At 42.1% G+C, this 127,567-nt stretch overlaps 13 protein-coding genes across 22 annotated transcripts in view; 10 read left to right on the top strand and 3 right to left on the bottom strand.

Moving 5' to 3' along the window:
- The first annotated feature begins 5,125 nt into the window (after positions 1-5,125).
- On the top strand, positions 5,126-12,031 carry LOC139913602 (uncharacterized). 2 transcript variants are annotated; one of them, XM_078287000.1, is made up of 3 exons: positions 5,126-5,397; positions 6,567-6,692; positions 6,977-12,031. In XM_078287000.1, exons 2-3 carry the CDS (start codon positions 6,576-6,578, stop codon positions 10,622-10,624), a joined length of 3,765 nt encoding a protein of 1,254 aa, XP_078143126.1. In that variant the 5' UTR covers positions 5,126-5,397; positions 6,567-6,575; the 3' UTR covers positions 10,625-12,031. The 2 variants fall into 2 exon arrangements, with proteins under 2 accessions (XP_078143126.1, XP_071757760.2); XM_071901659.2 differs by lacking the exon at positions 6,567-6,692.
- A 502-nt stretch (positions 12,032-12,533) lies between these two features.
- LOC139913607 (trypsin-3) lies at positions 12,534-14,176 on the bottom strand. The gene is made up of 5 exons (XM_071901666.2): positions 14,126-14,176; positions 13,854-14,016; positions 13,026-13,279; positions 12,797-12,933; positions 12,534-12,683 (listed from the first exon to the last, which is right to left on the bottom strand). Exons 1-5 carry the CDS (start codon positions 14,163-14,165, stop codon positions 12,534-12,536), a joined length of 744 nt encoding a protein of 247 aa, XP_071757767.1. The 5' UTR covers positions 14,166-14,176.
- A 2,267-nt stretch (positions 14,177-16,443) lies between these two features.
- On the bottom strand, positions 16,444-17,748 carry LOC139913606 (trypsin-3-like). Its single transcript, XM_071901665.2, has 5 exons — positions 17,709-17,748; positions 17,360-17,522; positions 16,936-17,189; positions 16,707-16,843; positions 16,444-16,593 (listed from the first exon to the last, which is right to left on the bottom strand). The coding sequence occupies exons 1-5, from the start codon at positions 17,746-17,748 to the stop codon at positions 16,444-16,446; spliced, it is 744 nt and encodes a 247-aa protein (XP_071757766.2).
- Positions 17,749-18,443: 695 nt separating this feature from the next.
- On the top strand, positions 18,444-22,696 carry LOC139913603 (uncharacterized). The gene is made up of 4 exons (XM_071901660.2): positions 18,444-18,522; positions 18,818-19,624; positions 20,230-20,655; positions 20,836-22,696. Exons 2-4 carry the CDS (start codon positions 19,369-19,371, stop codon positions 21,732-21,734), a joined length of 1,581 nt encoding a protein of 526 aa, XP_071757761.1. The 5' UTR covers positions 18,444-18,522; positions 18,818-19,368; the 3' UTR covers positions 21,735-22,696.
- Positions 22,697-23,141: 445 nt separating this feature from the next.
- On the top strand, positions 23,142-29,041 carry LOC139913601 (uncharacterized). 2 transcript variants are annotated; one of them, XM_071901658.2, is made up of 3 exons: positions 23,142-23,544; positions 23,836-27,101; positions 27,264-29,041. In XM_071901658.2, exons 1-3 carry the CDS (start codon positions 23,145-23,147, stop codon positions 27,462-27,464), a joined length of 3,867 nt encoding a protein of 1,288 aa, XP_071757759.2. In that variant the 5' UTR covers positions 23,142-23,144; the 3' UTR covers positions 27,465-29,041. The 2 variants fall into 2 exon arrangements, with proteins under 2 accessions (XP_071757759.2, XP_071757758.2); XM_071901657.2 differs by having other exon boundaries at positions 23,836-29,041.
- Positions 29,042-30,321: 1,280 nt separating this feature from the next.
- LOC139913600 (uncharacterized) lies at positions 30,322-39,264 on the top strand. The gene is made up of 2 exons (XM_071901656.2): positions 30,322-30,671; positions 33,903-39,264. The coding sequence occupies exons 1-2, from the start codon at positions 30,557-30,559 to the stop codon at positions 38,357-38,359; spliced, it is 4,572 nt and encodes a 1,523-aa protein (XP_071757757.2). The 5' UTR covers positions 30,322-30,556; the 3' UTR covers positions 38,360-39,264.
- An 8,647-nt stretch (positions 39,265-47,911) lies between these two features.
- On the top strand, positions 47,912-58,200 carry znf576.1 (zinc finger protein 576, tandem duplicate 1). The gene is made up of 11 exons (XM_071901614.2): positions 47,912-48,446; positions 48,967-49,485; positions 49,741-50,057; positions 51,729-53,564; positions 54,123-54,402; positions 54,633-54,839; positions 54,930-55,022; positions 55,134-55,320; positions 56,070-56,283; positions 56,466-56,570; positions 56,643-58,200. The coding sequence occupies exons 1-11, from the start codon at positions 47,912-47,914 to the stop codon at positions 57,774-57,776; spliced, it is 5,427 nt and encodes a 1,808-aa protein (XP_071757715.2). The 3' UTR covers positions 57,777-58,200.
- Positions 58,201-59,542: 1,342 nt separating this feature from the next.
- znf576.2 (zinc finger protein 576, tandem duplicate 2) lies at positions 59,543-64,482 on the top strand. Its single transcript, XM_071901643.2, has 5 exons — positions 59,543-59,658; positions 60,374-60,562; positions 60,661-60,776; positions 61,888-62,031; positions 62,555-64,482. Exons 2-5 carry the CDS (start codon positions 60,418-60,420, stop codon positions 63,404-63,406), a joined length of 1,257 nt encoding a protein of 418 aa, XP_071757744.1. The 5' UTR covers positions 59,543-59,658; positions 60,374-60,417; the 3' UTR covers positions 63,407-64,482.
- A 1,662-nt stretch (positions 64,483-66,144) lies between these two features.
- On the top strand, positions 66,145-70,709 carry LOC139913594 (uncharacterized). Its single transcript, XM_071901649.2, has 4 exons — positions 66,145-66,227; positions 66,539-67,145; positions 67,457-68,421; positions 68,559-70,709. Exons 2-4 carry the CDS (start codon positions 66,551-66,553, stop codon positions 69,555-69,557), a joined length of 2,559 nt encoding a protein of 852 aa, XP_071757750.2. The 5' UTR covers positions 66,145-66,227; positions 66,539-66,550; the 3' UTR covers positions 69,558-70,709.
- Positions 70,710-71,444: 735 nt separating this feature from the next.
- LOC139913598 (uncharacterized) lies at positions 71,445-74,002 on the top strand. 2 transcript variants are annotated; one of them, XM_078287338.1, is made up of 3 exons: positions 71,445-71,574; positions 71,773-72,031; positions 72,155-74,002. In XM_078287338.1, exons 1-3 carry the CDS (start codon positions 71,548-71,550, stop codon positions 73,723-73,725), a joined length of 1,857 nt encoding a protein of 618 aa, XP_078143464.1. In that variant the 5' UTR covers positions 71,445-71,547; the 3' UTR covers positions 73,726-74,002. The 2 variants fall into 2 exon arrangements, with proteins under 2 accessions (XP_078143464.1, XP_078143463.1); XM_078287337.1 differs by lacking the exon at positions 71,445-71,574 and having other exon boundaries at positions 71,654-72,031.
- Positions 74,003-75,296: 1,294 nt separating this feature from the next.
- LOC139913590 (discoidin, CUB and LCCL domain-containing protein 1) lies at positions 75,297-86,406 on the bottom strand. Of its 2 annotated transcripts, none has more exons than XM_071901645.2 (15): positions 86,264-86,406; positions 83,064-83,285; positions 82,084-82,221; positions 80,198-80,249; positions 80,032-80,104; positions 79,756-79,889; positions 79,579-79,616; positions 79,182-79,376; positions 78,876-78,988; positions 78,531-78,705; positions 78,312-78,401; positions 78,007-78,100; positions 77,722-77,762; positions 77,472-77,579; positions 75,297-76,403 (listed from the first exon to the last, which is right to left on the bottom strand). In XM_071901645.2, exons 1-15 carry the CDS (start codon positions 86,364-86,366, stop codon positions 75,961-75,963), a joined length of 2,019 nt encoding a protein of 672 aa, XP_071757746.1. In that variant the 5' UTR covers positions 86,367-86,406; the 3' UTR covers positions 75,297-75,960. The 2 variants fall into 2 exon arrangements, with proteins under 2 accessions (XP_071757746.1, XP_078143462.1); XM_078287336.1 differs by having other exon boundaries at positions 77,472-77,582.
- An 809-nt stretch (positions 86,407-87,215) lies between these two features.
- LOC139913604 (glucocorticoid modulatory element-binding protein 1-like) lies at positions 87,216-95,119 on the top strand. 5 transcript variants are annotated; one of them, XM_071901661.2, is made up of 10 exons: positions 87,216-87,292; positions 88,671-88,808; positions 89,181-89,239; positions 89,501-89,622; positions 89,863-89,966; positions 90,552-90,736; positions 91,208-91,357; positions 92,724-92,861; positions 93,185-93,301; positions 93,732-95,119. In XM_071901661.2, exons 2-10 carry the CDS (start codon positions 88,687-88,689, stop codon positions 94,178-94,180), a joined length of 1,446 nt encoding a protein of 481 aa, XP_071757762.1. In that variant the 5' UTR covers positions 87,216-87,292; positions 88,671-88,686; the 3' UTR covers positions 94,181-95,119. The 5 variants fall into 5 exon arrangements, with proteins under 5 accessions (XP_071757762.1, XP_071757765.1, XP_071757764.1 ...); XM_071901663.2 differs by lacking the exon at positions 87,216-87,292 and adding an exon at positions 87,462-87,551; XM_078287007.1 differs by lacking the exon at positions 87,216-87,292 and adding an exon at positions 87,504-87,614.
- Positions 95,120-97,618: 2,499 nt separating this feature from the next.
- Positions 97,619-127,567, top strand: part of ptprub (protein tyrosine phosphatase receptor type Ub) — a 140,837-nt gene continuing 110,888 nt past the window's right edge. For both annotated transcript variants that reach the window (XM_071901602.2, XM_078286963.1), the window contains exon 1: positions 97,619-97,781. In XM_071901602.2, coding sequence (XP_071757703.1) covers positions 97,712-97,781 — 70 coding nt within the window. In that variant the 5' untranslated portion in view covers positions 97,619-97,711. The remainder of the gene's footprint in view (positions 97,782-127,567) is intronic.

Genomic DNA, 127,567 nt, shown 5'->3' on the forward strand with positions numbered 1-127,567 from the left:
GCAATGACTTATAAAAGTTTGAATGTAAAAACATCCGTTGATTTATTTTCAAGTTCAAAGTATGTATTTGGTAAGTTTGTAAGTCAGTTGTGGAGTGCATTTGCCTTTAAATTATCTAGGTACAGTATGGAGTTCATGGTTACCTAAATGACAAAAAGTAAATGGCCTGATTTATTAAATGAGCTGAAAATCATGATGTTCCAACTATAATGCTTCAAGATTGACCCAGGCAACTTGTGGCCTAGCAAGTGGCCTCTTCTAATTTCTGCACTGATTTCAGTAGGACAATTAACAGCAGACATGATGACTGAGTCTTGTTGACTCTTGTACAGTTTGATTCATAAAGGCTGTAGTTCTTAACTGTTCATCCAATATTGATGAAAAATACCTTGAAATCAACAGTTATACTTACTATTCAACCTAGTCTATATAACCTCATAGTTATTGTCATTTCACATACAAAGTAATGAGACCAAAGCATGAAAATCTGTTACTGTCCAAATATATTAGATTTCACTGTACATGAGATATACAGCTTGGAAAAAGTATACAAAGAAGCATACAAATATAAACAAATATTAGTGTTCACATTTTAAGGCCAAAATGCATATATGCCAATATACATTGGTTAGTCATTTATTTTTAAATGGATATGAACCTGATTATACAGTCAGTTTTTTTTAAAAGATCCCCTGGGCCCTAGTGCTCACAGTGTGACACTGTGGTTGGGATATAGTCTGTTATTCTATGGTAAACAATGGGATGTGGTAGAGAATTTCTCATCTCAACTCATTTACTGACCATTTTATTTGTACACCGAGATTACCTTCTTTCTTTGTCTGGCCAATGTAATTCTTTATAATATAATATATTTTATCTATTACATGAAATAATGGTATATTCAAGAAAAGAAAAGATAAATGAATACTATTCTGAAAATATTCTTTTTCATCGTGTTTTGCAGATCAAAATTCACCCACTTTGACTTCATAACTATTGTACATCAAATCACTAGGCGAATCAGTAGCAACTCCAGTCCAGTAGATGTCAGTAGAACCCGGAAGGTGGCTGACTGGACTGTTGTAATGCAAGCGCGCCATGAGTAGAATAAGAGCAAGCTGTCTCTTTTGGTCTTGGTAGCTCACTGTTAGCTACCTACTCCCGCTAAACACCGGCAAATTGTTGCCATTATCGTAAATGACTCATGAAACGACATTTGTTGCTTTCTGTTTGTTGCAAATACATAGTGAAGGAGTAGGACTGTGGCGCTTTGATTTACATTTTACAGGTAAGCCAACATGATTATCCATGTGCTGGTGTGGCTAAGGCTAGCGCTAGGCAAGTAGCAACAAAACATTGTCGCGCACGTTGGTAGACTACAACAAGCGCCTAAAGTATAGTAATACAGTGTGATGTAGTAGTTACTATAACAGTAGGCAGTGGAGTAGTTGGTGTAATTAGCTTGTTGTCAACTTGTTTCAGAGTCTTTGCTAAGCTCGTGTTAGAAGTTTTGGCTTCTGTTCAGAGACTAATTGTTTTAGAAACCTAACAGTGTGTTTCACGAAATTGATTCGCAAATAGCATTAGCTTCATTCAACCAGAAAATTTGATAATCGACTCTCGTTAACTTAGTTAGCATCCGTTACATTTACCATGAACAGTAACTGGCTATTCTGGGCAAGTGCAGTGCCAGCTAGCATCAGTCACCACCAGCTATTATAAATGCATCATATCTGTTAATTTATGATTGTACAACTACTAAAACTGTTCTCCATCCATAGAAAAGGGACTCCAAAGGACCCTACATCAGCAATTGGCACATCCACGCCTAGCCTAACTTTAATCATGCAAAGAGGAAGACGAAAATTGCAACATCTCCTGGCTGGGAGCAGAAGCACAGGACCAGGCTTGATGAAACACCGCCAGTTTTGCTTTAGCTGTGAGCAGATGTTTCCAAACAGAATGTGGTTAGAGGAACACTCCTGTCCTGCTGCAAGTTACATCTGCTCTTGTGGAACTGAGTTTTCTTTATATGTAGACATGCTGGAACACAGCAGTACACATGAACCAGGGCACCAAGTGCTTGATCATCAAACTATAAGGAAGCGCAGATTTGAGAAGCACAGAGAGCAGGAGGAGCAGCTCAAAAGGCTCGAGTCAGCTGGGCAGGGTCTCTGGACTGTGCCTAGCTCGAAAAGTCTGGCAGCACCTTCTTTGACAATGGAGTCGAAGTCACAAGTATCCATTAAATCAGCTCTTATGCCACAACTCCCCATGCGGTCTGCTCAAATTTCACAAGTGCCTGTGCGTCCCCCTTTGTCACAAGCATCTTTGCTTCCAAATCCTAAACCCCCAGCAATAGACACTACTAATAATTTTGCAGATTCAGGTGCACCCACAGTGGATCTTTGGACAATTTATCAGCCAGTGGTGTTGGTGAAAACGGTGCGTCATTTTGACAAGAAAAAGCCATACAATTGTGGTAAATGTGGGCTGTGTTTTATAACAAAGAGATCCCTCACCATTCATCACAATACTCATGCTGTGGATAAGGTTTTTGGCTGCCTCGGATGTGGGCTGCTCCTCTCCAGCAAGAAGACAGTGCCTCGCTACCATCATTGTAACTCACCTATCTCTTCCCTCAAAGTCAGACTCATCACTGCTAGACCGTTGAATTACACGAAGCCAAATCAAGCTGATAGAACTAGGAGTCACATTCCCTGCATGTCTGATCAAAAGAGTCAACGGTTTCACATCACTCCCTCTAAGGAGCTGCAGTTGAAGACACCCGCACACTCGGAGCCAAAAGTGTGGAAGAGACCTACACAGGCAACCTCTGCAACAAATGGGTTCATATGTCGAGTCTGTCACATACCTTTTGAAACTGTTCAGCTGCTTCAGAGGCACAAGTGTATCAGAGCACAAGAATTTGTGGAACAACAGGCACTATCTGGCAAACAGTTTAACAGACACAGGAAAGTGATCAGCCCATATCCTTCTCAGATAAATGGTGAGAAAAAACTTGGGGTGCCAGCTTCTGATAATGTAAAGACAAGCCGAGACGTGGCAGTTGGGCTGGACAGAGGGCTCAGGGCTTGTCCTGTAAATGGGAACATAGAAATGGATTTGGAAGATGACTGTTACATAGTTGAAAGCTCCCCAGCCAAACCTGCTCAGATGATCTACCAGCTAACCTCATCCCTCCCTGTTATTAAGACATGACAAAACTAAAAAGGCACTCAGAGTTTGCAATTCACGTTTTATTGACTTCTGGGCAATGGACCAAGTGCATAAAGATGGCGGTCTCCTGGTTTAACGGCATCTAGTTTAGGTTCATCCCACATTGCAACACGAACACAATGCTTCCCAGCGTCCTCTGAAATATTTTAACAGATTTTCCAGTGATTTACACAGTAGGACGGGTAGTGACATCAAACTGTTCATTTTAATTGTGACGGTGGTTTGCTTTTGTTGGTGCAGTGAACAGTCGTCCAGTATTCATTCCTCAAATGTTAAAATTTGGTGTCCCTACTCTAGTTACAGCAGTAGATGTAAATTAGTAATGTTCAGTATCAAACGTATGTGCATGGTTTACTCACATTGGGTTGGGATAGTCCCATATTGTGTGATAGGTGTTGTTTTTTTTTTGTTTTTTTTTCAAATATGCTTTTTGTAGTATGTCCAGACTGTGTGGTGTGAGGCTGTGAGATTTGACCGCAATGCCTTGTGTGTTCTTACCAGCTTTGTCAGACTTTAAGAATACAATATATGTCAAATTAAACTATATTTTGAAACTTGCTGTGTGTGTGATAATGCAGTAGATTTACCGTATTATCCTACATTAAGAAAATTGAGTTCACATCAGATAGCACCTTTGTGCATAGGCAAAAGTCAGAGTATAAGATATCAATTGGGGGTTTAATTATTTTAAGGAACAATACCATTGTGTCTTTCTACGCAAATGTATTAGACATCTTGTGGAATGTAGTGTATTTTCAGTTGAGGGTAGGAATATGAAAATATAAATGTTACAAATTACAATGCATACACCCAATAATCTGGAAACCTCTGAAATATGACTAGATGATTTGGTTAGTTTACAGTTACATTTTTGAAACATTCCTCTGTATATTTATGTAGATCCTGTTGCATATTTTTAAATATGAGGGAGACGTCAATATATGAATTAAGTGTTTCCTGGAGTCATACGTTTTATTGTGTCTATATTTTTCTACTGCTTCTTTACATGCTTTTTTGCATCATTCCTCATTTTTTTTTATTATATAGAAACATATGTAACACATGAAACACATTACATAGAGACATTGCGTACAGTGGTATTATAACGAATATACAGTCAAGACTTGAAGACGCCCAAGGTTTTACATGTCTTTAAAGTTTTCACAGGTTTATAGTATTTTAATCCATGTAACATTTTTATGTAATGTTCAATCTCTCAAAAGTAGTGAATGGTAGATTCTTCTTCGTCTTTTTTCTGTGACTTATGCAACTGATGATGCCCAATTTTCCTCCCGGTGATGAATTATCCATTTTCTGTCTGGGGGTCACACTGACCCAAATCTCCAGCAGAGGGGGCAAACCATGGGGCAAACTCAAAGCAAAAAAGAAAGGCGCTATGTTGTGTCCATTAATGATGAGGTAGGACAAGAATGGGAATCCATAGATGCTGCCTTCAAGTGCGCCTCGTATGCTCGTTATTCCGAGGTTGTGAATACACTTTTGAAGTGCTTATGGTTGAAATAGACGCTGTAACATATTTTGTTTTGGTGACCGGCGTTTCATTTTAGAAAAGTAGCACTGAGCCACTCTTGTGCTGCAGCAGCAGAACGAAGAGAGAGAAATGTGTGTCAGGCATTTGATTGATGTTTCAGTTTTGGCAAAAGTTTGGTGTGTACATCAGTTTAACCATCAGTTGTTGACACGGCTCCCACATGCTTAATATTCCGTAAACGTCACATCTCGCCAACTCCAGTATCATAGGGACTTCCAAACTTCCCAGTCGTATTTACCAATTTGTTGTGTTCATGCGCGTTCTGCTCCTAATTACTACATTTCCGACAGCACTTGAAGTCAGCAGATGTGCGCGCGACGTGATTGACGCTTTTTCGGTTTGCTTTGTGCATTGAGATATCGAGGGGCCCACCACTGCTAGAAAAAGCCACGTTCTCTGTGCCAGTTCAGATCATAGATTAATGCACGTTTGTAAAAAAAAAAAAAGAAAGAAAAAAGTGCCAAACAAATGCGCAGCGACGGAGCATGTGTTAGCTTGTAGCTAGCCAGTGCTAGCTGGTTCAGTAGCGGTCAGTGTATGGCTACGCAAAGACCACTCTCCCACTCAGGCAAGCAATTTGTGTTTACCACTAGGCATCTTTTTCGGTGAGTGATGTTGAGGAATTACCAATTAAACTGTGATATATAATGCAAGTCATACGACCTGGCATTGCAGTGAGCTATGTCTGTGTGGCCTGCAACGCAACATATCGGAGCTAGCAATCTGGCCTGCTACAACACACCACACGCCTGCATGCACTGATAGTTAGGGTCTTGGTAGGATGTATTGCTAAATGTTTATATTGAAGTTGCCGGGGCGGTCCTATTGTGAATGGTTGTTAAAAGGGCATATGAAATTACCAAATAGGCACAGTTGTGTCTGGGTGGTTACTAGGTGAGCATTGCCATTCCCATCCACAAAAGCCCTTGGCTCCTGTGTATCAAAAGGACCTCACCAGATGAAGCATGCCTGCAGGGGAGATGGGTGAAAAGGCGAGTGTAGTTTGTCTACATTAGCTGTTACATAAACTGTTCTACAAGGCAAGTTTAGTCAAATATATCCTCCAGATTTAGGAGCATTGTATCCTAATATTTGTTCATGTTAACTTTTATGTAGGCTGTTAGAGCCATGAATAGTCACAAAGACTGCTAAAATCAACCATTTCCCTGGAGAAAAATGACTGAAGCTCTGTCACATCTCTCTGGATAGGTATTTAATGAGGAAAACTTCAGATGTGTATTCTGGTTCTTTTGGCGGCCTGCAACAACCATGCTACATTTACTCTTTTCAACCTAAAGCCTGGCAAAATGATGCATGTCCAGCTAGGATAACTCCCCATATTAGGAAAGTAACTGACTATGGCATTGTGATAACAGGGTTCTCACTTAATTTGTCCCAAATGACATCATGACTCACTGCACAACTTTGCTTGAATCACAAAGACGTTCAGCATCCTAATGTCAAATCAGGCAACCCAATTAGTTCTGTGAAGGAGGTAGCGGGCTGTCTTGGTTACCATTTAACAGTGCTGATACAGCCACCACTTGTAAATTAATAGAGCAAATGGGCAAAGCATGTGCTGCATTCATCAACTCTAGAAGTTGTTCCTCTGCTGGACATATGCTCATTTGTGATTTTCAGGTCAAGCGTAATTACACTGTAAGCCAGTGTGACTGTAACAGGCGTTGTGACCAGATACAGTATATTTTGCTTTAGGAACACAAATCAGTGGTTTTCATGAGTTGCATCCTCCTTGTCACTGTTTAATCCACAGACTCTTGACATGGGGAGTAAATTGTCCTTCAGCAGAGGAAGCAGTGACCAAAATTCAGTCTCTGAATTAACTTCTGTGACATGCCATCCTCACATTCCCTTTCATGCCTCTACGGACTGCAAACAGGTAGCTAGCTAGAAAAACAATCACCCCAAAAGTTATGTTGCATACTATACTAAGCCATAACCACATTCAGAGCTTGCAGATCTAGCCATGGATAGCATAAAACAAATTATAATGGCGTTAACAAGCAAACCATGACACTGACAAATAGCTTTGGGCTTTTTTATTGTTTTTGCATGTTTGTTTTATTATTGTTTGTTGTTGCCATGTTTTTATGGTTGTTTTGTTTACAGTTTTTAGGAAACTCGTGCATTATTCAGTGACAATAGGATTTTTCCCTTTCACAGATAGCTGAAGAAAAGATATGCAGAGAGGAAGACAGCAGTCATGACCTCAGCCCTAGATGTGGAGAGGGTCAAGCAATGAAGGACACTGAATTGAATCAACCCACATCTGAATCACACTCATCATCGGGGCATCTGCAATCTGATGGCCTTGCTAATTCTGAAACAGTAGGTGAAGCTAATTGGCAACAGAGTAAGCAGATAATGTCACAGGTAACAATGGAAGGAAAATCTGAAACTACACCTCTGTGGACTTCTACAACAGACATTCCTGGGCAATCTGTGGAGGTCCGTAGAAAACGTGGGCGCCCTCCTAAGAGAAAAAAGCTGCTGATTGAGGCTAACGATGACCAAGATCCTACAGGTCCGGATGCAGTTGAGCAGAAGGAGTGCATTGATCCAGTACCTTGTACAGCTACCATGGCTCCTTTGCCAGAATGCTTGGCAAACCACAACAATGACGATGTACCTAACAGTGTAGACGGTCCCTTAATCAGTGATCCACCTCGCAATGAGATGAGTGATCCTCACTCTGTCTCTGATTGTAAACCAGAAGATGGTATCCCTGTGCTGCCAAAAAGAAAAAGAGGAAGACCGAGAAAAACAGCAATGACAGTTTCTAAAGAGAAAATTGCTGTCGCTGGTGCCGTTGATGCTCATGCTGATAAAGACAGTGGACCTGCAAGGAGACTGAGGAGTAGAGGGGAACAGCACCCCTTGACCCCAGATGGAAAGATATGTTCTGATGTCAAGGTAGACCTAAAGCAGAATCAATTGACTCCCACAGTGCATGTGCCAAGCCAGAATAAATCCAACTGTCAAGGTATTAAAAGAGGTAGGCCAAAGTTAGCTGATCGGCAGATTCCAGCTAAAGTGTCAAGACTTGCTGTTAGCCAGGAGGCCTCATCAATGCTGAGCAGTGACACAGGCTGTGGAGAGAGAGTAGAGACAGATAAGCAGGCCAAACTGAACACTGACAAACAGGAGGCCGATGTTGATGAAAAGGACAGACACCTTTGCCCCCAGTCTGGAGTAGGACCACAGCAGAGTACAAAATTGATGGAGGGAGCATTGCCACGAAGGAGATTACGTTCTAAGGTGGCAGTCGGGCCTACTTCCCAAGTTATTCCTTCACAAAGTCAGCACAGTTTAAACTTGGTAAGCCCTAGAGGAAGTGTTGAGCCCAAAAAGGAGCATTCAATGAACATAAATGGCAGTGAGGAATTCAAGTCACAGGGCAGCGTTGACTCTCCACCGAATACAGAGCCCGGTAGCTCTGATGTCAGAACCTCTCGTAGACATGGACTACCACCTAAACCTGTTGGGATCCCCTCTAATGTTAAGGCTGAGGATATAGAAATAGAGCTAGATCAGTTTAATTCCATCTCAGATTCGAATAGTCATACATCTTTACAATATAATGCCAATACTACAGTAAAGTCTGAGTGTCCAAACAGTCGGCGAAACACTTTTGGGTACAGGAGACGCAAGAGAAGAAGAAGAAATGTGTTGTTACAGAGAGAGCACCTTGCAGTGGCAAACCAGGGCCATGAAGGCGACACTGAAGCTCAAAAAAGAACAGACTGTGGTGACCCTGATAAGGAGGGTAACTCAAATGGTAGCTCCACTAAACGAAGGGGAAAAACTCTGTTGAAATGTAAGGACTGTGGTCGTACATTTAAATTTTTGTCTCAATACATAATCCATCAACGCATTCATACAGGAGAAAGACCCTTCAAATGCCCTGAATGTGGCAAAGGTTTTACAAAAAATTCTAACTTAAATCTTCATCTCAAGACACATAAAAAGAGCAACGCATATCAAAAATGTCCACATTGCAAGATCAAATTCTCTTGCGCCGAGTATTCTGCTCATATGAAGATGCACTCGCATGAGCTGAACCAAGGCTCTGAGAAGGCTACGTCTGAAAGACATAGCAGAGGTGATGACCATGACATCAATGAAGCTCTTCATACAGTAAAGAGAGATGGTGGTAAACAAGTGTGCCAATATTGTGGGAAAACATTCCCCTTTCGGTCTGCACTTATAAGGCACGTGCGCGTACACACTGGGGAGAAGCCATACAAATGTGATATATGTGGGAAAGCCTTTGGTCAGGCCTATTTCCTTCGTGTTCATGAGTTGACCCACTGGTCTGTGAAGCGTTATAACTGCACACTCTGTGGAAAATCATTCACTCATTATAGTAATGCAAAAAACCATTCGTGCAGATTTTTTAAGGACAGTGAAGAAATTCAAACTAAGAGACGAGTTAAGCCCTCACTATCTTATACATGCCACATCTGCAAGAATACTTTTTTCCAGCTGCAAGAGTTCAACAGCCACATGAAAGCCCACACTGGTGCAAAGCTTTACCGCTGTTTATTGTGTGACAAGCTTTTTGGTGTGATATCAGAATTCAATGCACATCGCAGTCACTGCCACCGAGCCAGAGGAGAACATGATGATCCCACTTCTGTGATCAAGGATGAAGAGACAGTTGCAGCAATACAGTACTCAGTGCCACAAAATACGCAAAGAGGTTCATCAGGACACAAGTCATTTCCCCCTGTCACAACCATGAATTGTGAAACACCTACAAAGAGCAGTCACACGTCTTTTCAATCTTCACAGACCCACCGCAAGAAACGCATTATTAACTCAAAGAAACCTTTCCAGTCAACCATTATACCATCTCAGAATCTCTCACACCTTGTGTCAAAGTTAAACAAGCTAGATAACAGATCCGACCCCAGGAAATATCTATGCCCAAGCTGTGGACGGCTATTCCGACACATGGGACGACTCCGAGCCCACATGCTCACTCATGCCCGTGGTAAAAGTTACACCTGTGGCTGTTGCGGCAAGACCCTTGAAAACTGGAAAAAACTGTGGCATCACCAGAGAATCCATAGACAGAGACGCGGCCGTTTCACTTGTCCTCAGTGTGGTCAAGGTTTTCGTTTTGTGGAGCCCTACAAAAGGCACATGACTGAGCACCCAGAGTTCCAGTGGATTCAGGGAAAGCCCAAGAAAGTGTCCCTGCCTTATCAATGTGAGCAGTGCAGCACCAGCTTTAAGACACTAGATTTGCTGTTCAATCACCAGCTTTGCCATTCCTCAATACAAGATGTACACAGGGACACTGATTACGATTTATCACTAGATGATCATAGTCCGCACTCGAACAAGAGAATGTTCAGCCCTCTCATAAACAACCACATAACAATGTACCATCCTGAACCTCAGCAAAACGACTTCTGCCCTTCTTCATCTCTCCAAATGGACAACCCCCTGGAGGGCCCCTTATTGAAATATCCAGACCCAGTTCCTCCAGAGCCACCACTGATACAGGTGGTTCCCTTTGCCCAACATCAGAGTCCTGACTCATGTAAAACTGTCCAGCGGCCCAAGAGCACACATTTGTACCAAGATAAAGAAACCAGTCATGACAGAATAGGAGAAAATGTAATTGGAAAACAGATTGCAACTTTAAAAGCTGCGAAAAGGAATGTGACCCGAGATGCTGTCAAATCAAATGAGTGTGAAGGGTCTTCTGAGGGCATAAAGTGTGCTGTGTGCGGTAACACTTATTCCATCATTTCAGACCTTTATCAGCACTATTTGCAGCACGCTAGAGGACAGTTGTAATGAACTAAATGGAGAACGTCTGCTCCTACCATATGTAGATTGGACTTTTTTCCTCACTGTGTTCTTATTACAGGGTTCCCATTGTCATGGAAAATAGAAAAATCATGGACTGAAAATTGTTTGGGTTTTTTTTCTACGCCTGGAAGAGTTATGGAAACTGAAATGTATCTCAGAAGATTTGGAAATGTCCTTCAGATTTGTTCAGAATCATTTATTCAACCAGTTAGATATGTATTTGTCAAGTATTTTTAATTTGGTCTAATTAGGCTACCTAAGACAATAATCACCCAAATAACAGATTTACTTATTAATGATACAAACGGAATTTACAAAATATTGGGGACACCCTTTATTAAATCCGTACCAGTCACAAAGGAGGATGTAGATAAAGAGAAGCATACGAGTTGGAGAAGGATTTTTAAATTTTGAGACAAGATATGGATTGTGCAGCTCAATATCAGAAAAATGTCCCTCATATTTTGTACATTCAGTATGTTTTTTGGCTAGCCAGACAGACATTTAAGTAGCTATTCAACAACAAAATTAATCATTTGAACATAGATGCTGACTAATACTTGTTAAGAAATTGTTATATTTCAGTGATTAATCATGGGAAAGGTAACGTTTGATTAGTAGGAAGTTGTAGAAACCATGTTAAGAAATGACCACTGAAACATTTTGACTATTCATTCAGCCTTTGTTGTTGCCTTGCATTTTGTGGGAAACTTTATTTTATAACAGCATTTTTCTCCCTAAAAAGTATGAACAATGTAAGTAGTAGATGTATATTTTTACACAGGCTTCAAACATTGTCACCTTGCTACTTTATACATCCGTTCACTGTATAACGAAGGTGAATTTAATATGAACGTTAGTGTGCATTTTATCAAAACCATGTAGGTCTATTCTTCACTTATGCAAGTCATACAAATACTCAAATTGTTTCAGAGGAAGTGCTGTATTGTCCAAAAAGCTCAAATTAAACTTGTGTTCTGGTCGACAACGGGGACTTGTTTTTTCAGCTTTTTATACTTTTAAAATTCATATTTATATCAAACTGTGTTGACTTCTGGCATGTATATTTTTGTCAAGAAGCCCTGAAATGGATTTGTTCTGCTGTGGACTTGTAATATTGACATGTGATGGTTGAAATCAAATGATGCTAAATTTTACAGAAATTACATTGGCGAACACATTCCACATTCCATAGTTTGACAGGAGATTTGAAGAAGATCCATAATTGTTGACTGCTTTTAAATAGCTACATTTTCCTGCTTTGGTTTCAGGCTTGGTTTAATAACTTCATGAAAAAAACAATCAAATCACATCATTTGAAAAGATGTTTCTCTGGTGGACACCCTGTTGTATATATTTTTATGCTCAATTGGTTTGTCTTTGACAACAATAAAGGTCACTTTTCTATTCATGTGATTGCTATTATTTTTATGTCACAATGTGTGCATAGATTGCTAGATATATTTCTTGAATAGTATATATAAGGAATGGTTAAATTCATTAACGCCTTTGCTCTATGATATCCATGAGATGTCACTACTGCAATCCAGAAATGTTTTTGGTAACATGAAAGCTTGAAGCTTAATGAAACTTAAATATCAGTAGGCACTACTGCATCCTGTATACGTTAACTACCCCAGTAGATGCCAAGATGCCCCTAGTCGGAGCATTTTACCATATGTTGATGGGAAAAAACAACTTAAACTTCTTCATAGTCAGTTAAGGACCTGCTGCAGCATATTTCAACGGTCCAAAGTGATGAATTTGAATACAATGTGTAGTGTTCTGAGAAGCAGTCAAACACATTAATTGGCTTTGAAAGATGTTTTAATTTCTTGCCAGCAGGTATCTAGTTTCCAGGCTTAGAACAAATGTTCCTTCCAGTAAGGTTAATTTAGTTGGAGGACATGGTGCTCTTGATCCAGGAGTTGTAGTTGCAGACCTTGGCATAGACACCAGGCTTGTTCCTCTGGGCACAGCCGTAACCCCAGGACACCACACCCTGCAGCTGACCGTTGCACACCACGGGGCCGCCGGAGTCACCCTGACAGGAGAAGAGGCAGAGACAACAGAGTGAGACGCAAGATGAGAGCAGGGCTGTTTCGAAGTTTGGTCGGTTCCACTTTGAAGTACAGTGATGATGACTTTTGTTCCTACCTGGCAAGAGTCCTTTCCTCCCTCAAGGAATCCAGCGCAGAACATGTTGGAGGTGATCTGTCCGGGGTAGGAGCTCCTGCAGCTGCTGTCGCTCAGGATGGGGGCATCCAGGCACCTCAGGCGATCAGGGTAGTTGCCTAGAGGGGAAGGAAAGAATGTAGTATATATGAATTTTGCCATCAGTTTCTAACAAGTTTTTACCTAAATGTGATTGTTGCTGTTTCCTTACTGCCAGAGCTGCTGGTGTTTCCCCATCCGGAGATCAGACAGCGAGTGCCTGAGCTGGCACAGCTGGAGGGCAGGGACACGGTGCGGACGTAGCTGTTCAGGGTGGCGGGCTTGCTCAGCTTGATCAGCATGATGTCGTTGTCCAGGTTGCGGCTGCTGTAGCGGGGGTGCTTGATGACCTTGGCGGAGTTAATGAACTGCTCAGTGCCCTCATTGACAGCGATGTTGTGCTCACCGAGACGCACCTGGATGCGGCTGAGGAGAGAGGCATGAGGTAAATCACGCATTTGTTAAAAACAAAAACAGTAATCCCAGACTGAACCACCAAAAGAGGTTTCATATGAATGTAGCCTTAATGTCCAGTGTTGGGGATTCGCTTCAATACATGTAATTACACTAGTAGTTTAATTACATTTTGCAATTGGCCTAACTTGGTGGTAGTTCAACTAAATTCTAATTTGAATGGTGTTTTCAGTAGTAGCCTATATTCCTTTTGTGTCATTTTGAGGTGTAGTTAATTACTGCAACTACAAAGTATTTTGAATATAAAAGAAATTAAGGGAATTGCATTTTTTCCTCCCTTTTTTACTAAAGTTGTTTGAACTACTATTTCTAAGTAACTTGTTAACAAAACTGTACTTCTCTTGTGAATAACTTTGCTGTAGTTAGTAGTAGCTACTGACCTATGCTTTCAAAGTAGCCTCCCCAACACTGCTAATCCATCTTTCTACTTCAAAAATTGTCATTTTTGGAAATTAGCCGGTTTGTGGCAGCCTTGTGGTATAACAGTAAAGTCAGTTGAATCTAAAATAGAACCTATATCACTTACGATTTGTAGCAGTGAGCGGCAGACACCACCCAGGTGCTGGAGATCAGGGAGCCTCCACAGAAGTGGTAGCCAGAGCTCAGAGAGACCTGGTAGGCAACAGAGTTCTTTCTGCACTCGTATCCTCCCACAATCTTGTCGTCCTCATCCTCAATGGGGGCAGCAACTGATGGAGAGAGAGAATAAACCAATATTTGGCTTTTACAGGATAGTAATTAAAAAAAAATTACAATGTATATTAAAGACAGTAACACTGCTTTAGTTTTCATACTCACATGCCACTGTGAACAGAGCCAGAAGAATGAAAGCCTTCATGATTGTGCCGGTCTGTGCCTCGGTGCCAGAACCGCTATTCTGTCGTCCCTTTTAAACCCCTCTGTCCCTTCGTTATCTGATTGGCCAAGGACACAACGAAACATTTCCATTTTCACCTTTCAAACAGTAACACGTGCGTGAAAACACATCTGGTAGACGAGAGCCAACATAATGATGATGTGTCTTTTCTTCCCACCACCACCCCAGTGCACTGGCTTTATGAAAAATATGACTATAATTTTGTTTCTGTTTGACATTCCTGCAGGAGTTCAAAGCAAAACATTTTGCCTTTGCCAATATCCTCATAAAATGTCTGTTTATCACTCAATGAACTGTACTATATTGGTTTAAATCACAGTTGATTAGAGATGGTATTGAGAGGAAAGACCAATAACCTTTAAAGCAACATTGTCCATCAATTGTCTGCATTTCACCATAGTTTTTATTTATTTCACCTCCAGTCCTCAGATTTGTATTCATAGCCACATACAGTAGGTGACCTAGACCATGGAATGAAAACCTCCTGTTCCTTTGCACTGTGGAAAGAGACTTGTCATCAATGCGGCTATACTATAAAGGTACATTTCCTCATTTTTGTTTCTAGTGAAAAATGATTGTTTCCTGCTTTTTGTGTTCCTGGTTCATAAAACACTGAGTAAACAAAACAAAACCAAACAAAACAGAGATTGATGTCAAATTGTCATTTTTTTATTGTTTATTTTAATGCAGTCATACTGTAAGTGTACAATACATTTCTTTTATACATTTTCTATCACACATTAATAATGTATGTTTTGCTTCAGGGGGAACAATGTTAGGTCTCTCTTCTTTTTTCTTACAAATGTTTTTTCTTGACTATGTGCCACTAAGATTGTTTGTGCCACTAAGATTGTCATTCTTTAGTACTCATTTGTACTGTGATGATGTATGTATTGAAACTTAACATATTTTAATTTGAAATGAATGGATGAATTATAATTATTATAACTATAACTTTTATAATTATAACTTTTTATGACCAAGAAAACATGAGTATGTTGACATAGCTACCCCACCGCCTGCTATTTATTTGTTGATTGTATTGTCTTCGCTTGCTGTCTTGTTGTTTTGCTTTTATCTTGTGTTGTGTTAAGTGTTATACTGGAGGACCGCAATGGAAATAAGCCTTCGGGCTTTATTGTGTTTTCATCCTCGGTGATTTTTAATGTATGTAATGACTGCATTGCAGTGTTAGCCTATATGTGTTTTTTTTTAATCATCAAATAAATTCATTCATTCATTCATTCAATGAAATCTAGGTTTATTCGGTTACATATAATTCTGTCATCTTAATGGTGTTAGTCAAGTACTTAGTAAGGAGAGCTACCATTTTTCTTCTTATGCATGAAAAAATCAACTTCCAATTGAATCTTTGTGTTTACTTATGTTTGTATACAGTATTCATATCGTAATCTTCTCTTGTCACATCAGTAAACTAAAGCAAGAAATATCCCAGGAATTTTTTTTTTATTTTGGTTGTAAATGTCCAAAATTTCAAGAAATAAACAGAATATTTATCATCCAAAGCCACTGAGTCAACATTAATGGTTATGCATAATTAAGTTTATTGATATGAGTATCACATTGTCAATATATATTTATGAAGCAAGAAATCTGTGATGGTCATTTTCTCTGAATGATGTAGTTCCTGTGTCCCTTTTATGAAGTATTTCATCTCAAAAATAGGTGAAAATGAATTTTCTTTAGTAGTAGTTGTTTAGTGGTAGTTGTTAAGTAGCTTCACTGATAAAAAAAAAAACATATTTAGAAAAATGACCCAGTAAATGGCAAACTATTGCATTAACACTAATAAAACCAAATTAAAACTGAACAAAGTATCCTAAGATGTAGGACTAAATTAGCACATATATCACAAAATATTGCATCATTTTCTTTTTGCATTTGTATGAGGAAATTATCAAATATGATACTAAAAGTATGTTTATACATATTTTAAACTGATAAAGTTTCATTCTGACAGGAGAAAAAAGTAAAGAAAACAAAACCAAAAAAAAAACTATTTACTTGTGGCACCTGCTTCATACTTGAATAAGCACTAATTAGGTATTTGTTCTCAGCAGGATTTTCTGTTCCTGGTTACATACCTGCTTTATCCAACACCAGAAAAACAAAACAAGACAGAGACTGATGTCAATTTTTAATCTTTTTATTTTCTTGTGGCAGTTGTTACAGTCATGGGTTCCTTCATAGAACAAATGTTCCTTCCAGTAAGGTTAATTTAGTTGGAGGACATGGTGCTCTTGATCCAGGAGTTGTAGTTGCAGACCTTGGCATAGACACCAGGCTTGTTCCTCTGGGCACAGCCGTAACCCCAGGACACCACACCCTGCAGCTGACCGTTGCACACCACGGGGCCGCCGGAGTCACCCTGACAGGAGAAGAGGCAGAGACAACAGAGTGAGACGCAAGATGAGAGCAGGGCTGTTTTGAAGTTTGGTCGGTTCCACTTTGAAGTACAGTGATGATGACTTTTGTTCCTACCTGGCAAGAGTCCTTTCCTCCCTCAAGGAATCCAGTGCAGAACATGTTGGAGGTGATCTGTCCGGGGTAGGAGCTCCTGCAGCTGCTGTCGCTCAGGATGGGGGCATCCAGGCACCTCAGGCGATCAGGGTAGTTGCCTAGAGGGGAAGGAAAGAATGTAGTATATATGAATTTTGCCATCAGTTTCTAACAAGTTTTTACCTAAATGTGATTGTTGCTGTTTCCTTACTGCCAGAGCTGCTGGTGTTTCCCCATCCGGAGATCAGACAGCGAGTGCCTGAGCTGGCACAGCTGGAGGGCAGGGACACGGTGCGGACGTAGCTGTTCAGGGTGGCGGGCTTGCTCAGCTTGATCAGCATGATGTCGTTGTCCAGGTTGCGGCTGCTGTAGCGGGGGTGCTTGATGACCTTGGCGGAGTTAATGAACTGCTCAGTGCCCTCATTGACAGCGATGTTGTGCTCACCGAGACGCACCTGGATGCGGCTGAGGAGAGAGAAATAGAGGTGGTGGTGATGGATCAATCAAGTATCAGCTATTTTCTACATTCAGCATTGCCAGATATAGGGTATGGCTGGAATGTGACTGCTTCTTAGTTTGTTAAATCTCAATAAAATGCAAGCTTGTTAATTCTGAGCCAGTAGATGTTTACTCACGACTTGTAGCAGTGAGCAGCAGACACCACCCAGGTGCTGGAGATCAGGGAGCCTCCACAGAAGTGGTAGCCAGAGCTCAGAGAGACCTGGTAGGCAACAGAGTTCTTTCTGCACTCGTATCCTCCCACAATCTTGTCGTCCTCATCCTCAATGGGGGCAGCAACTTCAACACAAAAATAAGGTGTTACAAAATAAGTGTGTTTAAAACTCATCACTTCATTTGGAGGTTAGCAGTAACATAATCTAGAACTGTTTTTCATCCTGCTATAACATTCAATACAGAAAGTAATGAAGTAAATCAGCTTTGCCCCTAAATTTTGTCTCCCTGCATAAAAATACAAGAGCGTACATGCCGCAGCGAACAGGGTCAGAAGAATGAAGTACTTCATGATTGCGTCGTGCAACTACGAGACCTACACAAGCTGCACTGGGTCTTATATATGTAGGCTATATGTAACCTGATAGCTCTTTATCTGACCTTCTCAAGGTCACTGTACTTTTCTGTGTAGCCTATACACAGTGATTAAACATTATCTCCCCTGGGAAACGACAGCATGGTCAAAGAGAGCAACACGTGGATACACATGACTCATTCATTGAGAGAACCATCTGTCAGTTGAATTTTAATTCTCTGTAACACTCGACAAGATTTGAATCTTGAAATTACAATACTTAATTTAATATTATATTTAATATTTAATTTCATACTGAATAAAATAATTAACAGAAAAAGATTGAACATTATTTATTATTTTGGACAAATTAGAATAATTTGTTATTCGTTGTATGGAAATAGGCCTATGTATTGCAATAACATTTTGAAGTGTATAAAATGAAATAACTGCCAGTGATATTAGACATAACACAGGCTAACTAATTTAATGTAATAAAAACGTGATTATTACGGGGCTGTGATCACAGTGTTAAGCTACCACCATTATTCCTTCAGATCCCATTAAAGATTATTGCAATAAATCGATGATATGTACCTGACCTGAGTCTGGCTGATGTTTACATTTTCCTAACTTTGCTTGGTCCTGAACATACCCCCTTAGTGACGTCAATAGAAAGCGACTGTCTTCGGTTTGTGTATCGGCAGGTGAGCTAACAGCTGCATCAAATGTGTTTTGGTTTTGTTTTGCCTCTCGTGCACGTATCATGAGGTAAGAAATAGAACATTTTCACCTTTGTACCCAGGTGTAGTTGTATTTTGCTGGCATTTCAGATGAGGTTGCAGCTTAACTTGGTCCTGTGGTAGCGAGTTAGCTAGCTACATTGCAAGATCAGCACCTAATGTATGCGGAATGCGCAACCATTGCGGATGTGGTGCAGAAAAAAATGCGCATCGATGCGACAGAATACAGAAGTCAACATCACTGCCAAATATGAGCATAGCTATTTGAATATTTTACAGCGACGATGTTGTAAACAAGGTTATGTTTTGTTCTTGCATTTCAGCTCTAGGAACGATCCCCTACCTGGATGTTGCAACTTGCTGTAAATCAGCTGACCGTTTAGATGCAGCACTTAAGCCTCTCCAGTTGTACACCTTGAACTTCTTGCACTTTAGTTTTTTTCGCAAGGCACATATGTTTTTATAAACATATCCATATCAATGAAAATGATAGAAATGGATTTAAATGACTGTAGCTAGCCATAAATGTCTCTCTTGACTCCGTGGTCTAATCAGGAACAGGATGAATGTATCTTTAACGAACTTGCACAACTTGATTACTTGAATAATTTGATACATAATGTTGAAAATCAAAGTACTTATTTATATTTTCCCTTAATGATATAGCTGTATATTTCATATGCAGCATCACCCTGTAGTCTGTGTGCCACTAGTACCCTAAGCAGGCTCATAATTATTTGATATAATGTACTTAGCACTTGTAATATACTTTGCAGTAAGTTCAATCATACGGTGAACTTCCATTAATGGGGCAGAAGCTGTCAGTAACAGAATTGGCCCACCAGTCAGTTCTTCTGTAAACCAGGCCTGACTCATGACTGAGTACTACGAGGAGGGGGGGCTGCTGTATGAGCAATCACCTCCCATGCACATCAAGGTGGAGTCTCCCGAGGGACCCTTTGGAGGGGGAGTCTCAGAAGACGGCTTCCCCAGGGAGGATGAGGACTCGGAGGGCAGCTGTGACCAGAATAGTGGATTACCTGGAGGACTCCCCTTCAATGTGGTAGTGGTGCATCCTAACATCATGGCGCCAGGCATGTCCTCAGATGACCTCTTGTCCATTGAACAAAGTAAGCCCTAATACGTTCAAGGCCATAATGAGAAACAGGACCCCACACGTCCTTGTTTATGTTTAAACTGCTGCTCAGCATATGCAACAAATAGGCAACAATGTTTTAACATGTAAGATTATGGAATTATTTTATTACCAGTGTACATAAGCCAAGTTAGGATAGGCAACAATAAATCAAATTCAAGCTAAACACTTAAAATATGTTTTAACTAAGGGTACATTTAGCTTCAATATGACTGCTCAAATAGTTTGGTAGCATATCCACAATTGGGAAAAAATTAATCTTTAATGCTCTGATGGAGGCTTTTCTTGCCAAAATGTGTTATTGCTTTGTGGTGTGTGCCACAAAACACAGACATGTGCCAAAAGTGCCATAAAGGAAATGCAAGTATTGAATCTAGTCATTTATTTCCAATTTTGGATGTGCTACCTCACTCTTTTTTGAGTAGTCATATTTGATTAAATTTTTTTTTTTTTGGCTCAGCACTCCACAAACAAGAATGCCCTTGTTGAGGTGCACTTCTCTGCCTCACACAGCACATTTAGCTTCACTTTCTTTTTTCTCTTTTTTTGGGGGGTATCCTCTCGCCTCTTTCTCTGCAGACAGAGCAATGTCAGCAGCATTGGCTGCTGGTGGCGCAGGTAAAAGGAAGAGTCGTTTCAGTGGAGCAGAGCTGGAGGTGTTGGTGTCAGAAGTAACTCGGTGTGAAGGAGAGCTGTTCGGTCCTGCAGGAAGGCTCCGGCGACGGGAGAGAGAGCGCATCTGGGCAGGAATCCTGGAGAGAGTCAATGCCGTGTCCAGAGTCCCACGTACCCTTCGAGAGGTGAAGAAGCGCTGGGATGACTTGAAGAGACGCAATGGGGGCAGGCTGGCAGATGCCCGCCACCGCAGCTGTTACCTGCCATCCAGCAGAGGGGCGTCAATGCTTGGACGGCCATCGCAGTCAAGCCCCAGGCTTCAACACACCAGGCAAAAGCAAAGCACCAGACCAAAGGCCAGTTTCCCATGCTTCACTGACTCTGATCCAGGTAAAAATTAGTTGCCTAATTGCTCTGCTATTTTTCTTTGTAGGTTCCTATGATTATAGGTGTGACTATTTATATATATATATATATATATATATATATATATATATATATATATATATATATATATGGTTACATTTTATTAAAGGCTTATTATTTTTCCTTCTGTTGTTTTTTTTGCAGTAGGAGGAGGGGAAGGATCAGAGAGAGATGGTTTGGAGAAAGATGAGGACAATCCTGAACGCGAGCGAGAGGTGGGAGAGCCAGAGTGTGAAGCAGCAGACAACAGCATGGAGGACAAATTGGGGTTAGGACTAGGTCTGGGCATAGGACCGCCCCCTCCATCAGAACGGTGGCTGCCTCCTTCCCCCCTCTACAGTGCTCCTTTCCTCAACGGCAGCCCTCAGCCTAGTCCTCAGCCGTCACTTGGAGCACAGCAGGGTCCCCTTGAGGCCCCGCCACGCAGCTCATGGCTTGAAGATGAGCTCCGAGGGCTAGGAGAAGCAGCCATTCAGCTGGGGGATCGTGTAGAGAAGAGTCTGCGGGAGTTTGGGGAGGGGTTCAGACATGACATGAGAACACTTGTTGCTTCCCAGGAGGCACTCGCAGTCAGTCTACAGCAAAACAATGTCCTCTTGCAAAGGCTTTTAGGAGTGCTTGAGGCGCAGCAACAGCCACAGCAACAACATCGTATTCAACAGCCACACCAGTCACAAACATCCCAACAGCACATACCGCCACAACAGGCTCAGCAGCAGCAGCTACAACAAGTCGAGCCACAGCAGCAGCAGCAACAACAGCAACAACAACAACGGATCGATCCACCACAGCAACCACAGCTACAACATCAGCAGCAGCCTCATGTAGTACAGCAACAGTCACAACAGCACCAAACACAAATACAGCAGCCGCAGGTCACTCAGCGTTCAAATAATCAGTCAGCTGGAGCGGTGGTGTCCGCACCATCGCCGCCGGATATACATGGTACTTTTCACCCTGATCCACCCACAGACATAAATGGAACTGTGCAGAGGCCACGGCGAGGAAGAGCTGTAGATCACCGGCGTAGAAGACGGCGTTGAGGGGAAATTACTTCACAAAGACTTGAAGAACACATTGCGCTTATTTATTTGCTGTTTCAAAATCTGACTTGAAATTATGCTCTTTTTCTATTGACGATGTTTCTGTAAAGAATATACTGTAGACTGGGAGTTTTTTTGGAGTGAGAGAGTCTTGCTTTCCACTCCATCTCAGACTTATGTTTTTTCTTTGGAGAAGACTGGAGTCAGTGGATAAGAAACTCAAAACACATGAGATAATAGTGATGGCCTTAACATTAGCTTGATTCCTCAGAAATACATAGTCTTGTGCTCATAAACTCAGACTTCCTGAAAAACAGTTGTTCTGTGGAGTGACAACTTCACCCATGAGACTACATTACCCAGTCAACAACATAGGTGCTCATGTTTAATATGCATGTCATTGTACATGCTTTACAGCAGAGGTCCGACGCTCATGATGTTCCTACTAGTTCAGTACTGTCTGAAGGCTATAGATACACTAATTACATTGTCATAAAGTACTTGTAATCTGCAGCTGTTACCATATATTGTAGAGGTATATAGCTATTGTAATTACCTGCAAATGTATGCTTGTGCTTTGTTAACAGTTTCATGGTACATATTTCCCGGCCTTGGTTGGACAATAAAGTTAGATTGTGTTCTGTTCAGTGCGTTTTGAGACAAACATGATAAATCTTATAAAAATACCAGTTTTTGGCAAATGACCATACTCTCCCAAAGGGTTAGGGTTAATTGCATCTCAGTAGGCTTCAAGTCGTCTCTGGTTGAATTTATAAAGCATACATCAGTATGTATAGGGCTATTTATTATAATCTTGCATGCAGTAAGGTTGATGTGTACGTAGATCGTTGCAAGCAAACAGCAAATGGCCATCATCTGCGTACAATTTTGCACAACTTATATTTTGTAGATAGCTATTGTTCCGCTGAAATGTATCAACTAAACTTTAATAAAGTCAGACATGGGCTACAAATAAATCCATTTGATCGGTCGTGGATTTGTCACATAGTGAATTAATAGTTTCAAAATTGATGGCTCTATTAAAAAAAACTGATGTAGGCGCAATAGGCTACATAAGTGAGGGTTGCTAGACAGGCGTCTGCTGCCACTCTTGCATAGGAAGAAAGCGCTACACAACATAAAACCCGCCAGAAAGCGAAAAAATAAAAGCGTATAGTTTGTCACGTTTAAAAAAAAAAAACTATTATGTGAGTGTTTGGTGTACACAACAGCAAAATCATAATGTTATTGTGAGGAAGGTGTTTAGAATGTTGGACTTTAAATTACATATTCAAAAATGTTGGATTTATGGTAATCAGTGGGGCTTTTATTGTGAAGGTGTTGACCGGAAGTCCGGTTTATTTTTCTGGCTAGGATGATGCTCTAGACAAGGGGGTGCATGGGTGAAACATGGCCGCTGTAGACCCATCGGAGTCCCCGAAACGGCAGAAATCCCCTGTCGAGGAGGTGGAAACACCAGGGGAAAAGACCGAGGTGTGCGAATCGGAATGTAATTTAAAACCGGCGGGTGAAATAGCAAGTACAAAATCCGCGGAGAGCCCCACCGGTGGACAAGAAGCCACTGTTAGCAACGATGGCGATCATATTGCCAGCCATTCTGAGGTTAGTGGCGAGCCTGAAGCTGGAGCTGACACAACGACATGTAATTCACTGGAAGATCCAAAATCGACAGAAAAAATGGCCCACAACACCGAGGTGGCTAGCAGCGTTCAGCGGAGTTTCGACTGGTCCGACACGGAAGACGACGATGAAGATTTGCAAACGCGCAAGGAAAAAATTGGGAACTCTGGTATGCTAAGGTTGTTTCTGTATATTTATACTAGCTTTAGCTTCCAGGCTAACGTTAGCTGTAGCTCTCACTACCGCTTTAACCCACCAGCAACTGGAGTAACGTTAGTTTCCATAATATAAACAAGTTACCCTCCGCCAAAATGGTTTGTTCTCTGTGCTTGAATGGGGCCACTCTTTTATTAGCATACAGTTTATTAGGTGACCGAAATATCAGCAACCACTGATGAGGTAGGTTGCTTATTGCTCATTGTTAGTGAAAATATTACCATGATGTTCTTTTCTCCTCTAGACCACAATAATGATGTGGAGAAACCCGAGGTGCAGCCAGATACACTTGTTGAAGCTACCTCTGATGCAGATGCGCAAGAAAAGTCACATTCTGACGAGAAGAGCACCGTAAAGGATGTAGGTGACAAACTGGTGGGAGAAGTTGATGGGATAGAGGAAGTGGACGATGATGGTGATGGTGATGATGAAGATGCAGGTAGAGGAGAGGAAGCTGATACATTTGCTAAACCAAGAAGGTGGGGTCTGCAGTGCAAGGAGTGTGGGATGAGGTTCACCCGACGCGAGACGTTCAATCTTCACCGTCACTTCCATGCACACGAGGATGAGCTGACCCCCCTTACCTGTAAAGAATGCGGCCTTACCTTTCAACACCGCAGCAGCCTCATCAAACATCGAAATGAGCATAAAGAGAAGGAGGAGCAAGTCATAACTCCAAAGAGGGAGGTACACACAAGGGAGATACACACAAGGGATGACAGGAGTTTTAAGTGTGCCCAATGTGAGAAAATTTTCCCTACAGTGGATAAGCTGAGGGACCACAACTGCAACAATATTCCAGAAAAGCCTTACCACTGCCCCCTGTGCCGCCAAGAGTTCCAGTTTAAGGTATCTGTCACCAAGCACATGCAGTCCCACTCCCTGGAGAGCATCTTTACATGCCAAGAGTGCTATCAGAATTTCCCCGACAGTGTGGCCCTGCGTTTACACCAGCGATGTCATGCTGCCCTGAAACCCTACGAATGCCCTGAGTGCGGCATGGTATTCAAACACTACTCCGTCATGGAAGACCATCGTCGTAAGCACACGGAGAACATGCGCTCTCACCAGTGCAATGTCTGTGGTAAGACCTTCAAGTATAGCAGCCTCCTGCATCAGCATCAGTATCTGCACACAGGCCAGAAGCCCTTCCGCTGCCCCGAATGCGGTAAAAAATTTGCCTTTGCCCAGAACATGAAGGCGCACTGCCGTCAGCATAGGCTGCATGAGAACAACCCCCTCTCCTCCGCTGATCAGCCTAGCAAGCAGGCCCCTGTGCCTGTACATGAGACAGCTAGAGGACCGGGAAAGGAGAATACAAACCAGAGCGAGGAACCAAAACGTGTATTCAACTGTCCCCTTTGTCCACAGACCTCCTATACACCTGCTAACCTGAGAGCCCACATGCTTATTCATGAGGCAGAGTATGAAAAGATTGACAGCAGATCCAGGCCTGCAAGGGAGGATGTTGACAAGACCTGGGAAAAAGGACACACCTGTCCCCACTGTCCAAGTATTTTTCGTGATGAGCCAAGTTTCTATGGACATTTGTTAAAAGTCCACAAGTCTATAGCACACTATTTAGAAAAGGTGAAGACAGGACCTGTACGAAAAGCTTCTCCATTTAGTAGTGATAATGTGCAAGGAAAATGGAGGAGTGATGGAATAAGTAGTAAGTCATACAAGTGTTCAGAGTGTGGCAAAATGTTCCGTCACCGCTCTGTGTTAGAGTTGCATATGCGCATTCATTCCAAGGACAAGCCTTACCAGTGCAAAGTGTGTGGCAAGGGCTTTCGATTCAGCAGCTACCTACAGCAACATCTCATCATCCACACAGGCAAGAAGCCATACAAATGTCCTGACTGTGGGAAGGACTTTGCCTTCCTTCAGAACATGAAGACCCATCAAAAGCTGCATCAAGAGAAACCATTCCGTTGTACTAGCTGCCGTAAAGGTTATAGCGATGAGGCCCAACTTCAGCACCACATGTTGTCTCATAATGGCGAGAAACCTCATAAGTGTGACCTTTGCGACAAGAGCTTTGGATTAGCCTATCTGCTTCGTGATCACATGAACACACATACAGGAGAGAGACCTCATCGCTGTGACGAGTGCCACAAATCCTTTTCCTGGTTTAGCAGCCTCCTAGTACATCAGAAAATCCATGCTCGCAAGCGCCAAGGTTTCAGCCAGTATAATTCCTTTCCAGCGGGTACTAGGATGAGAGGCAGAGGGAGCAGGGGAAGGAGAGGGGGTAGGTTTGCGTGGACCTGGCCTAGATCAGTGGGAGGCTCAGGGATGGTTGCCTCTCAGCAGCCACCTCCATATCAAGTTCCTACGCTGAGAGATGCTGAATTGCACAGGAGGGCAGTCCAACCACACACTCCCATGCTATCATCTCGCATGGAATTACAAGGCAGACAGCAGAAGGAGCCGTGGCTGTCAGAGGTTCACCCTCCACCAGTCCAGTGGAAGGTGGATGGTGGAGAAGTAATGCCTGTTCCACTGTCTCAGCAGTCTCAGCCACATTTAGCACCACAGCAGACACAGTTTGACAGCCCACCACAAGCAGGCCTACAGCAACACCATCAGAGAAGCTGGATAGATAGCCCTTTGATATCTCAGTCTGGCCCGACTTCAGTTCAGAGTTTAGAGTCATCGCACATGAAAGAGGCTGTTTCAATTGTCAGCTCCCTTCCAGCAGCTGTGCCAAATAAATCCAGTCCATCACTTGCGAGTGAGATTGAGCAGCACAGACAACCCAAGTCTGTGACTTGGAGTAGCACACCGGCACCCACAGCACTAGCCTCCACTAGCTCTTCGCAACATGAATTTCCTGTTTCCCCAGCCTACATGGAAGGGGCAGCACTTTGGAGTGTAAGACCTACTCCGCTAGCATCAACTTCACAGAGCTCTCCAAATAAGCTTGGTCAAGAGCTTCAACTGCCAAGATGGTCAAGTGCCCCAGTGTCAACGCAAAAGGCTGGGAATGAGCCATCCACACCTCCTAAAAAAGATGACAGTAGAGTGTGGGACTTAAGTAATCCTCAAGTAATACCGTTGACTGTTAGCCAGCCAGAAAAGCCATGGAATGGTTGTGAGCCGCAAAAACAGTGGGCTTTAGGCTTAGCAGGTGCATCCACCTCAGCTCAGATAGACCAAAGCAGTGCTATGTCCGTTTCAACCCCTGTATCTCATGGGGTAGGTAGCACCTTGTGGGACTTCCAAACACCGGCAGGCATTCCAAAGACTATAAGCCCCTCTGACAAATTAGGCAGTAATCAAGAATTTCAGCTACAGCAAAAGCAGGTGTCATCTGGCTGGGCTAATGTACAAAGTCAGACATCCACTCAAAAGGTTCCCATCTCTATACAATATGAGCCTCACCGTTTTGCCCATGGGATAGGAACAGCGGTATGGGGTTTCCAAACTAATCCAGTGGGTCCTCAAACCCTGCTCGCTGGGCAACTCAAACCAGGGAATGGACAGGAGCTGCAGCATCAACCAATGGTAACGGGCACTCAAATAATCATAAATCAGCCTTCTCCCTTTTTCTCACCTCCACTTGCTCCGCTCCCCCCTCTTGCTTTGCCTGGCCCTCACCCTCTTCATTCTGTCGCAGTTGGTGCACTTTCAAGACCTCCACACCCAAATATCTTTTTCACACCACAGGCAGTCATGAGCGAGAGGCCACACTTGTCACAGACCCTGTCCCTACCTCAGCTTGCCCCACGGACAGAACCTCACAAACTTGGAGCCCGTTTGCCTTTTGCCCCAGAACGGCTTCTTCAGTGCATGATATGTGGGTGCTCTCTTCCTCGGGAGTTGGATCTACAGATGCATTACCTGCAACATGCACAAGGAGAGATTTGACAGTTTTACACTAGCAACAAGGTTTAGCTTTGTTTTGTTTTTATAATTTCTGTCCAATAGAGCCTCATTTATTTGAACCTCAGATGTCCAATTTGACCAGTTAACTGGATGGGCATTATGAATGAAAAGATGTATGTGAAACTTTATTCAGTTGGTTGTGCACAATTAATGGAATTAATGTTGTTATATGCTATTTAAAGTCTTATAGCTCCACATTAGACTGTAGACTGTTAATTGGAGTAGGAGGTGTATATGCATGTGCCATTGAATGAGTTTCACTGTCATTTTAAATGCATTTAAGTTATCCAAATATTTCACTGGTTTAAACAACTTCTGATGGGTGCAGATTAGTGCGGTTCTACTACATTTCATTTGCCAATGAAGTTTAGGTTTAGACAATATTAGTACTTTTCTAGTTCTGTTCAGATGTCATAAACCATTTGAACTGTGTTTCTTCATGTACAGTATACTGTGTGCCTTTATGAGTACAGTCTGCATGTCTGCTGTCTTGGTATTCTAGGCCTAGTTTGTGCTAAAGGTAGACTCAACAATGTGACCTCACTCCCAATATACAGAGCAACTTTCTAAGATACTGTAAACAAATGTAATTTTTTGTTTTTTGGGGGGAGGGGGGACTATGGTGCTCACATCTTACATGTGTCAGAACATACCGTGAAAAGGTCACTGGCTACAATCCAGTTAGGAAACTTTTCTATTCACAGGGCCATTGGCCGGGCCCAATCAAAAATCTTATTCAGTGAAATTCTGATCAATATGGTATGAATTTGGTCTCAGCAAAAGTACCTGTTATCTAGGGGTGTCAAACTTTCCATGTAAAGGTCACTTCACAGTAAGAGTGTTCTCTAAATTTAACTCTTAAGTGACTAATGGGAACAGGGAGCAAGTAGTCTTTTATTACATGATATTGCTGACGTTGTCAAATAGTGAATTTTGTAATAAATTCAACTTTGATTTACGTGAAGTTTTGTCATTACTCTGTTAACATTTTTTCACAATAGTAAGGCAAACATGCAACCGATGCTATGAAAAGTATTTTTTGCTCCGTCAGGGCGAGTCAAATTAGCTAACTGTTGGCAATGTGTCATGACTAAAGAGTTTCATAGTTTGTAACTGATTGCAGTTGGTAGTACTTAGCATTCATAGTAAACTGCTGAGTGCCATGTGCTGTATATCTCTGACCAAGTACCAGTGAGGGGCTAAGGCTTATAAGAATGACCACTTCAGAGCAGAATGTACCTATATTCATAAAACTCAAGTCAACCTTTGAATAAAAAGCAATGTATCTTTATGAATAATGACTTAATTCCCTCCAAAATTGTGTAGGTTAATTTGAGTGCAGAATCCAAACTCCTTTCCAACCCTGCTGTGTTACTACACAATATGTACATTGGTAATGGTCATTTGGGTAGATTTGGTGTGCCTATTATGTAACTAAAAATATAATTATTACTGTAAAAATTAAACCCATGATCTATTTTGTAAAGAATTGTCCCTGAGCAGTGTCTTAAGATTTAAAACATGTGCCCTACTACCTCTATCCATTGTTTTAGCATGGAAAAAAATAGAAATTTCCCATGATGTCTAGATATTGGATTGAATAAAAACTTGCTTTTGATTATTGTTGTGTTGCTCAATATTTGATAGGTAAGCCTACTATTTCACAGTCCCTGACTTCAGGGTTATCATTTTACATTTATCAACTTTAACACATTTTCTTACATTTTGTTTGCGAAGAGAGTGAATAGAGTAAAATAAGAATGACCTGAGAAGTATTTCAGCAAGTGTGTAAAAGATTGGGCTGGCTTTGGACTTGAGTCTGGAAAACAAACATAAATTCAGCATTTGCTCCATGATATCTTGCTGTGTTTCTGCTTCCTGGAATATGCTGTAGTTAGAGGCGGAAGTGCACAAATTCTGTTTAAAAAAAAAAGTTTCATTACTTTGGTAGAGTAAGACTCTGATAAAAGTCCCCCAATCATAATTCTACTTAAATAAAAGCACTGAAATATGTAGTAAGCTATTAACATTACTGTTATTATAAGTAAAAACATGCTCAATACAATGGTTTTAAATGTCACTGCAAGGAAACATTTCACTGTATGGGCAAATAGAAAACAAAAAAATAATCTCGGCATTTAAACTGTCAAATGAAAGTAAAATTATTGTTTTGAAACTTTTTTTTTTTTTTTTCATTTGCTGGGTTTTATTTCCATAATAACAAACTCATGCGTAGTCTGCCCTCGATCTATAAATGGTATGCTGTAGGCTAGGCTCCTAAAAAAAAAGTGAATTGGGGTTTTGTATTAAGGCAAGTGAGAACTTGGAAAAAGATTTAGTCAACCAAGTTAATAGAGGTTTTTATCAAGTCATGTAAATGGCTTAACACACTGAATCAGTTTCCCAAATATTGTCACTTCAAGGACGCCCAAATAAATAGGCTATAATTTAGGCCATATGACCTCATTTGATAAGATTTTGTCTGAGGGAGCCCCATCTGAGAATATTTTTGTTGTGTGGTATGATTTGTACAAAACTGTTTATACTGTTGCTGGGGACTGGGGGGGGGGGGGGGGGCTATGATCAAAATAGACATTCCTATATAAATCTCACCGTCCTAACTTCAAATTAATGAAATAATGAAAATAAACATTGTTCATTTTGCGGGGACCCCCTGGACTGGGATCCTACTTTGAGAATCACTGCACCTATGACACTTCCGTCGGAGGATGCATGCACGGCGCAGGCGTGCGTAGCAAACTAGCTAGCTAGCCTAGCAGCGCGTTGTTGTTTATTTTAAGGAGGCAGGTCGTGCGTCGCTCGCAGTGGGCAAGACCAATACAAGATGCTACACTGTGTTGTGTTAGCTAATTGGATTATTACATATTATATTTTCATCCCCTATCACTCCGGCCAAGCGCAGAATGCTGATAAGATCAAGGACAACTTTAAAACAGTACCGTGTATCTAAAATTGTGGCCTAACCTGGTTAGCTAGGTAACGTTAGTTAGCTAACTAGCACTTGCTAAGCTTAGCACGATCACTTCCAGTCAAAGCAACACTGCCACGCCAAGATGGACGAAGCCACAGTCGCAACGATCAAAGAGGATGGAGCTGAAGACGAACCCGGCAAGTCAGACAAAAAATCCCAAAACAATGGCGGTACAACGGTCGATAACAGCATTGACAGTAAGTATCCTGCGTTGGTTAGCATTGCATTAACGATAACGTCGTTAGCATCATCGTCACACCACCAGTGTGTGCAGGCATAGTCACCTACAGTAACTTTAGCGCAGGCTGTTCCTGTTGGACATGTTGCAAAGTATCTTCACTCTTCCCCCCCAAAAAAACACCTTTGTGCAACCGGGCACTAATGCATTATGTTACCTACACGCTACCGTTTTAAAATGTATATAATATAGGCTACTCAAGCAAGTTTGCATTTAAGTTAAGTATGTAATGAAAATAAGTAACATTGCTACTGTGTGTTCAAAATCAAATGCAAACATAATACATATTCAGTGAGTATGTACTGCTTACTGTGCCCATTCAGTGGTGATTAAGTATGCTCTATGGTCACATTTAAGTATATTTAAAGAGTACATCTCATGACCAGGCCAAGCTGTGAAACCATACAGATGAATTATCCTATCTCCTATCTCACAAGTTAATATTAGGCAAGGCAAGGCAAACTTTATTTATATAGCACATTTCATACACAAGGCAAATCCAATGTGCTTCATATAAAACAGAAAAAATACATAAATATCCTCCTAAGACAACTTGCTCAGGGCCACATACCACAACTATTTAAAATGACATTTAAAAAAAGAAATAAAGAAAGAGATAAAATAGGTAAAACATAAATAAATGAAATAACATAAATAAATAATAATAAAGATAATAACACCTGTTAACAGTTTAATATTAGGGTCTAGTTATCTAGCCAGCCAAGTGGCTAGCTGACTCCCACCATGTTAGTTGACTTAAACAATCAGTAGTGCTGTTGTGGGTTTGTCATCAGGACTTAACTCTGCAATCTCATAGCATTGGAACACTGTCGCAAATTAAACTCTTTTTTTTCTCTCCTGTCACAGAATGTGAGAATTAAATGTTATAAACTTATGAACTACAGTATATAATCATTTAATGGCTCAAATTCATACTTTTGTAAAAAAGACCTCATTACACGATCAGATGAAAAATACACAACTTAAATCCAACAAACTAATATACATAGATTAGCACTCTTAGAAATGATTAATTAAATTCTATCCAGTTCTCCCTGTGACAAACAAGAGAGCTTGCAAAATAAAAGTAAATTATAACAAATTGGCTAATAAACAACAAAATATTTATTCTAAATACATTATTAGCATTTTAATAATATCTGATGACATACGAGCCATTTAGTGAAATAGATATTGTCTACTCACATTTGCAGTTGTTTGACACTGTCTAGCGCCAGCACTATGCACTGCATTGTTCACTGTTAACACAGCTAGGTTTTACAGCAGCAATGCATTATGGGCATTATGGGGTATCTTTAGTAACATTGGCAGCTCACTCAGAAATACTCGTATCCAGGCACTTCTCGCGTACACAAAATCAACCTACTATGCAATGTAAAGACACTACATACTCATTTTACGTCATGCTTTGTATGTTAAATGGACAGTACACAGTTTCAAACACACCCCAGGATAGTCAATGTTATGCTATGCAATGCTTGACTAAAGATCTTGTATGAGGATATAAGTATAGCAACTTACATTTGTTATAACAAAGTGAAATATTGCATGATGATGAGAGGTAGCACTGCTTTGCACAGGAATGTGTCTCATATTTTGTATCTATAACAATGAATAGTAAGATAAACATACGTGTGTTCTGTGTAAGAACTGAATACGTGAGTGTCTTACTGTAGGCAAGTCAGCATTACCTCTATGGCCTCAGATGAATTTTTGGTAACATGCATCATAAGTCCATAGGAATGTAACGGTGGTGCATCTGTTTTTGGGATTATTGTATTTGCAATGGCAAAAATGGCACGCTGACACATTAGTCAGAAAAATTCAATTTTTCTAGAGGCTTTCTTGTCCTTGTCCTAATTTTGGGCAGCCTCTACACTACAGTCTAAAGTTACAATCTTTCAAGAAAGAAGTATGAATCATCATTATGCCCCTATGACAATGAAAATAGCTAAAATTAGCATGCAGCGGTTTGTACTTCATTTTTCAACCATCAGTATCATTACTCTTTCAGTGCACAGAAACTAATTTTGTTCAGAGCAGGTGCTTTAAGAACCCTCTCATTCAGTACTTCAAAGTAAAACTGTGCTTGACACAATCGAATCGTTTTGGTAATAGTAATCTGGCATGTTGTTTTATGAACATGGCCTTTTATTTTTTAATGTAATTTTATACTCTTAAATGAGGGTTGAGGTCTGTTCACTTTCAATTCAATCAGGCCAGAGTGTAGGGGTTAGGGGTTTGGATTTTGAAATAAATCCACACTTGTATTCAAACCAAACCCTGCTTTGAATATTGTAAAAATCATGAAATAAACGTTAACATGTTTGACAGTCAAGTGGAAAGGATAAACACTGAGTGCCAATATAAATTTTCCAACTGTTGCCATTTTATCAAATATGTGAGGGGGTTATTAAATTCACAATTTACCTTTTTGTCATAGCTTGGATCAGAAAAGGCTAGAAATCTGGAATTTTGAGATGCACAGAGTTGTACTGGTTTATTGCCTATGACTTTCTTCTTTTGCCACATACCTCTTAATACCAGCCTGTGCCTTGAAGTAAGCTTATGCCATTAGACTTGATTTTGAAAGTAGCATCAGGTGTGCATTGAAGTAAATTTAAGTCTTTTTTTCCCCACATAACCTTGACACTGAGCAATAACAAGAGTGTACAGAGCATTTTGTTGCTGTATGCCTATTGGAAAATAAAACACATTCCACAAGTAGCCTGTAATATTTCAAATAACTGCAAGATTGAACTTATAGGTTAGGTTATTTGGTTCAAGTATGTGCTGGACCATCTGGAATAACACTGGATGTGTTTATTTTTTACGAGTACTGTTATATCCCTAGAAGCCTATTTTCTGATCATCTTCATAACAGTTTTGGACGGCCTTTCGCAAGTCTCTAAACTGCTTTTTTGTGCGATATATCTTCACCTTTATGACCAGTACAATGTAAACAGTAGCTGACTTGTATTCTCTCTTAATTAGACGGAGAGAGAGAAATAGCAGTACTCCACAGTAACTGTGTGGCTTGTATGAAACATAATTTTAAGATGATATAAAATAAAGATTGATTTGCACCTGTGCATTTGTGTTTGCCTTTCTCCTTTTCTCTGGCAACAGGAGTGGCCCTGACCTCCCATTTTCCCCTTTCTATTTTTAGGGGATGGGCTTTTCTGGTGTGGGGATTGTGGAGAAACCTTCAGAGAGGAGGCAGCCTACTTGGAGCATCGCCATCAGCACACCCAAGACAACTCCAGAGTGTATTTAGACCCCCAGTTGGATGGCCAAAAAAATCAACAAGATGGTCAACGAACTCAGTTTTGTGCTTTATGTTCACTCTCATTTGTTGAATCAAGTGAATTCCACTCGCACATGGTAAAGAACCATGGTCAGGCTCCCCAAAAGCAGTCTGTTGCTCAGATGAATTCTGGTGTGACGAAGCAGCACATCTATGAATGTCCAGACTGTGGGAAATCTTATGGTGTGATTGGACACTTTCTCAACCATCAGCGCTCACACAGGCAAGCCTCTAAATCGGTTTTTCATGAGCTTGAACACTTGAAAAAGAAGTCATTTCAGTGCGAGTCTTGTGGGCGGAGTTATTCTCGTGCGTCAGCTCTTGATGCCCACCGTCGCTGTCATGAGGGAAAATTAATAAAGTCACGAAACAGGGGTTCAGGAGATGCAATTCACACTGAGGAGCCAATAGTGGAAAGCGAGCACAGTGAAAACCAGACAGATGATGCTCCTGAAAAACTTTTTAAGTGTTCATGTGGAAAAGCCTTTACTGCCCTGTTACGCCTGAAAACACACCAGCGGTTTAGCCGTAACAGCCAATGCTCGCCAGAACAGATGAAAGAAAAACCAAAGAAAAGCTTTTACTGCAATGAGTGTAAAAAGACTTTCAATGGCCATATTGCCCTCTTCAACCATCAGCGATGGCATGCCAATCATTCAGATGATGATGCAAAAAAGTTCCCATGTGAGGAGTGTGGAAAAGTATTTATGACTCTGACATTCTACTACAAGCATCAGCGTTTGGCACACAGTGAAGAGACCCCAGCAAAGTCATTCCTTCACCAAGTATGTCAGCTACAGAAGAAGGCTTTTGAATGTAAGGATTGTGGGCTGAAGTTTTCCAGGGCTTCTGCACTTCACTCCCATCAGCTTCATCACACTGATGTCTTCAGAGACACAGAGAAGGAGGCTCAGCCAACCTCTCCACTACCTCAACACAAGTCCTTGGAAGGCAAAAGGGAAGAGACCCAGCACTTGGCAGAAGAAGCTGATTCACAGGACACGCTTCATACCACCATGGCTGAAGAAGACTCCTATGTAAATGAGATTGATGAAGACGTTGAGAGTTATGAAACTGGGGATTTCAATGTAGAGGTTATCAGTGCAAGTGAATCTGATGAAGATGAGCCCCTCCAAGACCCAAATCCCGATCTTGAGCTGCTGTGTGAATCAGATCAGGAGTTAAAAGATGAGATTGAAACTGAGGTTTCCCCCAGTAGTCTTGTTTTGAAACCAGAGATGGATCTGAAAATTGTACAAATTGACTTTGAACATGTTGAAGACCAGGGCACACTGGAAACGATGGAAGTTGAGGATAAAATGACACTCGAAAGATTTGACTGTCCGGAGTGTTACCGCTGGTTTTCTAGTGCTTCATCATTGCGTGTTCATAGAATGTGGCATGGACTTCATAAGAAAAAACAACAGACTCGAGGTCAGCCCACAACCATTTACACATGTGATATCTGTGGCCATGAAACCAGTAGCCATGCAACACACTACAATCACATACAAAAACACAAGGATCGAAAACCATACAAGAATGTAATGTACCAGGCTGCAGGATTAGAGAAGAAAAGTTTCAAGTGTGATGAGTGTGGTAAATGTTTCTCACGAATGTCTGCCTTGATCTCTCATCAGTTGCACCATCCTAAAAGAAAACCATACTCATGTCCAGATTGCATGATGTCTTACTCGCATGCAGGTAGCTTGCATAACCATAGGAAAAACTGCCCTGCTCAAAAGAAAGATAATGATATTTCAGACAGTAAAAAAGTGTTCAATCCGAAGAAAACCCTTCTAGGCCCTAAGATTTATCATTGCGAACAATGTGGAAAGGGTTTTTGGTCTTTGGGAGCTTACTCCCACCACAAGCAAAGTCAAACTCAGTGTGCAGACTTGAGGCAAAGGAAAGGTCTTGCAGCATCTTTGCACTCTGTTAATGGACATCCACGCTCCAGTGTTAAGGTTGCATGTCCAGTTTGTGGTAGGAAATTCCGTCACAGGGGCATAATGAAATTGCATATGCGGAAACATGAAAATGGAAATCACAAATGTGAACTCTGTAGCAGGTCTTTCCGTCTATTCTCCAGCCTCCTCAGACACCAGGTTGTGCATACTGTGCAATTACTCCCACCCCCCATTAAGTCTTTTCAGCATCAAGTTGAACAGGTGAAAAAGAACACATACAGCTGTCCTGACTGTGGAAAGCTGTTTTCACGGGCGAAAGCTCTTCAGTTTCACATGAAAAGCCATGGTTATGAGACTGGGTACTCACTGTCGTCACCAAGGTCCTCTGTCGTGCTAGAGGAGCGGCAGTGCTCAACATGCCTTGCACATTTCAACACAAAGTCCTCCTTACGGGCTCATCAAAAACTTTGCATCAAAAGAGACAGTCAAGCACTTGATGGTGTTACAGAACCCTCAGAAAATAATAATACTCTTAAATGGCCCAAGGGCAACATGGATGTCAACAGAAAAGGAGTCTCTGAGGGAGTGACAATGGATGCTGAAATTAAGAATGAAATGGACACTGGGGAGCTAAACATGAAAAACCACATGGCTGTGTGCAACTTGGAAAACTCAAGTGCAACTGATTTGAAATACAAATGCAAAGAGTGTGAGAGAAGCTTTTCTGTGGTTGGAGCTTTGAATTTTCACAAAAGAATTCATCTCCAAGGTCACAAATCAAAGGCAAAAACAAAATTACCAGTGTCTGTAATACTCAAGAAACCTAAACAGGAAGTACCAAGCAAAGGATCATTTTACTGTTCAGAATGTGGGAGACGATTCATCTCCAACTCAGCCCTTGGTTCTCACAAAAGATGGCACACAGAGAAGAAATTTCCTGTCTCTTTAGTAAAAGATGATGATTTGAACTCTGTTACACACAAGACAGAAGCTGAAGGACATTTTCAGTGCAACAAATGTGGCAAGCAATTCTTCCACCTGTGTGTTCTCCAGCGCCACCAGTTGTATAATCCCCTGTGTCAAATCAAGACTGAGCCAGAGCCTGATTCAAACAAAAGTGTGGAGAGCAGCGACAAATCACCGCAGACAGAATTTTCATGTCCAGAATGCAACAAAACATTTGTGCGAGGTTCACTTTTAGCAGCCCATTATGAAAGTGAGCACAGCAGCGCTTTGGAGTCTGCTGACCGATCCCAGCTCACATCAACCGACCAGGCCCCAGAACAAGCTGATGTCAACCTCAGTGGCAGTGAGACCATCTCATCGAAGAAACTGAAATCAAAAGCTCACCAGTGTCCTCTGTGCTCTATGGCTTTCGCTAAAGTCAGAGGCTTGCGTGCCCACAAATGGCAGGCCCACTCAAAGAGCGCAAAAGGCAAGAGTAAAGTTTCTTTAAGTGCAAGTAAAGATTCTGCTGCCTTGACCAGTGAGGTTAACAAGAAAGAAGATGTTTCTACGGTAAACGACAATGCTACAGTGATGAGCAAATACATTGCTGCAAAGAAAAATAGCACTATTGGCAAAGGAAGGAAGAAAAGCAGATTAGACCTCCCACCTTTGAAATCTGTCCCCTGCCTTGACTGTGGGAAGCGCTGCAGCTCTGCCAGTGCTCTCCTCAATCACAGAAAGGTTTGCCTAGAGCACAAACAGGAGCCTAAGCAGGAGATGCAACCTCCTGAAGCCGTGGCTGATGTGCCCCCACCGCTTGGCCGCCAGGCAGAGCATATAGCCAAATGCCTCTTCAAGTGTGATAAGTGTGGGAAAGCTTTCCAAACAGAGGAACAACTGGGAATCCATAAGACTCAGGCAAAGAGCCGGCCTTACTGTTGTGCCCTCTGCTGCCATGGCTATTGGACTGAGACTCAACTGCAGCAACACCTTGCCTGGCATGATGAGGTCCGTTGTCGTCTCCCAATTGAGCTTCGTTATAGGCTCAGTGCTGCTATGACTTCAAGACCTCCAAAACCTAACATCCCCTCTGCCGACAAGAGGGGGAACTCATCTCCATCTGATACGCTTAACCCATCCAGTCGGTCACAAAGTAGCCACAAGTGCCAACATTGTGGCAAAGCCTTTCTTTCACCAACTGCATTACAAAAGCATGAAGCTCAGCACAGTAACAATGACTCATATTGTTGCTCTATTTGCCCCAGGACCTTCAGTGAGATTCAGGAACTGATCGATCATCACCAGGAATGTATAGGTGATTACAAACGGCAGAGTGATGCCCCTGCTGCTGTCTCATCAGGAGATACCAATGGCCTTACTTGTCTTGAATGTGGAACATCTTTCTGTCAAGAAATTGAGTTGCACCAGCACTATATTGAACATGCCCGTGGAGCATATTAGACTAACTGAACAGAACTAAAATGAAGACACATTAGATTGTTGAAAGGGGTTCGTGGTTGCCATACTACTTCAGTGTTAAGCTACAAATGTCTTTGTTGGACCTTTGTTGCATTTAGGTTAATCAGACCAGAGAGAAATCAACTTGTTTTCAGTAGTTTTTCTATATTATTTGAGACTCTTAATATTTAAAAATAAAAGCAGTTCCTTAGGTAATTTCCTTATTCTCAGGCTCTCCTTTACACTGGAATAGTATATGTACAAATGTTGAAAGAAATAACACCTTTTATTAATTTCTTTACTTGATTGAAAACTGTTCTGCTAAAATGTTGCAAGTGTATAGTTTCAAGAGAATATTTAACTTTGCCCCTTTTTGAACAAGCTGTCAAGAATTTCACTCGAACCTTGTTAATCCGAAAACTTCAGGGATTATTTTGACCAGTAAAATGTCAAAATGACTGAATTGGGCAATTCATATTCAAACATATCAAAAAAGAAACATTTATGCATGTATGTGTCTATGTGCATGTAATCCAAAATGCCCCAAACAATGAAATGTGTTGTTGAAACACTTCAATGCTTAATGAGGAAGAAGGAAGGAACAATTCTGCACAACTAATATATTGTCCTTTTGCTGCAGTCAGTTTGAATACCTGAGGTTTGGATGAACAGGGTTCTAAAGTATATGTAAGTAGAGAAAAGATGCAGATGTCTCAAATCAATAACATGCACTTCACTTTTTTATAAACTCTGAATTGGTCAAATAATTGACTGTAATGTTGAACCTTACAGTCAGTTATTGCCATAAAACTTACATTTTCATTATCGAATTACCATTATGTTGTGCATTAACTGATTTACAAGCTTTCATGTAAGTTCCTTTTCAATGTTACTTTTCTATGTTGTGAAGAAGCTATCCTTACTAAAATATATTTAGATAGCACTTAAGTTCATGTAGGTTGTTAGTCAGTTGTACCATTGATTTAGTGAAAAATAATAATTAGTATTGTAAAAGCACTGTTCCAATAATATTTTAATTTATGAACATGACCAATCTCTATACCCTTTGACTACAAGTTTAACTTGCTGTTTCTGCAATGAAGAAAATGTTCTTTACACAGTTACAATTAAATTGAACCATTTTGTGTGAATTGTGTTGTGTGAGTAATTTGTGAAGCCATCTCAGTGGATGTGTAAGTTTTTGGAATCATTATTTAGTCTAGTTTGTAGTAGTTATTTCTATTTCCTGGTTGTCACTCATCTTCTGACTAATGAATTAGTCTATAGTCATGTTAAATAATTTACTGATAACGTTGTAGGCTACGTACTGCACTTATCGTGAGGGCATGTTGATTACAGCTATTAAACATAAAATGCAACTGACATGAAATACAACCATTGACCAGAAAGGCATACAGAATAATTTATAACCAAAACTATCAATCTCTATTGGTTGTGTCTTCAAAGCATTTTTTTAAGATCCTTTTCTCTTTCCTTGATCACTGCACAACATCAATGAATGTTTTAACCAGCTTTTTAGGCAGCACATACTATGGATGACAGCTTAGCTTTTTAGCCATACATCAAAAATGATAAAAGCTATAGCTACAGTGTATAAGTGTAGAGAGGTTTATTCTTGAGTTGGTGTATTGATCCCATCTATGAACGAAGAGAACAGCTGCAACTCAGTCTTGTAAGTTTGTGTTTTGTGTTTCCTGCTGCACTTAATTATTAATGTTTCCAGTAGTGATCAGGTTTTTTTCTACCTGGTACCAAAATGCAAAATTTCCAAGACAATAATGATTTGTTCCACAGTACTGATAAAATGACAATATGGGTGTTAATCATTTAGTTTATATACTCACTAACAAAATACATCATTTAAAATGCTAAATTATTTTCCAGTACTGAATGAATGACACTGCAGGGGAAACATACATGCATATAGATAATTGGTCTGTGGAGTTCAAATGCAGTAGACTAATTGGCACAAGATTTGCTTTACAGTGTTTGTAAAATTTCTGATTTAATGTTTTTTTGTTCCTTTTTTGTTCTTTTGTAGCAAAGCAGTGCAGCATGACATGCCAGGATTGTGGACTGGAGTTTTCACACTGGAAGGTTTTCAAGACCCACCTGTGCAGGCATGAGAAGGAAGAGACCAGACGATTGAGTAAAAAAAGAAAAGCTGAGACTGAACAGAACAGCAGTCCAGAAGACTTGATCTTTGAGAGTGTAAAATATGGAGAAAACAGTGATGTAGATGTGGATGGTGATGTAGATGATGTTGACATTTTGGGCAATTCATTGCAAATAAACCCCTCAGACTCAGTCCAAGGTTGTGGAGTTGCCATGGCCTCAGTGGAGGAGAAACCAAGCTTCAGCACCTCTCGGAAGGTTTATGTTTGCTCGAACTGTGGGAAGGTTTACTCTTATCCAGAGTCCTTCAGAAACCACCAAAAGATGCATGAAAACCAGGTTAGCAAAAACAGAAGCCATGAGAGTTGCAAAGGAGCTGCCCACACTACAAGATGGCATTTGAGGGATGAGTATTTAAGGCTCACATAAAGACAAAGTATTTGGTATTTTCTAATGCTGGTGCCTTCTTTGCCCTTAATAATGCCTCTCTGTCATTGATACTAAATGTACTGGGCATGTTTCTCATTTCTCAATTTCTTTCCCAGTTAAAGGTTACAGTTAAACTGTTAAAGATTCATGGTTGGGGCTAAAAACAAAAAAACAAAAGAGAGAGAGGGTTAACAATTACCGTATTTGTGCAACTGTGGCAAGAATTCCTCTTGGTGAATTTGAGAAATGTTCCACATAACCAACAATCAAATTTTGACGTCAAATACTGTTATGCTAAATTTCTTGAGACTGTCTTCGGTCTGATTATATTGATATCGATTTTTCAGGTGGTGATATACAAATAATCCTTGTAAGACACATATTGAAGATCTACAACAAAGTAAGCCTCAACAATTCTTGTGTGATGTTGTAAAAGAAATAGGTTATTGAATGTATAGCCTACTGTTAGTTTTTGTTATCCAACCATACTTAAACTAAGATGAAGGTAGGTATTCAAAAACATGGTCATGAACTCAAATACAAATGAGATTTTTGGAATAACAAACTTGTCAACTTGTAAAACTAACTAGGCTAAAATAAACTATGCCTGAAATGTTTGTAGTCTTTGTTTATGTGCAGGGTAAAAATGAATGAATTTTGGGCCACACATTTTTGGTTATTTTAACTACGCCATGAGATGCCACTATCCTGTAGAACGACTTGTTTGGCCCTCATACACCTTTTGTTCTTGGAGGAAGTGCCAGCGTTCACTGTTTGCACAACCCATGTTGAAAATACATGCCAGTCCTGTTTGGGATTATTTAAATAGCCTGAATTCAGATTGCTGTTGAGTCTGCGAGTGTGTTTAATTTGTGCAGCAAGAATCCAAGTTGGTCCCAATTTGAGGTTAGTTGAGGATGTATTGAAATATTTATGTTATTAATTTTTTTTAAAGAATTTATGATTTGTTGTTTATTACACAATACATCTTGAAAACGTACAAAATACCTGTTCTGAACTTCTGTCATTATACCTTTAAAAAATAACTTTACTAAAACTAGAACTCAAACTTGTGGACAGATTGTTTTGAAAATTGTCAGCATGTTAAATTCTGTCCCAGTCCGACATTCAGACAAATTGGCCAGTGTTGAATCTAGGTTTTGCTACTGCGGCCAATGGCTGTCCTCCCTACCCATCGGTCTATTGTAATACAAATGTTTTGAGCCCATTCACTCTCTGGTCTCCCAGCTGTCGTTATGTGTGGATCACAAAGATCCTATTTACTCCTTTTAAGAAAACAACGTCGTTCCTAGAAAATGGGTAGAATACTTTATGGAATGATATAGGCTAAAGGAAATGGTTGATGGTAGGCTAATTTATGTTTTTTTTTTAAATTGTTGATTTACCTATGTAATTTACAAATATTTCTGTGTTTTGTCTTTGTGTGTGTGTGATACATGTTGTATTTTACAGGTTCCTGATCTTATATTGTTTCTGCAATGAAGAAAATGTTCTTTACACAGTTACAATTAAATTGAACCATTTTGTGTGAATTGTGTTGTGTGAGTAATTTGTGAAGCCATCTCAGTGGATGTGTAAGTTTTTGGAATCATTATTTAGTCTAGTTTGTAGTAGTTATTTCTATTTCCTGGTTGTCACTCATCTTCTGACTAATGAATTAGTCTATAGTCATGTTAAATAATTTACTGATAACGTTGTAGGCTACGTACTGCACTTATCGTGAGGGCATGTTGATTACAGCTATTAAACATAAAATGCAACTGACATGAAATACAACCATTGACCAGAAAGGCATACAGAATAATTTATAACCAAAACTATCAATCTCTATTGGTTGTGTCTTCAAAGCATTTTTTTAAGATCCTTTTCTCTTTCCTTGATCACTGCACAACATCAATGAATGTTTTAACCAGCTTTTTAGGCAGCACATACTATGGATGACAGCTTAGCTTTTTAGCCATACATCAAAAATGATAAAAGCTATAGCTACAGTGTATAAGTGTAGAGAGGTTTATTCTTGAGTTGGTGTATTGATCCCATCTATGAACGAAGAGAACAGCTGCAACTCAGTCTTGTAAGTTTGTGTTTTGTGTTTCCTGCTGCACTTAATTATTAATGTTTCCAGTAGTGATCAGGTTTTTTTCTACCTGGTACCAAAATGCAAAATTTCCAAGACAATAATGATTTGTTCCACAGTACTGATAAAATGACAATATGGGTGTTAATCATTTAGTTTATATACTCACTAACAAAATACATCATTTAAAATGCTAAATTATTTTCCAGTACTGAATGAATGACACTGCAGGGGAAACATACATGCATATAGATAATTGGTCTGTGGAGTTCAAATGCAGTAGACTAATTGGCACAAGATTTGCTTTACAGTGTTTGTAAAATTTCTGATTTAATGTTTTTTTGTTCCTTTTTTGTTCTTTTGTAGCAAAGCAGTGCAGCATGACATGCCAGGATTGTGGACTGGAGTTTTCACACTGGAAGGTTTTCAAGACCCACCTGTGCAGGCATGAGAAGGAAGAGACCAGACGATTGAGTAAAAAAAGAAAAGCTGAGACTGAACAGAACAGCAGTCCAGAAGACTTGATCTTTGAGAGTGTAAAATATGGAGAAAACAGTGATGTAGATGTGGATGGTGATGTAGATGATGTTGACATTTTGGGCAATTCATTGCAAATAAACCCCTCAGACTCAGTCCAAGGTTGTGGAGTTGCCATGGCCTCAGTGGAGGAGAAACCAAGCTTCAGCACCTCTCGGAAGGTTTATGTTTGCTCGAACTGTGGGAAGGTTTACTCTTATCCAGAGTCCTTCAGAAACCACCAAAAGATGCATGAAAACCAGGTTAGCAAAAACAGAAGCCATGAGAGTTGCAAAGGAGCTGCCCACACTACAAGATGGCATTTGAGGGATGAGTATTTAAGGCTCACATAAAGACAAAGTATTTGGTATTTTCTAATGCTGGTGCCTTCTTTGCCCTTAATAATGCCTCTCTGTCATTGATACTAAATGTACTGGGCATGTTTCTCATTTCTCAATTTCTTTCCCAGTTAAAGGTTACAGTTAAACTGTTAAAGATTCATGGTTGGGGCTAAAAACAAAAAAACAAAAGAGAGAGAGGGTTAACAATTACCGTATTTGTGCAACTGTGGCAAGAATTCCTCTTGGTGAATTTGAGAAATGTTCCACATAACCAACAATCAAATTTTGACGTCAAATACTGTTATGCTAAATTTCTTGAGACTGTCTTCGGTCTGATTATATTGATATCGATTTTTCAGGTGGTGATATACAAATAATCCTTGTAAGACACATATTGAAGATCTACAACAAAGTAAGCCTCAACAATTCTTGTGTGATGTTGTAAAAGAAATAGGTTATTGAATGTATAGCCTACTGTTAGTTTTTGTTATCCAACCATACTTAAACTAAGATGAAGGTAGGTATTCAAAAACATGGTCATGAACTCAAATACAAATGAGATTTTTGGAATAACAAACTTGTCAACTTGTAAAACTAACTAGGCTAAAATAAACTATGCCTGAAATGTTTGTAGTCTTTGTTTATGTGCAGGGTAAAAATGAATGAATTTTGGGCCACACATTTTTGGTTATTTTAACTACGCCATGAGATGCCACTATCCTGTAGAACGACTTGTTTGGCCCTCATACACCTTTTGTTCTTGGAGGAAGTGCCAGCGTTCACTGTTTGCACAACCCATGTTGAAAATACATGCCAGTCCTGTTTGGGATTATTTAAATAGCCTGAATTCAGATTGCTGTTGAGTCTGCGAGTGTGTTTAATTTGTGCAGCAAGAATCCAAGTTGGTCCCAATTTGAGGTTAGTTGAGGATGTATTGAAATATTTATGTTATTAATTTTTTTTAAAGAATTTATGATTTGTTGTTTATTACACAATACATCTTGAAAACGTACAAAATACCTGTTCTGAACTTCTGTCATTATACCTTTAAAAAATAACTTTACTAAAACTAGAACTCAAACTTGATAACTAAAAACTAACTAAACTAAAACAAAAAAAGACAAAATGAACAAAAAACTAAAACTACCAAACACTGAAAACTAAAACTAAACTGAAATTGAAATGCAAATGTAAACTATAGAAAAATTAAAACTAATGAGAAATCCCAAACTATAATAACCCTGCCTACCCCTTCACAATCTTGTCTAGAATAAAGCTTTATCTTTAATTCTATGTGACTCATTAGACAGACTTATTTTTTTCTCTCTGTAATAAGCTGCAACAATAAAAGTTTGCATACAGCTCTATGTTTACTTTTGTTCATACTGGTCAGTAGGCTGGTTTAATTGACTGAAATCAGTAGTGAACTGGTAAGCTGTGCAGTGCAGTGGTGAATGCAGTATAGGGTGCTCACATAGTAAATCTATGGTCAGTTCACAGGAAGTTTTTCTGTAATGATGGGGTGTCACAGTGGGGGAATCTCTCTCAAGCAGCTGAACTGTGGAGGATCCTACAATATGTTGCAACAGCACCACCAACTGGCCGCTACGCTTTCTGTTTCTCAGGTCTCAGGACAGACCAGGGACTTGTTCAACCATTCACTTTCAGTTCAGTCTATTCAGGGAGTTGATTTTTCTCAAAATTTTAATATGACAAATTAAAAGTATTTATCAATGGGAATGTTATTTTATCAATTACTGCTCCACTATCAGTAATTGAATTGCTGTTGTAATTGACATTCTTTTCTGAAAGGTGGTGAAACCCTGTGATTATCTGGTGTTGATCTGCTGTTGATGCATGCACATCAGCTGTGTGTTCCAGATACTCAGGCTTAGTGGATTAGTTTATTCTCTTTTTTTCAGCTTTGCATGAGGACATCACACCTGGATGGTAAAGAAGAGTCGGTGGATGATGGGATGAAGAAATCTCACATGCTGACTTAACCAACAGTTCAAATAGCACCTCTGAGTCTACATCTTGCAGATATAACCTAATGAATAACACATTCCTGTTCCTTTTTCAGTAAAATTGATGTCATGTCTAAACGCATCAAAGTTGTAGGTAAGAGTAAAATCAGTATTTGAAAAATGTAAAAACTCTAAAAGGGTAGTAATCTGTGTCATAAAAACATAATTAATATCCCTTTTCCATGGAATAATTGGCGGAAAGAAAGGATTTTCTTGTGACTGATATAACGCGGTATACTGAGGCAAGCAAAACAGGGTGTCATCTTCATGCCCATTGTTGTGCCAGAAATCTAAAAATAAGGAACATAATTGAAAAAAAAAAAATTGACAAGTAAAGTGAATTTAAGTGTAGTTCTACTGACAACATCTTGGTCAGGTGCATGGGAGCTCTTTGAGGAAGTATCTTTAATACAAGACATACATTGGGCACAAAATCTTTAATATCATGGTATTTGATAATGAAAAATTATAATTCCGGTGGTACAATACATAAAATGGGATGATTTCACTATAAAGTAGTGATTTGTTATCTGTTGTGTCTGTTTTGATTGCACTGTATGAGCAGTTATCCCCTGTCCATTTTGTGACACATAAAGAATAACTAATATGTAGTTGGCCAAGAGAGTAGACTTTCCATAATATGTTTTTTATCCTGTTTTCATAAATCATATGCATATACTGTGTCTCTTAGAAAGAAAAACTTTTGTAAGGTTTGAATCTCACACTCGAACATCTGTACATTTCTGTAGCCTATATTTGTGCATACATTCTCTAGAATATTATGTAGGCTGCATTTGGTGCACATTTGTACAGGGCCTTGCTTGCACATTTATTTTTTATATGGTCACATTCTGTTTATATGTTACCCCCATCTGTGTGTTAATGTTAACATTTAATAGTAGTAGTAGTAGTAGTAGTAGTAGCCTACATTTGAACAGTTGCTTTTGCACACCCTGCACATATGCTCTTGAATTAAGTCTTGAGTTATGTCTGTGTGAATCGGGTAACTGCATACATCCTTGTATCTGAAAATGTCTTTGTTGCAAGCATGCTGTTTATCCTCTTTAATTTATTGTATTATATTTATTTAGCGCTATTATACTGCTCTATCATCCTACTCCCTGTTTTTGATTAGATTCTGTTGCTGCAAGAATGCAACTTCCCCACGGGGATCATTAAAGTTTAATGTTATCTCATCTCATGAATGAAAAATGTTGACCGACCCAGAAAAACTACAACTTCCGTGACTGCCGCACTCCTCGTTAGACAGTGACGTCATGATGTCTGCTGCTGGACTATGTTGGCTTTGTGCGAAACGACGCGGAGATGTTTGGGCGGCCGAGTCATCCTAGGTAACCTTACATCTACATCTCACTGTATTCATACGACTATGGGTGTGTGTGTAAACCGATGGACACAGTAAATGAGTGAATATATGCTATTTCTGCTCTGTAGCAGGTCGGAATTGCAAGCATTTGCAGACTGATTATTCCTCAAAATTAGTTATGTAGGCTAACCAGGCTAACATTATATGTGATGGTTATTGTGGACAGATTGTTTTGAAAATTGTCAGCATGTTAAATTCTGTCCCAGTCCGACATTCAGACAAATTGGCCAGTGTTGAATCTAGGTTTTGCTACTGCGGCCAATGGCTGTCCTCCCTACCCATCGGTCTATTGTAATACAAATGTTTTGAGCCCATTCACTCTCTGGTCTCCCAGCTGTCGTTATGTGTGGATCACAAAGATCCTATTTACTCCTTTTAAGAAAACAACGTCGTTCCTAGAAAATGGGTAGAATACTTTATGGAATGATATAGGCTAAAGGAAATGGTTGATGGTAGGCTAATTTATGTTTTTTTTTTAAATTGTTGATTTACCTATGTAATTTACAAATATTTCTGTGTTTTGTCTTTGTGTGTGTGTGATACATGTTGTATTTTACAGGTTCCTGATCTTATATAGACCTGTATTCAAGTCCATTTGAGGAACCCGAGAAGTAGGGAACCATGCAGAGTCTGACCCAGACGATGAAGAGTGGGCCAAAACCAGCAGAGATTGAGGCTGGGAGAAAACCAGTGACTACAGAAATCTCGGCGCAACCGTCAGAGATCAAGACCGGGGCGCAACCAACAGAGAGTGAAACAGAAGCACAAGTAGTGGAGAATAACTCAGCTGTTTTTCTTGAGAATGAAACGGTAATCACAGCAGATGAGAATGAGACTGTGGTGCAACCGCTGGGAGGTGAGACGGCACAAACACCAGGAAGTGTGTCGGTCACACAAGCAGCGGGGAATGATCCTGCTGTTCAGCCAATGAGTGACCCCTCACATAATACTGGAGGGATGCCAATGGACACAACCTCAAAGCCTAGTGCCCCTACAGCAGTGGTACCTGATACACCGCAGAATCCGGATTGTGGTGTACAAGAGGTGAGGAAAGTGGATAAAGTACCTGATGGCAGAAAATACATCCCTTCCAAGAAGGACAGGCTGGACCCTCTGAAGATGGACATGTCCAAGCCAATGGTTATGCCTCTCACATGTGAGTATTTTAGCTTCTTTGCTGGTAGTTCTACATTTGCTCTTATTCTTTATTGAACCATGCGGGCTAGGGTTGAGCGATGTATCTTTTGCAGCAGTAGCCTAGGGGAAGTTATGGGAGAGGAGGGGTCACCCACAACCCCTTATTAAAGAGCCTTGTACTGTTGACCACTGACCCACTCTACCGCAGCAGCGCACTTTAGCAGTAGTAATGGGTAAAGAGCAATATTAGCACATCAGTCACCAATTCCTTGCCCATACAAACTTTTCATACCAGTATGTGTATTAGGAAGGGGGACTTTCTGAGTCTCAAGCTGGCTTTAACCCCCAGGCTACTGCTGCCCCAGTTGGATGAAACTATAATTACTTTATGCAAGCCCACAACCACATCCTTTTCTTCTTATGCTTCTAGCTTTATACTTTCTATGTATACTTCCTCCTTCTTTATACTCTTCTGTAGTGTCTCTTTTAATTATTAACATGTTATATGCACACTTTCTTGCTGCCCTATTGTCCTCTAGCATCTCAGCTGTCCCTGCAGTGCATCGAGTGCCACATAATCTTCAGCGATCACAAGAGCAAGGAGCGTCATCTGAAGTTGAGCCACCCAGCAGAATATGAGCAATGTATACTGAGGAATGCCCTTTTTGCCTGCTATGTTTGTGACCGCCACTTCACAAACTCCACCGAGCTCATGGCCCACCAGAAAGCCCATATAGAGAAGAAACCCTTCAAGTGTCCAATCTGTGGTCAGGCCTTCAACAAGTCGTCAGAGCTCACGCTTCATAAAAAAATTCATTTTGGCCGGGATGGTTATGCCTGTTCGGACTGTGGCAAACCGTGCAAAACACTAACCTTGCTTAAGTACCACCGCCGCACACACACTGGAGAGAGGCCGTATGTGTGCAAGGAGTGTGGAAAGAGGTTCAGCATGTCTAAGACTCTACAGAAACATATAGCGTCACACTTACCAGAGGGAACTGAAGGAGATGGGGGAGACACTTCTGCCACTGCTAAAGCACCGCTGAAGAAAAACAATGGTAAGACAAATTGGTCAGACGTATTTGTATAGTAATAATGTCACAGAAGTGTGTTTTTATATGGTACATGTTAAAATGGTGAGGTAGTTTTAGTTATTTCTTTGTTAAGGTTTTCCTTAATACAATGATATAATTTCACAAACCAAACTATGATATCTTCCATGTCACAGGAAATATGTTGATAATACTGTGTGGCACTTTTTATGTTACAGTGCAATGTGTTAAAACTTTCCTCCTTTTTTTTTCTTTTGCTAGATGCTTCTACAATAAAATATCCCTGTTCTGTATGCAAGGCCACCTTCAAGACTACCAAGACACGGCTACATCACATGAAAAACAAGCACAATATGTTGCCTGCAGCAACCAGTAATGCCCTCCCAGCTGCGCAGCTAGTGAAACAAGGTACACCCATTATAACCCCAATATCTATCTGCCAACCAACACTACTGCAAGTGGAGCCAATTGGACCTCTTCAACAAGTTGACGCCAACATTGACACAGAGCAGATTCGCAGACTTATTGAGTCTTTGGGAAATGTGCAGAAAGTGAATCAGGTTGTCATATTGGGGCAGGTGCCACCTCATGCCCCACCACTGGAACTGCAACAGATATCAGAACTGGGAGAAGCAGTTCATCTGAATTTTACCCCGCAGCAGCTGGGTCTTATAGAGCTAAAACAGACTGAGTCTAAGACAGTGGAACTGGAACATTCAAATATCCCTTGTGATTCAATGGAGCACACAATTATATTGGAACCTATTACACCAGATGGACAGTTGGAAAACCCTTCTTTTTCAGAACTAGGTTCCCATATAGCAACACCTGAAACTATAGGGATAACACTTGTTGAACCTGAGCAAACAGTAAGACATGAGGGAGAGATGATACATCAGATTCTTCAACAGCCTGAGACTGGTACAGTTCAATCTGATCCAATGGATCAAATGGTTTGTCAGAGTGAGGAAGTTGACCTCAAACAAAACCTTGAGCAAACAATCATATTAGAACTGACCTCTGCCTTGATGCCAACTGTGGAGTTAGAACAATCCCAATCTGTACCGCAAAGTGAAATGCCATCCTCTGTACTAGTGCCAACCACTGAATTGGAGAAGACTTCTGATGAGACTGTTATAGGTCAGCAGGAGACCAGCCTATCTGTTCCACCACTTATGCCTACAGTTGAGTTGGAACTGACACCTTTACAGACAGACCAACAGGACCTTCCTGCTTGCCCTTTTGTCCCAACAGATGCATTTACACAAAACCACAATCCAGGTGAATCCCAAACTAATCCCAAAGGAGAAGCTGATTCACAGATACAAACAGTGAGGCTGGATGAGGTCAATTCTGTGATAGATGGAGCCACAGTAGAAGAGACGCATGAGAAGCCTGAACAAGAACCATCTGAGAAATTGCTGGTAGATAGCAGAGAGAGTCAGGAGCAGTTGGAGGTGTCCAGAGAGGAGGACACGTCTACTAAAGAAGAGGTCTTGTCACAGTTGGAGACCAAGCAGGTGCAACAGATCTCACACCCACCCATAAATGTAATGTCAGCTCAAGAACTGGTGAAAGTACGGAAAAGAAAGCCAACCCGGGCATTTATTTTTCAAGAAAATATGCAAGAACTGGCATGGACCACACAAAAGGATGATTTACAAATTGATGAAAAACCTGCCAAACGCCAAAGAACAAAAAAGTCTCGCCTTGTTGTTAAATTTGGTCCACAAAACAAAGACAAGAAAACCAAAAAACAGAAGAAGCCGTCACAGCCACTTCAGTCGACCCAGGAAGAACCGCTAAAGGGTAAAGCATCAACCACAACTCTGTCAGAGAAAAAATTGCCATCACAAAAGAAGGGAAGAAAAGCAAAAAAAGACAAGAAAGAAGAGCATTCAGTATCCACAGCAGAAATAAAATCAACTTCCTCTACCCATGATCCACAAGTGCAACATATTAAAGAGGATACAAGAAAAAATAAAATGAAAAAGCAAAAAGACGTGGTCAGTGAGGGTGTGGAGGATATAAGTGAGCAAGAGGTTGTAGCCTCACCAGTATTTAAGAGGAAAAAACAACAGAAAATCATGCAAAAAAGTCAGCCCAAGAGAACAAAGGCTGGAAAGTTGACAAGTAAGGAGAGAAAGAAAAAACTGACAAAGGAGCAAAAAATGAATACAGAAACAAGCACAGCATCTGCAAACATGCCTGGCCCACAAATAACACAAGACTCTCTACTTCTACTGAAGGGTCATAAACAGCCCCAGTTAAAAGTTTATAAACTAGATCCTTCAAAGGCATCGGGCCAGAAACAGGAGCCTCCACCTCACGAGTTACAGACAACCTCTCAACGGAGAAAAGACATCACACGCAATCAGCGAAAGGATACAACAACTGAGTCTGCAAATAAACTCACAGCTGGAGGTAAGAAAAAAGGAGGGAGACCCAAAAAGAACCAGAAAGCTCTTTCATTGTTGTCCTCTCTACAACTATCCCCTCCACCATCTGACACTCTGCCCACCAAGCCAAAGACCACCCGAAAACGTAAAGCCTCCTCAAAGGTGGAGGCGGAGGGAGTGATAACCTCGTCTCATTCCAGGCGTGCTTTAGAGTGTAAGGACTGCGGAGAGAGATTTAGTGAAGTCTCCTCCCTTCAGGAACACAAGGCGACAGTACACATCGTGGAGAGTCCCGGTCTCACTTACACCAATGGAAACATCTTTGAAGGGGTCTCCAGGCTGGATCTATGCCAGCCTCCAAAACTGCATAATGAGGTCATTGGGGTGATGAATGCTGCTACAGACTGGGACACTGAGGCTGAGATGGGAGAGATGGCATTAGAAGACAGAGAGCGGAGTGTCTCTTTCCCAGCTTTGAATCCCTCTCCCTCTTTACCTGTTACTGCTCCAGATGCCGAAGCAAGTGGATATGAAGATAAGAGTGGAAATACAGCTGTACCAGACATTGCATCGTTGATGGGTATTACAAAAGAGATTCCAGAGAGTCAATGTCTTACCCCTCCAGAAGTTCTGTCACCGTGTCTCTCAAAGGCTGATCAAATGAAAAATGAGTCAAAAAGGGAGGCCCCTCCATGTTTATCATCTAATACCCCTTTAAATAGCTCTAGCCAGACAAAGGGTTCTGAGGCAGGAGGGGCTTTGGTATTAGATGAGGGCAAGCCAACATGTCAGACCAGCAGACAAGATATCCCCAAGAATCCCTTGCTTCCCAGCTCAGAATCGGAAGTCCAGGGTGCCACAGATGAAGACATTAAGGAGGGTTTACTTCTTGATGTAGATTTAGTCACTGTTGGGGAGCAGAATGAGCGAAATGATCCAAACTTGGCTCAAGAGTGTGGCTCCCAAATTGAACCTTTTGGACCCCGTAATCCTGAAAGTGGCAGCACTGACACACTCGTACCTCCTGGTCAGATGGATAATGAAACGACAACTGAAACAAGCCTAACGTCGCAGACTGTTTCATGCTCCACACATCAGCCAGAGATCAAAGAAGAGGAGGAGGAAATTTTAGTGCAGAGAAAAGAAGAGGGAGCGAGAGGAGCAGTAAGGGGTAGGAGACGAGGGACAGGACGTCTAAGAAGGGGCGTGATGTCAAGGAGAAATTCAGTTGGTGATAATGTCAGACGAACAGAACCAGAGAAAGAACCGGATGAATGTCAGGTAGTCTACGAAAAACATCCACACACATCTGATTCTGAAATCAATGAAAGTGAGACCAGCACACCTCAGCATACTCAGTCAACATCCCAGAGTTCACAGCCAGAGATGAGCCCCACATTTGAGCCCAATAAAGGCACCGCTTCTACCACATCTGTGCCTTCTGTGCCCTCTTCATTAGAGGAATCTCCTGGAGAGCAGGTTGTCTTTGAGCTGGAGTCCGTTACCACCAGTGTTGTGGAGGTAATGATGTCAGAGGAAAGGCTGGGACTGGAGGGAGGAGAGGAACACGACAGAGAGGCTGGCCAATCTCCAGGCATTATACTTGAGAGGTTCCTCACTTCTAGACAGAGAGAGACTGCTGACAAGGAGCAATCGCTGATGGCAATAAGCAACAATCAAAGACAGGTGAGGATTTTAAGTCAGCTAATCAATGAAACAACGAATGGTGTATATTAATACTACGCTTAAGTTTAACTTTATTGATCCATTTAGGAAATTCATCTTGTCCATGGGGCACAAACAAACACACATTAACAAGAAGCAAATGACAGCAGGTCTAAGAATACATTTTACAGGTCTAAAGTAGTTAGAGTCTAAAATAAATAAATGGGTTGGTAGCAATAAAAATATTTGCACAGCTTATGAGATTGTAAAACAAAAATCAGTACTGACTGTTGAATACATTAATGGCAGCAGGAGCAAAGGACTGCTTGAACCTGGTTGTTTAAATTTAGCGCTGCAATATTCTGGCTCTCTGACTCATTTTAAATTTCTGGTGTAAGGGATGAGTGTAGCCATTCAGAATAGAGTGGACCTTATTTAAAATAGGGTCAGTGTAGAGCCGAGCTACTGGCACCTGTTCAATTCCTATGATCCTACTCGCTGTCTTTATTATGTGCTGCAGTTTGCTACGATCTGAACTGAACAATGTAATTATTTTAAATGCTACTGTTTTTGTTCCAGGGTTTGGACAGCATTGCTGAGAACGAAGTGGTGTTCAGGGAAGTCCCGAGAGGCCAGGAGATCAAGGTTGAAGAGAATATCTCAGATCCACCACTGGTTGCACACACCTGTCACAGTAGACAGAGAGTGGGCCTGCCGCCACAGAACCAGCATGATATAAGGACAGTTCTAGTGAAGGAGGAGAGCTGCCTCATTCTGAATGATGCTCAGGCCACACAGGGCAGTAGACACATCCGATGGAATGTGGAGCAAATCAACATTGAAAACACCTCTGGTCCACGTACGTATTGGGGTCAATTGTAGGTTACTTGTAGAATTTGTATAACTTATTTCTTTGTTCATGTTATGTCTTTCGAATAGTTAATCGTAGGCAGGTGATCATCAAATGTCTTGATAGATTTGGACTAGAATCTGTGCACTATGGTGACTAGCTAAGTGGGAAGAAAAGCCTTCTTAGGGCTTTGTTGTTTCAGAGACAGATGAACCATTTTTAGGGCTTTTTGTTTTCAGTGATAGAGAGCGATGAGACGACCAGCGCCTCTAGCATGGCCCCTGACTTAAACTCCAACCAGTGCATCTTCTACCCAGTGAAGGAGGAGGAGAGGGAGGTTCTACTGGGAGGCTCTCAGAGTGACGATGGTGTTTTAACTGTGGGCGTGTCCAGTGATGCCAGGATTGGCCAGCAGACAGAACATCGGCCAGCCAGTATTAATCTGCGTACGTTATTGTTTTATCCAGTTACCAGCATACCAGTCATTACAGGAAGACTTCTATTTCAATGTTGTCTGCTTTGATTGTTTACAACAGATGAAGGGAGCCATGCCACAGAAGACTACCAGGAAACCAGAGTGAGAGGGACACTATCAAGAGCAGGGGTTAATGACTTTGCAAATACAGAAGGTTTGTTTAATGTAATACAAACTTATAATGACCAATATGTATAACCGCTTTGTCGAGGTCCGTCAGCTGTTTATTATAAATGTTAAACACAGATGATAACTTTTCTTCCAGCTGTGGCAGACATTGAGGGGCAGGATAGACCACAGCTTCGGGACTTCCTTCTCCAGAGTTCTGATGAGGAGGACTCGGCTGTTTTTGAATTGCCTGATCCTCAGCTTGACTCGGAGGCAGAAGCCATGGCCTGTTACTACAAGAACCAAAACAGCAGCCCACCACAGCCAAATGAAACGTCACACAAGTACCGTACAGCCTCATTTATTCAGACTTCAGTCTTTCAAACTGAACAGCTATTGAAACATAAAGTATGAAATGGGCAATGTAGTGATGCAAAAATGGCATTTTATTAATTGTTCCCTTTTATACTCGGGATGCAGTGATAAATCGACCACTGATCATAATTGGTAGAATACTCATTCTAAACAGGTCATCTGTGATTGGCTGAGCACTGTTTCAACTGCCTGATCTCAAAAGAATGGAATGTTACCACTCACCCTATTACCACTACAGGTGGTAATAGGGTGAGTAAGCACCTATGTTTGCATAAAAACAATGATTTATTTACACATGGTTAGGCCAGCAATGTCATGCAGCCATAAGAACAATCTGTTAAACACAGTGTTATATTGAAATTTTACTGTTTATGCTTGCTGTGCACTTTTACATAATGTGCTGTTGCCAGTAGAAAGTCTGGGTAAAACCAAAACACATCAAATCAGCCGATCACACAGTTACAAAATTGGTAATCCCCAAGTTAAATGAAAGTTAAATGAAACATATATTACATATATTATTGTGAAGTTTGTGACCCATCAACTTTTATCAGATTATTAATATTTTCCTTTCAATATGTGCAGGAAAGCCCTTAAAATTTTGTACTACTGTACCTGCCAAAGTCATTGCCCACATGCCAGATCATTACTATTCCTTGCTCTGCTGTTATGTGGTTCTCGCTTGTTTGATCATATTTTATTTCTTATTCTCCCCTAGCTTGCCAACCCCAGAGAACCAGCTCCATTCCCATTCACTAAGAGAAGGAAGCGGGAGCAGAGAGCCCATTGATTACTTCTCCAAGTATTTTGGTTGGGATACCTGGGTAGAAATTGCCCAATGCACAAATAAACTGTCCAACATGCCCAACCCTGTCACAGCCAAAGAGATTGCACAGTTTGTTGGGATCCACATTGCAATGGGAACTTTGAAGGTTAGTGTTCCTGTGTGACCCATACCTTGATTGTCAACAGTTTGCTTGCACCATTGGTTAGACTGCAAGACTAGAAAAATGAAGCAAGTATTTTATTTGATGATGGAATAACTAACAAATACCAGCCTCTATTTCATTTCTTGTATGTTATAATTTATTTGGTCTCTTCTGTCACTTTTCAGTTTCCCAGCCTGAAGCTCTACTGGCAGGACTTTACTAAGGTACCCCTGATTGCTGAAGCCATGCCACTTTCCCAGTTCCTCCAGCTGTCTCGCAAGCTGAAGCTAGCTTCTCCTGCAAAGGATCCAATCAACAATGTTGGGGAAGAAAGAAATGATTGTGACATTCAAAATGTACAGCAAGCTACAACTAATACTAGTGCAACGAGCAGTTGTAATAGTAGAAACGGTCAAATTTCTCTGCTTAGTGATGGGCAGGGCCAAGGGGACAAGCCAAATGAGCTGAACTGTTCGAACACACAGACTGATCCCCTTTGGAGGGTTCAGCCATTACTGTGCCGTTTCCAAGCAGGATGCCTGTTGCTGAGACGAGAGGGTGATTATGGAGTTGATCAGTATCCTCTTCCTTTGACGACCGGGAAGATAAGCACTAACAAGCCTTCTCTCCACTGCACTACATTAATTGGATTTGGCGGTCTGGTCCTACATTTGGATCTTAAATTGGATCTCTCAGACAAAGAAGATGCCGTAGAAAAAATGGTCCCCAGAGGTAGTATGGTGTTTCTTTGCAAGCAGGAACTCTCTACCCCTGCAATGCTAGAACGTCTATTAGTTGCGGGGGTTCATGGTGCTGGCAGGGTGGGAGGAGCGATGGGACAAATAGGAGATGAGTTTATCAGCTCAGATGGGAGGCTGATGTTGCGCAGGTCACATCGTGGTTTCATACTTTCTACGGTTGGAAATGGCCAGAGAAACATGGCGTCTCTCACTGACAACTTCGAGAAAGCCCAGATGTCAGCTCGCCTCAACAGAGACTTACAAAATCTTTACCGTATCCCGCTCACTGCCTCAGCCCCAACTTGCTGGCCTCAAGCTGTGCTGTGGTACCTTACAGATCTGGCTTTGGTCAACTCATGGCTTCTGTACAGACAGGATCATGGGCCAGTGTCTGAACCTGTGACCCTCATGGCCTTCAGGCTGGAGGTGTCTAAGGCTTTGATCCTGTCCAGTGGCTCGGACACCCAGGACTCGGTTCCCCCTCAACCCCCCACACAGAAGGCTCATGCAGCAAGTGAAACCCCCAATCCCAACCTGTTAGAGGAAAGTCCTCTCCCGGATGCAGCCACACGGTACGACGGTTCTGGCCACTGGCCAGAGCAGCTTGGGGAGGGAGAAGGGGGCAGGTGTCGTTTTGGGGGCTGTGAGAGAACATCTCGAGTGCTATGCCTTAAGTGTTGTGTCTTTCTTTGTATCTCGCGCAACCACAACTGCTTCTTAAATTTCCATAATCAAGGGAGTTTGGGAAACGAGTAGTGTTCACTCCAGAGTTAACGGTTTACTTATTTATTTATTCGTAAACATCTTGCTTTCTGATTTAGAATGTAACTGTGATTTCAGATAAAACCACATGTAAAGCCAGCTATTCAAGACAACTGTATTATCCCCTCTGTCTCATAATTTTTCCATGATGCCTTTCAGTGGCAGCCTCATTCTTTTCCAGGATTATTGTGCCGCAGGTTAAAAACTAAATGCTTTGTGATGTGGCTTGTAATGGTCTTCCTAATGTTTTTTGTCAAGTGTGAAATGAATTTGCCTTCAGAAGGACATGTGAAAAGAATCATAGCCATACAATTTGTGCTGGAAAAGAGGTGGAAATTGATTTTGAAATTGTCATTTCCATGTTTTTTTTTGTTTTTTTTATTATTTATTTTAACCTGAATCAATTTACATTCCATATGACAAGCTTGTGTTTGGCTCATGGGATTTTAACATTCTTATTTATTTGACCTTCAGTTAGAAAAAATAAATGAAGTATTTTTAAAAAAAAAACTTTGTTATTGACTTCTTTGAGGACTCCTGACAAATGTTTGCATTCTGGTCTTTTTTTTTTTTTTTTTTTTTACTAATTTGTAGAAGATGCATAACTCAGAACTTTTCCTGAGCCAGTGGAGAGGTAGTCATGTGACCCTGGCCTCTAATTACATACACTGAATGTGCAAAACTAACTTACTCTTTTCATGAATGCAGATCAGTTAGAGAAGGATTTCTGAACTCAATAAACTAAATGAAATTCAATAGCAGTACCTAAATATTTTGCACATTATATAGCAAAAACACGACAGACATTATGCACTTAGGAAAAACATATTCAAACATATACATTAAGGTGAGTTGGGTCACATACTTGACATACCCGCGTGTTTTTCTGTGTGGGCAGATATTAAGTTAATGCTTTGATAAGGTTATTTGGGACTGTGTGTGTGTGTGTGTGTGTGTGTGTGTGTGTGTGTGTGAGAAAACAAAACCAAGTAAAAAGCAAGAAGTTCTTTTTCAGGTTGTGCTGGGTCACGTGACAGGGAATCAACCATAGAATCGGAATGAGTAGAACAGGGTTTCCATTCAAGTCTACATTCATAAAGATATACTAACATGTCAGTGTCGTAGGCTATTTGTCTCATTTTTTTTCAGCATTACAAATCTCCAGAATATCAACTGTTCAAAAAAAAGCATCGTTGATGTGATGTAGATTTATAGATATATAGATTAGCTATATGCACCAACCGTCAATAAATGCTGGTTTGAATGAACAACCTTTGATATCATAAAGGCACAAAATTCTAACATTAAGACAACAACACATGGTTCAATTATAGTCTATGTCAATTAATCAATGGACAAAATTTATCAAAGGGCAAGCTACATCTTGACTACAGCTACATCACCTTTTTTGTTAATATCCCTCCTGTTTGAAACTGTGACAGCTAGGCTACATATTTTTCTGCACGCGTGGCAAAGTCTTTTTTTTTTTTAATCCTAGAATTTATCATATTTTTTCATTTGCGGAAAGGGTTTCCACATTATTGTTTTTTAGTTTTGGATTGCTTTCTCATATTTCTTTCTAGTTATCACAGTGCGGGAGTTAGTGCTGCTCTGTCTCCACCTCTCTTCGGCAGTGGAGCGATTGATCTTTCGATCGATTGATTCTAACAGTGCCATGCGCTGTCCAAACATTAATCAGTGCTTATTTCCATGACAACCTAATCAAGAGTCAATGGCAGCCATCTTAGTTGTACCAATGGCGATTACCATGATGCACCAGGAAGTGTCCGTTCTATCCATTCTATTTCTCTAGGGTCAACTCTCAACAGTCAAACTGTCTGCCCCGCTCTGGCTGCTTTCAAAAAAGCGGTTCGAGGTATGTGTCTAGTGGCTTCTTTCTTTATTATGCAAATAGCTTACTCTATGTATCGACATCGACGTAGATGGTATTGATTTATGGCAGGCTTATGCAAACACTAAACAATGAGTTAAAACTTGGTGTGTAAAAAAGGTAGAAAAGTATTCGATCCCTTTTTGAACTGCGAATGGCAGCCAGTATGATACGCTAGCTAACTAGCAGCAGCTAGCTAGCTGCTAGCTAACGTTAGCCAGCTCGCTAGCCAAGTACTTTCTGATTAGGTAGTTGCACAGACGTGAAACAAAGGGGTTGCATTTACCTTTCTGCATATGATTTTTGCGCTACCATCTAAACACGTGATTTCATTTTAACCACTTAACGCTAGGCCGGATTCCCGTATGCTAACATTTAGCTAGTTAGCTAGCGGCCTTGCAAACGATAAGGTAATGAAACTTCACTGATTCATGTGTGGAGATTTGACAAAATACTACATCCCGTGGACTATTGCTTGTATAAATTAACTTCTCCAAGTTGCCCAAACCTAGTTAGTAGAGTTGGCTAGCTAACGTTATAGTCATTTGTTGGACGTAGTTGATTGGTAATCTAAGTACTTGCATTACGAGTAGGCTAAACAACAAAGTTAGCTAACTTGGATAACTTAGCCCAGCAGCTATCCAAACAGCTGTCCTATTTTGTATTTGAAATGTAATATTTATTTTTTTGTTGAACCCAGGACCATTGTTGTTGGTGCCTGTTCAGACCATCCAGTGTCCCAGGATGGACTCAGACATTTTGAATATAGAGGAGATAGTGATGGGACGGGGATTGCCAGATCCACCTCCAGAAGTTCCTTCTGAAAAGCCAGTGGAACCCTACACATCCATCACTATCAAGGCGCCTCCTGCAGCTTCTGTTCAACCATGTGAGTGGTGCTGTAATCATAGCTTCATTTTGGCAACAAGAACTGAAAGAATGAACTGTTCTTGGTACAATCTTTCAAATCTTCTCCTGTTTCCACAGACCAGCATGAGAATCTGCAGTGTTTTCAGTGCTTTATCACATTCTGCAGTGCCAAAGCCAAGGAAAGGCACATGAAAAAGAGCCACCGGGAAGAGTATAAGCAGCAGCTTCAGCAGGTAAACTTCACAATATCTGCTGTCTTACATAACACTGGCAACACTAGAAAGGGTGATGTGTTTTTTTTGTCATTTACAAATTCTGTGTGTCCAATGACAGCCTGTGTTACTTAAGATTTGGAGGAACTGGGAGAGAAAGTAAGCTCAACTGATTAGCCAGCCAATCTGCCTCTTGATGGAAGTTGTTAAAACACTCCCTCAGGTTGACAATGCAGATGTGCATTTATGATGTTTGAATATCCGTTGTTTTGGAAAGAGGATTAGTGCCTCAGTAATGGTATTGTATCTGAGTAAAACATAATACTTGTGTCCATTGCTAATTGGCAGCTGACAAAGCATGAAAATGGGGCAGGGACGTTTCTTTTCGGTGCTCATGTAATATATGTTTAAATTGTAATTGGTGTTCATGACAAGTTTTCCTGTAATTTTCCTGCCAGTGTTTTCAACCCCATGTGGTGAAATCCAGAAAGGGGGATAAGGGAAAAGACAGGCCAATCTTTGACAAGACCTTTCTTGATATTGCAGTATCCATTCTTTCTCGCACTTGAGGTGAATTTCTTCTGCCCCTGAAGGTGCACAAAGTAGTTACAGAAGCAAGCTTTTTATGCTTTAAGTAGGCATCATTTTCTAGTAAATGCAGCACACCTAGGCCAAAGGTACCATCTGCAGAATTTTGTCATTATTATATTGCTGTCAAGTCAGTGGTATTCCAATGGAAGCAAAATTGTAGCCGCAATAGTCATAGTCAGTAGCGCAAGTAATATGCTATGTGCTTTCATGTGGTACAGTTTGAGTTTTAGGTCAATTATTCTGTAAAGTCATATGTTTATTTGATAGCCTAGGCCTATAGCTTAATTATCTATGTTTATTTTTTTATGCTACTTGAATACATGTGACAGAATGCAGACTGTATATGTCTTGTACCATGTTACTGTGTTAGATCAATATCAATATAACCCTATGCCAATGTCACCGAGACAAATTCCTGTACATTGCTTGTACTTGGCGAATAAAGTGAATCTGATAAACTATTGTTCAGCATTTCAAAATTTAGCCTTTGTCTCGTATTGTTTTAAATTTGTCTCATCAGGTCTTTATTTTTCCTTCACAGGGAAATACATTGTTCACCTGCTATGTGTGTGATCGCTCTTTTCCATCATCTGAGGAACTGACACAGCACCAGCCGACACACAGCAAGGAAGACAAGCCCTTCAAATGTGTTCACTGCAAGGAGAGCTTCAGAATCTTCTCTGAAGTGAGTGTTAAAGTATGTGATGTGAGTGTTGCCAGTGGAATCCAACTGGTGATCAGGGGCAATTTGCAATCAAGTCTCTGCACTGCACTCATGTTAACCTTCTGAGTGTTGAGCAGTGTTATAAATCTCTGATTAAAAAGTATCAAGTTACTGTTTACAAATACCATTACTAACACGTGCCAGTTTGGAGCAAATTGTGGAATGTTAAGTTTCACTTTTGTTTTCACAACGGGAGGCTCTGTCAGATTGAGTGCAGTGCTGCTGATTACTGGTCTATGCATCACCAAATGACAAACATGATGTGATGTACACATTAGGTGCAGCATTAGAGATAGATTTAGATCAGTTTCTATACATTGACCAACTTTTTATTTTGTGGTGGCCGTGCTGATATTGTGGTGGTCCGTCTATGTATGGGGAAACACTGAATAGTGTAACTATGCTACAGTTGCTTCAGATATTGTGCACATTCTAGTCTTTCATCTAATTATTCTGTTGCATTTTCTACCTCTGTCCCTCTCAGCTCACAACCCATAGAAGACAGGTGTGTCCAGAGAGACAGTTTGCATGTAAAGATTGCAACGAAACCTTCCGGAGCGCTGCGCTGCTGCGTACTCACCGCCTGGCCCAGCACCCTCGCCCAGAAGGGGAGGCTGGAGAGCAGCCAGAAGACCCCACCAAGACCCATCGCTGTAGGAAGTGTGGTCAGGGCTTTGAAACCGAATCGGAGCTGGTGGTGCACCAGGAGAAGTACTCGACGGGTGAGCAGTGCAACGGCAGCGCCTCATCTGTCAAGAAACGTGGACGGCCCCCCAAAACCGAAGACCCAGCAGGTGCTGAGAAGAAGGGAAAGCGGAAAAAGAAGGAGGATGGTGAGGGTGAGGAAGCAGAGGAGGCAGTGAAGGGCAGCAGCACATCGGTCGAGTCGGGAGCAGCTCCAGTGGAGGAAAAGGGAAAAGCAAGTGCCGCAAAGCGTGGCCGTCCTCCTAAGGTGGCAGCAAAATCAACAATGGCAGACAAGAAGAGTCCTGCAGATGATAGTCAAGCTCAAACAAAGGAGAAGAAGCCTAAAGCGGCTCCTGTCCCGCCCCGCCAACTCCCCTGTCCCGAATGTGACCTCACCTTCCCCGGCTTGGGTCAGCTCCGCGCCCACAAGAAGGAGAAGCACGCCCCTCGGAAAGCCCATCCCTGTGAGGAATGTGAAGAGAGCTTCACCCGTCCTGAGCAGCTAGAGGCCCACAAGGCGCGGGCTCACACCGCAGGCCGCTTTGCCTGCCCAACCTGCGGCAAGAGCTTTGGTCGAGAGCGCACCATGAAAGCTCACCAGAAAAGCCACTCGGAGGAGCAGCTTGAAAACCCGAATATGAACAGATAATTGAGGGATGAAAGTCTTTGGTAAAGGCATGGGGGACTAGCAGAAAGTGTATGGTTTTGAAGATTTTAGCCAGGATTTTTTTTATTTTAAATTGGAGATCTGATGCTTGAGATCAGACTGTTTTTAGAAGAGTTTGGAATGTTTTGAGAAGGAATTTTAGCGAGACATTTTAGCAAGATTTTGATTTTAAATTGAGGTTTTTAACTTCACAGCATTGCAATTTTGGTCATTGGCTGTTAAAATTGTGGAGAAGTGGACACATCACTTAAATTGACTAACCAAAAGTTGTTAAACCCATCTATTACATCTTTTGTCATGATGCCTATTATGTTTGTAAAAAAAAAAATGTTTTAACTTCTTTTAAATGATCTGTTTGAGTTTTTTTTTTTTTTTTTTTTTTTTTTTTTTTTTAAGAAGTTGAAGTGTGAAACTTGTGTGGTATGACTTCTATACTTACTGTCTTGAGTTGTTAAACTCATTTTGTGGTAAACTGTTTTTATTTTTTTGTTTTTTTCCTCAAAATGGCTTGTTTTTTCCAAAATGGATTGGGTAAGTAAATATTTTGAAGCAAATTAGATGTCTAATAGTGATACTATGTTCGAATGTTTAGATGCAGTTTGTCAAAAGAAATGTATTGTGTACAGCTTCTGATTCATATTGTGTATTTTTTACACTTGATGTTTTGATTGAGTTAATTTCTAAATTAAGTTGCAGAAGGCACAGAATTTTAAAGTAACATGATCTAAGTTTGTTGAAGAGTTTGTTTTGGCTCAGTGCTTCAGATTCACTGCAAACACAGTTTGGTGTGTGGACAGAAATGATCCACCGCAATCCAGATTTCTTATATTAAACCTTAGTACTTTATTTTTTAATCTATTAGAATAATATGTAATGTCTTAAATATTTCTTGAATGCAAAACATGGATCTTTATTGCCATAGAGCCCTGCAAGGAACTGTAAATCAAGTGTTCTTATTCATTGATTGGATTGTTTCTCTCCCCACTGCAACATGTCTGGACACTGCAACTATGTAATAATAAAAAATGCTATCCCAAGGGAGGCTGCTGAAGAAATAATTTGCCTTTGTGTCATTGTTCTCACCTCTAATTCAAGAGTAATTCTTGTTTAGAGGTACTGTATATCTGTAAATTCTAGTGCATTTTACATGACATTCCCATGATTTATACTGTCAGGATTAGACACACACTGTGTGCCCATTGTGCTAGATTTAGGCTATTCTCACCTCATCTGCTAAACTTTCAATTTTGAGATCAGTCTTTCCTACCTAGCAACAACACAAACAAATGAAATGCTGGAGGAGAATTGTGTTGTATTGATTTGGCAAGGCAAGAGGAACCTCATTGAAGCTTGGTACATACTGTTAGATGTTAGGTAGCCACTAGTTAATGTGTTCCAGCACCCTCTTAAAAGACATGCTGATGTTGGGTAAGCCTATGTTAGAATTGTGCCTATCCTGGGAAGCTCGATTTGACTTATTTGCTGTGAATTATACTTCGTCACAGGGCAAGAATATTGACCATGTAACTCAAAAACATTTTGACTAAGCTTCCAAGTGGGCTGTTCTCCCTCACTGATCTTCATACTTTATGCTATAAACTCCATTCCATTCCTGCTTAAGCATTGCATATTTTTTGAGACAATGGTGCTATTATTTGTCTCCTCATAGTCTTAATATGTAAATAAGATACTTTTATATTTAATTATTTTCACACACACACACACACACACACACACACGAATGGTGGGATGCTCAGATGAGCTTGAGTGGAGGAGGCAGATGATGTCACAGTTCACTGTAGCAGGAGCTGTGAAATAATGGTCAATGGGCTGAGAACTCCATTGTGTTTGTCAAGTCAGTTGATTGTTGTACTGATACTCTTAACATTCCACTAAAAATCTGTCTTTGTGTGACCTACTCATACGTACATTTTGATTAAAGTAGAAATTTCATTAAGCTTAGGCATTGTGTTGTGTGATTAAAAACTGCACATTTTTGAGTGGCCTTTTATTGTGACCAGTCCAAGGCACACCTGTGCAATAATCATGCTGTTTAATAAGCATCTTGATATGCCACACCTGTCAGGTGGATGGATTATCTTGGCAAAGGAGAAGTGCTCACTAACACAGATTTAAACAAATTTGTGAACAAAATTTGAGAGAAATAAGCCTTTTGTGTGCATAGAAAAAGTCTTAGATCTTTTATTTCAACTCATGAAAAATGGGAGCAAAAACAAGTGTTGCGTTTATATTTTTGTTCAGTATAGCTTCCACTGACGTACTGAGTTTTAGAGCTTTTAGCTCCCTTCACTTCCATGTTATAGAAAACTTTCTTTCTTCCTCAATGCAAAGTTTTGCAAATTAGGTTAGATTTTTCCTCAAATTATACTGATACAATGCCAATAAAAGGCCTACCATAAGTACAATAAAATGTACGTATTCTGGTGACCTTCTGCAGTTTTCAACTGGGCCATTTCATCATCTTTACTAGCAATTATGAACCCCTTGTAAAAATATTAAAGCTTTACTTATTCTGACTTTACTTAAATGCCTGATAGTGTTTGCATGCAGCAGTTTATCATTCGCAGTTATGCTGTGAACAGTCCTACGTTTTTTTTTGCATGTAATACCACTCCAAGACACTGTGTGCTCGCGTGTGTACCTGGTGCCTGTACACAGCCCTCCTTTCCCTGCTATACTTCCTTTATTTGTTTTTGTTTGCAACGAGGCAAGTGAGTTTGCCGCTTGCTAATCGCCAAATCGTAACCGCGCTGTTTTCACATCGTGTTGATAAAGCTTGTTGGTAAGTCTTTTGTCGTACTTATAACATTAATTTTCTCTTAGATAAGAAGCTAACGTCGAGGATGTAGTTATTATCTAGTTGTTCAGAAGTCTCACCTTGCCATCATTTTGCCTCCAGGACAATGAGGTAGCACCTTGTCATTATTGAATTCCCATAGATACGTTGTTTGCTAACCGCTATAAAAATTAAAGGAAGACGAAAAAGAAGAGTTTCCGTAGATTCACGTAGATATGGTGAATTGTTAATTTTATCAAATGCTTCTTGAACACCTGCACCTTGTCTATGTGTAATAATCCCAACTGACTTTACAGCCAGCAGTCACCATGTCCTCAGAATACACCATTGATATCCAGCTGACAGAGTTGGGATTTCCTGACATCCTGCAGCCATCAGAGACACATGTGAGACAGACACCGTGTGTTTTGGCATCATCCGACGCCTCACTCTCACACAGCCATTCTACAGAAAGAAAAGTGATCAGAGGCAACCAGTCAGTTGTTGAAGATCCTGCTGCCGTAACACAGAATGTGCACATTGAACAAACCACAGAGATTTCTGAGACATCACAGACATTACCATGTACACCTCTACAACCGACTCCAAGTGTACAAGATAAACAAGCTGCCAGTAGGGGTCCTGTTGATGCTGGCGCTGTACTTCCTGTATTGCCTAAGCCCTCGATAAGTTGTCCAACCACTGAACTAGGAACCACTGAAACTCCACTGCTGGCAACGGAACAGAAAATAGGGGATGCTGAGTCTGAAAATGGACAGAAAGATCTTGATGATGGACAAGAAGCGAAGGGAAATTCAACAGAAGCGAAGCAGGGTGTGGAGAATGAGTCAGATGACAGTGAGGTGTCGGTGACAGATGAGGAAGAGGAGGAAGACGATGAGGAAGAAGAAGGGCTAGACAATGGTATGGTTGATTTCGTTTTGAATCTCTTAAGCATACATGTGTCTGGTGCTGTGTCCCTCTGGATTTGGTAATGGGCAACAAATAGGACCCAGACTATGTGGCGCCTCTGGATTTGTCTAAAAAGTCTACCTCAACTGAGTCTGAGTTTGTTGACAAAGTCTTTCTGAGCTACTAATATCCTGTGGCAATTTAATTATACCTAATATTTGCACTTTCAATTCTTTTCCTGGCTGGTGCCTGGTGAGTGATATGTCTTTTTTGATGATTAAGCTATTATCACGCTTGAGATTTCCCTTTCCTATTTCCCACAGAGTCTAGTAATTCAGGGGATTACCGCTGCAGCTTCTGTGAACTTCAACTTCCCTCGAACCTCAAGCTGCAAGAGCATATGAACCTGCACACTGGAGCACGCCCGTACCGTTGTGCTGAATGTGGCAAACGCTTCTGCCAGATTGACAACTACCGTGCCCACCTGCGCACGCATGCCCAGGCCAGACTGGATCCTCTCCTCTGCCGCATCTGTCTGACCGTCTTTAAGTCACAGGAAGGCTTGAGGGACCACCTGTCAACAACTCACTTTGAGAAGAAGTTTTACGAGTGTGACCTGTGCAAGCGTGTATTCACTGACCTGAAAGTGTGTGAATGGCATGTGGAGTGGCACAAGCGCACCCTGGGCAACTTTGTATGCGAGTCATGTGGCCGCATTTTCTCCCTTCAAAAGTCCCTCACACGCCACCGGAATAAAAAGTGCCATCGCAGCTACAATTGCACAGACTGTACAAAGAGCTTTACCAGGAAGAACGCTCTCCTGAAACACAGCTTCTCCCATCTAGGTTTGTTGCCTTACACCTGCATACGATGCCGCAGCCACTTCCGCCTGGCAAAACTGTACCGCCAACACAAGTGTGAACCTCAGCGTATTCACTGTGTGGCCTGTCTGAGAGTGTTTCTCAGCCAGGCGGACTTCCAGAAGCACAAAAAGGATACAGGCTGCTGGGGCCACCAGGGGCCCAAAGGGGATGAGATCCGCTGTTTGGAATGTGGCCAAAGTTTTGCCACGGCAGAAGAGCTGAAGAAGCATGCTGGGGCTCACCAGAAGGTGCTGACCTGCGCGGAGTGTGGAAAGGGGTTCCGGTCAGCCTTGCTGTTAATGTCCCACATGGGCGGCCATGCTGGCCAGACGCCCTGCCTGTGTCAGAGGTGTGGACTGGGCTTTCCCCACCAGCAGAGCTATGATAGCCACCTCAACAACTGTGGACATACACCCCATCCTTCGGTGAGTTTTCCGCATTATGGTGACATGAGATTTTTAAGAACTACCTACATTGATAATTTCTAGTTTCTTTGGCAAATTCTGTCGCACTTCTGGGTTTTGTAACTTGTGTGATTGAGATATTTGTTTTCCCATTTTAGAGTGCTCTTAAGAAACGTACGGCCACAAAGAACTCTCCTCCGCCTGTGAAACGCATGCCCCAGCCAAGCACAAACCTTTCATTGCCAACAAAAAACCCTACAAATACATCAAACACAACAGTCACTATCCCTGCTGATGTTTCAAACATCCCTGCTGCACCAGTGGAGGAATCTGGTAGTCCAAAGAATGTGACAGGGGGAGCGTCCAACGGGTCCGGTCCAGCAGAAGCGGTGTGGCAGCTAACGCTCGACAAACGGCCGCCTCCTGGGGTTAAACTTGTCTTGTTTGTTCCTGTGAGCTCATCTCTAGCCAATGGCCTGGCATTCCCATCTACTGTCCCTCAGGCTCCACCAGTTCCAGATATCCAGGTCCAGCCTCATGTGGCTCTCCCACCTGCTCCAAGAGGTGAACTGAGATTGCACAAGTCTAGCTCGCACCTTGGTCCGAGTTCTGTTCCAGGAACGCGGCTACGTTTAGATGTCCCTCTGGATTTGGTAATGGGCAACAAACAGGACCCAGACTATGTGGCGCCTCTGGATTTGTCTAAAAAGTCTACCTCAACTGTGTCTGCTCTGACCATTTGTCCTCTTCCTGTTAAAATTGAGCCAGAAGACCCAGAGTTCTCAGAAGAGGCTCGTAGTATTCAAGGAGAAGCATTCCAAAGGGTTGATAGTAAAGAGACTATCTTAAAGGTTAAGAGAGAACAATGGGTAACAAGTTTGGAGAATACAGCAGAGAGAGATAAATATACTACAGTGAAGCGGTTGAAATTAGATCCCATGGATCTCTCACCTCTTAATTTTAGTACAACCTCTTCTGGCCTAGTAATGGATATTAAGAAAGAGCCTCAGACTCCTGGTTCTGACTTTAACTTGTTGCCATCCAAATCCTGCCAGCTGACAGCATGGAGGCCGGAGAGAGAAATGAAGATGGAGGATGATGGGCCAAGCCCTTCCTGTCCTGATGCTCATGTTGATCCTCTTAGTTTGTCCAACTAAGAATGAAGAGGGCTTTAACAGTGGACAGAAAGAGATTTTGAGCGAGGGCAGATTAAGGAGGAGAATAAAACTCAACCTGTGGTCAAATTCCCCCACTGAAAGATATACTTAAACACTACAAAGGACACGCTTACCATTTTGTTGTACCTCTAGCCACTTAAACCCTGAGTGTAGGTGATATTCTACAGCCAGAATGATATACTAATGAATATTGTATATATTTCTGTAATCAGTTTACCTACCAACGGCCTGTTATGACAAAGCAGAATATACCTACCAATATACCCACTTTTCCACTAGTGTAAATAGGCTCTTAATGAAAAGGCTGACATCTGGTGTGCCTCCTAGCAGTGGTGGACTGCTTGACAATGACGTTTAGTTTAGAACAGGAAAGATTTTTTAAATTTCTGTTTATTTCTGTAGTTCACGCTTTGTACTCTAATTGCACAGAAGATGCTGTTGTTGCAGAAACTGGGAAGATAACCATTCCATCCGGTGTAGTTCTTATAGCCACTTTTTTTTAGCACAATTTGGCACAGAGCTGTGAAATTTGTTCAGTTTTCATTTTAGGTTAGACTTTTGGTTTATTAGCTTCTCTACAGCTGTACGTTTCTTATATGAAAAGCCTGCCTGGGCAATCAGAGCAAAATTAACCACACCTGGTGAACCCATTGTCAACAGGACACAATAGGTCTACTCTACATAATGGTAGCCATAAACCCTATGCAATATGGTACAAAGGAAGAGCTTTCACAGCATTAAAAACATTCTTGACCACTATCTGTATGTCCTTGTTTGTGTGGCAATTGAATAATTGTTTTAGCCTTCATGATTTGTCAAACATCACTTGAATCTAATTGTTTTCTATATTTTGAACCAGGACATTGGTTTTAACAGAAGATTTTGAGTGATGTGCAACTTTGTACCTCTCTAGTGTTTGAATCTTCTGGGTGCATCCGTAACACATTTATATGTGTGTGGGTGCTTGATTTTTGAGAGTTAGTGCTACGTTTAGTATAGAGGCAAATCAAGGTACTGTTGAACTCTGTCACCTTAATCATTTATTAGATCATATTGTGTTTTGTTGAAAAATTGCAGGTATGTACTGATGTTTTTCTAAAGGTTGAAAATAAATATTTATACTTGATGCTATATCAATCTTCATGTCAATGTCTTTTGCTGATTCAAGCCTTTAGGTGTGTGTGGTAACCTGATACTAACCCATTGTTGTCTTGTTTGGCCTTGTGTGCACATATTCTGGAGAATCTCAACATGGATTGCTTGAAAATGTGAACTGAGAATCATTGTTTCAAACTCACAAGTAAGGATAATGCAACAGAACTGATTTCAACTGATTTGAACATATCCGTAGATTCAGATGAATATTTTGCAGGCTGGTGAATATTTTTTATAAAAGTAAAATCTGAAATCTAAAATCTGTCCCTTTGAAATGTATATGAGATTTCTAGGCCTATATATCCACATCACATCTATTTTGACAGATAATTGGCTGAAAAATCACTATAATAACCTATTCCTTTAATATTCCTGTAAGAATTTAGTGTGTCTCTGTGTGTGGCTATATCACGATAATAATCCTATTATAGGCCTAGTATTCCAAAAGGATATAATTGATCTGCTGTGGTATTTGCTCAGCATGCTTTTTAAATATTTTGGGTTGACTATAGGGTATTTTAAGAGGATTTAGAACTTGTTTTGTTTACGAAAATCAATAGAAAAGCTCAATCAGTGGAAGAGGATGAAAAGACTACAAGTGTTGTCACATGGTATGAAGCCCCGGAAATACATTGTCCGCTCAATGACGATATTTTTACGGGAGCACAGTAGGGATGTGATAATGTGAGCGAGCTTTTGCGCTATTTTTAACAAGTTTCTAGCAGTTTACGAATACCAGTGTGTGAATAATTTAAAACGATGACATATAGGTCCTTGATCCAGCGCCAGCACTAGCCTACGTGTGTTTTACTTCATGGACAAAGACAAGTGCGCTGACGCTGTAAGTAGGCGAGTCCTTTATTTGATTTAAAATTATTTGAATCAATCGATTTTTCTTGGGGTCTCTACTCTAAAATCTGTAGCATGTAGCATTTAAGTCAAAATGTCCCACAGCCACCAACTGCCACAAGCAACGCTGTGGTTACTGATATAGCGAATGGCAGCTATTCTATTGATTCCCTATAACTTATTATTGCAGCATGGTCAGTGTTCCTGGATGGAGATGCATCAGTTCATTGGTGACCTTATCACATCTGGAAACGCCTCCAGTCAGTTACTGAAGGAGCAGCCAGATGTCCTTCACGTTGCATGGGGGGTGGCTGGAGGTGATGCTCTGGGGCTCAAAGGTGCCCCACTCGAACCCTTACCCCACCCCAGACCAGCCCTGGACAAGCCAGATCCAGGACACGGCCGGCAGATTCTGGAGAGGAGGGGAGAGGTCAGAGACAGAAGGGAAGGTGAGAGTGCATGATAAATATTCAAAATAAAGGATGCTGGCAGTGATTTCACTCATTGCTTCATTTTACTGCAAACAAATCTTAGCTTTCAATTCATTGCAACCTATTTTTCTTTACGCATAGATATGCATCATGCCTGCACCTGCCCCGGCTGCCCTTATTCCACTTCTCCTTCCTTTGAGACTTTAAAACCCAGACAGTCTTCATCCTCGCAGCCACGCTTAGACACAGTATGCAACCCCAAAGACCTTAGCAGCACTGCTCCCATGAGCCTGAGCCTGTGCTTACCAGGAGAGGACACCGCTGAACCCAGCAGCACCACCACATCTGACTTAGAGCCCAGGCTGTCCAGGCAGCCCCAGAGGCAGGACAAAGAGAGGGGGGGTCAGAGCCCTAGCCCAGACCCCAACTCTGACACCCCTCCCTCCAGAGGCTCCCCAGGCTCCTTGTCCCACCTCCCCATGTTTCCCTGTCTGTGCTGCCACCGCGGCCTCCAGACCTGCGCCCAGATACTGAGTCAGCAGGAAGGAGCAGACTCCCCCTTTTCTCACACCCACGCCCATCATCATTTCCATCATCACCACTGCCCTCTAACCTCTTGTTTACCCTGCCCTCAGCTCGCCCACTCCCACCCCCACTCCACGCAGCTCCCTGGCCCTTTTCCCTGCTTGTCTTGCCAGCATTCCTTTCCTACCTGTGCTCAGGTGTGCCACCACCAGCATGGCCAAGCACACACTCAGCAACAAGAGGAGAGGGGCAGGAGCGCCGTGGCCTTGTCGTCGCACCACCCATGTATGCATTGCTCTGCCTCCTTTTCCCGGCCCTCCCAGCTGCTGCAGCACCAGCGCTCTGAGCACGCCCACAAACCAGCCGGCTTCCTCTGTACAGAGTGCGGCAGGGCCTTCAACTCGCACAGCAACCTCCGCATCCACCTCAATGTGCACACTGGTGCCCGGCCCTACACCTGCTCTGACTGTGGGAAGAGTTTTAGCCAATCGGGGGCTCTGAAGATCCACAGGCGGATCCACACGGGTGAAAGGCCCTATTCCTGTGCCTTCTGCGGCAGGGGGTTCCCCCATTTGGCGGGGGTCCGGGCCCACCAGAGGATCCACACAGGAGAGAAGCCCTATCGCTGCAGCCAGTGTGGGAAAAGTTTTACCCAGTCGGGGGCTCTGAAGATCCACACCCGCATCCACACAGGAGAGAGGCCTTTTATCTGTAGCCTCTGTGGGAAAGGCTTCTCCAACCGCTCCGGGATCCGCTTCCACCACCGCACAGTCCACGGACTGGCCCCCGAACATGGTGGAGGAGCCGGGCGTCCCAGGACTGGTCCTCCCGCCAGCATTGGGTTAAATACACGCGGTAGCCCAGAGAGCGACTCCCATGCTGCCCTCAGTTCCATTGTTCCACCTGCTTCGAGTGCAGCTCATCATGGATCTGCTTTCCTCGGCAGACCAGGTAGCAAGTCCCAGTCTGAGAGAGCAAACCCAGGCAGTCACAGGGACGGGCTGCTGTATGAGTGTGAGGACTGCGGCCTGCGCTTTAAGGACGCCCCCTCCAGGAACAGACACCAGCTCCTGGAACACTACTCCTCTGAAGGGGAAGAGGGGGACATGCAAGAGGAGGGACACAGGAAAAGGTTAACTGCAAAGGGGAGGGTGCAGGATAATAGTGGAGTTGGAAAAGTGATTTAATGTTTTTGTGAGGGAGAGATGGGGAAATGAGAGATAGGACAGTATGGGGCTGAACCTCGGAAAATCCACATACCAGAGTGAATGGTAGTTTAAAATGCATTGTTAAATTACACGTGAAATATATTCATTAGTTTATTGTTGTTCTTTTCCAATTGTAGAACCATTCTTTGATAATGTATAATACATTTCCAAGCTGTTATATGGACTGAAATTCATATGTTAAATTACAAGTTAAATTTCTCTGCCACCCTTAAGGATTTTAAGGAGACATTCTATCTAGCTTATATGCAGAATCTGCACTCATGTCTGTTGACTCTGCATTCGTGTCTGTTGAATACTGTAACAGAATAGACGTGTGGCAGGTTTCTTTATTTAGCACATTAATGATAAAGGGCAATGCTAATATTTTTGTCATAATACATAATATTTTATGTTTCCCTTGATATGAGTTAATATCATAAGCTGTTTGACATTTTTTTTCCATTATTGGGCTATTTGCTAGCCTTTTTTGTGCTGATTCATCACTGCTACAGTCTTTCAGTGTATCTTACAACAAACTTAAACACCTTGCTAACCCACCACAATCACATGCCATGCCAACCAAAGTATCACTTTTACCTAAAAAATTGCTCCATTGTGCCTTATCCATCATTGGAAGTGGATGCACTTCCCTAGCTGTATTATAGCATAATGGAGCAATCACAAAATGTGACACGTCAAAGCTAGTAAGGTATTTTCATCAAATTTGGTCATTTTTGTTTAAGTTACCACTGCCACCTGCCACTTATTATACAGAATGCCTTGCAAAAAAACATTAGGTTTCTTGTTAAATACATATTTTTTGTATTTTTCTTCTAGGGTGATGATAAGTGAGAACACAGTTATGAATCAAATTAAAACCTATTTTCACATACGAAAGGCAGATTGGAATAGAATTTCTATTAAATAGAAACAATCTAAAAAAGTCAAAAGTAGGGGATACACAGGACATAGCCTTAAGATATTTTTCGTGCTGCATCATTGGAGTGTCCAGCACTCACACAGTGTTTGTGTGTTGCAACATTGATTAATCTGCTTCAAATTACTTCTGTATATCTCAACTGTGGAAACAGATGCTGTGTAATGGTCTGAGGTATTTCATTCTAACAAGTCAAGAACGTTGCATACCCATATGTCACAAACACTGGCATTGTCTTTTAATGTGTCTTTTTTGTGATTCTCAATCCCTCGAAGGAGAAATGAATCTTTCTATTTGCCCCCTCTGAGGAGAGGTCAAAGGTCAGGGTCATCTACAGAACAGCACCCCTAGAGCTGGTGAGGATTCAGTTTCTTGCTCAAGGACACTTCAGTGGGTTGGATGCTTGCGATCACAGGGGCTTGACCCCCGCCTTCTGTTTGAAGAACAGTCTCTCTAGTCACTACGCCACCTTGCTTGTTGTGCCTTTGTATCTAATATAATTTCAGCATTTATTTTAAATCAATGTCTGTTCGTTTGTTTCATTATGTATGTTAAAATGCAGTGACAAACACCATTGAGAGTAAGGACCAATGGAGAAATATTAGACAATGCATTGTTGTGAAATGTTTATAGCTCAATAGAGCCATCTAGTGGTCATATATAATCACAGCAATTACATATCGACCACTTTGTTATAACATGTCCTATGCTTCCAATATGTTGTATGAAAAACATATTATTGTTTTGTCTTATTATACAATGACCTGCCAATTATATATTGTGAAGACAAAAAGTTAGATGATGGTGATACATATTCAATGCATTTTTATCCTATTAATCTATTAAATAGATTATTATCCTGAAGCATACATTGCTGTATTTGAGTTCTCTGAAAGTGCAGTCTGTGGTAAAACAGTAACATTTCATCAATAAACAGTATCTCTGAGACATTGCTATACCTGCATTTTCTTTGTGCAGCATAGAGTATTTCAAAGCAAAATGTACAACTGTAAGACCTGGAAGAAAGTATTTGTCCATATGGCTCTCAGATCACTGTGTGCTGTAAGTGTACCCTCATTTATGCATAGTGGTCCAAAATGACTCCTCATCATTGGTTACATCACTTACTGGAAGGTCAGCTCTATCAGCATTAGTAAAGTCTGGATAACATTGTCCCAGTCCAGCGTCCACTTGAGAACATACTAAGTGCCTCTCCGGTCCAAACACACAGTCTAGCTCAAGAGAGTCTTTTCTCTCCCTGTTTGAGCTTGCTGTATTCAGAAAGGCTCCTCATATGTGTGTGTCTGTAGTAATGAGTCAGAGGACTGGGGCTCAGCGTAGATAACACTGGCTGGCCGTGGGCCATTGGCATGAAGGGAAGGGGCGCAGTAGCCATTGGACAACGCTCTGTGTGTGGGACAGTCATACTGAGCATGGGTGGATGTTGTCCTGGTACCACTGGTGGGCGTTGGCATAGGAAGGCCATGTGTCTTGTTGTGAGCAATCCCCGGTGGGCCTGGCAGGCTGGAGTCTGAGGGCTGCTCACTGAATGGAGTGGCATACTCTGGCTCTGGGGGGAGTGGCTCGGCATACTCTGGCAGGTTGCCAGGGGTGTCATAATGGTTGAAGGTGAAGGGGGTGGTGTAGCCCTCATCTGTGGTGGGCCGAAACGTCGACCCCATCTTCTGTCCGATAGCTGCAACACCCGGCTCAGCATAGTCTGGAGAGATTAAAAAACAGGAAAGAAATATAAAAAATAATTCAAATCAGTGATGTAGCGACAACCGTCATGCTATGACTGCATTACTGTGATAAAAAGTAAATGTTATCAAGCTAACATGAAAGCACCAACTGCATTGCATAACAGCATGTCTATTCACTAGCGGAAAAAAATCCTTTAAGATTCCATTGTTCGTTTGTATCTTTCGCTGCAATGTCTCGGTCATGCCTCCTTCATACTCAATAGCCAGTCTCATACCAGGCCACTGTTGAGCCCCTGCATGAGCTAACTGGCCACCAACAATGTGTTTTCTAATGACAGGGATGGGGGCTGGCAGCGGAGCACTCAGTCAGACCCAGTCAGACCACTTGCCCCAGCAGAAGAGGTTGGGGTGTGGGGGGACATAGACCCTGCCCAAGAGCCCACAGGGGGCGTCAGAGCCAGAGCTATTTTAATTAGACGGGCTTTAGTGAGGGCTTTGATTGTCTTACCATTGACCCTCTGTCCTGTTTATCACTGGACCTCTCAGTGAAGGGCCCCCTTGCCGGGGGAAGGGATGGGGGGAGGCAGAGGGGAGGCTGGGGAGAGTAGGCTGAGTGCCCTTTATCGAGCTCCAATTAAAGGGTCTCTTTCAGAGAGGCTCTGTGGACCAAAGAAAGGAATGTTTATACTGCAACTGGGTGACGGGCTGAGCCAGGGGAAAGAATGGACGGCCCATGGAGAAAGCTGTTTGCCTGTCAAGGCTGGTCTGAGCTCCTCAAACTGACCAGTGAAGCCAGAGGCTGTTAGGGAAGGAAAGAGGGAGGAGGGGAGGCAGAGCTGAGAGCTGATCAGTTAACTTAACATGGCTCTTGTGGGCCTCTCAATTTTAGGCTCTGAAAAAATAAAACATCTTTTTGGATCAAGTACTACAGTGGATTAGAACACCATATCTGACGAACAAAAAGGCAACATCCGATAATAACTGGTTGAAATGCTGAGGTGCATGGTTTCTTTCTAGTTCTCTTTTTATTGTACTTTTTTTCAGTGTGCTCTGTTAAAAAGGACAAATTGTTTGTGCAGTCATACCATTGAGAGGGGGGTTAGGCAGAGCGTCATGGACACTTCGCTCCAGAGGGTAGGAGATAAGCTCTGACTGTGGGCAGGGGAGACTCTTCCCCTGGAAACTCTGACAACCTACTGGACACACAGACACAGACACACACACACACACACACACAGACACACACACACACACACACACGGAACACACTCTGTCAGAGGCTTCCTAACAGAAGAGTGGAAAACATTGCAAAATGGCTACTTGTACTTGGCTTACCTTTGGGTAAGGAGGAGTTCTTCATTTGTGCATCTTTTTTCCTATATGGATAAGGAAAAGAACCACAAGCATTAAAGTATTAAAAATACTAATTACTGTACCATTAACACAATGTGTTATGTCAATGCATCATTCTGATTTACGATCAGCATCTTTGGTAGCAACCAAAACAACTTACGCAGCAATACAGGACTAGCTAACATTTTGATGCCTGGGGACAGTACTACATGTGTTATATGACCAGTGCCATTAGAAAAGTGTGTGCAGTATTTATTGATACTGTACCTTCGCTTCCACCAGACTCCAGCCAACAGACAACTGGCACACATTATCAGCCCCAGGACCACTCCCACTGCCACTATTACTGGCTGACTGGAGCCTACAGGGGGATAAGTGAACCAATGAGAGTGCTGGTCAGAGTAAGTAAATAGTTAAGAGGAAGGAATGCACTTCATTGCAATGTAAACAATGTGAATGTGCATTGCTGTTATGGAAGGGACCTTTGATATCTATGCTGAAATAGATGCATTAATTTTTAATGTCCATGTACGATGCAGATGAATTACAGAGGGGGTGATACAGGTACATACTCAGTCTTGTGTCCTTCACAAAAATTGGGCCCTCTGTGGGAGCGGAGCTGGGGCGCGTTGTACCGATGTTAACTTTGAGGGAGGGAGATTCTGTAGAACCAGTAGCAGGACAGGACATCATAACATCAAGAATACTGACATGAAGACACAATGCTAGACAAAATCATACAAAGAGAAGTTAATTCTAGAAAAACTGTGTGACTTGTGACTAGTGCCCACCTCCAGATGAGCGGGACCTTGGGGTGACCCTGGCGACAGGACAGCCCAGGACGTGCACCTGAGCTGAAGCTCTGCCATGCCAGCTCAGCGGCTGCAGCCGGACAAACCGAGCCACCACAGGAGGAAACAGGCTGTTGAGAACCCTCAGATGGCCATCAGAATGGGCCCCAAACACCTGTACACCATTTAGGCCAAGTTACTCATTCACAGAGAACACTGTCTTAACTTATAAAATCACTTCTCAGTTCTACTGCCTCCCACAGTTGCTATATCAGCTCAGGACTGTTGGGCCCTCAGCGATATGAAGCATCAATTGAACGGCAGTGAAAACAGTGCAACGCCTACCTTTTTCTCTTTGCTGAGCGCACCTTTGTAAACCTTCCAATTCTTTCTGTCTTTGCTGAAAAGAAGAATGTAGGATTCTACGTAGAGCTCATTTGATCCCATTGTTATTATTCCTGAGAATACAGAGCATGCAGTTTTCAATGCAACATTTGAGACATAATACGAGTGGTTTCAGCAAAATACAGCAAGACACTGATGGATGTTAAGTGAGGTATTGATCTGACGCTGAAACTCAGCTGAAGCAGTGTTTTGAATTGAGTGGAAATTAATTGAGTCTAAGATTGACTTTTTAATCTTTTAACTAACCTGTGACAGTGCTTTTATCAATCAGCTCCAGCTCCAGCCAGGGATTCGGATCATTATTGCCTGCTGCCCAGGGTGGGAACTCTCCACCAGAACCCATGTTTCCGGGGGACCAGTACATTATCTGCTCTCGACTGTCCGTTTTGTCCCAGAAAGATGAGGCATTTAAACCAGAAACAGCCAGGTTGCTGTTGCAATCTGTTGAAGGTGAGAGGAGAGGACAAGGGCTCATCACCATGACACAGCACTATAAAAAACATTTTGTGGCATCTCACTGAGATATACTGCATCACTTGACTATTTTGGTGGAAAGAGTTAATTATGTATCAAGATTTGCTTAAAAAATCTTCACCATTAGAGATAAATCTGATGTTTGTGTTATATATAAGCTGTTTCATACCTCGGCTGAAGAGCAGCTTCTTTTCAGATAACGATCCCCTGTGAAAAGATGATGACCAAAACAGTCAGTATTCCTTCATCCAGTCAAAAACAAACCAGAGAAGAGCTTCATTCTGAACAATTCTGAGCTTAGATTTAGATTTAGATTTGTTTTTTTCTGTAGTGACAGCAAACGCACATCTTGGACAGGATTCCATTGGCAAAGGTGGACTCATAGAGCGTGAGGCTTCTCCCACGGGTCACAGTGACGCGCCCTCCCAGACTGTCAGATGCCACTCCAGCATGGACTGCAGACTTGCACAGCACTGACGTCTGTAGGAGAGGGGACATGTCGAACATTTTCACTGATTAATTTAATTAGCAACTAGCCCTGATAATTCCTCGAGCCTCTGACACATCTTGACATGCAGCCAAATGAAAAGCAGTACGATAAGATCAGTGGTGGCACACTTACATCTCTGTAACCCTGTTCAGAGTTCCCCCAAATGTCCCCTGTCACGTTCTTACAGCCGGCAGGACAGTACACACTGAGGAACAGCACAGTGACATGTGAGAGGCTTTCACTGTTCCACTGAAACGGCTAGTCTGTGTTCTGGGGAATGAAGAAGTTACCCACTTACCTAAAAAGCTGTGAGATAAAATGAGATCCTCGTTGTACACAAGAAATGAACTCTGTAATAGCAAGATAAGACAGACGTCCATTAACATTAACACTCTAGAGAATGAATTTAAACTTTCTTAAATAGTGTGTACAGATGAACTCAAACTGAATTGAAATGTAAAAAGCAGGGATGGGACGATCTGCTTATCTAACGATACGATTCGATACGCTATATGGGGTTCACGATTCGATACAACTGCGATACGATGGAATAAATAAAAGTTCAGTGACAACAAAGTCTGACTGTGCAGAATTATGTTTATTTCTGAGCCACAAATCATTCTAGAAATGGCACTGGCTTGCTAGAATGTAAACAACAATTTAAAAATGTCATTACAAAGTGCAAATAATCTAATTTCGATGGAGAGTTTGTGAAATTGTGATGGGCAAGCCGTCTCATTTATGATTACAACAGCAGAATAAAATGTTGCTAATATGGCGATTCATTTTTCTGCCCCATGATACGTATTGTCACATTTTTGTACTGCAATATATTGAATTTCGATATATCGTCCCGTCCCTAGTAAAAAGTGAGTATGGCGTAGGAGTGTCTTGGGCTTAGCTAATACCCTTCCATAACCCCCCCCCACTCCCTCCAACACACCAACACACACAAACCCAGATGCTGTGTGTGTGTGTGATGCTGTGTGAGACGCTCCTCTGCTCCCTGCATGCTATATTGGGGGACAAGTGGTCATCACTGTTGATGTGACTAAGCCCTTTGTTGCTGTGACTTTGTCCCAGTTCACGAGTACAGTGAACGATCACACGTAACAGAGAGCGATCTGTATGTCCGAACACAGGCCTCGCTCCGGACGCTGCAGCATTTCATAAACAACTCAGTAAAAAACAGGAAACTAGGATACATACAGACCACTTCAGTCAGAGGAAAGGAAACTATGTCTAAGTATATCATACCATCCAGCTAAAGATTACAGTCCACTTGGGTATATAAGTGATATATCTGAATAATTTAAACTTTTATATCATTATATCATTGCACCTCAATCACTGTGTACTCACCACACAATATTCTCATCCCATAATTTATCTTTATGTCATAATTTAGGCTTTAATGCCTGCATACACTGGAGTACACACCGTAACAGCTTGCGGTTGTATTGGTAAAGGGAGAGTAATGATGATGTAGTGCATTTGTGGACTAAATATTTGCTAATTCACTAACTCACAACTCCTCTGGGTTGAGATGCCTTACGGATGCAGCACCAAAAATGGGTTTGAGAGTGGGCTTGCAATGGTTAACAGGCTGTTGATGTGCCTTAGCGGAGGAGGAGGAGGAGGAGGAGGAGGAGGAGGAGGAGTAGGAGTGAAAAAGAACATAGCTATCCAACCACTCAGAGCGGCAGACTGAAGCCCGAGGCCTCTCTCCATTCAGCCTGGGAGAAGGAGCCGGCTCTCCTGCTTTCTGAGCAAACACTCTGGAGCAGAGATACAGATGGAGGATGCATGCCAATAAGCAGTGACTCGTGCATGCACACACACACACACACACACACACACACACACACACACACACACACACACACACAAGGGCAATCATTCATGCATAGACCGGTGTTGACATTACCCTGGTGTAAACATGTAAGTGAAAAAATTTCCGAAATTCAATTTAAACTGTGAATCAATCATTTCTACAGTTAGAGCTACATCTAAGTAATGACTGTTTATGTCCCTTTTCTTGTTGAGCTGAACTGCGGTGTGACCACAGATGTCAACAATAAACGGCATATACTTATGAATAACTGAGCACTTTACAAATAGTAATCGACCAGTCACAAACAGTTGACCAGCACTGCTTACATCAGAGGGAGTCAGGGGTCATACCTGGGTGCTGGTCTGTGGCGTAGGACAACAGAAACCCTCGTCCTGAGCGGTGCGGACCTGACTTGAAGGCTATGGTCACTTCATTGCTGTTAAGTGTCACATTCTTCTCTGAAGCATCAAGATTCCCACACATTGGACCTGTGAACATACAGACCCACATACAGCATTCATTAAAACACATAAAACACATAAAACACAAATACACACACAACTCTTCCAGCTTATTTCCAGATACATATGCACGTGCCCACATACACAACCACAGAAGGTGCTAGACTCTGGAAATGAGAACACATGTAATGATTTCATTGAGTCAGATGAAAAAATTAAGACCGCAGTCATATGCTCTTTTTTTTTTTGTCCAAAATGTCAGCATATGTACTACCAGATGTGGATGAGCCAAGTCAGTCTGGCTTCACTAAATGATTTCCTGTCATGTTTCTATCCCATAACTACAACTTTACAGTAGAGAGCAAGGCTGTGTAGACTGAGACGCAGAAAATATGCTTGTAAGAACACCTGACCTGGAGTGACAAACTAAAAAATCATGAGCTAGGCGCTTTGGAATCTGATAATAAACACAATATAATGAGCAAGGTAACTGAATAGTTCTGTCTCCTGGATCTGCCACCCCGTATCTTGGTGTGTCGTCAAATCTTTACGCCCTCAAGATATGACTTGATACACCTGGTTGGAAGACATGCATCTGTTGTGAAATTTGGTTTGTCTCCTGCGTCAGTGGAATGGCATCCCCCTGTCTGTAATCCACAATAATGGCCAAGATAATGGCAGAGATCACGCGGAACACCAGAAGTTCATCAGAGAGGATCACAGTGTATTAGATGAGGATATGGAAGACATGAGAACACCGCTGTAATGTCCAAAAGTCTGGACAATCAGCCGTCAATGTGATGCCAAATCATCAATGTTCGAATGCATTTGAAGAAAACCCACAGCATTCTGTCAATGAGCAAGCTCACCCAGGCTGGCTGCCCCGTTGTTGGCTGTGATCACAAGAGAGCCGTTACTGCAGTCCGGACTGCTCTCGATGTCAAAATCCCCAAACAGTAGGCGCAGCGTCCGCCCTGGCGGCACACGAAGCCTCCACCTACACCAGGTGTCCATGGGATAGGTGCCTGGGTAGTTCTGAGAGGCCAAGGTCCCAGACTCTGTGCCCAGCACTGTATGCCCACAGCCATTACCTGAAATGTGGAGAAATGGTGAAAACTGATAATGTACTGGTAATAAGTGCAGTGAGGAGGATAATCAACATGATAAACTTTACTTTCCCGGTAGCAAAAATAGATATATAGATATGTAGCATTTTGGAATGAAACCTTCATATAATAACCCTTCATTTCTTACAATTAGGAGCCAGACTAGACAATTTGGATGCTAAAATGCAGTTTTCTTACACTGTAAATCCTGTTCAAGGGCAATGACAAACACTTTAATATGTATTTGTCATAGCTGTTAAATAGCAGGAAATTCTTGACTACTTGGATCTTTGCTGACAAAAACTTCCCCTTGTTGTGTGGGTGTGAGAAGTGAATGCACGGTTATCAGCTGAGCAGCTTGAGGTTAGGGCACGGCCAAAATCACACAGTTATTTACCCTAGACAGTTTCGCCATTAATTATCTTCATTAAATACACAGAGTATTAAGGGCTTTGTTAATGCTAGGCTCCATTTCAGGAAAGGTGAGTAACAAATGTCTGCTTTGAGTACGCACAACAGAGCAGGGCATGTTTATACTCTTCGGATCATAGTCGCGACATGACACAATTGCCAGCCTCAGCCCCAACCACTGCTACCTGTATGTACACTGGATATATTTCAAAAGAAAGTCCAAGGTACTCTTTTTAGATTAAACATAACATGTTGACAGTGCATAAACAGATGAGAAAACTGGATAAAATGGATGAAAACTTTGTTAAATATTTAATTAGGATTTTCTTTCCTTGTGAATATTGCTGTCTCAAACATTGATTCATCCTTACATCCTCTGATCTGCGGTTGCTGTGACTAATACTCAGATTAGAATGGAAAAACACAAATATTTAGCTAGAGACCTTCTGAAATCCCTGTGGGCCATGAGTCAAGTCTGTCAGCGGTCACAGAGGTGAGAGCTGTGGGGGTGGCAGTTCAAAACCCACTCACAAAAAGTGAAGTGGTGGCGGGTTCCCAGAATGGTCAAAACCTGAAAAGGGAACCAGCCTAGACATAGTCCCCCCTGCTTATCTTCCATATAAGGGCACTGGTGATGTGGTGTGGGTGAACTGGAGGATATCCTTCCACTCACCCAGTGTCACACACCAGCCATCCCCACACTGCCCAGCGGCTCTTCAACTGGGCCTCTTTCTAATACCATAAACTTTTGGCTGTTGATGCCCCTCCTCATGTCCCCCAGGATTCCCTGGAAATGCCACAGCGACATGCTGTAGCCGTGGGCAACAGAGCGTGGATCTGTGTCACCTTCCGCTGGGAGGCCGCAGCAGCAGCATTCCTGGTGCTGCTGGGGAAGTTCTGGGTGGCTGCTAATCTTCCCCTGCTCTCTGAGCCGTCTCACACCTACAGCCTGTCTGCCTGCCGGACTATCGGTTAGTTTCATCCAGTGAGGGATATCATAGTTTTTTCCAGTGTTTGGAGATGAAATCTAATCAGTGGTTCCTCACGTTAACTTTGATTATACTACAAACCACTAACCCCTTAAAATAGCCTCATATATTAATTTCCATTAATTCATGGTCATTAATTCAGTTATTAATGGAGGACACCCCATCGAAACCCCATCAAACGCCCCCTTAATTTTTGACTGCTTACTTTCTAATATAATGAAAAATTCAGGAAGACAAGAAATGTCCATTAATAACTCTGTAAACCATTCACAAAAAGCATAACAAAAATCCCATAATTATTAGTGCCTCCATGAATCAACCCATGAATAGATCCCTTTAAAAACCAATGAAAGTAACCCTTACTTTTTTAAAGCTGTTATTTTTAATGGATAATTAATGTTTATGTGATGGAGAAGTTAAGGACATTTCAGGGATAAAATTAAGGGGTTTGGTTTCTGTCCTATTTGTTCTCACCACCCAGCCTCTCCTGACTAGTTTAGAAAGTGTAAGTATAATTGTTTTGCATTACAGAAAAGCACTGGAGTCCAGCTGGGTGGGGGGGATAGCAGACAGTCAATCAAACGCACCTCAACAACACTGTTTTCCATCTGAGGGCTTGCTGGCAGGTCCTTACAGGTCCACACTAGCAGACAGGATGCTCACCTGTGTTACCTGTCACTACAGTGCCTCATGCTGTTGTGTCAGTCACAACATTACAACACATTCCCTCATTAACTGTGAGGCTGAAATGTTCCCCCTGTGTTCCTGCCCTGCCCTGGCCGGCTGCTTCTTTCCCAGCTACGACCAAGTGATTCACAATAAATAATTGACCCCGGACTTAATCATCTTCCTTTGTGAGGACACTAAAGCCCCAGAGCCACAGAAAAACAGCACAAATATTTGTGGTATGTCTGACTATTGGAGTCACAGTCTGCAGAGGAATAAACTGTTGTTGTATCAGTCTGTGTGTATGTATGGTCAGTGTGACTCATACCGATGACTTCCTGACACTGGCACTTAACATGGTCAATACAGGCCAGGGTATGGACTGGACTGTTGTGCTGAAAAACCTGTGGGAAAGACAAGCTGATAGCTGGGCTCAGTAGGTAAACATGGACAAGGGGAGAGTATCTAAGGTATGCTACCATGACATCACGGTCGACCTTTGAACCTACATTTTCATTCTGAATTATTTTGCCACTGGTCTACAAACACAAGACGTTTGCATAGGATACATGTAACAGCCCATACCGTAAAACTATCACTGATCTGAACTATCATTTCAAAGCTGCCAGGACTTCTGTATCATGTTGCTGATCATAAAGTTAGTATGCTGTAGGCCAAATTCAATAAATGGTACTTTTATAATAATAACAATAACACACTATCACCAAAAGAAACCAAAAGACAATAGCAAATAAAAGGCAAATATTTCTCCGTTAAACAGACTTGGGTGAACATCTAAATCTTCGCTCATGATAAGCTGACATGATGTTAGAAATAAAGGCTCACTTAAACGATTGTCTTTCATCAAAAAACGTCACAAAATAAACTGTGTCTTACCCTCCTGGCCGTGGACAGTTAAAGAACAGACACTAACAGTGATCCACAAACTGGCAACAAGAGACTTCACAGCATCCCCGATATTTTCAGGCTTTGCAAGCATGATTTCCAGAGCTGAAAAGCAAGGTGCAAGCCCCGATGGCTCGAGGTTCTCGCTTCTGTAAAAGTTCTAACTACAAAGTATTGAATATTTACTATTGGCCACCGAGACATCAACTCGGCTTCCTATTGGCTCTTCGCGTGTGTCAATCGAAGAATCTCAAGCATTCCATTTCCAAATAAGGGTGAGCTGGGGTGTAGGTGACTGCTGATCTGAGGCCAGCTGGTGGGCCATTGTAATCCAATTTACTGTCATTTGCAAAGTTGACAGCACTGAACCTGGATCTCCATTCTTCTCTGCAAACTGCTACACAAATTCATAAAGCAGTGTAAAAAGTTTAAAACAGGCATTTCGGCTTTGTTGAATAGCATGTCGTGTAAATTATTTAAAGTCAGACCAACATAAAATTCCTTCATGAAATATCTCGGTCTACTTATCGACACACCTACATTTCTACCCTCAAACTAACTCCTGCCACCTTGTGGTGAAATAGCCTACACGCAACAACAAAAACAGAGAACAGCGGATTTGGATTGGACAGCGTTTATACCTTGATAAATCAATAAGAAAAACCTACCCAATGGCCCGTGCCACAACAAAATGACTGGATGATAAGCTTACGGGATATCATAATAAGGGAACTATTACTTTTTATTAATTTAATTGTGTCCTTTGTAGCAAAAACCAGTATGTTTCAGTCCCTGTACTGCTGTGGCTCACAGGCGCTCAAAGCAAGCCGTGCACTCTCACATAAGAGCAGTTTGACCGATTTACACATCGCGTGCGAACTAACCGCTTCTCGTGACAGCGGGACAGATGCTTCTCAGGCAAATGCTGCCTTCACTGCAGGAAGTGTAACGAAGCAGCACGGCGCATGCTCTTGTACCTCTCTTACAAGCGAAGGATGAATGATTCCCTGCTGTAAAACGGTAAGTAAACCCCCCAAATATTGAGTTAAAGTAGCGCGCTGTATGGTTTAGAGTTATTGTGGAGATCGGGTGGTGTTTTGTGCACCTCCTCTGGAACAGAGGCGCGCGCCGTCGCACCGTTGTTGGTAAGGGTGTGCGTGCTGTCGCACCAACAGACGTCAGTTTGAGTGGGTGAAGGAGGGTGAGAAGGCACGCAACTGTCCGTGTAGGAGTTGGTGATCCAGCAGGGCTACTTGATAATGTAGAATACGTTGATCAGGTTACTGTAGTCTTCTCTAAAAGCGCATTTGGTCGCTCAAACATGGAGTAGCACGACCAGACAGTTTGTATAAATGCATTCTATTCTATTCTTTTCCTTTCTGTCTTATTGAGAAACATGTTGTCGCCCAGTGCTGTTATCACATTTCTTTAGAGTAATGCTTCAGCTTCTGCTATTTCTGAAGGGCTGAAAGTGTGTTATGGATCGACTCACATTCAAATCAGTGTAGTGACCATATGTCAGTCCTTTACCTGTAACTGTTTACTGAGGGGAAAATTGTACATTTCATTTTTTCAATTGAACATTCGTATGACAGTAATGCAGAATGGATTGGGAATAGGCTACTGTATTGTACAAGTGGACAGTTTATTCACATTTTGATCTATTCAGCTGCTTTGCCCTACAGTACCTGTAGTACCAATTATTAACGTAAGGAAGTAAGGAGTAAGGAAAACCAGTCAGTTTACAATTTATCTGTAAGCATACTTTACAGAAATATATACCTAAACCTTACCATGATATGATAACAAACAAAATCCACATTAACAATTTCTCTGGAGAATTATATTACCTGGGCTTTGATGATTTGGTTAGTTTGACTTTGTAACACAATTATGTCAGAACAGATTCTGTTCAACAGGTATTTCAGTTTAGTCATAGGATTGTATTTGTGGTACAAATACAGGCCTAAATGCAGCAAGGCTACGTTACATAGTAGTAATACTGGTGTAATTTGAGGATTTCAGTCTCTGAATGAACTGAAAACATTTAGGACAAGCTTAGTTTCACCTGTTGAATCTTCTAGGCTATTCAGCACCATCTTTACAGTTCAGTCTATAGTTTCTCTCTACTCTATGTAAGCCTTCTTCCCATCATCTAAGATATTCACAGAAATCTGCATTCTCCGCAGCCTTGTAGCAACCGCGCTCTGCCTGTGTGAGGATTATGTCATCATAAGCCCAGTATGGATTCATTCTCATTACAATTGCATGTCAGAAGAGACCCACCGTTGGGGCTAGCTTTCATCGACCTTTTTATGCATTGAGTATCGTTGGTGCGTGCATGTGTGTGAGCTGGCTGCTGATGTTAACATGCATGCTCGGCCTTCCCTGTGTGCAGCTCTGTGAGGAGGGCGATGGCGGGTGCTGAGGTCACTGTGTCTTCAGCGGATGTAATGATGGTGAAGCAAGAGGAGGGAGAGTCCAGCGGCAACCATAAGACTCAAGTCATCCTGCACCTGCAGCCCATCCTGCACGGGTAATGGGATACTTTGTGTGTTGGATTTACTGTGCCACAAGACAGCAAGGCAGAACAAATAAGTGTGTCTATTGGAAATGATATAATACCACAGGGTGTGTGCATAGTATGATTTTCAGTATGATAATAATGAGTTTCCTGCTCTGTTCTTCATTCTACCTCAAAGCTATTCATATCCAGTTTAGCTCAAGTTCAGACGGCTGTGTGAAGTAAAAGAAAAACATACTTTAATTTCACAGGGCTTAGAAATATAGTGGCTAGTCATTTATGTTTCTGTTAATTGGAGGAGAACCTCTATTCAACAGTAGAAGCTGAAAGAGCTCTCAGGAAATGATTGTTATGTGATATGGGGGAATCTGTCGCCCTCTGCAGGGTAAATGATGACATTGCTGACACTGGCACTACAGTCTTGGCCATAGAGACACACCATGGTAAGTAAGATAGACACATCTGCCTTACCTGCTTACACAAATAAATGTAAAGTCTGAGATATTAATGCAGCAACTTATTTAATACAATCTGTGAATTGCGTCCAATAATGTATTTCCCACAATATAGTCCTTTTTGTTTCCACAAATGGAAGATGAATGAACTTGCGGTTGCTTTGGTGTTCATTGTGTACCATAACACAGAGTGCACATTGTAGTGTTGCAGATATTTCATATTCATCTTTTTCGGCCTGTAATCTTTAGACGACAATCAAGCAGAAGGAGAGGAGATCGAGTACGGCTACCCCATCACCTGTGGAGACAGCAGAGCAGTCCTGCTGTTTAAGAAGTTTGTTTGCCCCGGAATCAACGTCAGATGTGTCAAGGTAAGTTGATGCAAACATGTAATGTAATCAAATATTATTACGTGGTGACTGTGAGCAGCATTTGCAAGTTCTTCTTAACCTTTCTCCCTCAACCAACCATGATTACCTTCGTATTCTGGTTACCTCTGTCTGTCTCTATGAATTTACAAGAGCTTTTACGACCACTTCAGTTGAACTGAAACAGACAGTGTGTCTGTGCAGTATTTCTTAACTCTGTGTTGTCTTCTTCTTCTTCTACAGTTCAATGACCAGCTCATCAGTCCGAAGCAGTTTGTGCACCTGGCAGGGAAAGCCACACTGAAGGACTGGAAAAGGGCCATCCGACTGGGAGGCGTTATGCTCAGGTAGAGTCCTGATGATGGGAGTGAGACAGACACTGGTCTGTTTGTCCTCGTTGTCATAGCTGATGGGGAGACTGTGGCGTGCTAACTGTCAATCTGAATGCACATTAAGGGATTCCTTCAGCTTATTCTGTTGCATTGGGGTTAAAACATAAGAATTAAAACTGCTTACACCCAGTGTTTTACAATCAGCGCCGTATCTCATTGATATAATTTGCGCTTGCTCTGAGGCTCTGTCTGTGTCGGGGTTTGCCAGTACATTCCAGAAGTAGTCGGTAAGCAGCGTTATTGTGGTAGTAGGATCAAATAACACGCAAGCCATCTGCTGAGTGATGGATCTCACCCCTTTTTCATGTTTGCACTTGTTCTTGCTGTTACTGTGAGTCAATATACCAACTCAAGGCTTTAGCTGTTCCTCGCCCTTACACCTCTGCAGGTCAAATCATTGCCTTTTGTGTCAAGCAAACCTCTGGAAAACTGATTGTTCAACAAGTTCAATCCATCCTTAAACGTCTCTCAGCAGCATTGTAACAACAGATGTTGATGGATACTCTGTAATGTCCTTTTAACCTGCTTTTCTCCATGCAGGAAAATGATGGACTCCGGCCAGATAGATTTCTACCAGCATGACACTGTGTGCACCAACACCTGCCGCAGCACTAAATTTGATGTGCTGATCAACAGCACACGGCTCCCTCCAGGGAGCTCAGTGCAGCCCCCCCCCTCATGTCTGGCTGGTGACCCTCTTGGAGGACAGCTGGCAGCCCTACCAGGTAGATTTCAACTGGCAATTACAGTTTTCTATAGACATTTCTATAGACATTTCTCACACACATGCTTGAGCTGCAGTATTGTGTACACACCATTGAGATGAATCACAGAAAAAAACACTTTTAGAAATCACCTGGATGTAATTTATCTGAGATAATTAACAGATAAGAGTAATTTATGATGCATGCTCTAGAGAGTCAAGGAAAACGTCGTATTAGGAAATTAGCTAAACTTTAAAGAAAAGTCTGCCATCAAGAGCAGACAGCTCCCTTTGATGTTGCACCAATTTCCTCACTGACCGACCTCTGCACAGGAACTAGATTAAAATCTAGAGATAAGGAAAACAGTTGGATGACCTTGGCAGTCTTCCCTCTGCCTAACACTGATTATAACCCCTACAACAGTATGAGAATGTTTGGTGGTAATATGAGATGTTTACATGCTGTATATATTTGTTGTTTATTTCATCTCAGGAGAGCTTGTGCATGATGCAGCAGAGGTGGAGGAGCCTTGTGAGGATAAGTTCAGTGCAACAGCTGAGTGGAGTCCTGGACCGGCCCCGCCTGCAAACCCCACTAAAGCCAACGGGCACGTGACCAAGAGAAAGAGGGCCGACATGCCCGGTGAGTACAGGGAAAGGTGTACAGACGCATGTTCAAACTAGGCAGGGACATACAAAAGCTTGTTTGGTTGAAGGATGAAGAGGAACAGCGGAGGCGAAGGAGATGCAGAAGTGGCGAAAGATGAGAGAGAAGGCAGATGAATAGTAGAGGTGAAAACGGAGGGGATGAAGGGCAAGCAGGGGGGAGGAATGAGATGAATCAAGACAAACATAAAGAAAGTAGACAGAGAGCGGAGGAGGGATGGATGTGAATGAAGAAAAAGGAAGGGAGATATCCAACTGTATGCAGAACATGGGTGAGTGAACGAGGTGCTTAAAGATGGCCGAGTCCTGGTCATGACCTCGTTCCTGCGGTACAAAGCACAAGGACATCAGCGTGTTTGAAAATATTTAGAAAAGAAAGGCTGAAAGCAGAACAAGATGAAGAAACTTGAACTTAGATAAACGCATTGCACCTAGCAGCCCAGTCTCTGTGCTTACACTTGATATATGACCCTTAAGTGTCCACAAAACCTTAACCCCCCCTTCACACACATACACACACACAGAACGTATTGCAATAAACCCTAGCATAAATCTCTCTCTCTCTCCAAGAAAATAAAGCATTCAATACACACACACACACACACACACACATGTATTCCAGACATGGGGAAAGAGTTCAATCTAGCTTCAAACAGCTCCAAATGGGGTTTAGAATATTTTCACTAGGTTTGTCGCATTTATCTCGACAGACATTTAAACAAACTCAAAAGTGGATGCATCACTGGTGAGATAAGATATTGAGCACCTCTGACATTTTATCACTCTAAATACACTCAAGTACTATTTCGCCCAGGTCTGTACAGTTCCCAACCAATCTCTCACTCTCTCCAATCTGCCCCCCTCCTCCTCCTCTTTCTCTTTTTATAGCACCCACTCCGTTCCCCCATTTCCTTACTCTTCCCTCTCTGCCTCTGTCACCCATTTAACATCCCCCCCTCTCCACCTCTCCCCCCTTTTCTCTATCTCTTCTCATATTTTTTCTCCATTGTTTCTCCAAGCCCTGACACCTCCTCCTTCCATTTCCTCCGCACTTTATTACCCTCTCTTTCAGTCCTTTGACTCTTCAAATCTCACCCCACAGACATTTCCCTGCCTCCCTACTCCATCTCTTTTATCCCACATGCCGCCTGTGTTTTTCTTTTCTCCCTTTTCTGTCCAATCTCTTTAACCAACACCCCCCCCTCCCCACACACACACACCCACACACACATACGCATGGATGCCTGCACACGCACAAATCACCTCTGCGTCCTTACCTATACTACTTCTCTCTCTCAGACACACACATACACACTAATTAGCTCTTAATAAACTCTGTCTAGGTGGGATACTGAGCCTGTGGAAGGGCGTGGCAGACATTGGGCTGATGGGTGAGGTCCTGTCCAGCATCCAGACTGAATTATTGGCCGCTCTTAACGGAGTGGAGGTCCGCAGTGAGAAGGCCAACCTGCAGGAAACAGGTGAGCTCTCACACTGGGACCCAGCTGGGGAAAACGCTCACTTTCATTTCAGTCAAACCTTAATCAAGTTAAAAAATGTAAATCGAGTTTTAAAAAAAACCCTGATTGTCAGTTAAGCATCCGCTGGCTAAATCTGGTTTTATTAAGCAATTTCCATGGAAATTGATGTTTGGAAGTGATTTCTAATCCGGCACTTAAGAATCTGTCTTGGACAATTTCTTAGAAATTGATAAAGAATAGGATTAATCATTTAGCATGAAATACCCTAGTAGCTATACTTAGGGGACTGGCTTAGTATGACTTTGATTATTTTGCATTGTCAGATGCCATGATGCTTAATTCTCTGTGTGAGATGTTTGGGCTGCTCGACTCTGTGAAGCAAGCTCTGGACCTGAGGCGCAGTCAGAAGGAGGAGAACAAAGTCCACAGCGCGCTTTACGGTGAGAGTACATCCAGTGATATCCTGTTTGGAAGGTGATTTTTATCCAGTACGTTCAAGTTCAAGTTTGTTTATTTATATAGCCCTTTATCACAAGCATGTCTCAAAGGAAGAGAATAAGCCTAACTAGATCTAACTGATCAACAATCAGCCATAGAACAGAATGATATCGGGCAAACATCAGGAAGAGCACAAGACACAAAAACAGATTATAGCAATAACCTACCTATTCTACATAGCGAAACCTACCCGGCACCGCCAGCCTTAGACCCTCAATGCATACAAGGAAAAACTCCCAAGAAAATAACATGGAAGAAACCTTGGGCGGGCCGAGTCACAGAGGGATCCCCCATCGGGACGGCTGAGCGTGCAATAGGTGCAATAGATGTACGGTAGTGGATTGTATTAACTGAAATCCTCTTTCTCCTCAGTGCTGGACGAGACCTTGGAGGAACAGAGGAAGCAGGGTTGTGATAAAAGTACCGTGTCGTTGAAACGCCAGCGACCGCAGCGTCACAGCCCCTCCAGCAGCCACACCCAGTCCCAGCATCAGGCTGGCCAGAACATGCCGTCGCCCCTCGCCACCTGCCCGGTCATCCAGCCCCTCACTGCGACAGGCTCAGCTCCGGCATCTCTCGCTCAGCTCACCGCCAGCCAGAGGGAGCAGGAGGTCGGCGAGACGGGACGCCGGGAGAGGCTCCACAGGCCGGAAGAAGAGGACGCCTCAGGGATCCACCACGAGCTCGCAACGAGGACTGTAGGGGCCCGAGAAGAAGACCCCCACCTCGGAGGAGAGGAGGCGGAGGAGACGGAGAGGTCGCGTGACGTCGACAAGGCGGCTGTAGGGAGAAAGGCATCAAAGAAACATAAAACCAAGTGAGAGACAGAGAGAGCCGACCCCAGAGGGAAGCTGTAGAATGCAGTGAGGGAATGTGCCTGTTTTGAAAGAGAGGAAAAGATAAAAAAAAACAATATTTCTTTGTCTAACTGTATTATTTTTTCATGTAAGCCTCATGTACTTTGATTACTTTTGGTGGTGTTAAAGGCACAGATTCGTTCTTGCATCAGGGTTTTAAATTACACAATTGAGAAGACCATTTTTAGACGTTTTTATAACATTTTAACAAAGTTATAGCCCAAAGTTTTTGCTTGATTATTGGACCTACTGTTAGAAACCCTGGTACTGGTGAGAGTACTATATGTAAATATTTTTAAATTTCAGTCTAAAGAGTCAACTTTCAGATGTCTGTATATATATTTGTTTCTATTTATGGTTTGTAGTGACAACCTTTTCCCTTGTCTAGAGGTAGGTGGCAAATTTGTCAAGTATTTGTGACAAATGTGTATTTTCCCATATCATTTTATAATTATATTTCTTATGATATTTGTAGTGGATTGAAATACTTATTTTGTGGATTGCACTTGTGTTTGGCATTTTATAAAACTAGTTCAATTGGATTTAGAGAAATATATTTCACTCAGGTTTGTATTTAGGTTCTTGTTAAAATGCCTAAGAACCTATTTCACCTATGCACTAAACACTCACTGCCCGAAGTTTATAAATTAACATTGATGTTTGACAACAGTATATGAATATTGTGGCTGTTGAAATGTGCTGTTGTTTTAAACAGGGAACCATTCAGAAACATGTGCTGCAAATACATGTCTTTCTTCATCTTGTTACTTTACTTTCTCTTCCTTTACCATGGAACAATTGTAAAGAAAGAAAATGTATCGAAATATTATAGCACATGACATTTTGATAATAAGAGCACTACTTGTCTAAAAAGACCCTGTAAGACAATGAAAAACTCTTAAATAAAATCCTTCAAGTTTTAAATTACAACTGTGGATATTTTTTAGATTCTAGTAGGTGCTTTACTAGATAGTACACAGTGGCGAATGACAGGAAAGATTAGAAAAAAGAGAGGGGTTGGCATGCGAAAATCATTGTTATTTAAATCATTGTGAACTTAGAATAGCTAATTTTGCATCACTGGATCCATACTGTGAGTCATTCTTTAGTTTTTGTCAGTGTGTAGATGGGAACTATAGAGCCACTGATGCTTCGGTGACGGCAGACAGACAGGAACAACACTTACTGCAGCAGGTTAACATATGAGACACAGGTTTTATTTGAAATTTCTTTATAGTTTTTCATCTGAGAGGCATGTTGGTGTTCATCCATCCCCTCACCTCTCTTATAGTGGGGTTCAGCTGACGTGAAATCCCGCCGCTGCAGTGGGAAATGACCTCTCTGATCTGATTAGGGCGACGGCTGTTTCCTCAGTTGCATCCTTGGGGCTGAAGTGAGGCTGAGTAACAGTTTAACACCTTGCCGCATGACTGGAGCCATGTGGGAGACAGTGCTGGCTTGAGAGCCGGCTGTTGCCAACTTCCCCGAGAATTGCAATGATTATTAGACTATTAGAGATTAGTGCTCAACGCGATGTGCAGATGAAGTTGTTTATGAGGGGTTACGAGTGGCAGCTGTCATTGGTGCTAATATTGATAAGAATGACTCTCATCAGCCGCAGCACAGCTGTCAGCGTCCCTGCTAACACCTGTCCTGGTGCTGGATTTGAAAACCATTGTGTACCACCCTGTTACCTTTCCGGCAAATTAAACTATCATGCAGTTGAATGGGTTCGGGTCAAAAGAGTCCCTAGTTTAAATAAATTGCCACTCTGTGCCTTCACTGCCATGCATCAAGCAGGTGTGATTACAGGTGTTAGCTTGACAAACGCTTAGCTCCTTCGGTCAAATTAGGTAATTTGCTGAGCAATCCATCGTTCATCTGTCATTCGGGGCTAACAACATTAGAGACTGGGATGTGGGCTCCTGTTGGAAGCCTTGGATGTCTCGCTGCAGGGGCGTGCGTCTGTTGCCCCCCTTTAATTTAATCCACAGCTCTAATGTCCACACGGGACAACAAAATGAATGATGAACAGCCTGCATAATGGCACCTTGATCCAATTGGGCTTTCTGGAGCCGTAGCTATTTATGTCAGCCCAACCATGTTTTAACACTACCTTGGATCATTCCGGGAGGTGGCTGCTGCAACATCAGCACTTTAGCAAGATGTTCAATTGGAATGATGAATCTCAAAGCCCATGTAATGCCATAATAAATAGGAGAGGACACCTTGCAGCATGTGACTAGTATCCAACAATTCATGATCAAATACATAACTGTAATGTTTTTACCCTTTATAGTGCCATCACATACACAGAGAAGCTGGCAAATAAGAGTATGTGTAGATGTCATGACTCATCACAGTGGCTTTTCAAGCATACTGGTTAAAAGCAGTCTTTCTATGTAGTTACACTTGTAATGTTTATTCTGCAATACATTTGTTTTTTTAGATTATGCATTGCATAAAATCCATGAGTCGTTTTTGCCAGGTATACTGCAACAGCTATGAGTACGGAAAAATGTAAGCTCGTCAAATAAAGGCTGTAAATGTAATGCACATAACATTAGAGACTGCATATTTTATGGAGAAATGTGTGAAGGCATAGACTACTTACTTGTCTGTCCTTAAAAATGGGTTGAATCTGAGAATAGCATATATCACTGTTCACAGACACAATTCAAGCTGTTAAATTAAACGATTTAATGAGTGAATATCTCCCCACTGACTCTCCTCTCTGTCTGTGATGGCATGGCCATGCAGAGGTTAGTTGATCCACGGTGCTTCCATTCATGGCCCAGCAGAGGTGTGCTCTTTTGTGGTGTGCTAAAAGGATAAAGGACACAAAGGATAAGCCTACATACAGTGCGAGAGAACGTAGAGCCTGCTTGGATAATGAATATTTTCTCCAGACTGCATCCATTGTTGTCGAACTGATAATCCTACTGTACCTGTGCTAAGAGCTGCTGGGCAGTGAAGAGCAAGCCATTTCTCATTAAAATTCAACCAAATGGATTTGAGAGAGAGAGAGATCAGCACCCTTGCTCTCTCTCTCTCCCTCTCTCTCTCCCTCTCTCTCTCTCTCTCTCTCTCTCTCTCTCTCTCTCTCTCTCTCTCTCTCTCTCTCTCTCTCTCTCACGCACACGCACACGCACACCAGAGTCTACACTGGCATTCCTGAGGGTTTTACTTTGCCAATATTTGAACTCCACGGCGTCGTTACCGATGAGCGCCACTTGGAGGCGCCCGGCCCATATGTTCTGGCTCTGCAGCCCGGGTAGGAAAGTATGCCTGTGCGAGAAATCTCTGTGTGAACTGTTTACCCTGACGTCAGTTTGCAGGACTGGCTCTGCCCTGTCTCCCTCAGTGTCTCTGAAACTCCACTCAGTAAGAATTGGGGAATAGATGGGCTCGGCACAACAACTTGCGCGCCGGACCTTGCGGAGTCAGTGAAATGATTTCTTCTGCACATTTAAAGTGGACTAAAACAGCAACACGATGAACACCTGCGCCTTTCTGTTGATTTTGACTGTTCAGATCTACGCCGATGGCATTGAGGGGCCAACAGGTAAGGAACATTTCCCCCTCGATCTCGTAAACGCAGCTGGGAAGTTTTGCATGTGGATTAAAGTGGGAAAGCATCCTCGGAGCGAGTCTAATGGGGATGCCAACTTTATATCCCAACATATTGCTGCGTTTATCTGCGGCTTGCTGCTCCTGCTTTAACAGTCCTGAATTATATGGGACAATATTAATCCTTCGAGCAGAAAATAAGAACAATTTCCCGTCATAACTTTGGTAGAAGGATTATTAACTTTTCTTAGTGGAAATGTCCCGCAAAACAAGCCGTATTGTTTATTTGGGGAGGCTTGTGGTTTTGCCTGGGTGTTCTGGGAAAAGCTCCCATTTCCCTCTTCCCAAAACAACAGAGGAATCCACTGCGCTACAGTGTATCTCGTTTTTGTTGTTGCTCAGCCATATTTAAAGGCGCCAGGTAGTCTAAAACATGTTTGACAATTGTAAGCCAAGGTCTTAGATCACTTCATTCAGACCCGGTTCTCCCTGAAACAGAATGGACCGGGCGCTCCTGTGACCTTTAGACAGTTAGATCAATATTTGTGAGCATGAACATCTCAATCCCAAGAATCAGAAACCAGAGAGCCAGAGATCTGTGATGACATCAGGAGACCAAACCTGGAGCTGCTCCATTGGCACTGGGTTGGATGATGACTCAGACTGACTCTTTAAAAAGTTTATCCAAATGGAGTTTCGTTTATTGTAACACTAACAGTTCTAAACCCAAGAATGTGGCCATATCCTCATAACACTGTGTGCAGGAAATTAGTCTTATTCATTTCCAAGTGCAGTCCTGGATTTTTCTAGTGCTGTGGCCATGGCCTTGCCTCTCTTGGGTCTTCAAGCTTTAAAAGACATATTTATGCTCATGAATCCAGACTGAATTATCCAAGATAAGGAAAAAATATATATGGGAAATCTGTTGAGTAGGCTTTCCCTGTAAAAAAAATTATTAACTCCTTATTTCTGTTTAATGGGCAAACATGAAGAGCTTGTAACAGCATCTTTCTGTGATAAAATGACTGAAATTCTGTCATTCCCTTATTTGTTCCTTGTTGTTGACTTTTTCCCCCTCCATTTGGCATTAGTATTTCAGTAGGGTAAATATATCCTTCCAAAATACAAACTCTCATATCAGAGGGAGGTAGAGAGAGAGAGGTAAAAATAGAAGTACATCCTATTTCAATGAATATGATCCACACGTTGTCATATTCATTTTTAAGAGTCTGTTTTACTTGATTTAGACAGTAAATTTACTGCTCCGTAATTCTGACCTTTTTTTTTTTGTCAAAAAGCTACAATGATTTTGGCCTGGAATTTGTGTAACTATGCAGAGACTATCTTTCTTAGTCTCTTTGTCTCACAAAATCGTCCTCTTTCTCACTCTCTCTCTCTCTCTCTCACACACACACACACACATGCATACACTCAGATAACATTTACCACTGTCCTTCACTTAAAGGTTATAAAACCAGTCCAATAAGGCAGTAATAATAGAAACAATTACACTGCAGGCTGCTTCAGCATGGAATAACAATGTGACACAGTGCTTGTCACATGCATTCGCAAAAAGATTCATTATGGCATGAGCAGGAGTAGATTTTACTAAATACTTTTCATATTGAAATATAAGAAAAACTACCATGTCAGTATTCCATAGTTGGGGTTTTATTTTAAAACACAGCACTTGGCTAATGGTTGTATTCCTCATTGACTGCACTGTTGTGAATAATGGGAAAACCTCTCAATGCTAAGTTAGGAGAGGCAACACCGTAGTGTATAACAAAACCAAAAAAACAACAAATACATGCAAACAGAATGTGTATTGTCAAGAGATGAATGGAGCAGATCATTAAGAGGAATGGGCTGAGACATAAGAAGGATTAAATCACACACAGGTAATTAAAAGAGCTCAATGGAACAGTGACGCTTCACTAAGGATGTGTACGAGTGTCAACAAAAATGTTAGGTTTTTTTAGTTTGTTAACTGGAGTGTTGCAAGCCTCACCATCTGCACTGTTACCTTCCCATTAGCCAATAATAGTTATGCTGGCGGTTTTTGTGGCTTCTGTTCTGCGTGACTGAGCCCCTGCCCTGACTCCCTTCACGCTTCTCCAAGTGTGTTCGCTGCCAACATCATACAGCCGGAGAAATTAACAGTTGTCAAGGCAGCCTTGACTCCAACAATCTACAGCAGGTCTCCTTTGACTATGCACTCTGCTTTTATTGCTTTGATTGTGCTATACCTTAACTTTAGTATGAATGGCAGTTAAGACTCTGCCCACTATACATTCGCTCAATGGGCCATTTCTGCCCCAATTCACCCGATCAAATCCATATTTTCCATATCCAGTGCTTGCGCCTTGGTCAGCCCGGACTGCCAGTTCAGTGGAAATAAAATTGATAGAGGCAATGAAATATGTAGCCTCTCTGCTGCATTGGACTGACTCTGTAGTGCGGTTGATGTGAGAAAAAATATCACATTTGTTCAGGCAGCACAGAGGGGTTATGGACATGAAAGACCACTGTTGCCGGGTGTATTTCTATGTGATTTTAATGGTGTAAGGCCCAGTCTGACACTTTTACTCCTCTGTCCAATCTTCTGGGAATAGAATGGATGTTCACTTACCATCTGTCCCTTCTATTAGCGTCGAATGTTATCAACTGAGTAGTGTAATCTGGGCCAATTATCCTGTGTCACATGACTCATTTCCCAGTTTCATCTAAAGTTGAGACAGAATATCCCCTCCCTTATTTCAGTGTTGAGTAAGATAACGCTTGGATCAAGATGAAAAGGAATATGAAGCCTGTCTGGTGATGGAATGTATAATACTGTAGGGCAGAGCATTTACATTGTATAAACATCAGCAGTGACATTGGGAAACAACATATAGGACCAGACACACAGGCATGGATAGTAGTAGATAGACCTGACATGCAGAAAAAAAAAATACAAACAGATACACTGACAAACTGATACAAGCATGCATGCACAAGTATATAGAGGGGACACCTATGAGTTCAAATGGGGCGTGGAGGAAAGGTGCAGCTCTGCTGTGTGTGACAATAAAAGCAGATCTATTAATTACATGAAACACAATTGTATTTAATCCAAAGCAGTTGGTTCAAAAGAGTTGTCTTGACACCATTTAAATGTGCTCTCAGTAGCTATTGAAATGTTTTATTTGAAAGGTTGATTGTACGTTACATTATTCATGTCATGGCTCCTATTTGTAGCTGTTACATTTTTGTTCTCGAGAGTCCATTAGATGTGTTTGTGTTGACTGTAATAGGCACTTAACTGAATGGACAAATGGGCATTCACCAAGTGAATTATCTGTCGGCCTGAGATGCATTTACGAAATAGCGTACGTAAAAAAATATTCCTTCGTGTCAAAAATGTTGCCTTGGACAATAGTGCTGCAAATCCACAGAGTGGAAATGTTCCCTGCAGGAGCCAGGCCACCATCTGTGGATAGAGGGTAAGGAGCAGGAGGGATTGGGCCTAAATCAGACTGTCTCCTCCTGAAAGATTGGTTGATTTCCATCTTTGTGGGATCATGGGCAGTATTACTGAGAGCAGATGGAAAACTTTCCAGCAAGGGGGGTGGGGGAAGAAAAGTGAGAGAATGATGTAGAGAGAGAAAGGCAGAGAGAGAATGAGAGAGGGATTCATTCGGATAGATGGTCAGGATGTTTTGTTTTCAGCTGAGGCCACAGCAGGACTTTGTTGGCTTGTGGGTGCCGTCCATTCTGCCTTCAGCAGTTCTGTGTGATTAAACAGGGCGCTTATGAGAGGAGTGCTCTGCTCTGCAGCCTGTCTCCTTCCGTTTCTCTCTCTGATCTATTGTAATGTGGGATTATGTGGAGGAGAGCCAGCCCCCAATTGGCTTACTCATCTCACAAGTCTGGAAAATGAAACATATCCATCTGTGTGTTTAAGGAATTCTGCTGGGTGCCAAGGACCATGATTTGTACTCCTCATCACTGTGAGCACATCTCCAGCCAGGGGGCTCCTATGTCTTGAGCTGGTCTCTTTTGCCTTGATGCATCTCACCTTGGTTTGTCCTTGTGCAGTTCAAGAAATGATCCTAGGCTGAGAATACATTACAGTCTTTATGGTGTATTGCAGCGTACATACTGTACATCTTGTGATTGTTGTACTTAATTAATGCTGGGAAGCATTTTGCTGTTTCATTGATCATGGGTGTTAGTTTTCTGTCCCTGAATCAATTCTCAGTAGAAAGTCCCAACTCTTTTCTTTTCTGTTAATGGCTCTGTGAGTTGTGGCCTAGTCGGGGCCTCTTGGAGGATTGTTTGCTCTTCAGAAAGGTCAAGTACAGGGTGGGAGCCATGTTTGTGAGGCAGAGAAAGAGCATGCTGCTGCCTCTGAGTGTAGGGTAATGCCCAAGAGCGGGATCATTTCTGCTGTGTGTCTCCTCTGCCATTCAGCCCGGCCCTGCTCTTTGTGCCTGCGCTCCGTCATATCAAAGCCCAGTGGCCGATTCTGTAGTCCAACAAAGAGCTATGAAAGGAACCACTCTAAGGGAGAACTAGGGAGACAGGGGAGATAATTATACATGACACTTATTATCCCGTCAAGGTCTCTTTCATTGTAAGTGTATTATTAAGAGGTCAGGAATCAAGACCAGTCCATAGGACCAACAAGTGGGGAACCAAAAAACTAATTTTCGTCTTTAGAAAATAGTTAAATGACCGTGAAATATTAGCCAGTGAGACACTTAGGAATTAGCATGGCAACACTTCACCTATGCACATTTCCCCGGTGTGTATCAAGACCTTTCGCTGAGCATTAAGGTGAAAAAGACTCATTTATTCAAACTCAATGGCTTGAATGCTCATATCTTAGTTCTTCATTTCGATGTTTGACTGAACATTTGACAAAGAATCTTTTTTCTTTTCTTCCACTTGCGTGGTGATTCCGTTTTTTGTTACACTGTTTTTTTGGCCAGGCTCTTCGAATGTGATTTATGCATATTCTGTTTTTTGCAAGCGATGCATAGACCACTTACTATTTTCATTTGGAACTTGCTCTCTGTGTCGTGTGCTATGAATGTTTTAGCATATTGATGAAAATGTATTACTGTGTGTGCAGTGCCTTTACATTGGTGCGTATGTGTGTGTTAATCAGCATCCTTGTTTAGCAGTGTCTTTGCATGCAGCGTGGAGTAAGCAGAGGAAATCAGGCATGATCTGGCCGTGCAGGGGGGCCCTGTGGTGCTGTGTGATTCAGCCCTGACACTGATGCTAGCAGGGGCTGCTGTGACTCCTTCCTCTTCCCTGGAAGAGACGCCAAGCCTGAAAGATTTACAGTCAGTGGCCTGTCTTGGCCTGTCCCTTCCTTTCCACTCCACAGGAACAGCCAGAGAGCCGGCCTCTCGGCTCCCCCACCCAGGTGATATTAATGTGGTATCGATCTGTCAAGCTCCGGCAAGTCCATTTTACTTAGATTTCATCAAAGTGGCATCCAGTGTGTGACCCGCAAGTTTGATGTAGGAGTGCGAGTTTGCCATCCAGGCAGGAGTTGCGTGACCTAAGCACATGCTAGCTGCTGGGTTTTGCAGAAGTGGAATGTTACCAATATTGTACAGAGCAGAGTACAGAAGGGTCTGAGAAAAGTAGAAATCCTCTCAAACATCAAAGAGTGAGCTAGACACTCTCATTTCCATAAAAAGCCTGTATATATTACAAATAAGCCACTGTGTACTTCACAGCATGATGAAATATACTGTGGATGTACTGGTCTAAAATGACAGGACTATTATAGTTATTATATCACTTAAAAGTTTATGTTTTACTTCAATAATTGACATGGAAATGTATCATTCAACATAGATGAGCCAGTGTTAACAGTCTGCATATGTGGGAAATGAAACTGTGTAGAACAGTAGTATGTGTGTGTGCTGAACACACACACACACACACACACACACACAGATACTGTATGTAATCCTCCAACAAAGGAAAAGGCTGGGTTCTCAGTTGCAGCCGTCTCAGTCTCTCTGTTTTTCTCCCCGAGGTAGCGAGCTCCAGTCTGCAGAAAGTGGGTCTGCAAGACTGATGCTGCGAGCGCTGCTCCTCATCCCTACCCTGAGGAGAGAGAGTCTCCGGTGCAGTTTATATTTAGCCCATTGGCCGTATTTCAGTTCTTTACCTTTGTCTGTTTCCACAAGCCAGATTCTTTACCCTACTGCTCTGGTTGACTCTGTTCTGAACGCCCAGGTCAGTGAAGTCTTAGGCCAGGACTGCAGTGTCGAGGTCTGACCTGTTGTTGCCTGTAGCTGTGGCACAAGATACCACCAGTGAAATCTGAACCGCTCACTCTCTTCAGAAAGTCAAAACAGTCTCTTCAGGCCTCTTCTTTCCCCCTGTCGATATAATGGACGCGGGTCTTAGTTGTCTTTGTGTGATGATGCCTGTTCTCTTAGGGGAGGTGGTGTTTCTGGTCTGACTGGCCCCTTTGGGCAAAGAAATATCCTCTCTGAGACCCAGACATGAACCCTGTCTTCACTAACACTTATCACACTGATGTATCTCCCACTTTTTAGACACACACACACACACACACACACACACACACACACACACACATTAACTTTATTAAAAGATAGCAGAAGCTGAATAACATTAAAGTGTAACAGCATGGATAATGTCTAGTGTGTTAACTTCCAAGAGTGCAGTATTTATGTCTTCAAAGCATAAAAAAAATCTCAGCAACTACAACTAAGCTCTGTTAATCCATGCCACATTTGATCAGTGATTTAGCTTTTACCCTGCAATACTTCTCCCTTGTATGTTCCTTACTATTAACTTTCTGAAATGAATCTGTGTTGTCTTTCCCTCCCTGTGGCAGAGCCTCATGGTGCAGTGTGGTGACACTCAGCTGTGACAGCTGTTGCTGGTGGGTTATGGGTAGGTCATGACAGCTGTGGTAGCATAGGTGCCAGCTGGCAGTAAATCACTGTCACCTGATTAAACCTGTTGATCACACATAAGACGTAAGAGGTAAACTTATATCTCCAACATGTCATTTTTTCAGGAACTCAGGAAGACAGCCTTGTTTTTAGCTTGATGATAATGCATTTTTTTTTTTGCATTATCTAACAGATTTTCAAAAAGACTTTCATAAGCCCAAGATGTCGGGAGAATTTTCTCAACCCATATGGACCGTGAAATCCTTTAGTTGAAGTTAAAACATGAAATTCACCAAAATTGGAGTTACAAGGTTTTCACACGACGACAGTGATGAAGACTGTTGCATGCAGTTTCATCACAGTTCCATGCAGGAGAAATAACATAGAACAGTTTTTCTAGAAAAGTGTACAGTTATTTTTGTAATTATTGCAAAATGCATGCAATAATTATCCTATGCTGGACTGCAGGGGCATTGCATCAATATCTTATTAAATTGTAAATAGAGACAGTGGAAATGCGGTGAGGGAAAGTGTGCTATGATATGCTAGCACATTGGCTTCTGACCGCCAGTTGAGTTGAAAAGCTTTTGTCAAGTGATGTTAGTAAAGAGAGTTCGAGAACTCAGGCGGCCTCAGTAGCTTTGTTCTGATTCAGGTGTTGAAGTGAGACAGAACAAAGGCAGAGCCTATTGATTTCTCAAACACAGCCTGTCACAGCCAGCTTATTGTCTTCTTCCTCTTGAAACTCTCCTCTCGATCCTACATGACCTCCCATCACAATCCTCTTCACTTTGACATGCCTCCATTTCAGCAGTCGCTCAGGGGATCATGTGGAGTAGCTTTTCATAAAAAAAAATCCCTTTACCCCTTGATACATGTTACTCTGTGTATGGTTGTAAGGCATTTCAGGGACAACACAGTTCAGGGTTTGCCCTTCTTCTCTATCCCTCTCGTGTCACAGTGTGCAGTACGCACTGATGCAAGAGCAGTGGTCACTCATAAACAGCTGATTCATGAAAAACTGTGTATTATTCATTTTTTTGACAAGGTGGCAGAATTGCCGGAGGGCTGAAAGATGAATCTCTATTTGTTGCCCAGTGTATTTAGACACTGTGAGTCAGTTTTGCAGTGACACTAATGAGGAGGGATAGCTCCTGACCAGGAAAATATGTGCCCTTTATCTTCGGATCACCGATACTGTACTATTATTGTGTAGCTCAGAAACCGGTACAACACAAAGCCTCATAATGCCCTTATATGGCTGTGATTTTTATACCCGCAGCAGATGTATATGTACGCTCTTACCAAAAGCCCAGGTAAGGCTATAGGCGGCCTTGACGAACTGGCAGGCCGGCAAGCGGACAGACGGAGCCTTCCAGGACGCTGCTCTCCTTCAGAGCACCGCGACCCTCCAGGGCCTGGGATTGCTCAGCTGCCTGGCGTTCCAAATAGACAGCTCGTCAAACAGTTTCAAAGACTTTGTTTGTTCCTCTCCTGCCTGCCTGACTCAGCCCACCAGCTGAGGGAAGGGTTGGGGAGGGGCAGGTGATTGCTCTAGGAGACACGGGGCTTATGGGTGGATTGAGGTGGGCACCAGCATGTCCCGGCGCCTCGGTGTGAAGAGCCCGGCCAGCTCTGTTTCATGTCGCCTTCTACAGTAGAACCAAGGCAGAGCGCCGTTTGTGTATCTTGCATTAGCACAAAGCCAGAAATACGCCAGAATGCCCAGGGAGCCCACCGGGTGTCGTTAACAAAGAGCTTAATTCAGAACCACAGACAAGATTATAATTATTGCCGGGCCTTACTATGTGTGTGTGTATGTGTGTGGGTGGGTGCGTGGATGTGCGTATGCATATGTGCATTTCTGTGTATGTGCGTGTGTGTGTTTTGTATATGTGGAAGGGCCAGATTGTTGATTGTTCCCACCTGATTATATGTAAATATTTGCAGAACTCCTTTGGCCATTTTGAACTTATATAAATCACAGCCATGTGGATTATAGGCTTTGTTCGCTTTATTTTTTTCAGTGTAAAATTGCTAATGAAAAAATTAGCATACTGTACTTACATATTCCTCTGATGATAAATACATTGCCTTGCTAAGATCAAACAAGTAGTGCTTTGCCATAGAAACAGCCTCAGATACTGGAGCCGGTCTATCTTTAGAGAGTGGTTAGAGAACACGATGTGTCGGAGACCTCGGAGCAGGCATGTGTCTTGGCCTTTGTCCGTTCGGTCAGCCAGGGTAATTAAGAATCAGCTTAGGCTGGGATTATGGCTGGAAGTAGGCTGATCACAGGGGACAGGAGAAAAGGCATTAGTAGGAGAATGGTGGTTAATATGGGTATTACTCTGCTCAGCAGCGGTATCTTGTGACAATAAGGCAACTGACAATGGAAGCCTGTTGATGCTGAGATCTCCAGTTCTCCCCTAATAGGCTTTGCTGCAGATAGCTTTGTTTACACACACACACACTGTGCTACGCTCTACCTTCTTGCTTTATCTTCCTTCCTCACACATTAAAATTTTTATAATTTGTCCCAACCCTAATTAGAACATGGTAATATTTTGCTCTACTCTTCCCTGAGGTATTTTAGCAGTGTTCAAAAGTGTTTGCCTTACACCAGCACCTTTGAAACGAAACATGCGGGATTGTTCATCTCTCTTGTGAATGCACACACGCACGCACACACACTTGCTATTTTTGAGATATTTTTGTGGAATGTAATTAATGTTCTCATTAACTGAGTGAACGAGCTGCAAGGCAGAACTAAAAGCCTGATACCCTTGGGGTGCTTGTCGGTTGAGGCCCTCTTCCACATTAGGAATACATGTTGCTGAAATAGATAGCCTGTGTTTGGCACGAGACACAAAGAGTTGTAGGACACCCATTTTCTAGTTAGTCCAGCCTTTTATTGTGATCCGCATGCAGAGGTAACCCGATCCTCATAGCCTCTGCACCACCTCCATAAGTGAAGCTATTTCTTGCCCTTTAAAAAGGATATGGAACCAGGCCAATGTGAATAATAAAGATCCAGGGAGAGGGTTTATCCAAACACAGAAAGGTTACATCAAATGACCCACCTAATTCTTCTCATTACTCTTATTTACAATGAACCAGTACATTTTTTCCTCATATCAGCATCTCATACATTAGAAAACAATAGTGCAGATGGATAATTGCCAGTCTTATCAGTGCGTGACGTAACAGCACAGCCTTTGACGTTGTTTTGAATTGTTTTCCACAGTCAGTCTTTTAAAGCTAATCCCATCAGAGGGACTGCACAGTGTGGAGAGCTAACTCAGTCACCTCTGAGGCAGCGCTGCCAGAACAAGAGGCAGACAGGAATGTGTTTGTCTGGCTAACTTGGCTTTATTCACTGCAGGCTGCACTGGAAAAGCAAAGGAGGAAAACTCCTTCCAGACAACTTGACTTCTTAATTCCTCTTTCTGAGCTGGGATAGGGAGATGGAGTCTGACACCGCGAGGCCGTATGTGTCAGCGGGAAGAGGAGAGAACTTTTGATTGGGATTCAGTTGTGGTGGTCTGGGGAGATGTATGGCGGCTCAGACTGTCATTATAGCAGATGAATTAACTAGGTTTTACCTCTCAGACAAGGGCTACTCGCTCCACTGGCCGTCTGTTGGCTTGGTTAGGCCCATGTTCTCCTGGGGGAACGGGCTCATTCAGTGGTGAGACCGTGGAACTGAGGATTTATCCCAGTCCAGTGGGTCCCTCTGGCGCCATGAGCTCCCGCTGAAGGATTTAAGATTGGCCTGTCCGTCTGTCTGTCTTTCTCCACAGAGATGGAAAAGAAAGATTTTTTCATTCGTAATAAATGCCTGTGGTGGCTGTTCCCCTGGCTCACATGTGGTAGAAATTCATAATGGGAGACGTGTGGGAGAAAGGTGGGCTTGACAGGAGGTGTGGTTGAGACGAAAGTGTGGTTTTCATACGTGATGACACAGTGATGGCATGCTCCTCCAAGTGTAAAATGGGTTTAGAAATCCCTAACACCACTTTCCTCTGGATATTTTACACGAGTATGGCCACTTTCATATGATGCCTTACATGACACTGTACCATGCTTTCTGTAACTTAGACAATCCATTTCATTTATACGCCCCAATATGACAAACCCTTCAAGAATTCCTCATTTAAACCCAGGCTGATACGCATGACATCATTTCCATATGAAAATTCTGGATTTCAGATAAAACTAGATTTCACATATAAGCTTTCCCCTTGGGTATCTGGGAATGTGGAGCGAGGTTGCACCCAAGGGATCCCATGGTCACAGCGCTGAGCTACACTAAAGGATCATCCGCAGGGTCTTTCACGCCCTTCCCCTTTTCAAGGTTCTTTTCCCTTTTGTTCTTAATTTCTGTGTCTTCATTGCTCCGTCTTTCCCTTCTGTGTGTTTCGGTAGGCTCTGTTTTTCCCTCTCCGTCTTTGTCCTTGTCCTCTCAGCCTTAGGGCTTCTCGGGGAGCTACACTACACACGAGTGTTTCTGGGAAGGGTTGAGTATTCCAGGCAGGAGGAGCATGAGCTCAAAGCAGACCTGTCTTTGTGTGTGTGTGTCTGCCTACCTCCCCAGGCACTCATTAAGCGAGTGTGTGAAGGTGTGTGTTTCCGGAGGCTGCGGGGGGAAACACGCGCGCATTCGGAGGTTAAAAGGCCCCCGACGGAGACATAATTTCCCAGCCTGGGGCGATGGGAGAAGGTAACTTCATTAGCCAGTTCCCGCTACAGATTAACTTGATTATACTAACCAAGTCTCGATGGCGACAGCGGTGCAGAGTGCACATGTCACACCTGGAACTAAGATGCTTTTTTAGCAGTGTGTCAGTGTCAGTGTCTGTGTGTGTGTGTGTGTGTGTGTGTGTGGTCGGATGTGTGGGTGGGTTTGTGCGAGGGAGGGAGGGAGGGAGGGAGGGAGGGAGAGGAGGAGGGTCAATTGACACACCTGGGACATTTCGCTGCTCTGTAATTTGTGAAGAGACTGATCTTCAGATAATGAGCAGGTACTGTTCTAGGAACTCCTTTCTGTAATTTGGTTGATGGAAGTCACACTCCTGCTTTAATGCACAAAAGCAGATTCACACACGGCCGTGTACGCGCGCACACACACACACACACACACACACACACACACACACACACACACACACACACACACCGTACGCATAGACAGGATTTTTCTGTTTTTCTTTAAGATTTCAGTTATATTGGACACACATCTAGTCTCTAAAGGGAGATTACTGTTCCTGTTTTTTCCCCTTTTTAACATTCCTGACAGGCTTCCCCGCCCAAAGCACATCAACAATCAGTTCTTTCCACTGAGTCCTATCTACAATATCTATTAACATATCACATTTCCTTTTCACATAATATGCACAAACATTTGCAGTCATGTGCACCCACTCACTTGCCCTTTTATTAAAGGGAGGGCAAACAACATTAACCTCTTTTAACCTGAATTGATCCACAGCACCTCTTGACGTTACTCGCTCCTCATTAGGTGATGGGATTGGCACAGATTGTGGTTGTGTTGGTGTGCTCTGCGCCCCATGAGGCGCACCTAGAGCGAGGATATTAGCAAGATAAGGTCATATCAGTCGGGGAAAGCAGTTCACTGAAACAATAAGTCACTTGCCATATCCTCATGACTATTTTGGGAGTCCTGTTCTTCCTTTTTTTAAGACTTTATTGACCGGAATGAGCTGGGATTTTGTTTCCTCGGGCCGGATAGATTAGAATTGTCTAAGCCTTCCACCTGATGCTGTGTGCCTCAGATTAAACACTTTAAATCCTTTAAGGGAGTCAACGTGAAGGCCACTTTCATGAATAGCTGTGCCTCTTATCCTGTAATGCATAGTAATGGAGTTAGCCTTTGTGTCTGCACTCACCTGTTGAAACAGAATGTTTTTTACGCTGTGCATGTGTTTGTTTGTGTGAGTGTGTGTGTGTGTGTCTGAATGTTTTCTCCACAAGCAGGATGCTATAATACAACATTCATAAGAAAGGCTTTAGCTCCTAACCAGACTAAAAAGTATGCCTGAGCCCCTGTCAGACTCCCAGTGAAGCAATTTTTCTGACCTACAAAACACTTCACAAAACACACACACACACACACACACACACACACGGACACACACACACTGACACATACACACACACACTGGCTTGTCAGCTCCCCAGTCATGTATCCTGGTCAAGGTGAAGGACTGTGAAGGGGCAGCTGAAACTGGGGAAATGCAGACACATGGAGATGAGAGGAGGGATCGGGGGGGAAGAAAACACACCACCTCACATGTCCTGCCGACAGCAGCCCTGTTATTGTCAGTCTCAAGCTGACAGACCAGAATCACTGGGATCCTGGGGAGCGGCCGCTTGGATAAAATGTTTTTAGGAAATGAAAAACACTGAGCTGACTCTTACCTCTGGCTTTAAAGAGACAAAACATGATACTCATGAAAATGAAGTTGTCCTGGCAACGATCGCGTGAATATTACTTGAACCGTATTTCATCAGTCACTGCCCAGCAAACGTGGAGATAACGCACTCTGGTGCCGCGAGGTAAATCAGCACATGCACACGTATACGTGTACAAGCACAGAATGTAATTTCAGGAAAATTACAGCTTTTGAATTCCTCCGGTCGTATCCATTATCAAGTCAGTGTGTATGGCACAGGTTCACAGTGGAGCCACCCGGCACCAGCAAACCCAGACAAAGGCAGTCGCACAGGCAGATCATTAGTGGTTATATCAACACAAAGGCTCATACCACACCGTGTTATGTTATTATCTCAGCAACCACTGTACCCACCGTGTTTTGGCCTCTAGCAGCAGGTAGGGTGGAGTCTTTCCTGTCACAGGTTCGCTCTTGTTTTCCGAGCCACCTCTTTTAGGGCCGGGATCAGCCGCCTGCGTGGAGAAATACTGCCCTTCCTCCGTGCTCTTTGATCAAATCGTCCACGCCATGAGAAGTAACTGCTCTCTCGAGGTAGAGCTGGAAATGGTCACATGATCAGGATCAGCTTTTCTCTGCCGCCTGGATATAGATTCATATTAGCAGAGCAGGGGCTGGGATTCAGAGAGGGCTTCAACAGCAGATTGGACAAGTGACCTTTTGGCTTGTCATGCTACCGGGGCTAAGGGGTTCAACTCTGCTGGGGATATCGGATACGTAACGACACCGAGGCACGTCAGCACACAACGGCACATGCTGTACACAGACTCTCTCTCTCTCTCTCTCTCTCTCAGTGATGGCAAAGCATACAGAATTTGTGTTCAAGCAGAGCGGTGCGTTTAGTTTGTGCTTGGAGGAGCTGGATTGTTATGAGGATATCGCCGTGTGCTGCTTTTGGTGGAAGGTTCTCAGCCGCTCTCTCTGCATTGTGCACACTTGGTCTCATAGCTTCTTTTAACTCGACTCTCGCTCCAAGGTGCTCAGTTGAAAGTCACTTACACCTTGAGGAGGAATAAGCAGCAGTGGGGGGGGTGGGTTAGACGAGGTGGTAATGTCGTTGTGACTCATCAAGCTTTAGCTCTGTTTGTCATGCTTTTTTTTTTTTTTTTTTTGTCATGCAGGGACACCATTCATCCCCCAAACCATTCGTATCTCCATCCATCCATCCGTCCATCCACCCTCCCGCCTACCAGCCCTCTGCTCCCACAGCTCTCAGTGGCCTCGGGCTGCGTGTTCACTGGGGACCGCTCTTTACACGGCTGGCTCCTTTTTTCTCATTATTTTCAGTGGAAAAGATGTGCTGTGGCATGTTCTTGGCAGCGGCGAGAACTTTGCATGTCTTTAGCGCCCAGAGCACTAGCCGTTGAAAATATTTCTTCTTCTTCTTTTTTTTTGTGTTTTTTTTCTTTTTTTTTTTAGCAAAATAGCGCCACGCTTCATATGAGTTTTCAGTATTCTCAAAGCAACAGCGGCAGCCACGACCGGCACTTCTCGTACGCATCTGTTTAGTGCTGCTGTAGCTAAAAAAGAGCTGCCCGGTCAACACGGGCTTATTCCCCAGATCCCTCTCCCTCTCCCTCCGCCTCTCCTCCTGCTCCTTCTCCATCTCTTTTCCCCATCTCTGTCTCCCTCTCCTTCCCCCTCTCCTTCTCCCTCTCCTTGCACTCTTTCTCCCTCTCCTTCCTCCCCCCATCTTCTTCTTCCTTCTTCTTCCTCCCGCTCCCATTCATTATACCTCTCCTTCTCTCTCTCCTTCACTCTCCTATATTCTCATTCCTCCTCCATCATTCTCCCTCTATCTTCCTCTCCCTCTCATTCTACCTTTCCCATTCATTCTCCCTCTCCCTCCCTCTCTAACCCTCTTTCCTTCTACCTCTCCTTCTCCTCCACTCTTCTCTCTCCCTCTCTCTTCTTTCCCCTCTCCTTTACCTTCCTCCTGTCCCTCTCCCTCTCCCTCTCCCTCTCCTCCCTCCTCTCTTTCCCCATCTCCTCATCTCCTATCTCTCCCATTCATTCTCCCATCCTTCCTGCTCTCCTTTCCTCTCTAATTCCCTTTCCTTCTACCTCTCCTACTGTCTTTCCTTCTCCTCCCGTCTTCTCCCTCTCCTACTCACGTTCTGTCTCCCTTCTCTCTCTCTTCTTTCCCCTCTCATTTACCTTCTTCCCATCCCTCTCACTCTCCCTCTCCGCCCCCCTCTCGTTCCCCATCTCCTTCTCCTTCTTGCCCTCCCTCATCTCCTACTACCTCTCCCATCCTTCGCCCTCTCCCTCCTCTCGTCTCCCGCTCCTACTCTTGTTCTTCCTCCATCATTCTCCCTCTCTCTTCTTCTCCTCCTCTCTCTTCTTCTCCCTCTCGCTCATTTTGTGCCTCTGCTCTGTGGGGGCTCACGCTTTCCTGTGTGAAGCCTCAAATCAACGCCAGCAGCAAGACCGGGCAGAGCCGGTGTCGTCCCCCAGCAAGGCCACACAGCAGCAGTGTGAGATTGACGGGCTGTGTAGCTGGATGCTTTCCGCTTCACTGCGCTATGCGGGGTGTGTGTGTGTGGGTGTGTGTGTGTGTGTGTGTGTTGTGGGAGGGAGGGATGTAGAGAGAGAGAATGCGAGAAAGAAGATAGAGGACAGGGGAACCAGCTTTGCTTTTGTTGAGTTTACATAATTAATGTTTTGTTAAACAGTTCTGTGTCTACACACAGTATCGGCTCTGATCACACACACGCAAATATTGTCAAGAGGACGAGTGTGGTAAACAATCTCCAAATGCGTCCCGATGATCTAAACGGAGCTTCCAAACACATTTATTACTCCGGTGGATATATATGTAAATGAATAAAAGGTAATGTAGAGCCGAGAACACTAATTACTTTTTCTCACAACCACTCAGGTGTTTTTGAAGCTCTGCATGAATTTGCCACCAGCTCTTTGTATGAGTCATGACTTCACCAAATAATAATAATAGTACAAAAAAACAGTGTTTTATTATTTCATCAGTTCTTTATTCTCTGTCACCCCTTGTGACAAATTTGTTTGTTAAAACGGGTTTATGAATAAATTTGATGCGACTTAACTTGATCATTAACAGTAGGGCCAGTAGTAATGAAACCAGTGCTTTGAGGGCTGTGTGTGTTTTTCTCCTGCGAGGGGGTTAGAGGTGTTTGTCATTCAGAGGCAGAAAGGCTCCAGAGAAACCACCGTGATTAGCCTCAGGCCCATGGGACCATATAGCTTTCCAGGACCTGCTCTGTCAGCACCAAGCAGGACATTTATCACACACTCCTCCTCACTCCTGGTAACTCGCACAGTATGGAAGCAAGCTCACATACACACAGACACACATATATACTGTATATATACTGTATATATGTAGGCAGATATACAAAGACAAATGTAGACACATACAGACATAATGCATATGTGTATGTTCACTGTGGAAGAATAGTAAATGTTGACCGGACTGTATATATTAAATCCTACTGATATTACATTTACACACACACACACACAGACATACATAGACAAACAGAGCTCCTCCTAGCCAGACTAAAATGTATGCCTGAGCCCATCTAAGATTCCCAATGAAGCAATTTGGTTGACCTACAAACAGTCCCAAAAACACACACACACACACACACACACACACACACACACACACACACACACACAAAATGCACATGTGTATATGTCACGGTCAATGCATGGTGAATGTATACATGGGGAAGGAGGTGGTAATCATAGCTGGGCGAGGCTCTCTCACAGTTCTCGAATTACATGTCGCCTGTATGCCTGTAGCATGGTGGCTGTATGTCGTGTGTAGGGCTGCAACAAATGATTTTATAAAATAAATGATTATTCTGACAGTTATTCTACTGATTAATCTGTTAGGCAGCTCAAGAAAAAACAGTGTCATTGTGTTTCCATCTTCACGCCAGACTGAAACTGACCTTACAGATAGTATAGGCTACTTCACTGTAGCCTACATTGACGAGAGAGAGAACTCAGAGCTTGCACTTATGTTATTCGTTTAATAGCTAATGAAATTTGAGCAAATTAACAGTAGGCCAAGAGTGTTTACAAAACATTACTATAAATGACAATTTCATAAACCGGTCTGTGTAGTTTTGCATCTGCAGTTTTCATTTTTTTTTGTGAACAGACATCACTACATATTTAAGGCAATGATGTTGAACCAAAGCACAAGAAAACTTCTGTGAGGAGATGAATGACAATCTGTAGTTTTACTGGTTAATATGGCTGGAAACCTCCTGATTTTACTATACATATGTACACATACATAATATGCATATGTACACACCATATGCACACACACACACACACACACACACACACACACACAGGTGAAGAACAGCCGAGCCCGCTGCAGTCTGACTCACTGGACTCTATGTCATCTGACTGTAATTCAGCCTCAGAGCTCCATAAGTCATATCCATAATGCACGGCATGCAATCGCATAGCGCTAGTTAATACACTGAATCACTATGATTAATAATGGTAGATGTAATGGCTTTAATGTGGTTCTGACTTATTGTTTGGCGGTTCACAATAACCCTCTTGGAAGCACGCACTGGGCCGATACCGTGCTGCCTGCTGGGTACAATGTACAATGCCATTAAAGGGCAACACATTTTGCCTTTATTCTCTGCAGCTCGCTTAAGTATACCTTTTTAAATTACAATACCACTTAAAAATATATCACTGTAATCTCCCGCCCTAAATTTAGAAAGGCGTTATCTCATCTTAATAACCAGGCTCTGTCTGTCCTTGAGTGTATTGGCTTTTCAGTAACAGTTACATGCCAGCAGATAAGAGCATGGCTCAAATAGCCTGTTATGTTGATTGATTTTCTATTTTGTAAAACATTGGAGTGTTTCTAATTGCATTTTGGGTTACTTGGTGTTAGGAGTTTCCATTAAACACAGCTCTAAAACATGTCTATATATATATGTCGAGTTGTTCTAATGATTTCCCCGATCCTCAAGCTGTCACGCTGCTGTGTGTCAATTATATCTTGCCCGTCATTAGCTCGAGGGTATAAACAGGATTGGATGATCGATACTTTAACCCACTGCCGCAATCTCTCATCTCTCTCTCTCTCTCTCTCTCTCTCTCTCTTCATCTCTTCCTCTCTCTGAAGTATAGCGGCTCTCAAGATAGTGTAATTCTATGTCCGGCTGGTTGAATCTGAGTGAAGTCAATAACACATTTGTAAGAAGCAGGCTCGGCCCCACAAGAGGGACCGCTCTGGGTTCATCATTGGCTTATTAGACATACGTTTGTCTCCTATCGACCTGTGAGGCCTGCCGCGCGATCCGGAGCCCCCTCCTCTCCGCCCTCGTGCCGTTTTTTATCTCTGGCCGTCCTACTGACAGCTTGCTGTTCATACATAAAAGTGGCACACCGACTGACAGCAAATTTGTCTCGCTGAGGTTTTGGCTGTAATTGTGCCTGGAGATATGATGACCCAGTTTGAGGCAATGAGGTGATAAGTGACTCAATACAAACTGTGAATTTGCTTTATGGCAAGCAAGGACATATGCAAATGGTGATCCTTAAATGATTCCATCAGTTTGAATGAATTTGGGCCTCTTTTGACATTGTAATGATTTAATTGAGAATTGAGGCAATAATTTTAGTTATAGTTATTACTGCCCATTAATTTGTTCTTGCATATTTCTCCCTTCACCTTATCGTTAGTGAGAGGTGTCACTACATAACACATCATTTCATTTCACCCACACAGATGAACACACACACACACACACACACACACACACACACACACACACACACACACACACAGACTCTGGTTGTAAGTCCAGTCTGGGGAGAGGGATCCATCATTCTCCCAGACAGTTGACTGGCAAAGTGGCAGTGCCTCTCAAAGGTGCATAGGCATTTAAAAAGTGTGTTTACTATGCTTTATCTATGTATGTCTTTCTGTGTAATTTGTGCTTGAATGCCTTTTTACTGCTTTAGAAGATCCATCCGTGCGATTGCTCTTGATTCGTTTTCTCTTTCATGCTCAGAGGACTGGCAAAGCTACTGAAAAGCATTGTCAAAATACAAATAACCAACCATCCAGAGTTGTTGGAATTGTTTGGAAGTCATTTTTTGGCTGCGTTTGAGAGATGATGGGCCCTTTAATGGCCAAATTGGCTGACTGTCATTTTCTCAAATCTTGAGATATTGCTGTCAAGATGGTCCGCATAAATGCCTCACTCAAAGTAGAACAGAAAAACAAGTTTAATGTAAGGACAAAACTAATGCTGTAAGGTTTTTTTTAGGCAAACACATGATTAAATCTTTCTGCAGTAATTTCTCCAGGGTTCTGTAAGTTTGATAGCAATGCTATTTCTAAAAATCAGACAAGACACGAACAGATATGCTCTTCAGGACTAATTGCCTCTGGAGAAAGCCCCTTCTCACATGTGCAGTTAGTGGAGTTATTATTATTACCTCTCCAGGCTTATGATGGGTTCAGGTCTCAGGTGACTGGAGGCAGCACCTCTTTGCAGTAAGTAGAGAGGGAATTATTCGCCGTCTATCTGTGGCTGGCAGGGAGATGGTTAGGGTTAGTGTACTTTCAAGGGCCTGTTCCACCCATTAGGTCCCCGGCTCTGTGTTTCTGTGCTCTGCTGGGCCCAGACACAATGCTAATTACCTCTGATAATGGGTAGAAAGGGAGAGACAAACACAAACCAATCAAGAGTGGCAAGTGTCAAATGGGTGTACATAAATTTACATTTGTGAAGAATTCTGTCTCTCTCTCAAACAGACTGTTCTCACTGTGCGTGAAGACTGCCAAGGGCTTGTGTTTATAGTGAGCTGGAACTGCCACAGGCAAGATGGTAGCTGCTATTTAAGTTCAAAGACATCGGCTGTGATTGAGAAGACACATTGCTCTTTGATTTACCGGTGTGTATGAGTGTGCTCGCCTTAATGCTGCTACTGCACCATCCACAGCGCTCACATCATTAGGGACTGTCCATGGGAAGACTACCTGTTACAACATGCCATGTATGCCAACGGTGGTCTAGCTAGTCCTCTCTCTCCAGATTTACCTTGTCTGATGTTGTAGTCTGCTCTGTAGTTCTGCTACTCTGTGTTCACATCACTAGCAGCAAGATTGTGGTGCGACTGTATGATGGTTGGTGTAAGCTAGATTATTGCTATCTGTTGTGTCAGTGGTGTTGCAGCCGGTGATGTTGTGGTAATATTAAAAGGAAGGTAACCGGCAACTGGAGCTCATGCATTATACAAACGAAAAGGCTAGACTGTTTGGAAGACTATTTACCTTAATCACTGTGATACTGTGGAACATATAGCATGTGACTGGATGCTAATGGACTATATCGCCCAAAAGTTGATCTGCTGCCAACTTCTCCTCTGTGACAAATGAAGAAATGAGGCAACCATGATTAACATGTGCTGACATTTCTATGATTGTATAATGTGAAAGGACTCCCTGCAGTTGGTGTCTGTCAGTTGTCTGCAGTGTGAGTTTGTAAGGTAACATGCTGTTAACATGCTATTTTATGCTTTGTTTTGTTTCCTCGTGTTCTATTTTGTTGCATGCTGTTGCATATTAGTTAGATCTAGGTATGCTGTATAAGGGTTATACAGTATAAATATACCTGACTTGACTTAAGGTAAAAATACTATAGTACTACTCACTGGCAAGCACCTCTTGTTATTTTAGGTCTTTTCTGGTTCTATTAATTCTAGACAGACTGAAGGCAGCACTCGCGCCGGAGTGAGTCAAAGTGCAACCATAAACAAAGTGAAGAGAAATCAATTACAGCTATAAATAGGCATAATATATTTTTAAATCAGACAGCTCCACATTTTGGCTAACAACCTTAGGTGCAGAGGGTAGCAATTTAAAGATTCTCAAAATTAATTGGACAAAGTAGCCTACCTTGTTCTGATAAAGTCAGCTCATTAAATCATTTTGTATCACTCCTTTGAGAAAAGTGTGGTCATTTTGATTTTGCTCCAAATTATAGTAATTTTCTTTTGGAGAAATTAAAAACAACTTTCACTATAACACATTTCCAACTAATGAGGGTTACACTGAATTTCTTAGCTACTCTAATACCAAGACAATGTGCAGCTACAATGCACTGTATACAGTAGATTTGGATCAAACAGCTCTGCTTTGAAATGGAGACACGTTGAAGAGACACACTGGATCTTTGTGAACGTTTTGTGCATTTTTATCGCACCATTAACCTTTTCTCCTCCACTCTTCTCTCCTGAGCTCTGGAACATCATTGCGCTCGGACCACACTGCTTATGGGCAAGCCTGTGCTTGCTCATGACTGACAAACATCCCCTCTCCCTTCCTCAAAGGGGTCGGGGTCGGGTTGAGAATAGTAATTCCTAAGGACATATTTTCTCTGCATCTGAATACAGCAATGGGTATTCTTTTTGATCTTGATAATGAAACAGTGACTCATTTTATGAAAGTGCAATGTTAACATTAATCTGAAGTGAAGTTTTCAATGGGTTGTTTATTGAGTTTAGTTATCATACAACACAGACAGGAGTGTTGTTGAAGTCTATTAAGGAGATTTTGTCTATTACCTCTCACCATGAACATCAAACAGGATACAAGACTGTAACCTTGCAGAACAGAAAAAATCAAAGCACTGACCAAACTGATTACCCTTGTGCTCACCTTGTGATCTGATAGCTCTGTGAAGAGAGAGAGAGAGAGAGAGAGAGAGAGAGAGAGAAAGAGAGAGAGAGAGAGAGAAAGAGAGCACAGGAAAGGCTGGTTGTAATCTCTCTGACGAGAGGATATGATACTTTTTATGCAGATTTCATGCAGAGTATTTTTAACCATGCAAACTCTGGTGGATAACAAATTGTTTGTTTTGGGGCTTTGACACTTTGTTTGAATATGTAAATATTACAGAGGGAAAATGCAGGAAGAGAGGGAGGGAAGGGAGAGATAACACTGCTCATTTGCAATCAAGACTTGAGATTAGATGATGGAGCACTTGTTGGTAACAGTGCAATAGGTGGAGATTAGAGCACTTAGCCTCTTCAGACTGGATGCATGCGACGCCTGCCTACTCGCGGACTATTCCTGGCCAACTCCAATTAAGAACATTCTGAGGTTATGCACATCCGCCCCCTCATATCCTCCCCTCACATCCACCTCTCCCCCGTGTTCATGGTCTAAAATCAGCCTAATTTTGGAGGTGACCTGCTGCTCCCAAGATTAAGTTATGTATCATTCTCCTAATCCTTGCTGACAAGTGTGTGAGTGGTGAAGCCAACTTCTGCAGCATGTCATCCACTAACAGATGGCATAAATCATTCTCTTAAACGCTGCATTAAGTATTAATCATTCTCAGTGCTGTCACTGTCACACTGCTCGGTGGGCCGCGGGCGTGCAAAGTGTGATTAATGGAGGTGGAGATTTAAGGAGCCACATTCGAGCCCCCACCCCTTTTACCTAGCATCCCCTATCGGCTGCGGCAGGACTGATGGGGCACCTACCCTTCCACAACAATGACCTCGCCGAAGTGGCCAGATGGATCATAGGGGATAATTTGCTCCCCGGTTTGGCTCTACCCCCACTGTCTCATCTGGGACGGATAGAGCAGTAGAGCTGAGGTACCATCATCATTTGTCACGATTGGTGTGAAGTTATGTTTCAGCCGGCTTTTTCAGAGAGTTCACTCGCCTTTGTTTTTTTAAATTGAGACAGACAGAAGAAGAAGAGAGTCTCAACCTCACTGGGCGCTACATGTAATATTCAGTTGTTTGGGGAAGAGGACCAGATTGTCATGGAATTATCTTTCTCAGATGAATCTCAATTTCTTTGACAAAACTCAATGGAACAAGAAATTGTATTTTTGTAACATTTTGACAGTCCAGATTGGAGCTGAACAATTAATTGAAGAAAAAAAAAAAGTTGAAATCGCAATATGAACTTCTGCAATTTCCAAACCACAGAGGCTGCAATCAAATGCTTAAGAGAGAGGGGCGTACAAAATTGATTTCTGTGTTTTAGAGCTCCAGGTAATCTTTGGTCCATGAATCAAGTTCAATATTGGTGAAAACCTTTCATCATACTCAAACTCAGTAAATCCTGCACACTGACAGCTATTTTTTTTTTTTAAACAAAATCACTTTTCTTTAAACAATTTTAAAGTTCTAAAAAATGTATGACAAGAAAAACTTAAAATCGCAACTGTCAAATAATCGCAATTAGATCTTTTGTCAATATCTTTCAGCCCTAGCCCAGATCTTTCATTGTATGCTTTCTCTATGATGACATCGTCGTCTTTCTGAAATCCCTAGTGGGGAATTTCCCCGGCCTGTTAACTAAACTAAGTTGATTGGTTTATATAAGTGCTGTCATATTGCCGGGCTCCACGCTCCTACAGCTGGACCCTCCAAGCCTCTGCTCCTGTTGCTTTTCTAATCCTCACATTTCATTGACGTCTTTGCTGTCCACATCCTTTGTCATCAAAGAAATTAGTAATGTAGCTCAGTGATATTAGTTTTTAGTACAAACCTAATCCTCTCTGGAGTGAACAGATTTCTCTTCATCACATTTCAAATACCTAAAATGTCCTTCCAGTGATGTGCAGTGGCAGCGCCTGGCTTTAACATTAACATGCTCTTCTGTTTCTCCCCACACTCGTTTGCCACCCTTGCCCCTTGGTGCCTTAGCTCGTGCTCTTTTTGCCAGTGCCCTTAATCTGATGTTGATGCAAAGTGAAAGACCACTGGCGCTCCTCCGACATCCCTACTCTGCCCCCTCTGTGTCTCCTCTCCAATATACTGCCTTTGCATTCCATTTGCCTAGCTCCGGGCTCCAAGCTTTCCCCCCGACCCTCCGCTCCCCCCTCAGCTCCGCTGCTGCTGGAATGCTGGACCCTGAGCTGCAGCTGATGTGGTTTGGCGAGCCGGAAGAAGTGAGATACAGTGCATAATTATGTTGTCCGAGGACATCATGATGGAAACATCTCCGTCCTAGACACAGCAGCGGGATTGTATCTCTCTGCATCCTTCTTTGTGCAGAATTAGTGAAATCGAGGCTTATCCTGTCCGTGAAGTACTGACTGCAGCTGATGGCAGCTGGAGGAAGTGAGTTAGTGCTTGTTTTGTCCAATCGGAACTGTTCTCTCCTCAAAATAGCTTGCTAGAGAGATTCTGACAAGATGTTCTCTTGCATGCAATGCTCAAGATTACTATAGTGGAGGTATTTTTGGGTGTTATGCTACAAAACCCTATTAAGTCTCCAGCTTTGGTGTCAGGGTTCTTCCTCAGGATCGTGTACACAGCTCTCACCGTGGTCTCAAACCTCGTGTGGATGTTGAATCAAATTAATGGATAAAGTTAAGACATGTTCTACCAGCATCCCACAGTTCTCTTAGCAATTAACCTTGAAAGATAACCCCGGGAAAGTTATTGGACATTATTTCTCTCCCTCAATCTGTTTCTCTGAATGTACATTTGTGCAGTTAGGCCATGAACACGTTAATCAGTTTGTGGTTGAGCTTCACAAGTTGTGCTGCCTCACAACTTCCAGCTGGATGAAATTGCCAGTAAACGTGACGGTGCCAGGCTGTGTCTTGATGTGCCATTAAAGACAACTAATTTTGTCAGTGGCACCAGGCTGCACACACGTGACTCGGAACAATGGGGGAGACGCAGATGCATGCGTGTGCACACATACACACACACACACACATACACACACACACAAATAAAAACACTAGGGACCATAAACAATTACACAAACAGTATGAATGACGCTTGCATTTACAAAAGATACACATTCCATCAACACCTGCGTTCAAAGCTGGAGTGAAATTGCAATTTCATGGAACTCGCCAGACATAACAATAGCAGTCCAATTCCAGCATAATTAGATTTATAATTAGAAGACGAATGGATCTCTCTTAACATCTTTCTGAACATAAGCTAGACAGACGCATGCTGAGAAAATGTGAAGCATGCCAGCAGGGGCTCCACCTATACGGAAGTGAATGGGATGGCGGAAGGGGGATATTAGAGAAGCAAGACTCATTAAAAGCCGCGCAGACCCCAGGTCAGCCTGATGCCAGGTGTCCCCCGGTCTCTCGACCTTTCATCTTCTCAGTGAGGGGCCTTAAACCGCTTGATCACTGATTAAGACCCTTAACTCATTTTAGTTTACCTGTGTAATGAGGCTGTAAAAGTCCCAGTGTTGAGACTGGTAGTAAAATGGCCCTTTAGAAACTATGCCATTGTGTTATGTATGTTCTAAAATATACCTCTAAAAGTATAGATGCTATTGACTGTGCACAATTGTTAGAAATTCATTATTAATGAAATGTATTTAAACTGCAAATTAGAAAGTTAGAGACTCTACAGAGGATTGAGTGTCCATGTATATTTAATGTTTTGAATAAGCTTTATTCTGGAGTTTGACAATTTTCCTGCTCCCAACAATTCATTTTCCTAAACTACCTCCCGTCTAAGACTTTGGAGAGGCACGGTTATACCTTCATGGAAGATATTATTACAGAAATTGTGCTATTTATGAGAGGTAAAAAAAGGAAGCTGCAAGTAGACATCTCATGAAAGGATTGGATTATTTTCTGACCTTTTAGTAAATCGGATTGGTCTTTAAAAGCAGTTAAGACCTTTCACAATGTGCCACCATGAAAATGTACATTTGTGGGGCATTTATGATTTGTGGAAAATGATCCCCACTTTTAAGCTGTAGTGACTAGGGGAGTGCTGATTCATTTCTACTCCAAATAATTACCCAAAAGCAGTGTTGGATTTTGAACAGATATTCTAGAAAAAACAGTAATTGCTTTTTGCTTAGCTATTGTTATTGTGTCAAAGCACACAATCTCTGAATATATGGAGGTAAATGCATATTTCTATTCCTATCAGCTGGATAATTTAAAAATAAAAAATTGATAAATTAAAAATTTGGAGATGTAAAACCATTGCAATCTGAAATGATTTCCCTTAGAAAACAAATACCATCTGTATCCATCTGTTTTATGAAGTGATATGCTGTATATTTGAAAGTGGGCATTTATTTTAATGTTACACTCAAAAGAGAATGCCCTCTAACAATTAGGTTCAGCTGTAAAATGAAAGCCTGTACATACAGGTACATTGACACATTCAAGACATTGACACATGACATGGACATGCCTCATATGCATAAGATTAGCTATGTGCTTCGTCATTGCATGTGATATATGAAAACTTAAAGTGAAAATAGCATGATTCCACTATGGAGAGGTCTCAGGGTAAATGAGAGGCAATCAGAGGCAATGATGATCACAGGAGAATGGCCTAAGCAACTAGACAAGGAAGTGACATTTAGATGGTCTAGTCAGGGCTTCAGATACTTGGGAGTCATGGTAACACATAATACCTCACAACATATGCAGCCAACTATAACAAACCATACTGTACAGTATATCTCACACTGAAAATGATTTGAAACGCAGGGAAATTCTCCCCCTATCTTTAGTAGGCAGAATTGAGACTGTCAGGATGAATCTCAGGGCTACTTTTTTTTATTTTTTTGCTCCCTACTTTCAAACTACTGGATAAACTTATCACTAAATATGTATGGCAGAACAAAAGACCCAGGGTGAGACTTAAAGTTATCTTTTCCCCTAAAGAAGAAGGTGGTCTAGCTTTACCTGATTGCAGAAATGACTATTATGCAGCGAGCTTTGGGCGCTGGTTTCTTGGGTTGATGAGTAAACATACAACCAGGTGCTGGGTGCCTGAAGTGTCTCTATCAACCTTTTTAAGTCAGAATACTTGGTGAAAGATAAAGGTGAGTGAGCAAAATATAATTAAAAAGGCATGGGAAACAGGGGGAAAAAAAATAGCATCAATTGTAGACATTTCTACCATCCAAGTTAGATAAAGGTTTTGATGAGTGGTGCTGAGAGAGGCTTGATTACTTTTAATCAATTGTCTGACAGTGGTGTTCGCAGATCGTTCTCACAACTGCAGTCTAAATATGGACTTTCATCTACAGACTTGTTTAGCTACTTTCAAATTAGACATAACTTAATTACACAGAGAATTATCAAAAACTACAAGCTTGCTTCGAACAATACTTGACTGATATAATTGAAGATCAAATAAATTCAAGGAAAATAGTTTCTTGCATTTATAAAAGGATTTGAGGGGAAAGAAGAGATAATAGTTTAGACACAAGAGAAGAGCAGGAGTTGGAATCAAATAGTCTAACTGAAGACGGGGAGTTGGAAGAGTCCTGGGATAAGTATTTCAGAACTCCACCTTTGTTATCTTCCTATGATAAGAAATGCAATGCAACTTGCTGGAGAGGTTGTGAAATGGTGGGTGACTACGCCCATATTTTCTGCCCTAAAATTTGAAAAATGTAATGTGGGAAATTCAGATAATTATAAATGTGGAGATGTTATTGGAAGCATGTCGAGTAATCCTGGTGAACATACCTGCATATAGCCTGGATCAAAATAAGGTGCACATGATCAGGGCACTAATTCTATAAGGCCATAAAATGATCACAGTAAACTGGATTAAACCTCATCCACCAAGCCTAGAACAATGGAAAAAGGAAGAAGTGTTTATTGCATGAAGAATACTAAAGCAAGTTTACAACTTGGAATGGAATCTTTTGCACAAAGATGGGCTTTAGTGATTATGTATCTTGCTGAATGATTTTTAAAATTTTATTATTATCATTATTTTCTAATTCCTCCTTCACACATCATCAGTCCGCTTTCAGATCCTGCTTATATCTGTCTGAGGATGAATATATTGTGTAGGAGTGACAAGTTTGTATGAGACTTGAGGTCAGGACTGTTTTTGTTGTTATAACAATGTCTTGTCCTTTCTCAGTAAATGTTGGGAATAGAACAGAAAATAGCGCGAGCCCAGCGTTGACATAACATCATGAACTGCGGTCAAGTTCGCCTCGGCCTAGAAGTGAAATTACTCTACAGAGTTGTAGCCCTCCTAAGCTTCCTAACCCTTCTCCATCCTGAGTGCGTCTGAGCTCGCAGCAATCTGTGGCTGTATAACCTCTAGTTCCCTCTGCATGGGTCCTGCAGCTGCGGCTGGATATGTGAAGAGGAGGTGGAAGGAGCCTGCAGGGTCTTCCACCAGCAAGGTTGACCAACTGGGGCAGAATCTCAACTGAAGTACAGCGGGGGGCGGCCATATCTGAAGGCGCTGCATGCTCTTCTCTTGGCTTTGTTAATGTTCAGGGTTGCACCCGGCATTAGCACTGCTGATCGGGCAGTTCGCCAGAGGGATGGAATATCTAACAAACATTTTGGATATTGTTGGTGCAATGTTAATGCACATCATGTAGATCTGGTTTCAGGTTCATTGTTTTATTATGGAGTGGAAGCATGCCTAATTTTGGAAATAGCTCAAAAGGTTTGATTATTAATGCACTTTTCAGCATTGTGTTCACACCGTGTGCATTGGATGTACTAGATGAATTGAAAGAGAAGTATTAATTATTAATCAATAATGAATTGCAAATGTAGTCCTTGTTTTTCATCCAGCTTGCACAGTGTCCTTCTACCACTTTTACTGAGTATTTATAAGGGAGGAAAATGTTTTGGGGAATTTGGATTTGCAGTCAAAGTTTACATCAGTGTGTATGGCCTTTACTCCTCTGGCCAGCAGCCGTATTTAACAAATAAACCCCTTGCTCACCATCTTCCAGCGCAGGCCCTGTGCATTTGCCAGTAGAATGTCCTTGTTATGCAGATTTCTTGGAATTTTTCTTGGATCTCAAAAGTTATCTCTTCAGCAGTGGAATTATAAGTTTTCTAAAAGAAATGGAGTGTAAAGGGATCATTCCTTTGAAGGACAAAAAGGGAGTTAAATCTGCCGTTCTCTGAATTCTTTTAGTATTTTATGCTGAATTTGATATTGCACACAAAGGCTTGACAAATGTGCTGAGCTCCTACCTGTTCCTCCATAACAGTGGTGACTGCTCAACATTTGGCAGCAACAGTATTTTAAAGGATAAGGCTGGTGTTTTTTAATGCATTTCTTACCGTCAACAAATCCTTTGAAAATAACAAAATCAACAATGAATTTGTTTTGCTAACAAGTCTCGTCCATAGTCCCCGTCATAATGAAGAATTTGTTCCCATTTGAATTTGATTTGGTAATAACTACAACAGCCTGACTTTTCATGGTAACAGTTAGCGATTTTTAAAATTGAAACTATGTCTTTGTGAGCTGTATTTAAAGGTTTTTAGCTTACAATTGGAGCCAATGACTTCTGGTTTGAAGGCTAAAACAGGTACGTGGTTAGTCGGAAAGTAACGGGAGTAGAGCAAACGCATTGTTGA

This window comes from Centroberyx gerrardi, chromosome 12 (assembly GCF_048128805.1).
Source record: "Centroberyx gerrardi isolate f3 chromosome 12, fCenGer3.hap1.cur.20231027, whole genome shotgun sequence".
NCBI classification, from domain to species: Eukaryota; Metazoa; Chordata; class Actinopteri; order Beryciformes; family Berycidae; genus Centroberyx; species Centroberyx gerrardi.

Bases quoted from the DNA above. Each gene is read 5' to 3' on its own strand.
- LOC139913602 (XM_078287000.1), top strand. From the start codon at position 6,576: ATGGGGAGTAAATTGTCCTTCAGCAGAGGAAGCAGTGACCAAAATTCA. The intron at 6,693-6,976 runs GTAGCTAGCTAG...TCCCTTTCACAG, and splicing joins CCTCTACGGACTGCAAACAG to ATAGCTGAAGAAAAGATATG.
- LOC139913607 (XM_071901666.2), bottom strand. From the start codon at position 14,165: ATGAAGGCTTTCATTCTTCTGGCTCTGTTCACAGTGGCAT. The intron at 12,934-13,025 runs GTAAGGAAACAG...CTTCCCCTCTAG, and splicing joins AAACACCAGCAGCTCTGGCA to GCAACTACCCTGATCGCCTG. The intron at 12,684-12,796 runs GTAGGAACAAAA...TTCTCCTGTCAG, and splicing joins GAGGAAAGGACTCTTGCCAG to GGTGACTCCGGCGGCCCCGT.
- LOC139913606 (XM_071901665.2), bottom strand. From the start codon at position 17,748: ATGAAGTACTTCATTCTTCTGACCCTGTTCGCTGCGGCAT. The intron at 17,523-17,708 runs GTACGCTCTTGT...TTTGTGTTGAAG, and splicing joins GACCCTGTTCGCTGCGGCAT to TTGCTGCCCCCATTGAGGAT. The intron at 17,190-17,359 runs GTGAGTAAACAT...CTCTCTCCTCAG, and splicing joins GCTGCTCACTGCTACAAGTC to CCGCATCCAGGTGCGTCTCG.
- LOC139913603 (XM_071901660.2), top strand. From the start codon at position 19,369: ATGACTGAGTACTACGAGGAGGGGGGGCTGCTGTATGAGCAATCACCT. The intron at 19,625-20,229 runs GTAAGCCCTAAT...CTTTCTCTGCAG, and splicing joins CCTCTTGTCCATTGAACAAA to ACAGAGCAATGTCAGCAGCA. The intron at 20,656-20,835 runs GTAAAAATTAGT...TTTTTTTTGCAG, and splicing joins CTTCACTGACTCTGATCCAG to TAGGAGGAGGGGAAGGATCA.
- LOC139913601 (XM_071901657.2), top strand. From the start codon at position 23,145: ATGGCCGCTGTAGACCCATCGGAGTCCCCGAAACGGCAGAAATCCCCT. The intron at 23,545-23,835 runs GTATGCTAAGGT...TTTCTCCTCTAG, and splicing joins GGAAAAAATTGGGAACTCTG to ACCACAATAATGATGTGGAG.
- LOC139913600 (XM_071901656.2), top strand. From the start codon at position 30,557: ATGGACGAAGCCACAGTCGCAACGATCAAAGAGGATGGAGCTGAAGAC. The intron at 30,672-33,902 runs GTAAGTATCCTG...TTCTATTTTTAG, and splicing joins GGTCGATAACAGCATTGACA to GGGATGGGCTTTTCTGGTGT.
- znf576.1 (XM_071901614.2), top strand. From the start codon at position 47,912: ATGCAGAGTCTGACCCAGACGATGAAGAGTGGGCCAAAACCAGCAGAG. The intron at 56,284-56,465 runs GTTAGTGTTCCT...GTCACTTTTCAG, and splicing joins TTGCAATGGGAACTTTGAAG to TTTCCCAGCCTGAAGCTCTA. The intron at 56,571-56,642 runs GCTTCTCCTGCA...CAAAATGTACAG, and splicing joins TGTCTCGCAAGCTGAAGCTA to CAAGCTACAACTAATACTAG.
- znf576.2 (XM_071901643.2), top strand. From the start codon at position 60,418: ATGGACTCAGACATTTTGAATATAGAGGAGATAGTGATGGGACGGGGA. The intron at 60,563-60,660 runs GTGAGTGGTGCT...CTGTTTCCACAG, and splicing joins TGCAGCTTCTGTTCAACCAT to ACCAGCATGAGAATCTGCAG. The intron at 60,777-61,887 runs GTAAACTTCACA...TTTCCTTCACAG, and splicing joins ATAAGCAGCAGCTTCAGCAG to GGAAATACATTGTTCACCTG.
- LOC139913594 (XM_071901649.2), top strand. From the start codon at position 66,551: ATGTCCTCAGAATACACCATTGATATCCAGCTGACAGAGTTGGGATTT. The intron at 67,146-67,456 runs GTATGGTTGATT...TATTTCCCACAG, and splicing joins AGAAGAAGGGCTAGACAATG to AGTCTAGTAATTCAGGGGAT. The intron at 68,422-68,558 runs GTGAGTTTTCCG...TTCCCATTTTAG, and splicing joins GACATACACCCCATCCTTCG to AGTGCTCTTAAGAAACGTAC.
- LOC139913598 (XM_078287337.1), top strand. From the start codon at position 71,731: ATGGCAGCTATTCTATTGATTCCCTATAACTTATTATTGCAGCATGGT. The intron at 72,032-72,154 runs GTGAGAGTGCAT...CTTTACGCATAG, and splicing joins GGTCAGAGACAGAAGGGAAG to ATATGCATCATGCCTGCACC.
- LOC139913590 (XM_078287336.1), bottom strand. From the start codon at position 86,366: ATGCTTGCAAAGCCTGAAAATATCGGGGATGCTGTGAAGTCTCTTGTT. The intron at 79,377-79,578 runs GTATGAAACAGC...CACCTTCAACAG, and splicing joins GAAGCTGCTCTTCAGCCGAG to ATTGCAACAGCAACCTGGCT. The intron at 78,402-78,530 runs GTGGGCACTAGT...CTGGTTCTACAG, and splicing joins AAGGTCCCGCTCATCTGGAG to AATCTCCCTCCCTCAAAGTT.
- LOC139913604 (XM_071901661.2), top strand. From the start codon at position 88,687: ATGGCGGGTGCTGAGGTCACTGTGTCTTCAGCGGATGTAATGATGGTG. The intron at 92,862-93,184 runs GTGAGCTCTCAC...TTGCATTGTCAG, and splicing joins GGCCAACCTGCAGGAAACAG to ATGCCATGATGCTTAATTCT. The intron at 93,302-93,731 runs GTGAGAGTACAT...CTTTCTCCTCAG, and splicing joins AGTCCACAGCGCGCTTTACG to TGCTGGACGAGACCTTGGAG.